This window comes from Cervus elaphus, chromosome 29, assembly GCF_910594005.1.
Source record: "Cervus elaphus chromosome 29, mCerEla1.1, whole genome shotgun sequence".
In the NCBI taxonomy this organism is placed as follows: Eukaryota; Metazoa; Chordata; class Mammalia; order Artiodactyla; family Cervidae; genus Cervus; species Cervus elaphus.
In genome coordinates, this window is record NC_057843.1 from 60,319,977 (window position 1) to 60,441,872 (window position 121,896).

At 50.9% G+C, this 121,896-nt stretch overlaps 3 protein-coding genes and 1 long non-coding RNA gene across 6 annotated transcripts; 1 reads left to right on the top strand and 3 right to left on the bottom strand.

Annotated features, from left to right (window-relative positions):
- Nucleotides 1-6,971: 6,971 nt before the first annotated feature.
- LOC122685855 lies at nucleotides 6,972-11,717 on the bottom strand. Its single transcript, XR_006338559.1, has 3 exons — nucleotides 11,637-11,717; nucleotides 8,506-8,648; nucleotides 6,972-7,884 (listed from the first exon to the last, which is right to left on the bottom strand). It is a non-coding gene; the product is annotated as an uncharacterized LOC122685855 (long non-coding RNA).
- A 104-nt stretch (nucleotides 11,718-11,821) lies between these two features.
- NANS (N-acetylneuraminate synthase) lies at nucleotides 11,822-29,205 on the top strand. The gene is made up of 6 exons (XM_043890891.1): nucleotides 11,822-12,066; nucleotides 15,406-15,621; nucleotides 22,546-22,645; nucleotides 23,575-23,729; nucleotides 26,988-27,254; nucleotides 28,975-29,205. Exons 1-6 carry the CDS (start codon nucleotides 11,935-11,937, stop codon nucleotides 29,182-29,184), a joined length of 1,080 nt encoding a protein of 359 aa, XP_043746826.1. The 5' UTR covers nucleotides 11,822-11,934; the 3' UTR covers nucleotides 29,185-29,205.
- Nucleotides 29,206-31,821: 2,616 nt separating this feature from the next.
- On the bottom strand, nucleotides 31,822-55,406 carry TRIM14 (tripartite motif containing 14). The gene is made up of 6 exons (XM_043890889.1): nucleotides 55,119-55,406; nucleotides 52,516-52,611; nucleotides 45,231-45,464; nucleotides 41,249-41,411; nucleotides 37,799-37,891; nucleotides 31,822-35,204 (listed from the first exon to the last, which is right to left on the bottom strand). Exons 1-6 carry the CDS (start codon nucleotides 55,332-55,334, stop codon nucleotides 34,669-34,671), a joined length of 1,338 nt encoding a protein of 445 aa, XP_043746824.1. The 5' UTR covers nucleotides 55,335-55,406; the 3' UTR covers nucleotides 31,822-34,668.
- Nucleotides 55,407-57,586: 2,180 nt separating this feature from the next.
- CORO2A (coronin 2A) lies at nucleotides 57,587-118,603 on the bottom strand. Of its 3 annotated transcripts, none has more exons than XM_043891197.1 (12): nucleotides 118,525-118,603; nucleotides 81,898-82,098; nucleotides 69,227-69,343; nucleotides 68,117-68,266; nucleotides 66,493-66,672; nucleotides 65,674-65,790; nucleotides 64,858-64,962; nucleotides 64,042-64,138; nucleotides 62,933-63,045; nucleotides 62,557-62,647; nucleotides 61,517-61,791; nucleotides 57,587-60,499 (listed from the first exon to the last, which is right to left on the bottom strand). In XM_043891197.1, exons 2-12 carry the CDS (start codon nucleotides 82,096-82,098, stop codon nucleotides 60,368-60,370), a joined length of 1,578 nt encoding a protein of 525 aa, XP_043747132.1. In that variant the 5' UTR covers nucleotides 118,525-118,603; the 3' UTR covers nucleotides 57,587-60,367. The 3 variants fall into 3 exon arrangements, with proteins under 3 accessions (XP_043747132.1, XP_043747131.1, XP_043747130.1); XM_043891196.1 differs by lacking the exon at nucleotides 118,525-118,603 and adding an exon at nucleotides 118,372-118,511; XM_043891195.1 differs by lacking the exon at nucleotides 118,525-118,603 and adding an exon at nucleotides 118,012-118,256.
- Nucleotides 118,604-121,896: the final 3,293 nt, after the last annotated feature.

Genomic DNA, 121,896 nt, shown 5'->3' on the forward strand with positions numbered 1-121,896 from the left:
CTCCTTGGCTGGGCAAGAGGGAGGGGGTTGGGATAGAGACAAGGCAGCTCTTGGATGCTCACTGGAAATGTAAGGAAGAGACGATGCGGAGTGATGCTTACCAAGACCCAGAACAAGTGGTCCAGTAAGAGGGTGATTCAGAGGTGGGAAGGGTAGCTTTCAACTGGGAGGATTAGGGAAGTTCCCTAGAAAGGGAAGTATTTGAGCCACACATGCGGATATGGGTGACTAGAAATACGAATGGAGAAAGGAGGGAAGAACATGATGGACAGGTCAGAGGTAGGGAATTGCATACGCTTGGCTTCAAATAGGCAAGTATGACCAGAGAATGAGGAGGAAGAGAGGAATGGCAGGTGAGACATGAGCAGTGATTTGGGACCTTATCCCATGGGGACTTGAACGGCAGAGTTTTTCTGCGCATTCACTTTACAAAATGTCAGTTTGACCTATGACCTGTGGCCAATGAGGATTTCTAGGGAACCATCAGACCTGCTTTTCCTTTTAAAATGAAATTTTCCAGAAGCCTGTAACGTGCAGACCTCTGATAGGGCCTTGAGGCCTAGGTGCTCTCTACTGAAGACTTAAACTTCTTGAGAAACAGGCTATTTGGTGATGAGGTCACAGAGCAAACCCTGTTTCTGGAGTTCTCTCTCCTCTGAAGGAGACGTTGGAGTGGACTTGCTCTCCGTTTTTGCAGTGAATGTTTTAAGTTAAACATTGAGCTGGGTGGGAGCTGTGATGGGCTGGATAACTGGTCCTTACCTGCCTCCTGCAGGGTGGGGAGAGGGGTCTTTCCCACACACAGCTGCCCTCCAACCAGAGTAACGACCCTGTTCTGTGTGACACGGAATGTCATGATTGCATTTGTCTTTTAAAAACAAAGGAAGGGTTAGGAACTTCCTTGTTGGTCCAGTGGTTAAGGATCCGCCTTGCAATGCAGGGGGCGCAGATTCAATCCCTGGTCAGGGAACTAAGATCCAACATGCTGCAGAGCAGCTGAGCCCGCTCAACACCACTCCTGAGAGCCCGTGTGCTCTGGGGGCTGTGTCCCACACGATGCAGCTAAGACCTGAAGCAGCCAAATAAACATTTAGAAAACAAGAGAACTCTTGCTCCTTGTACATACAGGGAAATAGGCATAGAAAAGCATCAAGGGCTGGCCCAAGGCTTCCTGAGGAAGTAGTGAAAGAACCTGGCCCTGTTCTCAACTTGGCTCTTACCTTTAGTTTCCTCCTGCTGTAGGAATCCAGGCCCTAAAGAGTGAATGACACTTCTGATGGAAATGCAGAGCAGTTTGTGTAAAATGTGCGCCCACGCTCCTCGTCACCACCGCTGGGACTCCTACCTGGGACACATGTGAGCAGAATTAGAGTCCTTTTCATTTCTGGCGTCCTATTTGGGCTGCACCACCCTCCCATCAGAGAAAGATGAGACAGAACCACGTGGTTCTGTCCCTAGGCTATGACCTTCCCTCTGCTCCAGCCCTGTCAAGTTGTGCTGACATCAATTTTAATGAGACTGGTGATACCACTGTGTTGACAGTTTGAAAAGGGAGTCAGGTTACCAACTGACTGAAGCTTCACCTGCCAAACAGTTGCTCTGCAGGAAAACCACCAAGATTGAAGCAAGTGTAGAAGTTCTTTCTAGAGCCAATTAGGTCAGCTTCGTAATCTCCAAGTATATTACAACTTGTCCCAGAGGTGTCAGAGGGCATTACAAAGAAAATGACCCTTACTCTGTCTTGTTAAGGGGACTTGACCCAGACCAGCTTGTGTATGTTAGAACACTGCCGCAGCCCAGCCCTGGAGAAGAGGAGTGGCAGTGTGGTGAGGGAAGCCTCAAAGAGAACCCAGAGATCTGGTCTAGCCCCAGCCTAGCCACGAGCTGATATTTGACTCTCCTGAGTCATTTCCCTTCTGGGAACCTTCAGTTCCTCGACTGGAAAGATGAAGCCCAAGCTTAAGTGAGCTTGCAGCCCTGATATAGCTGTATACATCGGGACGAGGTTCTAACCAGCAATAGACGTGATAGTAGTTACTCAACTGTTACTCCCACTTACCCCGCCTTCCTGAGGATCAGGTAAGGTTTTGGGCTGGCGGAAAATCTGAAAGCTGTGCCTTAGGCTGATGGAGTAGAAGGGGATAGACCTGTAGCAAGAGGTCAGTGAGGAGGTGGTTACAGTTATCTGGACAAGTCTGCATGAGGGCTGAACCACTAAGACTGATGGTGAATGAGGTGTCTTCCAAAAACTGCAATAGGGATACTAGTAAGTCCATTTTACTACTGCAGTACTGGAGAAGACTCTTGAGAGTCCCTTTGGACTGCAAGGAAATCAATCCAGTCCATCCTAAAGGAAATCAACCCTGAATATTCATTGAAAGGACTGATGCTGAAGCTCCAATACTTTGGCCACCTGATGCGAAGAGCCAACTCATTAGAAAAAGACCCTGATGCTGGAAAAGATTGAAGGCAGGAAGAGAAGGGGATGAGAGAGGCCAAGGTGGTTGGATGGCATCACTGACTCGATGGACATAAGTTTCAGCAAGCTCCAGGAGATGGTGAAGGACAGGGAAGCCTGGTGTGCTGCTATCCATGGGGTCGCAATGAGTCCAACACGACGGAGCGACTGAACAAGTCAGACTAGTCAGTCTGGGGAGTATCTATAGCATTATAGACTCACCGTAGCATGTGCAGGATGGATATATGCCTCTGGGGGGCACTAATGTTCTGAGTTGGAGGGAGGGAGGGAAATTGAATTCCTCACTTCACAGCTGTGGGAACTGCAGGATTTAGAGGTGAAGAGCCTCCAAAGTCAAGTAGCCAGTAAATAGCCAGCCTGGCTGGAGTTCCAACCCAGCTCTGCCCAAATTCACAGCTTCTGCTGATGGCTAAATGCTCCTGCTTAGGGCTGTCCGGCTCCTGACTCTGTTCTAATGAGCATGTTAGTGGACCTATTTCTTCTCAGTCTGGAGCAAAGTAGATGCAGGCTAACATGAGGTTCAGGGCAGAGTTACAACAGAGCTAGTTTTCAGAATTGGAACCATGAAATGTTTTAGGGGTGCAGACAAGCACTGAACATTCTACAAATACAACTACCACTCTTAATCGTAATACTTCCACACTGAGAGAAGCAGCCCTGCCATATACCAACTTAGCGAGCCAGCAAAAGACGCTTTGCTTCTTGGAACTCAGTTTTCCGTTCCTAAATTGGGACTGCCCTGCACACTCTCTGCCTTAAGTTAATGAGTGTGAAAGTGCTGGACACTGTGAGGGGTAACGTGGGGAACGGCTGGGAACAGCCAGCCCCTGAGGAAGGGAATTCCTTGACTTTGTCCATTCTAGTGCTAGGTCAGGACCCTGCCTGTCCCCGATCTGTCATTTGGCTCCCTGCCGGCTGGGACACCGGCCCACCGTAACCCTGTTTCTGCAGCCACCTGGTGCTCCCTGCCTGTCGACATCCTACTCTACCACCTCTCTGCCAAGCTCAGGCCTGACTTGTCCTAAGCCCCACTTCTGACACAAGGATGGCGGTCCCCAGGTTTCCACAGTAGGCTGCCGTTTGCAGAGCTCACATCCATTACCTTGCTCCAGAGAGGCGGTGTGAGGACCCCCACCCCGTCTTCAGATGAGGGAACAGTCAGGGTGCTTCCCACCCCGTCTTCAGATGAGGGAACAGTCAGGGTGCTTCCCACCCGTCTTCAGATGAGGGATCAGTCAGGGTGCTTCCCACCCCGTCTTCAGATGAGGGAACAGTCAGGGTGCCTGTCGCAAGGCCCCCAAGTGCAGAGCCCTTGTACTTCTCTCTTTGCCTTGTACTGATCGAGGGGGAAAGGCCAGGGATGAGCTAGTAACTAGACTACAGGACCCAGTCCTCTGAGCTTGGGTGAGCTCATCTCAGAGGACCCCTGACGTGGATGGGAACTTCTGAAACTCAGAGCGCTCCACAATACAGGTGCTTCAGCAGGAGGAAGATAGAGGGGAATGGAAGACATGAGGCTGAGGAAATCCAAGTTCCCACATCAAGGGCCACTGGAGGTCTCGCAGTGTCCCACCCAGGGCCCCTCCTGTCTAGGCTGCTCAAGGGACCTCGCCACAGTTGGGCTCTCCTGATGCCACTCAGGAACTTTCAGTGACTTTCCGGCACCACCCCCCTCAAGTCCGTGTACACCACATCCCAATTCTCCTTTCCAGCCCTAACTTCCTTCCCCGAGGCCCCACACACCCTGCCAGCCATCTGAACGTTCCTGTGTGTTTCGCCTTTTGCTCCTGCTGCCTCCTCTGTCTGCACGCTTCCCGCATCTGCATAAGCAAGTCGATCCCAGGGCCTTCCGTGGTGGTCCAGTGGTTAGCGTCTGCCTACCCATGCAGGGGACACAGGTTCCACCTCTGGTCCTGGAACGAAGGCCCCCCATGCCGTGGGGCAACGAAGACCACGGGCAGCAACCACTGGTCCTCGTGCCTCCACTGGAGGGAAGGCCCACGTGCCACAGCAAAGATCCTGCATGCCGCAACTCAGACCTGCTGCAGCCGAAAATGAATATTAAACAGACAAAACCCAAGCAAGAAAAAGACCCATCCCGGTTTCAAAAGCCAGTGCAAAGGCGTCAGCCTCCCCCGTGAGCCAGCAGACGGGAGACTTCCGTCCCCGCGTTCCTTGTTCAGTGACGCTGACTGCCTCGTTCTCCCTGCCCTGGCTCTGGCTGCTCTGCTCGCCGCCCCGCCTCCCCTGCCGGGAAGTGAGAGCTCCGGGCTGCAGGCCGGGGTCCCTTTGCTGCGCCTCACACACCGGCGCTCATTGCAAACCTCCGCAGTGATTTTTACACACGTGTGTTAGCTTCCTGGGGCCGCCGCAACCAAACACCAGAGCCTGGGCGATATCAACAGCAGACACATGTCATCTCACAGTGCTGGAGGCTGGAAGTCCAAGGCCAAGGAGTCGGCAGGGTTGGTTCCTCCTGAGCGCTGTGAGGGGAGGGTCTGTTTCAGGCCTCTCTCCCTGGCTGGTAGATGGCCATCTTCTCCCTGGGCCTCTTCAAGTGGCGTTCTTGTGTACGCGTTCGTGCACAAATTTCCCCGTTCTATACGGACATTTATCTTGGGTTATGGCCCACTCCAATGAACTCAACTTAATTCATCGGCAATGACCCTTTGTCCATGTAAGGTCACATTCTGAGGGACTGCGCGTGAGGACTTCAACACACGCATTTAGGGGAGGGGTCACACACCTCCCAGAATATCGGAAATAAAAGCAAAAATAAACAAATGGGACCTAAACTTAAAAGCTTTTGCACAACAAAGGAAACTATAAGCAAGGTGAAAAGACAGCCCTCAGAATGGGAGAAAATAATAGCAAATGAAGCAACAGACAAAGGATTAATCTCAAAAATATACAAGCAGCTCCTGCAGCTCAATTCCAGAAAAATAAATGACCCAATCAAAAAATGGGCCAAAGAACTAAACAGGCATTTCTCCAAAGAAGACATACAGATGGCTAACAAACACATGAAAAGATGCTCAACATCACTCATTATTAGAGAAATGCAAATCAAAACCACAATGAGGTACCATTACACGCCAGTCAGGATGGCTGCTATCCAAAAGTCTACAAGCAATAAATGCTGGAGAGGGTGTGGAGAAAAGGGAACCCTCTTACACAGTTGGTGGGAATGCAAACTAGTACAGCCACTATGGAAAACAGTGTGGAGGTTCCTTAAAAAACTGGAAATAGAACTGCATATGACCCAGCAATCCCACTCCTGGGCATACACACCAAGGAAACCAGAATTGAAAGAGACACGTGCACCCCAATGTTCATCGCAGCACTGTTTATAATAGCCAGGACATGGAAGCAACCTAGATGCCCATCAGCAGACGAATGGATAAGGAAGCTATGGTACATATACACTATAGAATATTACTCAGCCATTAAAAAAAATTCATTTGAATCAGTTCTAATGAGATGGATGAAACTGGAGCCCATTATACAGAGTGAAGTAAGCCGGAAAGATAAAGACCAATACAGGATACTAACACATATATATGGAATTTAAAAAGATGGTAAAGATAACCCAATATGCAAAACAGAAAAAGAGACACAGATGTACAGAACAGACTTTTAGACTCTGTGGGAGGAGGCGAGGGTGGGATGTTCTGAGAGAACAGCATTGAAACAAGTATACTATCAAGGGTGAAACAGATCACCAGCCCAGGTGGGATGCATGAGATAAGTGCTCGGGGCTGGTGTGCTGGGAAGACCCAGAGGGATGGGATGGTGAGGGAGGCGGGAGGGGGGATCGGAATGGGGAACACATGTAAATCCATGGCTGATTCATGTCAATGTAAGGCAAAAATGACTACAATATTGTAATTAGCCTCCAACTAATAAAAATAAATGGAAGAAAAAGTAAAAAAATAAATAAATAAAAATAAAAAATATGATGTATAAAAAAAAAAAAGGAGACGGGTCACAATTCAACTCAGAACACCAAACACAAGACCTGTGAAATCCTCTGGGCAGAGAATGGCAGTCACGTGCTGAAAAGCCCCCACTTGGGTGTTTGGAATTATAAGCAATGTGATGAAAAGGTGGACCTGGGTGCTCAGGTTTGGACAGGCGAGTCAAATACAAATTTTTTGTGGACACATTTTTTTATTTCTCTTGGGCATATATTTAGGAGTAGACTTGCTGGGTCATATGGTAATGAGATGATTAACCTTTTGAAGAACTACCAGACTGTTTCCCAAAGTGGCTGCACCATTTTACATTCCATCAGCGGTGCATGAGGGTTCCAGTCTCTCCACACCTTTGTCTGTCTTTCTGATTCTAGACATCCTACTGAGTCTGAGGTGGTATTTCACTATGACTTTGATTTGCATTTTCCTGATAGTTAATGATGTGGAGCAACTTTTCATGTGCTTGAAATATTGGAATATTATCTTTTAACACATTAGGATCAATCTGGTTGGGCTTGAGTTGGCAGTATCACATAGTTGAGACCGGCTTGCTATAGGATGTTCTGGCGTACTGGGGCTGTTTCCAGAGATGGTTGTGAGCTGAGCAGGCAACCAGGTGAGCAGTCAGACTGGGGTTGGTGATGAATATCTGGGAGTTGCCCATGAGGGTGTACATCTTGAAGCCCTATGAATGGATGATATTCCCAAGGACAGCATGAGGGAGAAGGAGTGAAAGTTGTTGAAGTTTTAGGGACTCTTGGAAGTTAAGAGTGAGAGGACGAAGGGGAGACAACAGATTCACTATTTTTGGTTTTTTTTTTTGGCTGCTCCGCACAGCTTGCAGGATCTTAGTTCCCTGACCAAGGATTGAAACTGGGCCACCACAGTGAGTACCTCGTTTAATCACTGGACTGCCAGGAACTTCCCGAGACCCACCGCCCTTAACTGGGGTGGTGAGGGGGTAGGACCTTCCGGACAGAGGGGCATGGTGGAGGGTGAGGAGGACGTGAGGCACAGACTATCAAGATGAGATAAGAGGAGGGGGACGGTCCTCCAGGCCACAGGCCGTGGAAGCAGGCCAGGGGGCGGGAGCTCAGGACGAGACTTCTCTCTGTGTCTCTGGGGCAAGAACTCTGGGCAAGTGGGCCCAGCTGTTACGGGGCCTCACGAGCCGAGTCTCACGCGTTCTCACTCCCGCGTTCTGGGGGTGGCTGTTTCCATTCGGCAGGAAGTTGAGAAGGAACAGGGCTGGGAGGAGAACCCGGGCGTCGCTTATTCCAAACACTGCGATTTTTTTTTTTCCAGGACACTATACTGTTTCAACCTCCTGTGGGGACCACGCTTGCAAATAGATTATTATCATGTGGAAGGAATTTGTGAGGGGGGCCTCAGCTTCAGTGTTGATTCTTCAGACAGACCCTTCCTGACCACCTGTGTGAAAAATGTCCCCATGTTAGTCACACACAGCACTCAACCGCTTTCCTCATGCCCTCCCTATTACAGTTCATGATTTTATAGCAATGTGTGAGTATAGTTTACTTTTATCATAAACTACATTTACTGTAAAATGCAGTTTATAGGAAGAGGCCCCACGCTCTTTGTTCCCCATTCTATTCCTGGTTCTTGGCATGGTGCCCGGCATGCAGCAGCCCAAGAATCATTTGTTGGACGGGTGAGTGAGGTAGCATTTGGAAAGTGGAGGCAGGTATGGTGTGTACCCCAGGTCCAAATCCTTCCAACAGAGATAGTGTGAAGTGACTTCCACCTCCCATACTGCCCCAGGTGTGACAGTGGGCTTGTTCGCTCGGGGACAGTATAAAAATGATGGTTCTGTTCCAGGGATGAGGATCAAGGCTGAGGAAGCAGGAACTGGGTGTTAATTCAGGGTGCGTCCATCAAGGGTGCCTATAAATGGAGCAGGCTCTTTGGCCATTTGACACCAGGGCAGGTCCTTGGCGGGGCTGGGGGTTGGGGAACTTGGGTGGATTAATACTTCACTTCTTCCTCAGAGGAACTTTCCAGAAAGCTGACTCAGGGAATGGCCGTGCTCACCTGAGAGGCGGAACGCAGCCTGAAGAGTGAATGTGTGCAGAGTCCGTCATGCTCAGTCTTCACCGTCATCTTTCCTTTCCTGTGCTGAGCCACTCGGAAAGCGTCTGTCCGCTCCTAAGAAGTGTGAAGTTCTGCGCTTGTTGCTACGGAGATAGGAGGAAACGGTTGAGGCCCTGCTCTCAAGCAGCTCTTTGCCCTGGAGGACACAGTTACAGTACAAGGCTCTAAGCCACGTAAGGGCAGAGGCCTGGTCTGTTTGGTTTGTTCACCACGGTGCCTAGAACGCTGCCCTGGGTTTAGCACTGACTAGGTACTCCAGATGGTTCCAACCCAAAGGAGCTCACACTCTATAGAGACAGACAAGAGACAGACAAGAGACAGACAAGAGACAGACAAGAGAAGAGGCAGTTCCATAAAGGGGAGAATAAAGAGGGTCATGCAGGAGCGCAGAGAAGGCTGTTGGGGAGATCAGAGAAGGTCCTGAGAGGAAGTGACTTCTACCCTGGAGGACTTGCAGAAGGCAGGGGCTCAGCATGGTGGGCGTAGGGAAAGAGGGAGTGTGCAGGGTCAGGAAACCGCCCGTGTCAAGGCCTGGAGGAGAGAATATGATCTTTTAGAGGAACTCAGAACAGTCCACTGTAACTAGAACATGGAGCGATGACAAAAAATTAATCAGAGTTCTAGATTGGAGGAGGCTTTGCAGGAATCAACTTCAGGAGGGGCCGAGCACAGTTGAACTAGCTCCTGAGGTCCCAGGCCCCAGCGTCTCAGTTCTAGGATCTATGTCCAATCCTTGACCTTGACCCTTATGACCCAGCACTCTGGGTACCCTAGTTTCTCCAAAAGTAAGTTCTTCCTTGCCCTTTCCTGCAAAAAAAAAAAAAAAAGTCCCTCACTGGTTTTGTTTTTAAGGACCTTCCCACATGTCCTCATCCATTTCGACAGACCGAACACTGACTCATTACCCAAGCATGGAAACTGGCTTTAAAAACAAGAACAAGAGTGGAATAAACATTGCATCTTTTCCTCCTTATTTGTGGTAGGTATTAAATAAGTGTGTATTTTAATTTATTGAAAGTTCTTATTTAACCACAAGTAACATTAGCCCAACTTCCTTTCGTGGTATCATATTTTTAAATGTGATGTCACCTTTTTTTCTTTAAACTTAATTTCCACTTATATATGAATTGTGCAAAACCATAATGGTTTTCTTTAGTCAAGTGACTGAGTTATTTTAGTGCTGGGTTTAATTTTCTCTGTAATCAAGGCCTGTTGCTCAACCTCACCCAGCTGTGAAAGGCCATTTAAACTTGAGAGACCTAAAGCACAAGGCACCTTAGTCTAGACGTATTGCAGATGAATGGACCCCGCTGCAATCTCCTTGTTCCTTGGTTACTTTCTTGCTGTCTATCCAAGCTCCTCAACCCCAGCCACTGAAGACCTGCTCTGGTGTCAAGTGGCCAAAGAGTCTGCTTCTCCCAAGGCTCTCAGTTGCTCCATTTATAGGCACCCTTGATGGTCACACCCTGACCTACATCCACTTCCTGCTTCTAAACTTGCACTTCTTTGGAACCCCTCCACTTTAGGACAACCCCACCCGCATCCCCAGCCCATGGTCCATTTTCCAGCTGCTTTATTTAAAAAAATATAATTTTATTTATTTTTTTATTTTGGCTGTGCTGGGTCTTCACTGCTGTTCAGGCTTTTCTCTAATTGCAGCGAGGGGGCTTCTCCCTGCAGTGGCTTCTCTTGTTGCAGAACACAGCATCTAGGGTGCATGGACTTCAGTAGTTTTGGATCATGGGCTCAGTGGTTGGGGCTCCTGGGCTGTAGAGCATAGGCTCAGTAGTTGTGGCCTATGGGCTTAGTTGCCCCGAGGAACGTGGGATCTTCCCAGCCCAGGGATTGAACCTGTGTCTCCTCCACTGGCAGGCAGATTCTTTACCACTGAGCCACCAGGGAAGCCCCTTCCATCTGCTTTTAACAACTGATCTTTTCTCAAGGAAAGATCCATTTTTGCCTCCTCTGTTTCCCCATCATCCCTCGGCCACCAAATCTGTTTTCTCTAGCATTCCCCCTGCTCCCCATGTCCCCCACCGAGTTCTTGCTCCTTGTTCTCACGCACTGCTCTGGGCCTTCAGCTCTGCGGGTCTCCCCTCCTCAGGACACACCCTGCTTCTCCGTCCTTCCAGGGCAGCTGCACAAGGCTCACTCCTCCTGGGCTCAGTTCTCTGCACACTCTCTCCTTCAGGCGTCTACCTAGTCAGTCCTTCCTCACTCAGAATGGCTTCCGGATTTCTATCTCCAGCCCAGACCCACACTGAGCCTCAGAGCTGCCTCTCCTCCTACCTAATGAACAGTTTCACCTGTATATTTATTTTTTAATATTTATTTATTCTGGCTATGCCTCATGGGACCTTCAATCTTCTGTTGCAGCATGTGGGATCTTTAGCTGCAGTGTGTGGGATCTAGTTCCCTGACCAGGGATTGACCCTGCCCCTGCATTAAGCCTGGTCTTAGCCACTGGACCACCAGGGAAGTCCCGCATCTGCATATTTATACCAAGTGTCCCAAACCTACCCTTCTCCCTTCCACCCGGAAATGCCTCTTCCTCTCCCTTCTGTTGTTGTTACTTTGCTCGTTAGTTCTGGAAGTCAAGCAGAGAATCAAGTTTGCTTTTTCCTTCAAACTTATTTCTCAATTTTGTTTGCAACTCAGTATAGGGTATTGCAAGGGCCCTAGGCTGGAAGGCAATCCAGGGTCCTAGTCCCAGCTCCGCCGCGGCTTCCTGGACGGCTCGTGGACAAGTCAGTGAACTTTTTGAACTTGTTGCATCTCATAATAGGACCAGCAACCACTTATCAAAAGCTTACAGGCCAAGTGCTGTGATCAGGGTAATCTATACGCTATCTCACGAACCTTAGGATGTAGAGTCTGTAATTTTTCCAGTTTAGAGAAAAAGGAAAATAAAGCTCAGAAAGTGTAAAGTATTCATGGTCAAGAGCAGGGGTGGGCTCGAACCAGCTCTAACTGTAACTCCAGGATCCATTCTTTCCATTACACCGTAGGGCGCATTCTGTCCACGCCGAAGGCAGCCAGGCTTCACCCTCCTTAGGGGAATGTTTGCTCACCGACGCACGCACCCTACGACCGTCGGAGGTTAAGCTCGCGGCCGCCAGCCACATTCCAAGTTCCAGAGAAGGCTGCCGGACTTCCTTCTTCCGCCGCACAGCGCTCCTAGAGGGTGGCTCCGCCCCCTAATCTGATTGGCTGTCGGGAGCGAGGCCGTGCTTGGGGATTGGCTGCCCGGCGACCAAGGACTGACGTGGCGGGGCCGGCGTGTGGGTCCACCTGGGCTGCGGACCTAACCCACCGAGGAGGCGGCGGGACCCTCACTGGTGGTGCAGCAGGGAAGCGTGAGCCGCCACCATGCCGCTGGAGCTGGAGCTGTGTCCTGGGCGCTGGGTGGGCGGGCAGCACCCATGTTTTATCATTGCCGAGATCGGCCAGAACCACCAGGGCGATCTGGACGTGGCCAAGCGCATGATCCGCATGGCTAAGGTGAGGGGACAGTCTAGACAACTCGGGCACTAGCCCGGGGGCGGGGGCGGGGTAGGGAAGGGCCTGGAGGAAGAGCGGCCTGTGCAGGGGTGGGGCGGGGCTGCGCAGAGCCCGAATCATCCTCGCTCTGCCTCTCGGTGCCCTGCATCCGGCCTGGCGTCCAGCTCTCCAGGTCCAGTTCCAAATGTTTCGAATCCTGTTCTTCATCCCTTTCCCACCCTCCCGATTTCTTTGCATTGCTACAGTTGTCCCCTAACCCGACCTCTCTCGCCCCTTGCTGGTGGCAGAATGATCTTTCTGAAACACAGACTTGTGAGCCTTCAGTGGCTATGCACTGCCACTGTAGAGTCGAAACCCTTTAATAAAGTTTTCAAGACCTTAATGACCTGACCTCTTCCAGCCCATCATTTTTTAAATCTCTGACATTTTCTGCGACAGTGAATTACTTCCGGGAAGTTCCTGAAAGTTGCTGCTGTCTCTCTCATATGCCATTCCTTGTAATTACTTCATAGAATTTTGAGAATAAAATACAGATAAGATGTAAAGCTCTTAGTACAGTACTTGGCAAATAGGACTCAATACACGTTAGCTGTTAGTGATATGATGTTAATGAATGCTCATGCTCCCTCTTCTCTTGGATGCTTTCTCCAGCTCCTCCTTTCAGAGTTGGGTTCCTGTAATTTTTCCCATGGCATTGCATTGTCACTGTCTGTTTAAACTCACTCTGTTAGACTGTGAGTGCTCTGGAGGGGGGACCGGTCACATTCTGCATTGTGAACCCAGTTCCCAGCAGAAGATCTGCACTGTGAGTCCTTGGTTTAGAGGTAGTTCACGAAATCTTTTTTTTCCTTTCACTTCCCTTCAGCCAGTGCTGTTCTGTCATTTGTGATTAGGTTTTCTTTTACTTTTTGAGGACTAACTCTGCTTTTATGGAACAGAATCATAAAGATACTTTATTTTGGGACTTCACTGGCAGCCCAGTGGTTAAGACTCTGCTTCTACTGTAGGGTATGTGAATTTGATCCCTGGTTGGAAAATGAAGATCCTAGGTGCCACGTGGCCAAAAAAAAGAAATACTTTTATTTTAAAATTTTATTTATTTTTTCATTGAAGTATAATTGATTTGCAATAATATTAGTTTCAGGTATGCAACATAGTGATTCAATATTTTTATAGATTATACTCCTCCATTTAAAGTTATTGCAAAATAATAGTTATATTTCCCTGTGCTGTACAGTATATATCCTTGTTGCTCATTTATTTTATACATAGTAGATGGTACTTCTTAATCCCACACCCCTTTCTTGCCCATCACTCCTTCCTTCTCCCCACTGGTATCCATTTGTTTGTTCTCTAGATCTGTGAGTCTGTTTGAAACCTAAGTGTCCATCAACAGACGAATGGATAAAGATATAGTACATATGCACAATGGAATATTATTCAGCCATAAAAAAAAGTGAAATTCTGTCATTTACAATGATGTGAATGGACCTGGAGGATATTATGCTTAGTGAAATAAGTCAGAGAAAAACAAATACTGTATGTTATCACTTATGGGCAAAATCTAAAAAGTAAAATATGCCTTTAAAGAGTAACAATTGTTAACATTTTTGAACGCTTACTGGGTCAGGTGCCTTAAAATGCACCATCTAACTTTCAAATTTGATGCAAAGGGTGTGTTTAAGACTTATTTGGTAGTTTGCTTTTTTGCCAGTAGAGAAGCAATAAAAGCTTGAACAAAGAAACCATCGGCAGTAGGGTAAAACAGGGACAGTGATTGTGTTTTCTGAACCTAGAGTTGACCGTAGCATTAAGCAGATACAGAAGTGTATCTCGTTTAGGAAAGAAGCGGAGAAAAGAAGGGGAGGAACTTTCTGTCCTCCCAGTACCACTGCTTTCATGTGGGATGTGGTAGAACTTTACCTGATCTCTCATCATTAGAACTTTCTGCTGTTTTACTTCACTTTACTACTCCTATAAAGGGAGGGTTTGCCTAGATGGAGACGAGCTCTGTAACCTGCCTGAGGCCGACACGAGAAGAAAGGAGGGGAGCATTGCGCTCTGAAGACCATGCCGTGCAGCCTCCAGGAAAGCCGTCTGGCAGCCACCTCTGCCAGAGAGTCTCCGAAGTTTTGGTCAGGTCCCTCTAGGCCTTGGGATCTTTATCTAGACAATGAGGACTCTGTCGTCCAAGGTCACTTTCAGGTCTAATGTTCTTTGAACTTCTTTCTAGCATCAAGTTCTGACCACGCCGTTTTGTGACTTTTCCGAGTGAAAGTGACAGTCTCAGCACAGACATTTCTGGAGCCCAGGTTCCCAGAAACATGAAGACCTGTGTGTCTCCAGCGGTGTCCGTGAGCTGAGACTCGAGAGAGTTTTCCTGAATCTTTCTGCTGAGTGGTTTTAAAAAAACAATTTTGAGAGCTTGGAGGCTGACTGGCAGTAAAATTATAGCTTTTATAGTCAGACAATCCAGCTTTTATATTATAGCTTCTGTTCGGTAAAGCCGGGGCATTTCTAAATATTTTTTGCTTGCCGTTGCCCCAGAACCTCTTGTTCAAACAAGATGCCATACAGAAACCACATGTGCAAAACAGCTAACAGCCACCCCCATCAGGGGCTCCTCAAGTTATAGGCCTTGGAGCTGTCCCACACGGCCATTTGTACGGATAGAGAAACTGAGGCCAGAGACAGGGAGTGACTTATCCAGGAGGGTCAGAGTTAAGGCAGATTCTTTTCCCCCTAAATTCTGGTCCAGTGTTCATATCCTCTGCTGAGTTATACAACTTAAAATCTTGATTGTTTGATTAATTATTTTTAATATTATAATGTAAAGTCCCCCCCACTTTTTTTTCTTTTTTTTTTACAACTTAAGAGGGAAAAACAGAGGGGAAGCCCTATCCCCAGCCTTTTCTTCTTTTGAGACTTCCTTGCTTCTCCTGTTTCTGTTCTTTTGGAGTTCTTAAGAACTCTGTCATTCAATGTTGGCATTTGTTTGTTTGTTAAATTTTTGTTCATTTACTTATTTGTTTGGCTGCATCAAGTCTTAGTTCCTGAGCCTGAGTGAGAGAGTGAGTGGTCTTAGTTGCGGCATGTAGGATCTTTTAGTTTTGAGGTATGTGGAATCTTTAGTTGTGGTAGGTGGGATCTAGTTCCCTGACCGGGGATTGAACCCTGGCTCCCTGCATCTGGAGCATGGAGTCTTAGCCACTGGACCAGCAGGGAAGTCTCCTTGATGTTGTTTATAAAGATAATGGTTTAATAGCAGTTGCCCCAACATTTCTCTTCTCTCTGAGAGCCCGTGACTGAAAATTAAAGGAACCCTAACATGTGTTGCAGGAGTGTGGGGCCGATTGCGCCAAGTTCCAGAAGAGTGAGCTGGAGTATAAGTTTAATCGGAAAGCCTTGGAGAGGCCGTACACCTCGAAGCATTCCTGGGGGAAGACATACGGGGAGCACAAACGCCATCTGGAGTTCAGCCATGCCCAGTACAAAGAGCTGCAGAAATATGCCGAGGAGGTTGGCATCTTCTTCACTGCCTCTGGCATGGATGAGGTGAGCCCTCTGCCATTGTAGCAGACCTAGGGGACAACAGGTGGCCTGGTGTCTTTGACTTCAAGCCAGCTCCAGGCCTTGCTCACTTTAGACTGTTTTGTGTTTTCTGAGCTAGAGCTCCCCATAACGTTGACCAGGTCAATGTCCAACTAAACAGGAGGCCGGGGGGATTGGAGGCCCAGTGAGATTTGGAGGAAAGAGAACTATGGTTTTCAAAACAGGCTGTCTCTGGGAGTAGGGGGCAACCACCCTGGAAAGCCAGAGTCCCTGAAGCCCCTGGGAGACCCCACTGGGCCAGTTTGCTGCCAGTGGAAAGTGGCCTAGACTCAGAATCAGGAAACTGCAGTCCCAACAGGAGTCCTCCTGTTGCCAAGTGGCTGTGGGTGATCTGGGTGGGGCGACCCTGCATCTCCCAGAAGGGAGTGGCTCCCGGGATGGCCATGCCCACATCCTGGAAGAGTCTAGCTGGTGCCAGGTCTCAGGTTCCGTCTGCTCTGTGACCTGCCTCAAGACTCCTTCGTGAGCTCTTTTTTCAAATATGAAAAATTAAGTTATATGAATAATGTCACAGAAAGTTTAGAAAACAGGAAAAAGAAAAACTGACTCATAATCTCTACACGGCAGCTCTTTGTACATATTTCCTCCTGAACTTGTTTTATATGCATATTTTATTACCTGGTTGCTATATTTGTGAATGTTTAGTTCTGTGTTTGCTTTTTCCGGTTAATATTATACCACAGCTTTTACCCATATCCTGGTTTTCTTTCTCAGCTTTATTGAGCTATAATTGACATGTAATTCTCCATATCTTTTGCTGAAAGTGACTATTTCTTTATGTTTGAACATGAGGTTACTTTCAGCTTTTTGTGCTTTTAAATGATGCTGAGATGACCATCTTTCTGTGTTTTGAGTTGTTTCCTTAGGATAACTTTGCAGAAACGGATCAGTAGATGAAACTTAACATTTTTAAGGCTCTCGGTTTGTGATTCTTTTAGTCAGCTAGGGTATTTGAAGAGACTCCAGTTCCTTCTGTAGGCCTCTGACCTCTTGTGTTACTGCCCCAACCCTAAGCTGTGTCCGTAAATTAAGTCAAAAGAAGCGTCACTCTAGTCTAGGCCATTAGTAGAGTAAAAAAGGAGGGGAAGCAGAGCACCTAGACGTCTGGGAAACTTGACAAGTTCAGGCATCAGTTCTGTAGCCCAGATTCATTCTTTAATTGACAGCATTCATAAGCATGACATTCTTCAGATCTAGTGATTCATCTAATAATCATAATTTCCTACATCTGAATTCGATGTTATAGTTGATGAAGCATCTTCACTTACAGTAGCATATCTTATCCCTACTATGTCCCATTTTACAGATAAAGAAACGGAGGCTCCAGGGGCTAGAACGTCTATGTGATGTCGCACAGTTGGGAAATGGGTCTTGAGGGCAGATCTGACACCTTTCTGGGATCCCCCAGCAGCCACCTGGGTGCTGGTCCAGGCATGTGCAGCTTCCCAGAGCTCAGCAGAGCCTTTGGGCTTCTCCCTGTTCTTCACCGCCCTCCATGTTGGTGGCTAGAGAGTCTTGGACCCACGTTGCCCCCAGGACAAGGGGACAGATTTTTTCTTTTTTTTTTTGCCTCGTCATGTGGCTTGCAGGACCTCATTTCCCACCAGGGACTGAACCTGGGCCAGGGCAGTGAAAGCGCCAAATTCTAATCACTAGACTACCAGGGAATTCCCAGGGATAGGTTTTTTAATAACAGCTTTATTGACACATCATACACTTCACTCAATTAATTTTAGAACATTTTTATCACCCAAAAGGAAGCCCTATACCTGTTAGCTGTCATTCCTCAATTCCTTCAATTCTCCCAGCCCTGCTGCTGCTAAGTCACATCAGTCATGTCCGACTCTGTGTGACCCCATAGGCGGCAGCCCACCAGGTCCCCCGTCCCTGGGATTCTCCAGGCAAGAACACTGGAGTGGGTTGCCATTTCCTTCTCCAATGCACGAAAGTGAAAAGTGAAAGTGAAGTCGCTCAGTCGTGTCCGACTCTTAGCAACCCCATGGACTGCAGCCCACCAGGCTCCTCCGTCCATGGGTTTCTCCAGGCAAGAGTACTGGAGTGGGGTGCCATTGCCTTCTCCGCTCCCAGCCCTAGGCAACTTCTAATCTGCTGTCTGTCTCTATAGATTTGCCTTTTCTGGACACTGTATATAAAAAGAATCAGACAGTATGTGGTCCTTTGGGTATATATATATATTTATGGTAACTCAGTGTTTAACTTTTTTGAGGACCTGCCAGACTTTCTGAAAGTGGCTGCACCATTTTACGTCCCAGCAGCCATGGTGAGGTTTCTGCCTCTCATTCCTGGGAAGTCCGGGTGGAGGTTGTTTACTTTCTTCGTGCTTCTGTGTCTTCAGCTGGGCTCATCTCGCAGGGCCGTGGTGAGGACTAAGTGTGATCGCCCACAGAAGATGAAGCACACAGCCAGCGCTCAGCCACGTTAGTTACAGCTGAGGAGGCGGCCCGGGCCGAGGGTCAGGAAGTCCAGGTCCTGGCCCTGCTCCCCTGAGGTCATCTCCATGTGCGCTTGGCGAGTCGCTGCCCACCCTGAGGCCTCCATTTCCTTTGACGTGTGAGGACGCTGCCATCCACAGGCTCTCCCCGCTCTCTTGTCCCGAGTCAGCGCAGAATCTGGCAGGGTCACTCAGGCGGCTGGGACCGGGAATGAGGACTTCCCTGTTCAGGCTGTTTCCGGACACCCGCGCGCCCGGATGTGGGCTCCGAAGGGAAAGCCTGGCCTCTGCTGCGGCTGGGCCGCCGCTGCTCAGGCAGTCACTTCTGTAGGTCTTCTGCTGCCCGCTGGCTTTGAGGCTAAGAGTCGGGAGCAGCAGGGGAAGGAGAGGAGGCTGGGCGCTAGTGGCTGGCGCTGCCTCTTGGTTCCCCAGGAAGCCGTTTGGTGTCAAGTTGAGCTCTGCAGCCACCCTCTGAGCTCAGGTGCTGCGAGCGCGGGCTGGTCACGCAGCCTTTGGGCCACAGGTGTCCATGTGTGAAAGGGAGGTGATCAGGATGCCCACCCCTCAGCTGCAGTGAGGGCCTGGCGAGATGGACCGGGGGCTTGCAAGATGTGTACCTGTGACTGCTAGCTGTTGGTGCTTAGAATCCTTTTCTCTGCTTCACGCTTAACGGGGCAGGGAGTCTTCCCTGTCGTAGGAGTGCCGCTCGCTCCCCACTGGTGTCCGACAGACCAGGGCACAGGCAGCGAGGAGAAAGGTGTTCTTTGTTTTTTTAGGTTTGTTGGTTTACTTTTGCTGGGCCGGGTCTCTGCTGATGTGACGGGCCTTCTCTAGTCGCGGAAAGCAGGGGCTGCCCTTCCGTGCTGTGCGAGGGCTTCCCGCGGCGGCATGCTTAAGGGCCTTTGCCAGAGTGCCCTTTGCTTTCCCTGCCAGGGCCCTTTTTGCTGAAGCAGCAAGTCCTGTCTGCCTGGCTGTCGGAGGTGGGTTGGTCCCTTGTTCCGTGTCTGCCTGGTGAGTCGTTCTGAGAATTACCCGCCCTGAGCCCTCATGGACTGCAGGCGTGTACTGAGCGCCGTCCCGGGGCGTTTTTTGCGGGCTGAGGGAAGGTTAAGGCATGGTGCAGCTCTATGAAGGCCCAGAAAATACCCGGGCACCTGGTCAGAAGCTGCACAGAGGCCTGTGGAACTCGACTGCAATGAGCAGAGTGCCTTTGGTCGAAATGGAGAGTTTTGATGGGAGCCGTGACGTAGAGGCGGCCCTTGGCGGACCCGTCCCGGCAGAGCTGCCCTCCCCTCCTCGTGCCTGCCTCCGCGGTGCCCGCCCTCCTTCCTCCAGCACCCCTGCTCCATGGCACCCCTGCCTGCCTTGTGGTGTACTCTGGCTGGGCTGAGGGCCGGCCGGGCCTTTTTGGCTCCATGCTTCCCTGCCTCATCCTCTCCTCAGCCTGGGCAAGCCCTCCGGCGCTTGTTCTCCCGGCTCATCATCATAGCTGCGGAAATCAGGGGAGTGGAAGCGGCTGTAGAAAACCCCCCAGCTCCACTCCTGTCTTTTCTGTTACCCCTTAGATCAGCAGGCTCCCAAATTTCTCATGGGGTACATTGTGCAAAGGGGGTTCCTCATTAATTCATTGATTTAGAGTCAAAGTCCCTTCCCCAAATAAACAAGGGTTCTGTGCTGAATTAAGTGTGGGAAAGACTAGGAGTAAAATAGCCAGAGGAGTGTATTCACTAGGCCCCTCCAAGGTGAGGCTGTACAATGCAGCGCTGCACCCGAGCCAGTTTGCTGGGAGGACCCTCTGCTCCGTGTTTAGCCCAGCTGGATGCCCAGGGAGGGTCATACTCGATGGAGTTCCTTTCAGACAGGCTCAGAAAGCCCTGGTGATGTGGGGCAGAGGAGAGGAGAAGTTATGAGGCTGCCTGGCTGCCTTGTATCGATATCCTGTAGACGGAAGGGGGACTGAAAGCAGCAAAGACAGACGAAGCCAGGAAGTCCACAGAGAGAAAGGCAGCCACTGGCGCTGACCCAGCCTGACGAGGCCTGGGCCCAGTAATACTTCCAGATAACTACTGAAACTGGCACCCTTTGCAGAAGAGATTAATCCAAGATGCCAGTTTTCTAAGTGGCCACGAGGTGGGGCTGGCTCCCTAGGAAGGCTGCAAGAAACCAGCTGCATCTTTCTCTGCCAACGGAAATTTACCCCTTTGCTCGCTTGAAAATTGTAGAGCTCCATGCATATTTTCCTGGAGAAGGAAAGGGCAACCCACTCCAGTATTTTTGCCTGGAAAATCCCATGGACAGAGGAGCCTGGCAGGCTACAGTCCATGGGGTCGCAAAGGGTCGGACACGACTGAGTGACTTCACTTTATGCAGATTTTACAATCAGCATAGGTAAGCTTTTGCAAAGCATTTTTGCTACATTTGGCCCCTCCTTGCCCCTATGCGCCCTGCGCCTCTCCTGATTGGGCTCACCCATCTCTTTACGCCCTGGGGACTCCGATCACGGGCCATGCTCTCACAAAGTAGAGCGTTAGAGACGGAATTTTGCAATTTTGCGTAGGATTTTCCCTGTTAAAATAGAATACACTCTCTTCATCTGCCAGACAGAGTGGGGAGGGTGGGGACACTAGACTTTACTCAGTAAATATGTTTGAAACAAATGCTTTTCAGTTTCATCTTAGGGCTGGTTAATAGTGTGAGAGACACATACACAGGAGAGAATGACAGCAAACTGTGGAAGGGAGGAGAGAGACAAGCAAGACATAAAGCAGAGGGGAGGAGGCGGCGGTGGCTTAGCGCCTTGGAGGTGAGTGGTGCTTCGGCCATCCCGAAAGGTGTCTCCTAGACAGAGGAGAGTGCCGTCTGCCCCTGGCCTGTTCACTGGCTGCTTAGTCACCGTATGTCTCTCCAGCAGCGCTGCTGCTGCTGCTGCTGAGTCACTTCAGTCGTGTCTGACTCTTTGCGACCCCATAGACGGCAGTCCACCAGGCTTCCCCATCCCTGGGATTCTCCAGGCAAGACCACTAGAGTGGGCTGCCATTTCCTTCTCCAGTGCATGAAAGTGAAAGGTGAAAGTGAAGTTGTTCGGTCGTGTCCGACTCAGCGACCCCATGGACTGCAGCCCACCAGGCTCCTCCATCCATGGGATTTTCCAGGCAAGAGGACTGGAGTGGGGTGCCACTGCCTTCTCCTCCAGCATCTCTAGCCCCTACTTATTAGAGGAAACTGATTCTCTGAGTGAGGCCAGTGATTAGAGTAGCTCATCATCTGCTGGGAAGATGGAAGAAAGCTCAGGCAATAATGGTTTGAATCAAAGAACCTGCTGGCAGAATGACCTCATACTGTTCCTTACTACCCCTGAACCCTTTGGACTTCCATGCCAGTAACCTTGCTCCTTGCTAATCTGTTTCACAGAGCAGTAACAGTGGTATTACTGAGGAACTTACAAGAAATGCAGACTCTTGGGCCCCATTCTAGATCAGTAGAGTCAGAACTTGCATTTCATCTGTCCAAGACCCATGGCAGGTTCGTGTGCCTGTGTTAAAGTGTGAGAAGCACTGACCTAGCTAATCAAGTCTTCCAAACTTACTTCTGAGACTTGGCCAGCATTTTAAGGTAGATGGAACTTAGACACTGGGAAATATTCCAAGGCATTGACTCTCCCTGCTTCTGATCTTCAACTTCAATTAAAAAAAAAAAAACGGTAATGAAAAGTAATTTGGGAGGTTTTGGTAATTGAGATTTTACTCTGAAAACTTGTGGTCCACTAATTCTTTCAGCAGGTGTTTGCTGACATTTGCCAATTTCCTGAGGGTTATTGATGAATCCCAGATAAGGATGGTGAAGGGCCCTAGAGAGGTAGCCTCAAACAGTCAGGTTGGTTTTCTTCTGTGGGCAGCATAATTTGAGGTCCGAAAGGGCTTGGGTTTGATGGGCCCTGCCAGCCGTGGATCAGTGTGTCAGGGCTGGGCCATGACACACTTCACTTCTACTTTTGGCAGGGGTTGAAGTGGCCTCTTTTCCCGGCCGTTGGGTCCTGAGGCGAGGATAAGGCCGCTGAGGGACGCTGCCTTTCACGGTGCCTGCTTGTCTGAGTCAAGATTAGGTCATGACCCTTCTTGTTTGTTCACTGGGCCCCGGGCCCCTGGGGAAAGAAGGTCTGGCCAGGGGTCTGATTCTTTTCCAGATTTTCATAGACAGTGTGCGCCAGGGTGCAGTGTTTGTCGGACAGATGGATGGGTGGATATGAGTGAAGGAATGTTTGAATTTGAATAAAATGACTGATAACTGATCTGTGTCTGCTTTCAAGTTGCTGGGCAAGAGAAGGGGTGTTTCTATTTGTAGGTGGCTCCTCGCCTGTCTTGAGGACGGTGATTTTGAAACGTGGTGAATGTGAGCTCCCTCTTTGACTTTCGTAGATGGCAGTTGAGTTTCTGCATGAACTGAATGTTCCCTTTTTCAAAGTTGGATCTGGGGACACCAACAATTTCCCGTATCTGGAAAAGACAGCCAAAAAAGGTGAGTGTTCAATTTTCGTCATACAATCTGAGTCTAGACTTTTTGTGTTTTTACACCATTGGTAATAACCCACTAAAGGAGTCTCCTGAAGACAGATTTTTCCAGTCAGCATATACTCCCATTTTTTCATGTGCTGACTTGAGAGAAATGAAAGATATACAGTTTTTATAAGAATTTTTAAAGATTTCTTTTTTTTTATGTGGACCATTTTTTAAAAGTCTTTATTGAATTTGTTGCAGTATTGCTTCTTTTTTATGTTTCAGTTTTTGGGCCATGGGGCATGTGGGATCTTACCTCCTTGACCAGGGATCAAACCCACACCCCCCGCATAGGAAGGTGAAACCTTAAGCCCTGGACCACTAGGGAAGTCCCCATAAGAATTTTTAAATGAAAATTATTTTTAATTTCTAATAAAATATTGATATAAAATGAAGGCTATGACAGGATAAATGAAACGCCTTAGAGGCAGCTCTGCCTTTGAGAAGCACTCTCTCGGTATGTTGGAACATCCAGCCTCTGCACATCAGAACTTGTACAGTGGTTCCACCACGTGAGTGATCTCATGTGGGCCTGAGTCAGTACTGGGGCTGAAGCAGATCATATGATGATGCTTTCTACTTACTTCATAGCCGAGGATCTGAGACCACACAGGTGGGACGTGGCAGCCCCTTAATACAATGAGATGCTCATCCTTCTCTAAAGAGTGTCAGATTCCTCTTAATTTGGTTCACTTTGCTGCAGAATAATGTTGTGGGGGGAAGGGAGTCTACGTTTCCCGTGGTTGAGGACAGAAACCCACCAACCTCACCTGTGTTCCCCCACTGTGTAAGAGCTGTTTGAATGATGAGACCATCAGCGGGGGTGTGCTTAAGGGAGAGTCAGGACCCCTGAAAATAAGGTGGTGATGGTACCGGTGTTGGGTCCTTCAGGCCGCCCGATGGTCATCTCTAGTGGGATGCAGTCCATGGACACCATGAAGCTCGTCTATCAGATTGTGAAGCCCCTCAACCCCAACTTCTGCTTCCTGCAATGCACCAGCGCCTACCCGCTGCAGCCTGAGGACGTCAACCTGCGTGTCATCTCGGTGAGCCTAAGGAGGGCGTCCGTCTGCCCGGGTCACTGGCTGTGGGGAGGATGCAGCCGAAACTAACCAGCCTTGACATGCTTTGTCACTGGGCCTCCTTCCAGTGTTCTGGCCCGGAGAATTCCACGGACTGCATAGCCCACGGGGTCGCAAAGAGTCGGACAGGACTGAGCGACTTTCACTTTCACTTGACAGTCTTGCTGTTCCAGAATCAAATTAGAACCAACTATGGAGTTAAGCAGTCAGATACATTCTAAAGATTTTAAGTTTTCTTAACACCAATCTTAATGTCTCTCATTATAACATTTAAGGTGGAGTCTTTCGGGGTTTTATTTTTTTTGTTTTTTATTTGTTTTTTGTCGTTTTAAGGTGGAGTTTTTGTAAATTTTTTTGTTCATATACATTTTCTTTACCTGTGTGTATTGGCCAGTAGGGGTCCCTTTTCTGCGAATTCCTGGCTTTTTTCTTCATGAGTGGTGGATTTGTTTTTGTAAGATGTACATAAAATTTGCCATCTCAGCCATTTTTTGGTGTCTAGTTCAGGGGCACTAGGAGCGTTCACACTGCTATGCTGCCATCGCCTTGTCCATCTGAAGAACTCTTTCCCATCTCAGAGTCGCATCACATTCTATGCTCACTAACACTGCCATCCCCCACCCTGCCAGCCCCTGGCAGCTGTCATTTTAGTTTCTGTCTCTCTGAACTTGACTACTCTGGGTTTCTCAAACAAATGGAATCATTACAGTATTTGTCCTTCTGTGTCCATCTGCTTTCACTTCGCATGTCTTCAAGGTTCATCCATGTTCTAGCATGTATTAGCATCTCATTCCTTTTTAAGGCTGAATAATATTTCACTGTATGTGTATACCACTTATGGTTTATCCGGTCATCTGTTGATGGACATCTGGGATGGTTCCACCTTTTGGCTATTGTGAATGATGCTGATACGAATGTTGGTGTGCAAATATTCATTTTTCTTCATATTGAAATGTAGGAGACCTTCTTGAAACTTCTGGTTTTTCCTGTTCTGTTATTTACCAGCTCTCTGATCTTTCAGTACAGTATTTGATATTCTGAGGTTTTCTCCCCCTGATTATGTAAGCTTTTATACATTTTTCTAGAGAGTCTTTCATATTTAACTTTTAAAAAAGTAATCTTTTTTTGAAATGACACGGCTGTCTTTTTAACTGAAGTTTTAGTCCCTCCCAGTTTGTAGTCTTTTCTCCATTTCTAGCTCATCTCTAAATCATATTATTTTAAAAATTAAAACATGATTTAAGAAAAAAAACTCAGCCCTGACGTATATAACATAGAAAGTGAACATCCTGTGTAATCCCATCCCACAGAGATTACCATAATTGACAGTTTAGTGTGTGAGATGCCAAACATTTCCCTCGGTTTTCTTCCTTTGTGAAGCGCGGTCGTTTCCCTTCCACCGTCCCCCCCCCCACCTCCCTAGTTGCTCATGTCCTTTCTCCTGAGAGCAGGGCATGACCAGAGCTGAACTGCCAGCCTGCTGCCCACCCCTGCCAGCCCAGCCCAGCCCATCACGGCAGCGCGGATGCTCCGGCCTGCAGCCTGCCCTTCCTCGCCCATCACACACCCTTGGGCCTGGTTCCTGAGGCCTTTGCCCCTCAGCCGCCCTAACCTTTTCTTAACTCCCATCTGGGTCTTTCTGCTGCACTTAAGCGTTCTGGTGACCCTCCCTGACAAGGCTCCCTTGACTTAGCACGTCTTTTGTTCCATCCAGTGAATTATAGATAGCCAATTAATTAATTTAACACTTCCACCGAAGGATTGAGATTGGGCTGTTTGCATCACTGACGCTGATCTTTGTGCATGTAGCGCGTTTGCTCTCCGCAGCTCAGCCTGATTAAATGTGCCAGATGCTTTCTGCGTGAGTGGAGGCGTCCGGGTACAGCTCCGGTGTTACTCTGGTGGTTTGAGACGTGTTCCTGAAGTGGAGGCGTTCGGGTACAGTCCCGGTGTTACTCCTGGTGGTTTGCGACGTGTTCCTGAAGTGGAGGCGTTCGGGTACAGCTCCGGTGTTACTCCTGGTGGTTTGCGACGTGTCCCTGAAGTGGAGGCATCCGGGTACAGCTCCGGTGTTACTCCTGGTGGTTTGCGACGTGTCCCTGAAGTGGAGGCATCCGGGTACAGCCCCGGTGTTACTCTGGTGGTTTGCGACGTGTCCCTGAAGTGGAGACGTCCGGGTACAGCCCCGGTGTTACTCTGGTGGTTTGCGACGTGTTCCTGAAGTGGAGGCGTCCGGGTACAGTCCGGTGTTACTCCTGGTGATTTGCGATGTGTCCCTGAGGTGGAGGCGTCCGGGTACAGCTCCGGTGTTACTCCGGTGGTTTGTGACGTGTCCCTGAAGTGGAGGCGTCCGGGTACAGCCCCGGTGTTACTCTGGTGGTTTGCGACGTGTCCCTGAAGTGGAGGCGTCCGGGTACAGCCCCGGTGTTACTCTGGTGGTTTGCGACGTGTTCCTGAAGTGGAGGCGTCCGGGTACAGTCCGGTGTTACTCCTGGTGATTTGCGACGTGTCCCTGAGGTGGAGGCATCCGGGTACAGTCCGGTGTTACTCCGGTGGTTTGCGACGTGTCCCTGAAGTGGAGGCGTCCGGGTACAGCCCCGGTGTTACTCTGGTGGTTTGCGACGTGTCCCTGAAGTGGAGGCATCCGGGTACAGCCCCGGTGTTACTCTGGTGGTTTGCGACGTGTCCCTGAGGTGGAGGCATCCGGGTACAGCCCCGGTGTTACTCTGGTGGTTTGCGACGTGTTCCTGAAGTGGAGGCATTCGGGTACAGCCCCGGTGTTACTCCTGGTGGTTTGCGACGTGTCCCTGAGGTGGAGGCATCCGGGTACAGCCCCGGTGTTACTCCTGGTGGTTTGCGACGTGTCCCTGAAGTGAAGGCATTCGGGTACAGCCCCGGTGTTACTCTGGTGGTTTGCGACGTGTTCCTGAGGTGGAGGCGTCCGGGTACAGTCCCGGTGTTACTCCTGGTGGTTTGCGACGTGTCCCTGATAAGAGCAGCCAGGAGCTTTGAGCCTTCACACTGTGCTGGGCGCCCTCCGCGCTCATAGCAGCTCCCACTCGGCTCCCGTCATCCCAGGAGAGGCTCCGAGAGCCTCAGAGACTTCCTGGAGCCTCACAGACAGTGAGTGGCTGAACGGGGCCTCAGGTCCATCAGCCTGACTCTGGATTGTATGTGGAAAGCACCACTGTTTAACTTTCTTTTCCTTTTTTTATTTTAAAGGAATACCAGAAGCTCTTTCCTGACATCCCCATAGGGTATTCTGGGCATGAGACTGGCACGGCGATATCTGTGGCCGCCGTGGCTCTGGGTGCCAAGGTCTTGGAGCGTCACATCACTTTGGACAAGACCTGGAAGGGGAGTGACCACGCGGCCTCGCTGGAGCCTGGAGAGCTGGCCGAGCTGGTGCGCTCCGTGCGCCTCGTGGAGAGGGCGCTGGGCTCCCCGACCAAGCAGCTGCTCCCCTGTGAGATGGCCTGCAACGAGAAGGTGGGCTCTGCCGGCCCGCCGGCTGCCAGCGCCGAGAGGAGCTGTGGGGGCTTCCCCGAGAGGCCGTGGGAACCAGCCCCGCCTGCGCCCACAACGGTGGGGTGATGCAGGGATGTTGCTGCGAGCCTCTGAGGTTTTTGGAGTTCATGTTAGCAGCGGGAGGAATTTATTGAAGGAACTTTAGCTGTTCCTCTGGTTCCCAGGCATCATATTATGGTTTTCCATTAAGTCTCTGAAGCTTGTGGCCCCAGCGCTCAAGACCTTGGTGGTGTCTGGGGCCTCATGAGGCATGCGGAGGTCGAGTCTGGGGTCCCACACTGTAGGTAATCCTAGAGGCATGTTCAGGTGGAGGGTTCCACGAGGCAGGGGGAGGAGGGCTGTGATAAGTCGAGGAATCCCGAAGCACGGGGAGACACTGGAAGCTGGGGCAAGGGTTCTCACGGGCTTGCTGGGGGATGATGCATACATTCCCCTGGGAGCCCTTTGAGCCAGCTGTGTAGCATTAACCTTCAGGCAGAGTGGACGGGGGGAGGCCAGCACACTCCGCCTGGAACAGGGGCCATGGGGCCTTCCTGGAAGCCAGGGCCTAGACCTGGCTCGGCCTCTGAGTCGGGGCTGCGAGGGGAGCAGGCACTCCTCTGATGCTGCGGGCTGTTTGGGCCGAAGCCGAGATCCCACACCAGGCCTCCTCCAGGAGGGTTGTCTTTTATTCCAGTGGGGCCTACTTGCTGCTCTCAAAGAGGTATATACACTGGAAAATTAAAATAACGGTAAAAAGAAACTAACTGCCTTATAGAAGAAGAGAGGAGCAAGCTGGCTCAGAAACTGGAATAAGTTTCAGCAGCTGCGCACTGAATTGGGTTCTGAGCATCCTGGCTCCGTGGGTAGACAGTGAGATACCACAAGACACAACATCTGATAATCATCGGCTATCAGACCTTCTGTCCTGACTTAAATTCCAGAATGGGTTCCTTGGCCCTCACCTGGAAGATGCAGAGTTAGATACTTTGTGGGACAGCATTTATAGACCAGACCTTAGACATGCTGGCTCTGAGCTTCAGGTCCCCATTCCCCTCGTTGCGCAGCCTGTCTGCCCCTTCCTAAGAGGCCCCCTTTCATGCTTGTCTCGTGAGCCCTCCGTATTCCTGTTGTACTGAACGAGGAGGCCGTAAGGTTTGTGTCCGTCGAACCGCGGGCCAGGGGCCAAGAATCCCAGGATCTCCTCTTGGCTCCTCGCGACCTTCGCCAGCTTACCTGCCCTCCGTAGACCTCTGTTTCCTTGTGTTTAAAATGTGATACTGAACTGGATGATGACAAAAGTAATCACCATCTTTATTGACCAAGTCTGTGTTCCAGGTAGATTACGGGCATCATCATCACAAATCCTTATAGTCCCACGGGACAGAGGCACTGTTATTTCCCGTTTTACAGAGACTCTCAGCCACGCCTTGTCCCCAGGTGCCTGGGATTCGGGTCTTGCTCTCTTTGGCTACATAACCTGAGTCCTTGATTGTAAAGGCCACCCCTCTGAGTCTGAGTCCACCCCACACTGGCCAAGACCCTGCTGTGTGTGAGCTATTGTTCTAGGCACCGAAGGGGAAAACAGATTCCCTGCTTTCCAGGCACCTCGTATGAGAACACTGGTCAGGGACCCTGGGGATGAAACACCGTGCGCTAGTTACTTGTGTGGCTGGCACTGAATCTTACATTTCATCCACAGCTGGGCAAGTCTGTGGTGGCCAAAGTGAAAATCCCAGAAGGCAGCATTCTGACACTGGACATGCTCACTGTGAAGGTGGGGGAGCCCAAAGGTTACCCTCCCGAAGACATCTTTAGCCTGGTGGGCAAGAAGGTCCTGGTCACTGTGGAAGAAGACGACACCATCATGGAAGAATTGATAGAGAATCATGGGAAAAAAATCAGGTCTTAAAATAAAGTGCCATTCTCTGAATTCTGAATTGCCTTGCTGGTACCATCAGGTGCATTTGGGTGAGGTGGGGCAGGACTGCTGGTCTCTGGGGATCCCCAGACAGCAGACATTTCGGGGCCAGGCCCTGGGTCAAGCCCATTGGAGAGATACAAGGAGCAAATACAGGCAGCCTCTGCCTCAGGTTGGCTGGCCCAGAAGGGGCAGTGGGCTCAGAAGCGTCTCGTCATTGCCCATTGCAGTGCAGAGGGGTGAACGCTGGCTGCATGGGCCCTTCCTTTCAGCCTGCCTTCTTCCGGCCTGCAAAGCCGACCCTAATGACCCCAAATGTCCCTTCCTTCCGGCTCTCTCCCCTTATCTCCTGCCTGCCCTGGGGTTGAATCCAATTAGCTGTATAGTGATCACTTGGCATTAGAGAAGAAGGTGTCGGGCAAAGTGTCTTACAGGCAGAGGAATGAGCAGAGAGGGAAACGGCATTTATTTCTTCTTTCAACAAGTGTGGAGGGAGGGCTTGCCACGGGCCAGGCCCTGCTCTGTGGCCTGAGGATGCAGGACTTCCGTTCTGATGGGGATGAATGCTTCATGAACCAGCAGCACAGGAAGTAAACCAGTGTTAGGTGACACGTGCAGTGAGGCGTGTGAGGGAGATGGGGCTCGGCCTGTTTGCAGCTTGTGGTGACTTGTACGTATGCCGGTGATGCTAAAATCAGCCTTTCCATGATCTGCAGTGAAATTACACCCAGCTAACAAAGTAGCCTCAGTGCTGGGCTTTATGGAACTACAGCATGAACCTTTCACAGGCATTCCGTATCCATCTTCCTTTTTGTTCTTTTGAACCAATTACTGAGATTATTTTCAGATTCTTAGTCTTTGTTCGTATTTATTTGACCTGGTTACTGTGACTCATGTTTCAGAGTGTGTCTTGGAGTCTCTCTTCAAATGTGTGAATTTGCCTTCTGAAGGTTCTTTACTTGTGAAGATAGGGCCTCCCTCTCCTGTGGGTCCCAAAACAGTTTCTGGAAAGGTACCTACGTGTGTTTGTGTGTGTGGGTGGGGTGGGGTGGGACTCTGGGTCACACGAGAATCCATAAAGTTGACATGCTGAGAGCTACAGTGTGACCGCATCCATTTCTGGCTGCTGTTTACTCCTTTCACTTCTCCATATAAACAATCATGAGCAGAAAATAAAATTTTCTGATGCCATAGCCTCTTTTTCTACAAGACTAGAGATGACATTAAACTAAATACCCGAGACTTCCTAGTGAGAAGAGACTTGGCTTGGCAGCAGACGGACGTGTTCCGGGGCCTGGGAACAGGATGTGGGTCTGAAGGGAAAGGGGGGGAGGCGCCCAGCTGGGCTCCAGCAGAGACGGTTTCTGGTCAGCCGCCTCCAGGCCCTGTCAGACCGGGATGTCGCTCCCAGGCTGCTCTGTAGACCTCAGAGGGCGGAAGCCAGGGGGCCTGACACTTCGAGGAGCAGCTGAGGGCATAGGTCTTTTGGGACGAGGACTGTGAACATGCTGGCGAGGAGGAGGGCCATTACCTAGAACATGCTTCCCACTGGCAGGCAGAGGTGACAGCCTGGGTGTGACGTGTGGGGGTCAAGTATGGGGCTGCCTGCGCTCTCTGCAGGAGGGCTGGCCGCCTCACGCTGCGCCAGGCCCTGAGGTCAGGAGGGTGGACATCTGGGCGCAGCTCTGGCCCATCTGCACGTCCCCAAGTACCTGCCAGGCGGGAGGATCCAGTGCTGAGTGCGCAGTGTGGCAGTAGACAGTCCCTGTCTGCTGGTACCTCCACAAGCAGGCCCTGCATGTGTGAACTGCTGAAATGTTTTCCAAGCCATGGGAGCTAGAAGAGTGGGCCTAGGAGAGGAGGCCGTGGCACTCTGAGATCAGTCTTGCAGGTTGAGAAGCGACTGAGGGACGAACTGTGGGATGTGAGGCATGGGAGGGGCTGTGGGTGTCCAGGTGATAGCTGGGCAGGGATGGCCACATGGAGAGGAAGGAAAAGATTTGGAAGGTGGTCAGGAAGCACGCAAGGGCCTAAAGCCTGCTGACTTTGAACTGCATTCTATAAGCAATGGGAAGCCACGGAAGGCATCAGAGCAGGACACGGGGAACTCAGCCTTGGCCCTCTCACTCTTAACGCTTATCCACCCCACCTCGTATGCAGCTTGGCTGCTTGGGCAGGCGGTCTCCTCCTCACGGCATGGGCTCTGTCCACCCGGCCTGGCTGTGCCGGGCCATCTCTGTGCCCTCTGCTAGGCTGCCTCCTGCAGGCTATCATCACTGTCCCCTTCTCCCTGACAAAGAAGAACTGCAGAAACAGAAGAGATGATGGAGGGTCCCTGAAATCTCTAAATATTAGTAAGTGACCACAGATGGCTTCAATGTCAATCAAAAATTACATAATATTATCTTGGATAGGAACAGCTGGAAGGCAGGATTTATTTCCACATGAGCAAGAACTTAGTGAACTACCTTTAGAAATAGTGACCTTCTCCTGCTCTTAGAGATACTCCATCAGGGACCAACTGACCGCAACAAGGCATTTGTGGAGGGGGTGGGAGATGAGCAAGGCCCCGTCCAGGCCTAGGTGCCGGGTACTCGAAGCAACACAAACTCCCAATGAAGAACATGGTTAAAAGGGATGGTATTCATGTTTTATTAAAACAAACCACATCTGCAAGCAATTTGCTCTTATTAATAAAAAAATTTCTACAAATTCAAGTCTGAAAGACAGTAAGTGATGGGTACCGTTTCAGACCTGGACCCCAAGAAGGTTCAGTCCTGTGCCGAATGCTGCCGGAGGCGCCTGCCCCTGCCAGATGGCAGCTAGGAGTATTGGCTGTCTCAGCACTGCCAGGCCCAACAGGTGCCCCGCTGGGATGCTAACAGGCCCTGGCATGGTACGGCACTGTCGTTTTCAGGGTAGTTCACATCCCCTGGGCGCGTTGGAGCCTCACGGCACTGGTAGGTAGGGTCATGAATCCCACTTTACAGATGATCTCCCAAGTACAGTGACTAGCCTGAGGTCACAAATGATTGTGCAGTTTTTGTCCTTTATAGTTCAGCTCTGACTCCTGCTACAATACATGAGTCCCAAAACCTCAAATCTCCCTCGGGGTGTAAGACTTCCTCTCAGAGCCCACGGAAGGTAACCCCAAGGCAGACTCAATCCCACAGTGTAACCAGGGAAAAGCGGGGCATCACAGGCCTCATGAGAGAGGGGCCAGAGCAAGTAGGCACCGGCTAGAGACTGGCTGCATTCCCCTAAACACGGTGGAAGCGTACAGACCCCAGCCCCACCACTAGCTGTGAGACATTCGGCATGTTACTCATTCTCTTAAGTTTTGCCACGTGTACCACTGTCAAACTATCTTTATCCTAGGGGTGATGTAAGGATCAAATGAGTTAATAGTTGTAAAGCATTAGAACAGTGCCTGGCAAAATAGCAAGGATTTTTACCTGGGCCCTGTGGCTGTGAGTCGGGGAATAAGTCTTGGTGCGCAGAGACGAACAGAGATGTGGGGTCAAGCGTACCCATCTCCCTCTGTCAGGAATGCCCTCTGCCTGTCAGAATTCAGCTCTGGGCCATCCCCAGTAGAATTAATTTCCCTTTTCCTGGAGTGCAGTGTTTAAAACATCTAGCCAAGCTGGAGTTTTCCATCATTTGGTTAGGACGAAAGCCACTTTCGAGGTTCCTCTGCCTTGTATTCTACTCGTGTTATACTGCCTCATATCAAAGTACTGTTTTTAGGTTAAAAAAAATAAAAAACCACTAGAAACGGGCAGTTTTATATGGTTCAAACTAACTAATGCACTGAGAGTCTGTTTAAACCCCAAGGGAGCCACAGCCTTGCATGTTCCTCATCCTGCCACTGCCCTCCTGCCAAGCACCTAAGGAGATAACTGAGGACAGTGTCACTTCAAAACCACGTAAGGGGCTTGACAAACAGGACGCTGAACGTTCAGAACCGGGCACAGACCCGAGAAAGAGGCCTTTCCCTCCCTCCCTCCCGGAGGGGCCGACTTCCCCAGGAAATCCTGCTGACCTAAGCCTTCTCTATTGACAACATCACTACTCTCTGGAAAGCAGGGGCTCTCCGCATTTCCTTGGCAACATTTTGGACCTGAGGAAAATAGGGATACCTGAGCTGCCCAAACCCCACTCATGGTGAGTTCCTCTCCTTTTGATTCCAAGACCGTTGGGAAAACTGCCTGTGGTTGCTTAGCAACAGTCATCTGCTGATTTCTTCCCAACATCCCCTAAGATATGAACAGCAGTAAAATCTTTCAGGCTGAAAGCTGGGCTGGAAGGGCTGGGCCAAAGACACATGGCTGAGTGCTGGCCCAGTCCTTAATCTCTGTGGGTGACTTGAGGCAACTTTCTTTCACGACCTTACTCTCCCCAAATGTACAATGAGGTCAGGCTGGGTGATCTGTGAGGCCCTCCCAACTCAGCTGTTTTGATTCACTAGCAGTTGGCTAGTGGTCATCAACTCACTGCCTTGGAGGGAAGGGACATTCTGAATTTTTCAGGGTGAGGAGGGCGTAGGACATGGCTGCCCTTAGAAATCTTCCAATCTAACTGGAAAGACAGGTCCCAGACTGTGGATTTCTTGTGGTTTGGGGAGAATTCCTGGGGCAGTTAAGCCTGGGGCAGACAGACAGGCAAAAAGAAGAAAGGGCTTTCCTGTACAAATGTGTTTGTATGGGAAACGGCAAAGGCAAGCATATACAGGTGGAACCATATGACCCGGTTCTGCCTGAAGGGTCTCTGAAAAGACTAGGAGGAGCTAGATAAGGGCATGTACTTTGGGGCAGACTAGAAAAGTCTTGAATGCTAGGGTAAAGTGACTCCCCCATCCCCCTCCCCATTGTAGTCCTTGGGAAGCTTTTGATATAAAATGAGGTTACAGGCAGATCACTGGCTGTAAGGCAGAAAATGAGCTTGGGAAAGTGTTCAGGCCAGGAGGTGCTAAGAACCTCTTGCAGCTGCTCCTAAGGGAGGTGACATGGACAAGCTGAAGGAGAGTCAAGAGCAGGAAGCAGATCCAAGGGACATTAAGGGACAGAAGAGTCTTAGCGACTCGCGCTCATTCACATATTTACCTTGCGCCTACCGTGTGCCAGGCAGTTCTGGGTGCTATGTGAGCGGATGCTGGGGATCATGTTCACTGACATGGTCAGGGTGCTTAAGGCTCAGCTGTGGCTGCGTGCTTTCGGGAACCTCAACTACAAGCAGCGTAGTGTCAGTGTCCCGGTGGCGGTGGCGAGGTCGCGTGAGAGAGCAGCAGGAGAGGACCTGCAGGCTTAGGGCTCGTTGGCAACTCGCCTACTGGGAGAGGAGCTGTACAAAGCACAGGCCAGGACTGGTGGGGGAGAGGATGGGAACGCTTACGGCGGAGGCCGTAGACCAGCTCCGTCTGGATGCGGTGAGAGCAGAGCCGTGGAGAGCCCAAGGCGCTCACTAGGGTCTCGGCCACTAGGGCAGCCGGGAGATGCTGATGGCCCCTTCCCAGAGCCGCAGGGCCGGGTAGAGCGGCTCCTGGAAGGCGGCCCGGAAGGTGTGTAGGTGGCTCATGCCGCCCGTCACATCGTAGAAGGCCAGGACGCCGGCCTCGTAATCCAGGAAGACGCCGAGCCGGTCAGGGTCGTGGCGGGGCCGCAGGCGGCTGCGCTGGCCGTCGTGGAAGGCCCAGTACTCGAGGTCATAGCGCTTGAGGCACCAGGACTGGCGGTTGCAGCCCAGGCGGGCGGCGTCCGACGCCCCGTGGCGCCGCAGGGAGCCGTACGCCGCGCCCACCCACCAGCCGACGCCCGCCTCCTGCACGTCCACTTCCCAGTAGTGGCGGCCGGCGGCGAAGCAGTCGCGGCCCAGCACCTGCCACAGCGCGTCGAAACGCAGCGCGGGAGTGGGTCCCAGGCGGCCGAGGAGTCCGCAGCGCACCGTCAGGAGGTCAGCAGAAAGGCGCAAGCGCGCGTGCATCGTGTCCCGGTCCAGACAGGGCGTGCGCGCGTCTGCGGAGGGCGGGGACACCGGGCCAGGCCTGAGGGGCGGGGCCAGTGACCCGGCCCCGCCCCGCCCCTCCCTGCCCCCGGGAGAACGACAGCGCGAGGCCGGCTGTCCTGCGCTTGTTCACGGTAGAAAACTGGAAACACGCAAATCACCAGTGGGGAGGTGATCGGGGAACACGGGGAGGAGACAGCACTTTAATGCACATCCGTTGTACAGCTTGAATTTTGTACAATGGAATTTGTTGCCAATTTCTAAAAATTTAAAAATAACCCTATCACTATTTTAACACTTAAGTGTCCTTCCAACTTTTTTTACTTGCCCCTTTATGGTTTTTTCTTAACATTGGTGTCATACCATACAGACTCTTGGTAATTTGTTTTTTAAATGTATTGATGTATTTATGAACATTTTACCACGTCGTATAATATTCTTTTATAAGAGCATTTAAATGGCAACGTTAAGACTTTTATGTATAGATGAATTAGAATTTAACCTATACCTTCCCCCTGCTTTTAAAAAATATTTAAGCTTTTAAGAAGACTTTTGAAAACACTAATGAATCCATTTTTATATATCTGATTATTTAGGCTATATTCCTAAAAGAATTGCTGGGTCCATGGGGATGATTGCATTTTTAAGGCCTTTGCCAAATTGTCCTCCAGAAAAGTGGTGGTGATTTGAACTCCCAGTTACAGTTCTTGTTTCATTATACACATTTGGAGACATGAAGTTAGAGAAAAGTCTAGGTCTTAGGGCATGTGGATGTTCAACTTTAGTAGATAACTACCAGATAATTTTCTTGGTAATATTTTGGAGTTTTCTGAAGAGAGGTTTTATATATCTTTTGTTAGATTTATTACTAAGTTTTTAGAAAGTGTTACTGAAAATGTTTTTTAACATTTCATTTTCTAATTGTTTATTGCCAATACATAGGAATACAATTAATTTTTGTATGCTGACATTATATCTGGAAGCTTTTCTAATTCATTTGTTAACTCTAATTGATAGCTTATTTTGGGTTTTCTGTAAAGAATCATGTCACCTTTGAATAATGGTCTTTTTTTACTCTTTTCCTATCTTTATAGCTTACATTTCTTTTTCTTGCCTCAAGGTAATCTCTAGGACATCTGGAACAATATTGCATAGTAGTGGTTATAGTGCACATCCCTTTCTCCTATTCCTGGGTAAATATCCAACAGAAATGCATATAGTTGCATCAAAAGATATGTACAAGGATGTTCATAGCAATATTATTCATTATAGGCCAAAGCTGAAACAATCCATAATGTCTATCAATAAGCACTAGGTATGCTATGTTCAAATGATGGAATACTACACCACAGTGAAAATCAACACACTACTGCTACACACAATCATATGGGTAAATCTCACAGATGTTGTGTTGTTCTGTCGAAGAAGATACAAGAGTACAGGCTGAGTGATTTAAGTACATAAAAGTCAAGGACAGGCAAAAGTAATCTATATTGTTAGAAGTCAAGAGAGTAGTTACCCTTTGGGGATAGTGAACTGGCATGAAGAAGGGTTCTGGGAGCTGGAAATTTCCATTTCATGGTCTGAAGGAAGTTATTGAATGTGTTTACTTTTTAAAATCATTGAGCTGTACACCTTTGGTTTGTATTCTTTTATGTATTTTATATCTGCTAGCGATTAGTTTAAAAAAATACACGCCCAGTAATTCCACTTTGAGAAATTACTCTTAAAAAAATAATCCAAAAATGAACTAAGGTGTATTCAATCACTTATTAATTCAACAAATAAGTACAGGAATGGATGTTTATTGCAGCATTGTTTACGGAAATGAACATGTAAAGCAGCCTAAATGTCATAGTGTATGAGATTGATTTAAACATGGCATATTCAATGGAATGCCATGTATCCTGTTAAAAAAAAAAGATGATATCTGTATTTATTGAAATAGGAAATTGTTCAACCTACACTACTAAATTTTTTAAATTACACAAGAATATCTATAATATGATTCCATTTTTAAAAATCTGTACACACATGTACTTTTAAAATGTCTGAAAGAACATATGCCAAAATACTAACATTTATCTCTGGGGGAGGCAACTGTTTTCTTTTCATATAAGTAATTTGTAATTCTCTACAAGAAGCATGCATTACTTGTATAGTTTTTTAAGGAACAAAGATATCCATAATATATCAGTAAATGAAAACAAAGATTGCAAAACAGTATGTATAGTATGACACCATGTTTGTAAAATATATATATATTAAATATTTATCATTGTATGTATATGTAGATATGCCAAAGAAAGTTAAAAGGGCAAATAGTAGTAGTTATCTACTATTACGTGTCTGCTTGGTAGGTAAGCAGAAAAATTTCTGAAGCTCTTCAGTGATTTATGAGTGATTTTCTTTTAAAAAATTTTGTTTTCTACAGTGAACATGTATTATTTCTGCATTAATTACAAAAAAAAGCTGATAATAAGGGTTGGAAAAAAACAAAGGTGTGTCTCTCAGGAAAAAAGGGAGGCCCCTCAACTTCAGTGACCCTCCCTCCCCACCATTACACCCCACCCTCTTCCCTCTCTCCCCACACCTGGGGTCTTACATTTTAAGAAGAGTGATCGCTCTGGTGAAGGGCTTGTTTTCAACAAGGAACCCGGCTTGACGCAGGAGGAGCCCGAGAGCTGACAGTTCCTACCTGTAATGAATTGTGAGAAATCAGTGCCTGGCGTTTAGGCAAGCAGCACAAACTACAAAACATTACTAAAAATATTACAGAACTGGAGATTCACATAATTTCTCCCCCAAGAATGGCATGCAAATTTAAGTAGGAAATGCAAATTCACAGTAACAGGAAAACTCCAGGACAAGGCTCAGACCTACAGAGAGGCACACTTTCCAAGACTGGAAGCAAATTAAGCACTGGCAGGCCAGTGTGAGTGAGCCCTGGACATGGGGAGGAAACTGCAGCCTCCAGGACCATGCTGAGAATCAACCACGTAGTCAATGGTCAAGGAAGGGGGCAATTTCATGGCAGACATGCAAACTCTAGGATAAAGATAGAAAACAGGAAATTAAAGCTGAGCCCTCAGCAAGGTCATATCCATCCAGGTAAAAGGTCATACTCATCCAGGTAAAAGAGAGTTCAGGGGAAACCCAGGTCACAATCCCTGTCTCTAACAATTCAGTCAGGTCAGTGAGGAGAGAAATGGGAGTGCTTGAGCTATACTGCAAGGCAGAAAGTGCTCTGGATCCAAGAAGAGACATGAAAGGGTTCCAGGGCTTAGAGGGGTCAGCGAAGGCTTCCTGGGGGAGGAAGCACCTCAGCTGGCCCTTAAAGATTTGGGGAAGGTTTGGACACCCAGAAAAAGGATGAGAGGCTTTCCCAAGGATATAGCAGGAGCAAAGACAGGTGCCTGGAGTATTATGTAAAAAGTGAGGAGCCAAGGAAGGTGTTTGAAGGAGTGTAGACATGAGCAGAAGAATTTCCAAGGCTCCCTCTGATGGGGAATGGCCGGGGGAGGCTGAGAGTAGACACATCCTGTGGGTAGGCTCAGGGCTGACCTGGGGCAGCAGGGATGGAAAAGGAGCCAGGTTCAGGATATACTGCAGTGGTACAAGTTCCAAGGCTTGACTCTACTGGGAGCAGGGAATGAAGAGTAGATTGGAGGCAAGAAGCAGCGGTTTGGGGGTTAGCGGGTGGAAGATGCTGGGTTCCATTTCAGCCTGTTGGACCTGCAATGTCTGTGGAACTCACAGGTAGGGCGGTGAGGCGGGATGTGGGAAGCGCAGTGGTGCTGCAAGACCCCCATCTCCTCGGAGCCTTCCTGGGAGGCAGTGGCTCTCGGTATTACCTGTGATAGTGAGAATGACGGCCTCATCTGGAGGTGGATGAGGAGGAAACAGATCCCCGCGGAAGAGAACACAGCCCCTGGGACCACAGTCTGTCTGAATTCTGCCTCGACTCCCACCAGCTGTGTGACCCAGGGCAAGTCAGTTAACCTCTCTGGCCCTCAGCTTCTTCACCTGTCAAACGGGGGTGATGAAGGCGTCTACCACAAACAGGCGGGGGTGCTGCTTGCGCTTTTTAGCAAAGCGCAGAGAATACATGAAGCAAATGACCGCTGGTAATCTTCCCATCAACCTGCGCGTCAATCATGGTCTGCCGTTTTTTGATCATGGAGCATACTCTGACGTGGATAAGATCCATGCCATGAAAGGCAGTTTTGCCCTTAACATCTTGGGGCTTCCCTGGTGGCTTAGAGGGTAAAGTGTCTGCCTGCAATGTGGGAGACCTGGGTTCGATCCCTGGGTCAGGAAGATCCCCTGGAGAAGGAAATGGCAACCCACTCCAGTATTCTTGCCTGGAAAATCCCATGGACAGAGAAGCCTTTTCGGCTACAGTCCATGGGGTCACAAAGAGTCGGACATGACTGAATGACGACACGTCTTCGGGAATTAGCTTTAATTCTCTAAACGCAGCTTCATCATTCTACAGATCAGCAAGACTCACTTCAAAAGGTGACCTTCGAGGCTATCAGATGCAATTTGGGTTGCTAGAGTTCCTGTGACTAGGGTTTTTCCAAAATTTCTTATTTGGAACATAGCTGCTGCTTTCACAACCTTTCTTAGAAAACGGATCAACCACTCATGTTTCTTCTTGGCTTCCTTTTTGCTGCCTTTTGTCAAGCACTTGCTCTTGCAAATCCCTATGGTGCTACTCAGACAGCCAAAAGGGCTGTTCCTTCCAATTCTAAGCGCTCTTTTTCCTCTCAGAATATGACAGCTTCTTTCTAGTTGTTCAGTTCAAAATCTTTGAAGTTTCCTTGGTATCGCTCTCTCTTCTTCCCTTCTTGTGCCTACATCTACTCCAATTGACTGCTTCCGCCCCTTGCCCTTTGCTCTTCCCCCAGCAAGTCAAACTCACCCTTGCCTTGTGCCTCAGGACCTTTGCACTTGCTTTCCCCTCTACCTAGAAGACATTTTCCCCCAGATGTAACAGCAGCAGTAACAATAATAGCTAGTGCTCACAGGTGCTTATTACGCCTGAGCGCTTTACATGTAAGAACCCACTTAATCCTTACAACAACTCTATGAGACGGGACTATATTATCATCTTCATTCTATGGATGCGGAAGCAGAGGCATAGAAAATAACTGCCCTGTTCAAGATGGCAGGGTTAGGAAGTGGTGGGCCTGGGATAGGAACCCAGGCAGTTTGGCTCCAGAGTCCATGCCTGTGACCACTAAGCTCTCCGGCCCATGCTTCAAGTCAGCTCCCACATCCCCTTTTCAAAGGGGCCTTCCCCACTTCCCCACAGAAAATAGCTCTTTCTCCTGGGCACCCTCTGTTCTCCTTACTCAGCATTATTTTTTCAAGGCACTTCTTATTGCTGATACATATTCATTAGTTGGCTGTCTTCCCCTTAAAAGACTGAGCCCCGCAAAGGCAGGATCACTGTTTTGTACCCTGCCGCGCCCAGCACATAACAGGGCTCAATGACTGTTTTGGACGAACCCTAATAACAGAGATGAAGGGATGGATATTTCTGAGCACCTGCTTTGTGTCAGGCCCTATGGTGACCTCAGAGATGGACCCAAAGTGGTTCTTGCCCTCCAGGCATTTAAGAGGTAGAGAAGGGCCCCTGTATCCAGCTCACAAACACCCCCAGGCAGGAGATGGAGAGGGCCCAGGGCAGAAAGGCGGACGGCTGAGCGAGCAAGGGAGCCCGTGGAAGGGCTTCCCAAGTAAGGGCAGCTGTGAGTCTTGACCAGGCAGAGGAGGTCGGGGGAGCTGGTCCGTCCAGCTGGAAGCTGAGTGCAGGCTTAGCTGAGGTGACGCAGGACCCCGGGAGCGACTAAGGGAGGGGCAGGAGAAGAGCCGCGCGGCGGTGAGAGACAGGCCCCATCTCGGGACCATAGGAGGTGAGGCTGGCAGGGAGGACTGGGCCCAGCCTTGGGCCTCTGTGCGGGAGACATGACTCAGACTTGACTGCACCATCTCTAGTGACGGCACCAGCGGAGTGAAGGACCCAAGGGTGGACACAGCGACTTACTCTCCTTAAGGCGGACATCCAGCGGCGTCTGCAGCAGGCTCTGCATGGCTTCCACGAGGTCCTTAAAGAAGCTCTTGACGGGCTCGAAAGAGTGGGGCACGGGGTGGCACAGCTTCCCCAGGCTCATCTGCTGCTGTACCTGCTGCTCAGCGGCCGTGTACTCCTGCCGGGGCACGCGGGGCTCAGGGTCGCCTGGGGCCGTGTTCCAGTCTCCACCATCACGCCAGGGACAAACCCAGCCGGCCCCGAGCCCTGCTGCCAGCCCAGACCCGCCCCCAGGAGCAGACCCCGCCCCCAGGAGCAGACCCCGCCCCCAGGAGGAGACCCCCCCCCCTACCCCCACCCCCACCCCCAGTGCTCCCTCCCTGCGCTGTGTACTGAGGTCCACTCTGAGCATCGGGGGCGAGGGAGGAGGCAGGCTGATTGCCCTGGCCTTGAGCTCACCGCCTTGAAAGGGACCCTAAAGCTTTACAGACACTGTGACAGGGATTGGTCTGCAGTCCAGGGGAACAAAAGGAGGGGCCAGTTTTCCTGCGGGGAGGCGCTCCTGGGGCATGTCCAAAATGGGGAACAGAAAACCATGTCCCCCAAAATGAAAGCCAACGACTCTGGAAGCTCAACCGGAAAGCGAACTGAGGGGGCGTGCCCACCACAGTGGGGGCCTGTCCTGTTTTCTGTCTGGACAGTGCCTTTGATTAAGTACCCTTCCTGCGTCAAGTGTGGCTTTGCTAAGGAGAAGCTTGAAAACGGTCCTGGTCCCCCTTGCACCCACAGCATCTCCACTCCAAGTTCTGGATGTGGAAGTGAGGGTGGGTGGGACAGCGGCGTGTGGCTGTCAGGGACAGCAGAGGCGGAGGTTCTGGGGGTGGCCCTGGGTCGGTGGTGTGAGCCATGACATCTCGCCCGGGGGAGAAGCGGTGGGGTCTACATTGAAGCAAGCCTGTGCCATAGCCTTGGCTTCACTCCTGTGGCCTGGTCTTTATCCCGACTTTCCGGCCCTCCTGCAGATCCTGTGTGCTACCTAATACTTTCATAAACTGCTTTCCTGCTTAAAACAGTTACAGAGGATTTTCTTGTTTGCACCTAAGATCCCTGTCCACACTTCCTGGAGAGTAGTCCCAGGCAAGGATTTAGAAGATAGCAGATTGCCTTAGGCGAGCAGGCCCGGCTGGTTGGCAGTGCTGCCCGAGATGGGAGGGGCAGATGGACTCCTCAGGAAGGAAGGAAGGAAGGTGGCTCAGCAGTCGGCAGAAGAGATGCTGGGCCTCGGGAGGGGCTGTGGATACTCTCTAAGCCCTGTCTGCCTAGGAAGCTACAAGTCTAGAGCCGGCCTTCATCTGGGCGGGGAGAAGGGAATTTGTGGGGAAAGAGGGCTAAGGTCACACCCAGAGGGCTGGCCAGGGAGTCAGAGCACTAGCAGAGGGCAGGGGGCGGCTCTGGGTGGCCAGAGGGTGGCCAAGAGGGAAGATGGGGGGTGAGGGACAAACGGGACGACCTGGTAACACCAAACTGCAGCGTTTAGCACAGAGCCCGACACATAGAAGGTTCCTGATAAATGTTCATAATGGAATAAATGAATGAAACCAAGAATATCTACCTCTTGCCTTTGCAAACTCAAAGAACAGCCATATAGCCACGTATCTCTCTGCCAGAAACCAGCTGTCATCTTGGATTCCCCTAATCACCAATCCTGTCACATCTCTCAAACCTGCTTGCTTCTCCCCATCCCCACTGCCCCTTCACTGGTCCAGCCCACCATCATCTCTCTCCTGGATACCTGTGGTCTCCTCCCAGCTTCCCTTCCAGCCTCAGTCCTGCATGCCCAGTCCATCCTCCAACCTGTTACAGTGACCTCTCTAAACCATTGATCTAACCATGTCATTCCTCGGTCCCAAACATTCCCCTGACCCCTTTTCTCTTTACAAGACAAAGTCTAAACTCCATGACTAGGCATATAAGATCGTTCATCAACTAACCCTGGCCTCCTTATCCCGTTGCATCTCCTAACAACCCCTCCCCTCTTGTAACCCTGCCCTTCCTCCAGCCAGGCTGAACCCAAGCGGTTCTCCAGCCTGCCAAGCTCTTGCAGGCACATGGCTCCTCCTGCCTGCTGTGTCCTCTCTGCTCCATCCCTCTGTATATACCCAGTGAGCTCCTCCTTATCCTCTGACACCAGCTCCACTGTCACCTCCTCTTGGAAGCCTTCCCTGATTCCCCACGCAGAGTTGGACTTTTTTGGACACACCTTTACTTGCTAATTTGAGCTATGTTATGTTGTGAATATTTCTGAGCACGTTTCCCCACCCAAAAGCTCCTAATGTGAAGCAGGGGCCTGTTGCAATCATGTTGTTCAGTGTATATTAGATGAAAGAGTGAGCAAATCAAAGGAACGATTAATGATGATAATCAGTAACTCTGGAACCAGGGAATTAAAAAAAAAAAAAGCTCTGAAACTGTATCTATGATGAAAAATTAACATTCTTCTCCATGGAAGCATCCCTTTGCAGTAGATATTCTTAAGTGTATCATCATTTTAAAAGAAAGAAAGAAATGTATCCCTCTGCATCTTGCTTCTCAAGTACAATGTCTAAAGTGCCTGGAAGAGCACCTCACCCAGAAAATTGTTAGGCTTTTTGTTGCTACTGTTGCTGTTATTTGACAACGATTCACAGGCTGAACTGACCAAGGCCACATAAAGGTATAAGAGTGGAAATATCCTCCAGGGACTGGCTTGACTAGTTTTGTACTGACTGATTTCCCTGCCTTATTTTGCTACCAGAGCCCATGCTAATCTGTGGTTGTTCTCAGTGCCATCTTTACTTAGTTGTACTCTGCCTCATCCTACAAACCTTTAAGGCATCTTACAAAAGTTATCTAATGCTGCACAGTTTGCCTTTACTGAGAAAAGTGAAGCCAAGAGAGAAGAACCAGGATAAGAATGTAAGCTAGAAGGCAGTGAGATGAGGCACAAACTATATGAACAAAGTCTATTCCAGCTATATGGAACATATTTGGCTCTGAGCTTCCCAGAAGCTATGCCAAAGAGAAAGAGGAAGAGTCAGATGAGTAGAAAAGGAACCTGGTGGATCAGATGGTGAAGAATCTGTCTGCACTGCAGGAAACCCGGGTGCGCTCCCTGGGTTGGGAAGATCCCCTGGAGGAGGGCATGGCAACCCCCTCCAGTGTTCTTGCCTGGAGAATCCCATGGACAGAGGAGCCTGGTGGGCTACAGTCCACGGGTCGCAAAGAGTCGGACACTGAGCGACTACACTTTCACTTCCACCGACAGAAGAGCTTCTCCCGTGGCTCCCTGAAGACAGGAGCTCCACCCTCAACAGCACGCTCCACTCAGAGTAGTAGTGAGCATCACAGGACTAGTTTCTAGACGCTCCTTCAGTACAATAGCCTCCAACAGAGCCCCGTGGCCAAGGAGGCCCGTCCTTCTCTCCCCTTTGAGCAAACTGTGACTCAGCTCTTGAAGTCTGCTTAGTAGATTTTACAAGGAGACCTGATTTTCCCGGAGTGATGTTTCCATTAAGACTGTATAGTCAGAGGACCGGGCAGAGATGTCTTGTGGCTTTAGATTCAGACAGACCCGATCCCTGATCTACCACCTACCAGCTGTATAACCTTGGATGACTTCCTGCATCTCCTGGAGCCTCAATTTCTCCTTAGTAAAATGGGGTGAGAATGTCCAATTTGCAGAGTTCTTAGTAAATATTAGAGCTAAGATACCTAAAGTGCTTGGAACACAGAAGCCCTCAAAAATGGTGGCTGATAATGTCATTTAACTAGTCCAAGATGTATATTATCTGCCTAACAATGTATATCTTCTGACTTGCGTGGGGGCAAGGAAGTCTACGTGCTGGCAAAGCAATTCTCTGTGTATTTACTCAACGTGTGAACCCCGTGTTCAGCGCCACATTAACCAAGATGAAATACGGTGGCCAGAGTCCACTGTGGGGCGGAAACCCAGCATTACCTGCAGCAGCTGTACGGGATTAGTTTCTTGGCTGATCGTCCAGACCCTGTTGGACAGAGTGTTCATGACATCAATTTGTTCCCCACAAGACTTGATTTGCTCCGTGTACGCCTGCAGGGCAAGCTGTGTGTTTTTATCAATGAATTTCTTGGCCAGAGCTTCCTCTTCTTCAAGTAGTAATCTGAGTTCAGTAAATTTCCCGGCCAGCCAGGTTTTACTTGACTCTGCCTGAGCCTAAAAAACGAACAACACAAAACCAGTTGTGGATGATATAACTGCCAACCAGGAAATCTAAAATAATCAACATGAAAAGAAACTATTATAACTTCTAAAAAGAGAGTTCAGCACTTTAGCTTTTTTATAAAAAGCTTTCCTAAGTATTAGCTATAACCAATTGGAAAATGTATGGAGAAATAAAGATCATTTTTAAAGCAGCAGAAAAAACAGCAAAATATTTAAAATTAAACCCAACAAAAACTGTAAAGACCTAGATAAATAAAAGCATAAAATTGTAAGGAAAGACAGAATCTGAATGCATGGAAGAAAAACCATATCCTTGTCTGGGAAGATTGATTACTATACAAATGTCATTTGTCTCCAAATTGCTGTATAAATTGGATACAATCCCAATCAAAGTCTCAACATGCATATTAACCAAATATTAATTTATTGTGAGAGAGAATAAGCACAGGAAAAGTCAAAAACTGTTTTTTAAAGGATCAATGAAGGGGAACTCTCTGGAGGTCCAATGGTTAGGATGCCATGTTTTCACTATTAAGGGCCGCATGGGATTCCTGGTCAGGGAACTAAGATCCTGCAAGCCTCATGGCATAGACAAAAGATAAATAAATAGAAGATCTATGCAGATGAGCTGCCTTGTTAATCGCTAAGTCGTGTCCGACTCTTTGCGACCCCACGGACTTGTAGCCCAATCTGGCTCCTCTATCCATGGGGTTTCCCAGGCAAGAACACTGGAGTGGGTTGTTCTTTTCCTCTGCAGGGGATCTTCCTGACCCAGGGATGGAACTCGGGTCTCCTGCATTGCCGGCTGACTCTTTACTGTCTGAGCCATCGGGGAAGTCAAAACGAACTGTGAAGGTACAGGATTTAAAACCACATGGTTTAGGGACAGACAAAAAGATCGAGAGGAAGAACAGCTTAGAAAAGTATAAATATATGTATTTGTTGAATCATATATAATTATATATTAATATGTATAATTGTTTATATAATTATATATTAATGTTATATACATTATATAATTATATGTAATTCAAGAGATGGTATTGGTACAGCATGCAATTAATCATCTATTTGATAAAACTATTAGATACTTACTTTATTCTGTATACAAACATAAAGTCAGACAGAACCCCACCTGTGAAGTACTCTTGTGAAAAATGTAAATCTGAATCTGATTAAGCCTCTAGACCTAACTTAGAGATATAATTTAGAAGACACGTGGAGGACAGAGGGGCATGTTTACCATCAACTTAAGAAATACACCAATCAACTGCATTTTGAAAACTTTATTTCACTCGTATTTCAAACAAACAAAATATAACATTTATAAAACAACTGGGAATGTGACTACTGGTTGGATAGTTGATGATATTAAGGAGCCATTGTTAATATGGTGATATTAATATCATCTTAATATAATATGATACATATGATATATATGATATATATGATGATATATATAATATGATATATAATATCATATAATATGATATTAATATGATGATACCCGATTTAAAAATGATACTTTTTTATGTATTTAAAATTGATACTTGATTTTAAAAATGAGTCCTTATCTTATAGATACAGGTAATATGCTCAGAATTTTACCGATGAAATTATATGTCTGGATGACATGTATGCATGTATGCTTGAGGTTTTCCACAATAAAAGCTAAACAGACTATTCTAAATAAATTAAGGCACTATACATTAAAAAATAAGTCTATCAAAATGAAATATAGAACAATTTTATGTTTAAAAATTTGGGAAGGGAGGACCTCCATAAGACTCAGAGCAAAAAGGGAGTCATGACAGGTTGGATCACATGAAAAAAGAAATGCTTCGCGAGAGGCAGGGCAGCGTAAACAAAGCTACATGACAGGTGACCAACTACACAGGCCTCCTGTCCATAACGTATAAATCACTCCGTTTAAAAACGGACCAGAGATATACAAGTGTCAGCAGACATATGAAGAGGTGCCTCAGCATCCCAAACAACCAAGATCAGGGAAGTGTATATATCGGCCATCAGACTGGAAAAAGTGCTAACTGATGGATAATACCAAGAATCCGTATGGGTGTGTGGAATAGGCATTTACATACACCGCGAGTGGCGGTGTCTATTAGTAGCTGTTAGAATTTGTAGAGGGTGATATAACATCGAAATTTTAAATGCTTAAATCCTGTGATGCAGCAACTCCTCTTGCAGGAATAGATCCTAGAAAATGTCTTCACATGTGCATAGAGGTTTGTGTAACAAGACAATCACTATAGCATTGTTGGCGACAGAAAAGTTGGATAAAAGTTTCAATATGAGAAGTGTAGGTATGTTCATTGTACAAATTATGCCGCATTCACACACTGAAATAATATCCAGTGATTAAAACGAATTCAGTGTTCTGATATGTGCTATGATTCGGAAGAATCTTGAAGATATGATGCTAAATGAAATAGGCCAGACACAGAAGAACAAATGTTGTATGATTCCACTGACATGAAATATCTAGACTAGTCAAATTCATACAGACAGGAGGTAGACCAGAGGTTACGAGGAGCTCATGGGAGGGGAACGGGAAGCACTTCTTAGTGATGACGGAGTTATGTTTAGGGTAATGAAAAAGTTTTCAAAACAGGGCTGATGGCTGTACCACACTGTGAATGTAACTAATGCCACTGAATTATACGCTTAAAAATGGTTAAAATGGTAATTCTTATGTGTATTTTGCCACACACACACACACACACACACACACACACACACACAAAGAATGCAGTGGACCTATATATCCTGTCCGGGAAAGCTCTTCAAGACATCATGTGAAAAGGGGCTAGCTGCAGAATAATACATACAGGATGGTCTCATTTATGTACAAAATCACAAAAGAAAAACTGTATATGGATATCTGCATCGGTATGTCTGCCAAGTGCATTTAAAATATCTGTCTGGTCATGTCTGGGGAGAGGTGTGGGGTTGGGGAGAGGGTCAAGAGGGATTCTCACTTTGTATTTTCCAAAGTTCTACACTGTATTCTAATACGCTATTTAAATTTTTAAAACTGAGATGTGTTTATGTATTACTAGTGCAATTAAAAACTAAAATCATGAAAAAAATTAGGCCAGTATCTTTCCTCAGACCAAACATTTATACAGCCCACAAGCAGGAAGATCCTTGGTATCCAGGCAGGCGTGGGGGTGAGCAGGCTCCCCTGTGATGCCACGTTCTCTCCTTAGTTGGGTGAGAATGTGTGGTTTGTCAGGATCTAGGGGATGATTTTCCAGAGTCTGTGTTTCCCATACAATGTTCTACGCACGGTCAGGCTCTGAGTCTAACTTATGCCACCACATGCCATAGAGATTAAACAGTTTTTGGCTACCTTGGGAATTAGTCTACAACACGGTTTCTATGAGTCAGCAAGCCTGGAAAGCACATCTTTGTTGAATGACTGAGTGAAGGAAAGAAAATGTGTTCTAAACCCTTGATTTATCAACACATTTTGGAGGCAACATATATACATGGAGGACCTTTTTCTAGAAACTGAGAGCAAATATCTTCTCCCAACAAACCTGTACTCCCAGCAGTGTCCACAGATGCACTTTTTTCAGAAGAATATACAAAATACGCTTAACGACACTACACACCGTTACAAATCTCAACACAGAAAACTTAAGGTGTAAGCAGCCTGAGACGGATTATGCAATATGGTTTCAAAAAAAAAAAAGACAGAGAATTCCGGCAATGAAACAGAGAAGTACACTGGTTTGGGCCACATCAGTTCAAAGCGAACCAATATACTATATATATATTGTTGTTTAGTCGCTAAGTCATGTCTGACTCTTTGCAACCCCATGGACTGTAGCCCACCAGGCTTCTCTGTCCATGGATTTCTCAGGCAAGAACACTGGAGTGGGCTGCCATTTCTTTCTCCAGGGAATATTCCCAACCCAGGTGTCAAATCCACGTCTCCTGCTTGGCAGGAGGATTCTATACACTGTGTATCTATATACATTTTTGTTGTCATTTACAAAAGTATCAAAAGCTCACTGTAGAAAATTTGGAAGATTTGAAAGAAGACTACAACCACTCTGATATACGGTCATCTTATCCCAGTTTGAGTAAAAAGTTAGGGCAGCAGGCAAGTGCTGATTTTCCCCACACCTGGATGTATCAGCCCCCTGAAGAGCCGTGGTGGGGAAGCAAAGAGCCTATTCAGGAAAAATCACTTAACGGGTATTGGGTGGGGACTCAAGATCAAGCCCTTCTTGATTGCTCTCTGGAAAGGCGTGACTGGGTGGGCCTAGTTGTTGGCTTCTGATCAGTAGACTTTGGCCAGTTATGAACTTTATTGGTTTTAATTTGTTTACCAAGCTGTTTCATGGGTTAACTTCCAGGCAGATGGTCTTTGCCCTGGTACTGCCTCTGAGAAAGCAGGGACGGAAGGGCGTGGTTCCCCAGACCTCTCTGCCACGAGGCCTGCGCGCGCCGACTGCAGTTTGCTACAATGCACCAGAGCCCCCACAAACGCTTGTGCCTGTTGAGCCAGCTGACTCACGCTGGGAACGTGTCCCAAAGGAAATAAATCAGGTGCCAGTTATCACTGCGGTGTTGCTTCACCTGAGTGGAAACGGGACGCGATCTACATGTTCAACATTCGGAAAATGGTTTCATGAGTCATGGTTGAGCCATATAATGGCCCATACAGCCTCTAATACCAACACTGATAAACAACTTTTAATAACATAGGACAGGGTTAGGATCTTAAAAAACAACCACAGCACCCTACCCCGTAATGACAAATGCACTGCGCTTAGTCGCTCATTCGTGTCCGACTCTTTGTGACCCCATGGGCTGTAGCCTTCCTGTCTAAGCCACCGGCGAAGCCCGGGAATACTGGAGTGGGTAGCCTACCCCTTTCTCCAGGGGATCTTCCCGACCCAGGGTCTCCCGAATTGCAGGCAGATTCTTTACCAGCTGAGCTACCAGGGAAGCCCAAAATGACGCGTGTGTCTGTGTTAGTTGCTCAGTCGTGTCCGACTCTTTTCGGCCCCATGGACTGTAGCCCACCAGGCTCCATCGTCCATGGGATTCTCCAGGCAAGAACACTGGAGTGGGTTGCCATTTCCTTCTCCAAAATGACATAGTTGAGTCAAAAAAGGGAGAAGGAGCAGACATGGGAAATCTTCCTTCCTACTACTTTCAAGCACATGGAAATGCTGAGCAAATGTTAAAGTTACACGACCAGCTTAAAAAAAAAAAAAAAACAAAAAAACCCAACCCACAATCAAACAAACAACAGAAAGGAAATCCCCAGGTCCCCCAAACAAAGAGGAAGTCGGTGTCAGAACCACAGGCAGGAGCTGCGCTGAGTGACTGGGTGGCTGGAGGTGGAGGGGCGTGAGAGGGCCACAGCATGCTGGAGCCCGGGTCACCCAGGAGGGCTCTCTGGGCACCTGGCATCGTTCCCGCGGGAGTGGGATCAGGGCCATCTGACCGCATCAGACCAGATGCGCAGAGGGCCGCTCCCTCCATGGACCAGGCACCGGAAAAAGTCTATCCGCTGGCCTGGGGAAGGGGCAAGGAACCTTGTCATCTACTCAGGGTCACGCACCGCTTTTCCAGCTTCCCAGAAACCCGTAATTACTTCAAAATAAAGTTTAAGTTGGGTCAGTGTGTTAGTCGCTCAGTGGTGTCCAACTCTTTGTGACCCAATGGATTGGGGCTCGCCAGGCTCCTCCATCCACGGGATTCTCCAGGCAAGAAGACTGGAGTGAGTTGCCATGCCCTTCTCCAGGGGACCTTCCCGACCCAGGGATCAAACCCGGGTCTCCTGCATCGCAGGCAAACTCTTTACTGTCTGAGCCACTAGGGAAAACTAAAGTTGGGGAAAGCTTCAAAGACAACCATTCCTTAGATTAAGCTGAAACCTGCCCCCCTTAAGACTTTCCACATGGATACTAACTTTTTCCTTGGGAGCCTCCAGACTATATCTGCTCAGAGATTTACAGACAGTGAGCCTGTTCTCGGGTCTAAACATCCCCAAGCACCTCCCCTAACCCTTTGGGTGTGCCAACTTTTAGTTCCCATATTGTCTTAGACTGATGCAGTTGCCTGAGCCCAGAGCCGTGCTCTTGAAGATGACATGATCAATAATTAAGCCGGGGCCACAGGTGTAAAACATCTGTCCTCAGTAAACTGGGGCAGGCTGTCACTCAAAAGATAATGGATGTTGGACAAACAGGGGGCCAACTCTCTGGCCTAGTCTGGCTGCTAACTACTCCCATGGTCAGAGCCAGTCTGCCTGACTTGGGGTAGCCAGTCTGGGTTCACAGAGCCCTCAGTGAGTCAGGCCTTGGGAGGGCATCCCACCCCAGCCCTCACTTTGAGGAGGCAGCAGATGTGGCTGAGAAGGGAAGGGACTAGCCAAGTTCACCTAAAAGGCTCCTAAAGAGCAATGATACCATTCTCACAGTTAAAACAGCAGCTAGGCTCATGTCAGTCCTAACTTCCTACTTAAAACTCACAGAAGAATCCACTTAAGTAAACATTATTATGACAGGATAAGCCTGAAAAACATGTCATGAAATATATTTAAACCTATTTCCTTTGTTTCAGCAGTGAAACTGAAAGTGTGATTTGCATGGTCCTTACCTTATATTTTCTTTGCTTAAGGCAATTTGGGGTGCAGGGGGTGGAGGACTAATCTGTTCAAGAGGAGGGTCTTGGCGATGGAGGGAGAACAGGCCATTCCTCCACTTCGTCAGGCGCTTCGGGACAAGGCTAGGGCTCCGGGTAGAGGCAGATTCACTGCAAAGCTAATGAACGAGAAGCCCCAGGCCACTCTCTAGAATGACCCTTTCATGGTCTTGCAACTAATTTTGTGCTCTTTTTCTTCAAAAGGGTCCCCTAAATTACAGAAGCTCCAGGCCCCACCAAACCCCCCTTTGAGGTCGGTTTTCATTTTCCCTGGCTCCATACTGGGGAGAACCCTGTGCCGGAGCAGAGAAGCGGACATCTCGACCAGGATCAGGAAGAAGCCCCCACTTGCCTTGAGCTTCTCAGCAGCATCTTCGATCTGGGTTATGTTGTCAACTTGCTGCTGCTTCTTGGTCGCCAAATGCGTTAAACACTCTTGGGTGAATTTCTGTATGTGAAAAAGTTAGGACAAAAGTCTTTATGCTGTCACTTCTGAAATAACAAGTCATCCCAGGGGTCATCTCCTCTCACCCCTGTGTATTTTTCAGTGGAGGTATCTGAAACTCAGAAGGTATGGCGACTTGCCCAAAGTCATGAGGCAAGTTGGAAGCTGAGCTGGAACCGGGGCCCCTCTGATCCTCAGAGACCCACATCAGGTATTCTCCGAACCCTGAGGTGTTCCCTTCTTTCTAGAATAGTCCTACTTGGGACCTGCTTTTCCAGGCCCTCTAACAGGATTTTAGGGAAGCAGCTTGGGGTCAGCCGAAGAGCATGCACTTCTAGAGTGAATCCTGAGTACTGTTATGCAGTGGGCCTGTTCGAGGAGCTGCCTCACGGAACCTCCCTCCAGGCTTGGTCTGTGGTCCTCTGGCCTGGACTGGTGTGCAGAGGGCCTGCATGTGTAAGAGGTCCCTCTCCCACCTACATGGCTCCAGACTCCCTTCCATGTCTCTGCTTTTTGCAATTGCCGTTTCTTCCAAGACCTGCTCTGCGGTGCCCCCTGCAGCTGTGACCTTACCTCCACCTCACCTTCTTGCGGCTCACCTTACATTCATCTATGTGCTGGATCAACTATGAACTTTCAGAGGGCAGATCTGATCCCTTCTTGGCTCCTGCTCCCCCACAGGGACAAGGGGGCGTCCCTAAAGTGTTTGCTGAATGGAACAGAACTACCAGGGGCTGCCAGCTTCAAGTGGAGAGCTGGAGCTAGCTATGTATGAGCCCAAGTCCCAGAGTCAGACAGGACCTGCTGGATCTGAGTCCTAGCTCCCCTTCCACATGACTTAGGCAAGTGGCCTCACCTTTCTAAGCCTCGGTTTCCTCAGCTGAGAAAAAAAAAAAAGGTGGTGGTGGGGGGACAACCCCACGGAGTCGCTGTAAAGAATGAGGACACACAGTGCTTGCTTCAGTGCCTGGCACACAGAATGCTCAGAAGGTGTCGCTTCTGCGGGGGATTGGGAGTGAGCGGTGGGCATGGGAACACAACAGTAACCCAAGGATAAGCCACAGCCTCACCGTCCGCCTTCCAGGAGCACATCCTCCATCCGCCCACCCCCCACCGCCCTTGAATCTTCTGGTCAACCTCCTGTCTGTCAGCCAAGGATAACGTGGCATCCTGGCGCTTGAGCCCTCCAGTCACAGCGTGCCTCTTCTGGTCTAGGTGCTTGGTGAAGCCCCACTTACTGTCATGGCCAGTTTCAATGGCACCCCCACCCCCACCCCCACCAGGAACTCTTCCTGGGCTTCCAGCCCCTGGTTCACATTTCTGCTCTGTGGCTCCCACTGACCACTGCCTCAGGCTCCCCGATTACAGTCCTTATCTTACTGTGTTGTCACTGGTTTGTTCTTCCCCTACTAGCCAAGGAAGGCCTCCAGGTCAGGGAAGAATTGCTCTGTTCCTTGCCTCCAGGCACGGGTAGAATCTGAATGGATGTCTAAGGAATGAATGGGTGGGTGGATGCAAAAGAGGGAGGTGGACCTACCTATTAGAAGACGTATCTCTGAAAGCAGCCTCCTTAACTCTGAAAACAGCATTTTGAGGAACTATTGTTATTACTATTTTATAGATAAGAAAAAGAAGATCTAGGAGGCAGAGGAAAACCTTGAATCCTGGGCTCCACCCGCTAGATTAGCTTCAAAGTCACAACGGCTAAGTCAAGTGCAGGGAATGGCCGTAGGACTGGATGAATCACAGGCGGCTTCCTGAAGGAAGAAGTGGTAGAATCAAATCTGGGAGGGGAGCACCCGTCTAGCCCAAAGAGGGCTTCGCAGGGGTTTGCCCAGTCACTGGACAAGTTGGCCACTAGGCGGGAAGAGGAGTCCAGAGCCCCCTTCCACTACTAGGATTAAGCATGGATGGGAGCCCCACAGTGAGACTGGGCCCGTGGGGAGCAGTCCTGGGTTCAAGGGCCAGCCTCTGCCTCCAGAAGCCTCTTTTTGTCTGAAAGCGGTTGACTAGCTCCCAGCTGACTGTTAGGCGCGCGGCACGGGGCGCGGGGAGGGGGAGGGGGAGGGGCAGGCCGGCCCAACCTCAGGGCCAGGGGGTCCACAGCCCCTCCCAGGAACTCCAGGAGGGAAAACCGGAGGAGGCGTGTGTGTGTGGCTTTCGTGAAACACAGTTGTTTTCTAAGCGGGAGGGATTTTTCCATCTTTGTTAAAGGCAGCTTTTCTTTAGGTCCAAAGGCCGTGGGGTGGACCCACCGTGGTGGATGAGGTCCAGGATACCCGGCCAGCCGGGCGCCCAAGTTCTTACTCCCAAACCCACCTCTTCTGACGCTTAAATGATGGCCTTGGCTCGCCGGTGCCCTTCCTCAGTCTCTCTTTCTGAACACAGGTCGGCCGCCGAGACGGTCCCCGGGCCGCCTTGCCGGTCCTGGTCCCAACCGGGAACTGCCAGGGCACCCGGCACGCCCCTCCCCGCCCGTCGCTGCGGGGCTGGCGCCCCAGCGTCCCCACCTGCACGCGCGCCGCCTCGTCCAGCGCCAGGCCGACCGGGTGGCCGCGGTGCGAGCCGAGCACCGGGCAGAGCGCGCAGACGCAGCGGCGGCAGCGGCGGCAGAAGAGCTCAGCCGCGCGGTCGCCGTGCTCTGAGCAGAGCCCGCCGCGCGCGTCTTCGGGCTCCGCGGGGCCCAGCCCCCCAGGAGTCCCCTTGAGCACCGCCGAGCCCGCCATTCGCCCCCCGAGTTTCTGGGCCGCGGCCGAGCAGCCGCGAGAGGCCTGTGGGGAATCGAAAGCTGGGCGCTGGGGCGGGGCGCGCACAGTTCCTGCAGGGAAGGGCGGGTGGCAGGGCGCCGCTCGCAGGCCGGCGGGGGGTGCTGGGGGGTGGGGTGGAGGGTGCGTGGGGTGGGGGTGGGGGTGCTGGGTGGGGTGGGGGTGCTGGGGTGGGGTTGGGGTGCTGGGTGGGGTGGAGGGGGGTGGGGTGGGGGTGCTGGGGGTGGGGTGGGGGTACTGGGTGGGGTGGAGGGTGCTGGGGTGGAGGGGGTGGGGGTGCTGGGGTGGAGGGGGGTGGGGTGGGGGTGCTGGGGGTGGGGTTGGGGTGCTGGGGGGGTGGAGGGTGGTGGGTGCGTGGGGTGGAGGGTGCTGGGGTGGAGGGGGGTGGGGTGGGGGTGCTGGGGTGGGGTGAGGGTCAGTGGAGGGGGGTGGCGGGTACGGCCGCCGCATCGGCACCCTGAGGACTGCGCCGTGCCGTCCCGCCCACCTGCCCCAGCGGTGAATGAATGCTCAGGCCTGGGCTCCCGGCTGCGTCTGGCCCAGAGGCAGCCACAGCAGAAATGGGGGTCACGTCGAATGGGCTACCTGGAAGGAGGTGGGCTTCCCCCGCTAAGTGACCCTTGTCTTGATTAGGAAAACTGCGGCCCTGTGGGTGGGGCCAAAGTTGGCCGTGGCCTTCTGGGATGTTGTGCATTACCTACATTTTTCATTTTCCCTTAATTCTCTCTTGCCTGATTTCCCCAAGAAACATAACCATTCCCGCAATTGTGAGAAACCGTTCTGGAAACTCCAATTGCCCCCACGCTAAAGTCTCAGCATCTATGGAATGTCAGTTGGCATTATGGGAGTTCCTCAAAAAATTAAAAATAGGACTACCATATGATCCAGCAACCCCACTCCTGGGTGTATATCCAAAGAATATGAAGTCAGGATCTCTGAGATATCTGCCTCCCATGGTCACAGCAGCACTGTTTACAATAGCCAAAATATGGAAACAAAGGTGTCCATCCATGGATGACTGGAGAAAGAAGGTGTGGTACATGTATGTACAGTGAAATGTTATTCAGACTTAGAAAGGGAAATCCTAACATTTTCTAAGTAAATGAGCCTAGAAGACATTATGCTAAGTGAAATAAGCCAGATGGAGAAAGACAAATACTGTACCATATCTAAATATGTGGAATCTAAGCAAAAAAAACAAAGTCAAACTCATAGGAACAAAGAGTAGAAAGGTGGTTGCCAGGGGCTGACAGAAAAAGGTAGGGTGGGGGAAAAGGGTACAGACTTTAAGTTATAGAACCCATAAGTTCTGGGGACCTAATGTACAGCATGGTGACTGTCATTAATAACACTATATTGTGTACTTGAAATGTGTTGAGATTGGCTCTCAAATGTTCTTACCATGCACAAAAATGGTAATGTGAGGTGTTAACTTGATAGTGATGACCATTTCACAGGGAATTGTGATGAGTAGTCCCAATTGCCCCTCACAGTCCAGGGGAAAGAGAACTAGTGAGGTTCACCCACTTCTGGCAACACGGAGTATGCAGAGGAGTGGCTATGGGAAGCATAGCCTTCCAAGACCCCACGTGCCCTGGATTTCCTTGCACCCATAGCCGCTCCTCTGATGTCATCTCATCCTCCTCAATCTCAAACTGTCCAACGAGTTCATAACCATCTCTGCGGGACACTCCCTAGGCATTGCAGCTCTCCATCCAGCTGCTTTCCTGGCTTTTCGAAACAGATCTCTCCTCTGCATCTGTCCCTGCAAAATATACTCCACTCCCAGGCTCCCTCCGAAAGTTCACTGTATGCCATCTTGCTTTCACAAAAGACCTACATGAGTATTTGTTTTCACTAACACAAAACTGAAGCGGATTCTCGCTTTTCTAAAAAAAAAAAAAAAATTCGGCATCTGTTTTGCGGAGTTATTACAGAGGCATCAGGCACCTCCTAGCGCCCCCGGGCAGTTGGAGTGGCATCGTCACGCTCCTTCTGCAGGAACGACACTCCGCATCCTTAACATGACGCTGTCTTAGCTTTGAACTGCGTCTGTGAGCATCTGTGCTTCCCCTTGACTTATTTTGCATGAAGGTAATTGCTTCTTCACGTTTCAGCCATTTTGGCTTATGAAAGGTTTCATGAGCACCTTCTACATTCAGATAGCGAGGGAAACCTGTATTTGTGAAGCAAATCAAGGAAAACTCCATGTATTAAAATGTCTAGGCAGATGTTTATTATTTTGTTAACTTCTTTCCATTGCACAATTCCACATCTATTTATCTTCACTTTTAGTTATTTTTTTATAAAGGTACAAGGAATTTCAGAAACAATATTAAAACAATCAAAGGGTTTCAGGCACGGTTTCGTATTAAAAGCATAGCTCGATTTCTGACTTCCTGCTTCCGTCTATGATACAATCTCAATGATGGTAGATAGATGCCAGAGCTCATCTCCCAGTGCTGTCTTCACTCTCAGAAAGTTCCTGAGTCAACAGTCAGGGGGGCCTTAGGGTATGGAGTAAGGAGATGAGAACACAGTCTGGGTGTCCTGAGCAAATGTTGGGCAAGTCCTACTTCATCAGTCAACAACAAAAACAATTTTTAAAAAATGACTTAAAAAAATATCTGATAAAAATTACCTATCCCTCTCCCTTGCTGTGAAATAATTTAAATAATTTATTGTAGATGTTAAAAAAAGAAAGGAAAAGAAGTTTGTTCATGGGTGCCTTCGTATTGTCTTTAAGCACGAGGTACGGGTCCCTTGGGTGGAGGAGAGCTTGAGCAGGAAGGAAAGGCTCCGAGTGGAGGAGGCATGTGGGCAGCTCCCCAGACAGGACCTCACCTCCCAGCCTTTCCGCTTGTGCCTTTGGGCTTGATGATTCTTCATTCTCTGAGACTAGGTATTCCCTTTTGAACTTGGGGATAACAACGCCTAGCTCACCTGTATTAGAGGAGGACGTGTCAGTGAGTGGGGGTGAGAGGGCTTTGTAAACTGTGAAATGCTGGTCACAGACGAGGTGGGGGGAGGTAACCCCATTCCGTGGAGCTCCGCTTCCCCGACAATGCCTGAGATTTGGCCTTTGGCAAGCTTGGCAGGACCCAGCAACTTAGTAAACACGACAGGGAATGTGGGCATATCTGGTGTGTGTGGGCAAATGAGGGGACTCGGCCATGGCAAGGGGAGGGGGCCATCAGGGGCACAGAGCCCTCATCATGTTGCAGTCGGGGGTCCCAGAGACCCCCAGGATGATGTTTCCTGCTTTTTAGGAGCTTTCAGCCTGGACTTAGAAGATGGGGTTGGAGTCCCAGATCCTGTCTGGTGCTCACGATCCCCATCTTCACTGAAAATAGGTACAGATGGGCCAGTCCACTGGGTCTCTGTCCTGACTGTGCTGCAGAATCATCTGGGAACTTAAAAAACATATACCAGGCCAGGCCCTACTCTGGAGATTCTGCATCAGTGGTCTGGGGTTGGGCCTATATGTCTGTGGTTCCTGAAGGCTCCCAAAGGAATTCGAACATACAGCCTGGGTTGAAACATACCAGGCCCGAGTGGCCCTCCTGCAGTTCCCATCTGAGTTCCAGGATCACCCTGTGCTTTGGGCAAAACTCATGGCTGGCACAGCCTTGGTAAGGAGGGGCACATTTAACATCCAGCATTCCCTGTCTCTAGCTGGGTTGTTGTACTGACCACGGAGAGAGAGAGCGCCTTAGAGAAAGGGCTCAGAATACACAATAGAGAGACACAGAAAAACTGTCAGTCTGGCAGGGAAGTCAGGGTCATCTGGTCCCAGTTCCTTGCCCACTACAGGCATCCCTCTCCAGAAGTCCTCCTGGGTGGGTGCCACACTTCCAGGGCTGGGGCTCCCCACCTCCTGGGGACCTCTCCTGTAACCTTGGGCTGAAACCTGCCTACATCATCCTGGAGGAGGCAGGCTCTATGACCTCAGGGCTTTGGTGGTGGCGGTCAGTGGTCACAGGTACCACTCTGCGGTCTGCATCCCCACCCAAGGGACAGTGTCTACACATACTTGGCTGATTCCAGTTGAAGGGAGAGAGGATGGCCTTGTGTCTGTGTTCCACAATTAGGCGGAACCTTGACTTATTTCCTGGAAGTTAAACTTCCTCTGCCCCTTTGTCAATATCTTTTTGAGTTCCTGCAGCAAACCCAGATCATCACCCTGCAAAGTAGCTTTCCTCAGGTCAAGGCCAAGGCTTTTTCATTTCAGGTGGCAGATCCTCTAAAGGACAGCACATTCCAGGGGCCTCCTTGCTCAGATGGAGAAAGTGGGGCCAGAGAGTGAATGACTTCCGAGAGGTCACAGAGCAAGTCAGGGGCACAGATGAGCCCAGAACCGATGGATTCCTGCCCCGTGGGCTGGGAACCGCACACGTGCTGCCTCACAAACAGTAGCCAGACCCAGGAGACCAGGAGCTCAGCCCAGCCCAGCCACGTACTCTCTGGGGACCTTGATTACTTGCCTGTCTCTGGGCCTCAGTTTCCCCATCTATGGAATAAAGAAGCTGGACCATGCCACTTCTTCGCAAACTTCTGGTTTTTAGTAGGAGAATTATGTATTCCATAGAAGCCAGTATTACAAAACAAAACAGCCCTCCTGGCTTCACCTTCCCCACCCTGCCTTGCTATGAACCACAGCTTGAAAACCAGAGGCAGCTTCACCTCCTAGGTCCTTCCAGCTCTAACTTTCTACAGTACTGTTTTCCCCTTGAGAAGTTATCATGGACCCTTCAAAGCAAGTCAACCGAAGGCAAGGTATCATCTAAAAAGATTCAGTTCAGACACCATTGTTTGAAGAAGGCAATTGGAAAATCGGCAGCAGGTCCCACTGGAATCTTTCAGCGACCAAGAGTTTCATTTCTGGTAAAAAATATAGAAACAGTAGCTGTTCTCGGAGGACCTGTGGTTTGGTTCTGGACCTCCGCATGGAGCCGACTGGTGTCCCTGAGGGCGAGGAGGGCAGAGGACTCTGCTCAGAGCCTTGGTGAGCTCATACGCAAGTTTCTGATCTCCAGTTCCAACTGTTTGGCCTGGACCTCGCGCTGGGTCACCAGCTCGCGGAGCCTTCGGATCTCGTCCTGTTGCCGATAGAACATCTGCAGCAGCTGGGAGAGCAAAGAGCGGAGGGGAGGGTCACCGGGAGGGCTGTCCTGGGATGCAAGGGGGCAGGACACCAGCAGGAAGCACTGACACTGCCCCTGTCACTCAGAAAGGGGGGTGATTGCATTAACAAGGCTGAGACTGGAGGGGGCAGCCATGGTAGATCTTTTACAAAAACCTTGCTTTCTCCACCCAATAAATGAAATTCAAAAAAGAACTGACGTTTCAGATATTTCATGTCTCCTTAGACTTCCCCACAGGTGGAGGAAAGGATACTTGGCCCTGAAGTCCTGGAGACTGGAGTTTTCACCACCACTAAACTATGTGACCTTGGACAGGCTACTTATCTGCTCTTGAACTTCAGTTTCTTCCCCTGGAAACTGGGGGTCAGAAAACTAACCTCGGCATTATTACAACTGCTGCCGGTGTACGGGATGGCACTAGATGTTGGGTGTTTCCCCTAAGGATCTTCGTTATTCCATTGAACGCTCACAAGACCCCATGAGGGTGGGAAGTAGCATTAGTTCTCCCACGTCACCGCTGCGGAAGCTGAGGCTGGGGGAGATTCAGCCCCTGGGTCCCAGAATTAGCGCTCAGGAGAGCCAGACTCAGAATCCCTCCACGAGACACCAGCCCTTATATCTCTGAGCTGCTACTTACTCCCTGGGCCGCTGAGAAAAAACAATCAGATGATATGAGTGCCTGTCTAACTGGGACCTGGCACACGGGATAGGCACTTAACAAAAGTTGACTCTGAGAGCACAGAAAATCCTAGAGAGTCAGATCCAGAAGGGACTTTAATACCCAAGTCAAACCCTCGGCTTTTTACACCATCTGTAAGTAAACCCACCATATCTTGGCATGCGGATGGTGCTCACGACCTGCTTGTTAAATGAACCAGCAAGGTGGGTTCAGTGGCCAGGCCGGCCCACACCGCTGGTCATTTTTCTCGCCCTCACTTTCTGCCTCCCCACCCCAGCTGCTCCCCATCCTTGGTAGACCCACCCCCACCGCGTTCGCACCTCATTCTCTGTCTTCGGTGGGGGGCATTCAAAGATGTCAAAGCCATCTGTGAGCCAGGTTTTCTTCTCCTCCAGCCTGTGTTCTGCCGCCCACCTTGGCGCCTTCTCCTCTGGCAGGGAGAAGGGCCCCCGGCCATCCTCTGCAAGCAGCCTTCCTGTCTGGTTGAGGAGATGAGGCGAGGTGGGGGCCGTGGGCACGGACAGGGTTCTCTCTGAGGGCAGAGGCTGCGGGCTCAGCGGCTCGGCACCAGGCCTGAGGGACATCAGGACGGGCTCTGGGAGGGAAGCAGAGGGCTGTGAGAGGTTGGAGAGCCCCTGAACAGACGCGCCTGAGGGACACTGATACACACGGAGCCACACAGACGCAAAGATACATGCCACATGTGTGGCCCCATGCAGACAGGCACAAGCCCACAGGCCAGAGCGGAGCGTAAATGCACGCATGTGGTTAGGCGAGGCTGGGTTTGCAGGGGCTGCCCCAGAACACCGCGAGCTCCTCCTGCCTGTGGGGCACTCTGCCATCTACCAGGTCATGAACTCTCCCAACACCGGCCTCCCACTCTGCAGGCCCTTGTGTTGGCAGACCCAGGAGGGAGGGTCAGGGCAGGCAGAGCGGGCAGAAGGGCCTGGGCAGTGGCCACTGCCTACAAGGTCTCTGGGGTCAAAGAGTAATTGCAGAAGTGGTGGGCGGATGGGCAGGGGATCCAGCTGAGACGGTCCAGGCACTCTGCACAGCCCAGGGTTTAAAGACATTTTCCATGGAGCAAAATTCCTTGAATTGGGGGGAGTTTCCTGAGCCACTCTGGGCAAGCCCCTTCCTGCCTCGATCCACGTGTATGCATCCTAATGGCCGGAGTCTCACCCACTGGACCCCCAGGAAAGGCCCCTAGTTGCTCTTAACCAGCTGTCAACCACCAGTCCTCCGGGGTTATGGGTTACGGGAAGCCACAAATATCAGGCAAACCCTCTCAGTCACTTGGGGCCACTGGACACTCCAGTGTCCCCCACATTTCCCCGAGCCTTTCCTCTGCCTTCCTCACCTTTATTCATCCCACTGAGCCACTCCTGGGCTGTCAGAGAGGGCTGGGCGCTGGCCGTGGGCGGGTAGATGTCCTCTTGGTAGGATTCTGACTGCAGGAGCAATCAGGACAGTGAGTGGGGATGGTTGGGGGGACCTCTTAGAGAGCCTGGGGTGCAGACTCTCCCAAGCCCTGTGAGTGGAGGAAACTGAGGCCCAGAGCAAAGGGCCGTGCCCCAGCTCACTGAGCAACTCACCGAGAAAGCCTTCCCTCTGAGGAGGGGCCACCAGCCTCCGGCGGCTCCCCCGGGGCACGGGCGCCAGGCTCCAGGCCCCAGGCTCCTCCTCCTCCAGGAGGGGCTCCTCCCTCCCTCGGAGATGGCTCCCACCGCCCTTACCCGTCGTGGTACAATCATGGATACGGGCTCGATGAGGCTTTTGGTTGTGATCAACTTGTAGAAACGGAAGATCTCACAGGAGGACACGTCGAGACCTCTCTTTGGCATAACACCTGTGGGTAGATGACGGAGGAGGGCCAAGAGATTCCTCAGCTGGGGCCTGGGGCAGCAGGGCCCCAGGGTGAGTGGCAAAGCCAGGCTGCACACCTGGTTGTGAACAGAGACCACCTTCCTCCCACTGTTCTTCCCTCAACAAAGAGTCCTACACTGGCTCAGGCCCCGTGCTGGGGAGATGGGGTTGGAACCATCAGACTTTGCCTGCCATCTTTAAGGATTTTAGCCAGACTTTTACAGGAAGTGTGCTCTGCTCAAAGCCCTCCATCACTATCCCCACAGCTCCCAACCCAGATGGTCTTTTTTTTTTAATTTATTTATTTAGGTTGTGCCACTTTAAAAAAAAAAAATTTAGGTTGCAGAGTCTCAGTTGCAGCATGTGGACACTTAGTTGCGGCATGCGGGGATCTAGTTCCCCGACCAGGGGTTGAACCCAGGCCCCCTGCATCGGGACTGTGGAGCGTGGCCCGCTGGACCGCCAGGGAATTCCCCCAGATGCCCTTAATACAGCGACTCCAGCTCCCCTTTGATTAATGTCAGCACGCTCTCTTATCTTTCTCCACCTTTACTTTTAACCTAGCTGTGTCTTTATGAATAAGTGGGTTTCCTGTCGAGGGCACAGAGTTGTATCCTGTCTTGTTTTGCTTCTTACCCCTAAACAAACTTAAAATCTAGGGCCTCTCTTAGGTCAGGGTCCCCCACCTTCTTGCTCCTGTTGTAACTGCTCAGCTTTCAGCTACAACACCTCCACACTCCCCCCAAGTCTCGCTCTGCTTCCCTTTTGGCGCCTCGGGTCTTGCCTCCTCCAGGAAGCCCTCCCTGGCTTCTTCCTATGTGCTCCCAGAGAACCTCCCACATACGTCAAGTAGAGCTCCCATCAACTCAGAGTCTTGACCTGTCTCCCCTTCCACATGGGGACTCTTTTAGGGCCGGGCCTGCAGCTGACTCGTGCCTGTCTCCCCAGGCCCCACGTGGCCTCCGCATCCCACACTCACCGATCCCCTTCTGTGGGTTATAGGAGTGGTATTCCGTCAGGTAGTTCAGGTGGGGCTTGTTGGCACTGATCTCATAGTAGTGGATGTTCCTGTCCCCCTGTGGGGGAGAGGGCGCCGTTCAGGGCTGGGTCCCGCGAGCCCCCCCCTGGCCCCACGGCCCCACGTCAGAAACCTGATGCTCACTATGGCTGTGACTTGGCAGAGCCACCTCACACAAGGGCATACCAGGGGATGGTCTCCACGGCAGCAGGGGGTCCTCACTTTAACACTCAATCCCCCCAACCATGACCCAAAGCCCCCCCGTGTGCCTCCAAGGCAGAGGCGTGGGGAGCACAGACCTGAACCCCACTCCATCCAAGAGCTACACACGAAGGTCAAGAGTGTGGTGTCCTGAGAGCATCCAGCGGGTCTCACCCCTGGGGCACTTCAGGTTGTCACTGTCATAATGACTGGGTGGGCAGGTAGCTGCTATGCCTGACCCTGGGGTGAGGGGCCAGGGATGCCAAACACAGGACAGTCCCACCCGGCGAAGAACCCCCTCTGCCCCAAATTCGAAGCTGCCCCTGCCAAGAAACACCAACTGGCCCCTCCTCACCTGGACCCAGAATTGGGGGGGTGACTAGCTCAGGGTGTCCGGCCAAAGCCCTGGCCCCAGGTGCTCCTGTGGAGCCTGGAAGGTGGGACAGGGCTGGCTGGGGGCTCACCATGGGGGGAGAGGATCCAGCCACAGTCCTGCCTGGCCCTGCCCCTGCCCTGCACTCCAGGGGCCCCAGGCCGGCGGGACCAGGCATCGGCTCCCTCCCGTGCCAGACTGACCTTCCCCACCACGTAGAGCATGCTGGTGTCCGCGTCGTAGAAGGGAAACAGCACACCGGAGGAGCCGTCGAGGTCCACCTCTGTGACAGGCACAGACAGGTCATCCTGCAAAGGAAGGAGGTCCGGGAAGGCCTGTGGGTCACTCACGGAGGACCTCGGCCGAGCTGAGATAAGAATTCCTGCCCCGGGGCTCTGTGTGTGTGTGTGCGTGTGTGTGAGAGGCAGACCACCTCCTTTTGCCTTGCTGGCATTTTGCCTTTAACAAATCACTTCTCATACGCATGACGTCACTCCAGCCTTCCTCCTCCTGGACTTTGTCTACTATGAGGCAAGGAGATTCAGAGCTAGAGAGGAAGCAGCCTGTTCAGCTCTGGCCAAGAGCTCCTTGAAACCAGTACTACTTGGCCTGGTCCTCACCCCCTTCCCCACCCCCACCCACGCTGAACAGGCAGCTCTTCTTGCTCACACGCCTCCCTATTTCATCCTAAGTCCTTGCCCCAGCTGTTCCCCCCATCCAGAAGGCCCTTTCCTTCTCCCACCCCACCCCAAGTCCTGGTCCCAGGCTCAGCCACCTCCCCTCCCTGACACCGAGGCTTCTCCTAAGTCCTGACCGGCCCCCCCCCCCCCAGCCTTGAATGACAAGATGCAGAAGATCTGGGTGATTGCCATCAGGCTGTTGGCACCTCCCTGGTTTTCATCAATCAGTTTGGTCAGTGAGTGAATGCCTGAATGAACAGATGAAGCTAGCACTCAGCGAAGGGGTGCTGGGGGGTTGGTGTGGTGAGGGGTGCTGGTAGGGCTGCTCTGGTGACTTACCTGGTCCCAAAGGGCCATCTGCCGGTTGTTCCACCGGGATGTGCCGGTGGACAGCAGCTTCTTCAAGTTCCCCAGAAATAGCACTTTGCTGGCCCGGTGCCCTTTATAGTTGGCTTCCTGGAGTGACATGTGTGGTCAGGGACTCCTTGTCTTCCACCCGAAATGCCTTCTTTTCTCATCCCAGTTCTGCCTGGGGAATCCTTCCAGAGGCACCACCTCCAGGAAGCCTTCCTGGATCTTTCCCAACCACATAAAGTCTCTCCCACTATTTTTGTTGCGGGTTCTTTTTTAAATTAAGACAGAGGCAGACTTCAGCCCAGCTCCACGTTTTTGCTAAGATTATTACTGAGCATCCACTACATGCAAGTGGGCACCATCACCTGGGTTATTTCATTTAAACTTCCCAGAGGAAGGACTAATGTCCTCTTGTTGCAGATGAGAAAATAAAACCTCAGAGAGCAGAAAGCGCTTGTCTAAGGTCACACAGTGGATAACGGTGGTACCTTACGGTCTCCTGACTCCACGTCACGCCTCTTGACAGAGCCGAGGCATACTGACAGCTTTGGAGTTAGACCCGGTTCAAGTCTCAGCTTTCAGTGTGGGCAGGTCCCTTAGCCTTTCTTAAGTCTCACTTTTCTCAACTGAAAATGGGTATGATATATTCAACACCTCCCAACAGATGGGGACACCATGCATAAAGACCTTGGCTAGAACACCGACAGCATTACTGCTCTGTTCTCAGAAGCCCCTGTGCTTCCCCCATGCCCACTCCACTCCTGGCTCCTCCGACCCCAAGCCAGACCCCAGCCTGGCACCAACCTGGAGGACGGTGCCTGCTCGGGGGTCTAGAACCCGAATCTTGCGGTCTTTACAGGCGGTGGCCAGCAGGCTGCCGTTGGTGTTGAAGGACATGGAGAGGATCACGTCCTGGTGACAGTTAATTGTCTTCACGGGGCTCATGATTACAGTCTCCTTTGAATCCAGGTTCCAGACCATCACCTGCACAGCAGAGAGCCGGCTCTGAACCCAGCCCCGCCCCCAGCCCCCACAGTCACACGCCAGCCAGGGTGCAGTGAAACACGGTATCCCCGGGAGGGAAGCCACAGATGGCAGTCTGGCCAAAAGGCCTCGGGTGAGAGGATGGATCTGCCCGCTGACGTGGCCACGTAGCAGGAGGGGGGAGTCAGCAGTCAGGCGGTCCAGCAGTGAAAAGAAAACACCATCTGCTTGGAGCAACGCAACATCCACGCTGGGAGGACCCCAGGGAACCGGCTAATCCAGGGGGTTTCAAACAGTCATTAGCAACAGTTTCCACCACACAGTTAATAAGGGATGCCATGTTTAGCTGCAGAGGCTGTATACGGCACAGCTCCAGGGCAGCCCATTCCCACAGTCCAAGATGTGAACCGGGCCCCCTGGAGTTGTGTGCAGATAGAACTGCACCACCGTAGGCAGTGAAGTGAAAGTCGCTCAGTCGTGTCTGACCCCTTGCACCTGTGGACTCTAAGTCCACGGGATTCTCCAGGCCAGAATACTGGAGTGGGTAGCCTTTCCCTTCTCCAGGGGATCTTTCCGACCCAAGTCTCTCGCATTGCAGGCAGACTCTTTACCAGCTGAGCCACGCGGGAGACCCATGAGCAGCAGCACACCCTATCTAGACAGACAACAGAGTCCTTTTGGTCAGAATGGGGCAGAGGACCTTTCAACCACTCCCACCCCACCCTCCGATCCATCACAGAGGCTTCTGAGGTGCCTCTGTAAAGCCTTATCGAGTTGTGAAAGGACGAGTTCAGAAGTCAGGATGGCATCAACCCCATTGGTGTACAGACTGAGGCCCAAAGAACGGGGACTTTCCCGGGTCACACTGTAAGTCAGAGACTGGGACAGTGGGAACAGAATCAGATCTCCTGTGCTGTGAATGTCCTCATCCCACAGGCCCACGGCTTGCTAACTTGACAGTCAGTGAAGGAGGGTGAGGCATCTCTGAGCAGGGTCCAGCTCACCCCCTCCAGGAAGACTAATGGATGGAATAGTGTCCCGCACCAAAACTTATGTCTACCCGAAACCTCAGAATATGACCTTATTTGGAAATAGGGTTTTGACAGATGTAATGAAGTATCAATACAATCAGGCTACACTGGATTTGGGTGGGCCCTACTATGACTGATGTCCTTATGAGAAGACATGTGGATACACAGAGAAGACAGAGATGGAGGCAGAATGCAGTGAGGCAGCTATACACCAAGGAAAGCTTGGAGCCCCTAGAAGCTAGAAGAAGCACAGAAGGACTCTTCCCTATAGCCTTGGAGAAAGCATGGCCCTCCTAACATCTTGACTTTGGATTTCTGGCCTTCAGAACCATGGGAATACACTTCTGTTGTCTTAACCCACCCAGTGTGGTTCTATGTCAGGGGAGCCCCAGGAGACTAATACACAAACCCACCTTGTAGTCATAGCCGGAGCTGAAGAGGATGTTGGCAGCCGTGGGGTGCCACTCCACCAGGCCCACTTTGCGGGCATGGCCCACCAGCTCCTTCCTGAAGGCTGTGAGGTTCTTGGTCAGCAGCTGCTTGGGGATGTCCCAGAGTTTAATCTGTCAGGAGAGGCACGGCCCATGGGGAGTGTTAGCTGGGGTCCCCTCACACCCCGACAACCCTGAGCAGCAAAACCGGCAGTGCTCCGCAGAAGGGCCAGGGCAAGTCTATCTGCATCTACCTGTTACCCAGTGGAAAGGCAGCTGGGGCTCCTCAGAGGGACAGGGGCTTTCCCGAGGTCCATCCAGCCCAAGCAGGGGCTGGAGATGAGCCGAGGCTTCTGGGAATCTGTGCCATCCTAACCGGTAGGTGAATGGACGGGCCACAGGCCTGATTCCCAGGCTGGAGATTACAGCAAGTCCACCTCTCAGCCTAGAATATCCCTCAGAGTACCGTGGTCCCAAAGGCTCAGGGGAGAGCTCCGAATGCCAAGAGGAAGGGTTTATGCTATATCCTTAGGGAACTGGGGAGCCAGCGCAGTCTCCGGAGCAGGACAGGGCAGGGACAACCCCCAACCCCTTCTGTGAGAGGGGCCCCCTTGGATGGCCCTGAAAAGGAAGACTAAAGGCGAGAAGGTAGGCATTTAATGCTCCCAGTCTTATCCTTTTAAATCTTCCCTCCAAGTAAGCTCTTCCCTCCCCACTCTCTATGAGATTATATGGCATAATATTTTCAAGCCACAGTAAAAATGCCCTTCACAGCATTTTTTTTCCCCTTCAAAGCATTTTATAGTTTTCCCGGAAGACATGCATTCCCATCAGGAAATGACACTGATCCTCATTGGAGGGTTGGGAGCTCTTAGGCCCATTTTATAGATGGGACCGAGGCCCATAGAGAGGAGGGGCGGCACCCCAAGTCCCACAGAGCCCAGAACTTCTCCTCTCTCTAACTCATGCCCTCCTCACACAGTGACCTCACCTTGTCAAGGATGGAGGAGTCAGGAGCGTCAGAGCTGCGTCCAGATGCCATTCTGCCTCCCTCCACCCCAACCCCACTCCTCTTGGGAAAGGGGCACTCACCGTGGCATCTTCAGAACAGGAGGCGATCTCAAAATCATTGAAAGGGTTCCATTTGACATCTAAGACATTCCCTCTGTGCCCGCAGACCTTCGGGTAGTGGGGGTCCAACTTTCCTGTCTGTAAAACAGTACCCAGGGAGGTTGAGGAGAGGATGCGGCTAATTCCACGTTAGCACCTGGAGGAGGGTCACTTGGGCAGCCAGCAGTCACTGCGTGGACAGGAAGACGTAGAGGGCAGAGCTAGTAGTGAATCCAGGACTTCCCACTAATCCCTGTGTGATCCTGGGGGAGTCACGACACCTCTTGAGCCTCAGGAAAATGGAGCCAGTAATAGATATTTCAGAGTTCAAGTGAGGTTCACAGGAGGTGAGGTATGGGAAGGGTCTAGCGCAAGTGTCTAGCACATGGTAGGTGTTTAATAAAAGGACATTTCTCTTCATATACGGCTGGCAGGAATGCAAAAAGGGTGCAGCCACTGAGGAACACAGCCTGGCAGCTCCTCAAAAGGGTCAACAGAGTTACTGCGTGAGCCCATAATGCTACTCCTAGGTCCAGCCCCGGGAGAAATAAAAACACAGGTCTACAAAAAAACTGTACGCCAGTGCTCACAGCAGCATTGTTCAAAATAGCCAAAAGGTGGGAACAACCCAAATGTCCATAAATGGATAAATAGATTATAAAACCGTAGTATAGTCATACAATGAAATATTTTTCAAAAAAGGGAAGGAAGTTGTGTCCAACTCTTTCCGACCCTGTGGGCTATAGCCCACCTGGCTCCTCTGTCCATGGGATTCTCCAGGCAAGAATCCTGGAGTGGGTTGCCATTTCCTCCTCCAGGGGATCTTCCCAACCCAGGGATAAGAACCCACGTCTCCTGCATTGCAGGCAGATTCTTTTATCACTGAGCCACCCAGGAAGCCCCAGTATATTTATGAAATGAAATATGGTCAAAAAAGGGAATGAAGTGCTGACACACGCTACAACTGGGTGCTAGCTGGCAGACACCAGACATAAAAAGCCTCATTCTGTGTGATTCGGCTTAGATGATGCACCAGATGTAGCTTTGCTACTTGAGCAAAGGAACACACCCCCTGGTACCTAGAACTCTGAACCCTGACTGATGCATGTTAGAAGTCCAGGACGGGGGTAATTCCCTGGCTGTCCAGTGGTCAGGACTCTGCTTTCACTGCTGGGGGCCTGGGCATGTCTCAAGTTGAGGAACTAAGATCCCAGAAGCGTCTAGGTGTGGCAACAACAACAAAAATCCAAAACAGTTAAATCCATAGAGACGGAAAGCAGACTAGTGGTTGCCTAGGGCTGGGGGAGAAGGGCATGAGTGGCTGTTAATGGGAATGGGGTTTCTGCGGTGATGAAGTTATTTTCAAATTAGTGGTGACGGTTGCACAACACGTGAGTATCTAAAACCCACTGAATCACACACTTAAATGGTGAATTTTACAGTATGTGAGTTATGAAGCTGAAAGGCGCTCAGTCATGTCCGAGTCTTTGCCACCCGTGGACTATACAGTCCGTGGAATTCTCCGGGCCAGAATACTGGAGCGGGTAGCCTTTCCCTTCTCCTGGGGATCTTCCCAACCAGGGATCGAACCCAGGTCTCCCGGATTGCAGGTGGATTCTTTACCAGCTGAGCCACAGGGGAAGCATGTGAGTTATACTTCAATTAAAAAGAAAGGGTGGGTTTTTCCTGGGGGCACAGTGGATTAAGAATCCAGCTGCCAATGCAGGAGACACAGGTTCAATCCCTGATCCAGGAAGATCCCACACGCCATGGAGAAGCATGAGAAGCCTGCGCGCTGCAGAGAGAGGAGCCCCGACTCACCGCACCTGGAGAGAAGCCTGCGCAGCCAAAAACACATCAATCAAGAAGAGAAACAAGAAAGGGCACTTCCTCCCTTCCCCTCTTTCCTGCTGAGAACTCCTGTCTCGGGGCTGGGAGGACACACAAGGTTCACAGCCCTGCAGCTGAGAACTCCTGGGTCACGAGAAAACGACACCAGTTCAAGCACAGAAGCTGGCGGCTGGCGGGGACCCGCACACGGATTTCACACATCACGCTGCATGGCCCTGGCAGTACAGGGCCCAGGACCGGGCCCTCTGCCCGCCAACGCAGACACCGCCCACATCCTCAGGTTCCAGAGCCCGCCCAGCGGAAGGCTCCACCTTACATCTCAGCGAAGGAGACAGGGGAGAAGAAAACTGGCTGACACCCACCCACCGGCAGATCATTACAGGGAACCTGGAGGACAGGCCCAAGGCAAAGTGCTGGGTGAACACAAGATGCAGTACTTGACCTCACAGAACTAATAGTCTCGGGGATATTTAGAAATGTATTTTCAAGGACGGAGCAAACTCAGGGCTCACCCACAGGCTCTTCTTCCCTCACCTGCCCAACTCTGCAGAGACCCTTGCACTCGTGGGATGCCCTGAGACCATGCCCAAGGGAGAGGAAGTGAAGACCAGGGACGCTCTATGGCCTTGCCGCCCAGGGCTCCAGAGAGGGCAGCTGCCGTGACTACAGACACAGGGCACCCCATTACCTCTGGCAAACTAGGAGACAGACACCCGAGCCTCTGGTTCATGCATCTCAGCTCTGAAAACAGGCCGTGGTCCCAGGCTCCCCTTCAGAAATCCTCTGCCCAACTCCGATCTCACTTCTTGGGAAAGGGTCTTAGACATCTCTCCCTAGACTGGATCCCTTCCAGGAGGGGGAACCCTATAAAGCACATTATTTGATACATTGGGACGTGAATGGTAGATAAAAGTATTGTAAAGCTCAACTGAGTGAATTTGACAACGTACTGTGGGTACGTAAGAAAAAAATTCCTATTTTTAGGAAACATACTAATACTTAGGGATAAAGGGCAAAGATATAGGTAACTTACCATCAAAGGGTTTAGAAAACAAACAAGTACTTTCACATACATTGGGAAAGACCCTGAGGCTGGGAAAGATTGAAGGCAATAGGAAAAAGGTGGCAGAGGATGAGATGGTTGGATGGCATCACCGACTCAGTGGACATTAATCTGAGCAAACTCTGGGAGATGGTAAAAGAGAGGGGAGCCTGGCGTGCTGCAGTCCATGCGGCTGCAAAGAAGTGGACATCACTGAGCAACTAAACAACAACAGACATTCAGAGAGGGAGAGAGAGAGAAAATAAAGACTTGGGATGTGTCATTTGATAGTGCTGTGTGAGGAGGTGAGCACAAGATCAACGTCTTTCAGATGGTTTAGCCTTCTTCACGGATGAAGAAAACAGGCCCCCGGGCGGGGACGGGAGCAGCAAGGCAGCACCTGGAGTGAGGGCCCAGCACCCACGGGCCCAGCTCAGGTCTCCCAGGGACCAGCGCTCCAAGCCCCCAGGTCATTCTCCACTGTCCCAAAATACGACGAATAATCTCTCCCTTGCAGGGTGGTGAGGGTAAAATGACGTCCTGTGGCTGAAAAGTCCACCAGTGATCTGCTACAGGAAGTGCTCCAATAAGAGCTTTGATCACGCGTGCCTGTGTGTGCTCACGCACATGCATGCGTGCTAAGCTGCCTCAGCTGTGTCCGATTCTTTGCGACCAGAGGCACTGTAGCCCACCAGGCTACTCTGTCCGTGGGATTCTCCAGGCAAGAATGCTGGAGTGGGTTGCCAACACACACATGCATCTACATATGTGTATATATACATATATTTTTTTAAATAAAAGTTTTTGGTTGTGCCTCTTGGCATGAGGGATCTTAGTTCCTCCCTGATTAGGGATGGAACCCACATCCCCTGCATTGGAAGCACAGAGTCCTAACCATTGGATGGCCAGGTAAGTCCCACACATGTACACTAAAGTTGAGAAAAAAAGACTGGAAGGAAATGCATCAAAATGTTACTCATGGTTATCTCTATACGGTGAGCTAAATGGGTGTGGCTTTTTTTTTAATCATCCTCTGTATCTTAAAATTTTGTCTTCTAAACTATAAAAACTGTGTAAAATTTTGCAATAAAAAGGTATTTAAGAGGGAGGTTTGAGAGGGAGGGGACGCGTATCCCTGTGGCTGATTCATGTTGATACACGGCAGAAACCAACACCACATGGCAAAGCAATTATCCTTCGATTAAAAATAAATAATTTTTTTTAAAAAAGGTATTTAAGACAAGACTACAGACTTTCTGAAAAGATCAGGTCCTTGCAGGATTAGCTAAAAATTTCTGATAAAACTGCAGAGCTTGAGGGGCTTTGTGATCAGGAATGGTAAAAAAAACCCAGCAAAGCTCAACTAGCCTGCACCTGCGGCAGGTATTACCAATGGATCACTGACCACCCCCGCCCCCGCCCCCCAGACTGGAGGAGGAACTGGCCCAGGGTCACGGGGAAGGTGAAGGGCTGGAGCCCAGGGTGAGCCTGCGGCATGCTCACTGTGGTCAGAGGGAGCACCGGCCCTCTCTGAGTCGGTGTCCTGACCCCCTTCCTGCACACAGGCTTTCCCTTCTCTAGGATCATTTTCTGGGCCAAAGGACCAAAGCAGTCAGCAGCGCTGTCTTTGGCTGTGGCGTACCCAGGTGCTCTCAAGGCCTTGATCTCTGCACTCTGGCCCAGGGCCAAGCCCCAGTCTCTGCCCTGAGAAAGGTTTCTCAAGAGAGCGGATTGTCCCTGGCCTTAGCTGACTGGAGGCAATGTGCCCAGGAGCCCCGTTCAGACTCCAGCCCCCGGCTCTGTGAGCCTCAGACTTGGAGGTGCCTGAGAGCCAGGCCTGGCTCTGGCGGGCACTCCTCCCGAACCTCCGAGAGCAGAGGCCCCAGCCCCACACAGCTTCTCTTCCTTCTTAATGAACCGAGGATGGCAGGTGGTCCCCAGAGACTGGTTGGCCCTGTGCCTAAGAGGGTTTCTGTGGGAGGACCCACATTAATAGACATTAGCCAGTCTGATGGGCTATTGACCGGGCTGCTAAAAGCCCTGTCAGGACAGGGATATTTATAATCCAGAGGCCACTGCTGTCTTTCAGCCCATTAGGCCAGCAGTCAGCCAAGGACAGGACTCTGATTTGTGGGTGTGGGTGTGTGTGTGTGTGTGTGTGTGTGTGTGCGCGCGTACATGTGTAGGTTCTAAATGGGGGCTTCCCAGGTGGTGCTAGGGGTAAAGAACCTACCTGCCAATACAGAAGATGTAAGAGAAGTGGGTTCAATCCCTCAGGAAGATCCCCTGGAGGAGGGCATGGCAACCCACTCCAGTATTCTTGCCTGGAGAGTCCCCACGGACAGAGGAGCCTGGAGGACTACGGTCCATAGGGTTGCAAAGAGTCGGACGCAATGAAGCGACTTAGCGCACACAGCACAGACTCTCATCAGAGGGGACACGCCTGTCCTCCTCGTGGACGCCACGGAGCTGCTCAGCCCGGAGCCTCTGAGGGGCTGTCCTGGGGCAGAGGAAGTGGACGGGACTGTAGGACCCAGAAGGCAGGAGCCAGGTGGGTGGGACAGGAGAGGCGGTGGGGCTACTGTCGTGACCTTAGGGCTCACAGGGAACCTGCCTCTTGGTCAGCGTCCTCACCTACAAAATGGCAAGGGCAGTAGAATCTCAGGGTGGAGGTGAGGATTAAACGAGTTCACACACACACAGTGCTTAGGACTCTGTCTCGGGAATCCCCTGGTGGCCAGTGGTTAGGACTCAAGAGCTTTCATGGCCAAGGCCTGGGTTCGTATCCTGTTCAGGAAACTAAGATCCCACAAGCTGCGTGGCACGACCAAATGAAAAAAAAAAAACAGACTCTACCTGGTACATGGTGAGCTCTCAGGAAATTCACTAATATAAGTTCATCAGAGCTAATCACAACTAGCCAGCTTTATTGTTGCCCGGAACTCTGCAGGGGCCAGGATGTACTTAGTGAGGCCAAGGTGTCCCCAGTGAATGCACTCAAGCACATTATTACACCTATAAGGAACATGTTTGCAAGTATTTTTCTTTAGGAACCATAATTTCAAGAGTCATTTATGTGCCAGGCCCTGTGCTAGGGGCTCTGCTCGATTATTTAATTTCCCTCCAGCCACCCCAGGAAGGCGTGCAAGAATCCCCATTGAGAACGCAGAAACTGGGGATAGGAAGGGTTGATAATCAGAGCCACTCCAACCACGGCAGAGCCGTGAGAACTGGGAATGCTTTCTCTCACTCATGGTCTGCCTCTTGCTATCGTCACACCATAGTTATGATCAGCATCAAGCAGGCCTTTCAGTGAGGACCGACTATGTGCCAGATCTTATGTCCCATGCAAGTGGCGGCAGAAGATGAATTACTCTTGATCTGTGCCCTCGAGGAGCTGCCAACCTGTGGAGGAGGCAGGATATAGTGTACTCAGGGCTCAGAGGCAGAAGAAATGCCCTGGGGGATCAATCAAAGAAGGCTTCCTGGAGGAGGATGCCTTTGAATTGGGCCTTAAAGACTTTGATCAGACTAGGATGAAGGGGAGGCACTGCAAGTCAGAAAGGCTGGGCCATACACAGATAGGTTTTAAGTAGAGAGATCCTAAAGCAAACAGGAGGAAAGGTAGGCTGATGGGTAGGAAGGTAGAGAAGTCCAGACAGGAGGGGACAGGTCACCTTGCATAGAGAGAGATGCACATGGAGAGATGGACAAGTGGACAGATGAGACATGTCCTAACTAGAGTCGGTGAGACTTAGCCAGAGGGCTGCTCAGAGGAAACAGCTGAGGGGAAAAGACGACAGGAGTGTTCCCTAATCTTGTGAATACATGTGCTGCTAAAATGCAAATCACGTTCCCAGGAGGATTTAGGGAACGCATCATTCATCAGCCCTCCTCTCACAGGCACAGAGGGAGCCTGGGGAGGGTCCACTATAGACCCCACACCCAGGGCTGGAAGTGGTGGACAGCAGAGGCTATCTGGTAACCTTGCCTGGTCACCTCCAGAGGTGGGGAGCCCGCGTCCCCGCTAGGTGGCTTATTTCACTTTCAGACCTTGTTACAAACTGTGAGCAAACACTTCTTACTCGGAGCCTAGTATAGCTTCCCCGTGGCCCTCCCCACTCCCCTTACTCTCCACTTCTGGTTCCAGCTCTGTCCTTTGGACCCCGAAGGACACCTCCACCCCACGCCACCTCCCTGGTCCCAGGCCAGCTCCCTCCAGGCTGAACAGACCCTCAGAACTGGAAGAGACTTTCTCTCCCAAAGAAAAACAGTACAACAGTCTAGCACACACCCTGCATCTCTCCATTTCTAGAAGGGGAAGCTGAGTATGGAGGGGACGGGTGTGTGCTGTGGGGGGCTCTGCGGTTTACGGCGTCAGCTGGGATGTGGATGAAGAGTTGTGGTCAGAAAGGCAGGACTTTGTGAGCAGGCAATGGGAGGGGGGTGGGTCCCAGGAGGGACGTGGCATGACGCATGCTTAAGCAGGGTCTGGCTGGCCTCCAAGGGCACAGCAGTGAAGTGCCCCCCTCCCCTGCTCCCAGGCACCTGTTCACCACACGTCCCTCCGGCCCCTAAGCCCACACCCTCCTCCGGCCTGGCCTACTCCCAGCGATGCTGCTGGGCTTGACCCCAGAGCTCTGCCTGTTCTTGCTGGCATTCCTCCTGACCTCCACACCTCACAGCAAAGTCCACCTCCCACCTGATCAGGTGGGTCTGCGGGAGGCCTGGTGCCAGGGTCCAAAGCCCAACCTGGCCTGTGCCCCAGGCTCAGGGCGGGCGTGTCCCCAGACCTTCCCATTGAGCCTTTGTTCCCTGAGCGCAGCCCCTGGTTGCCTAGGCTGCCAGCGCCACCCTGCAATGGGTTGACCCTGGGGCACGGGGCGGAAGGGAAAGGGACTGTGGAGTCACTCCCTTCGGGACACCTGACACCACAGGGGCCAGCCTGGCCCTTCTGAGAATAAATCCCATACACGGTGGGAAAGCCAGGAATCTTCCAGTCCTGCGCGAAAGTGAAGAATTCGCTAGCCTGTCCCTTCCTTCTACCTTTACTGACATTCTCTGTGCCTGGATGGGACTTAAGCCCTGGTAACTGACAAGGAACCGACGTGAACCAGAGCCAAAACTCAGGAGTGCAGGTCGGCTGAATGAGGGTGGGGCCCCAGGACCATGCCCAGGTCTGGGTCCACACCTTTCCTGAGCAGGGTCCTTCAGACAGTCAGCTCCCTGAGCCTCGGCATCCTGATGCATATAATGGGGCAACACCGCCCATAAAATGGGCTAATAAAGGTGCAGCGTAAGCCCTGTCCCTGCTGACTACATGGAAATGGGCCCGCAGGCCTGTCTGCCCAGGTAAGCGCTGCACCGTGGGACCAGCACGGGTCCTTTTCCTATCTCAGCCTCTGCCTCCTGCTCCGTCACGCTGGATGTGGTTACTTAAGAAAATGTCAACCAAATGCAACACGTGGACCTTCTTGATGCTGATTCAAACAAACCCGGAGCAAAGAGGCATTTATGAAGCAATCAAGGGCTTCTTCACATAATAGGAAATTGCTGTGATCCTGGCATTGTGGTTATGTCACATTCTGTCAGTAACAGAAAATATTATTTTATAGAATTGCAAACTGAACTCTGGGGGTAAAATGACAGTCTGGGCTTTGCTTTAAAATATTGCAGGGAAAAAAAAGGGATGGATGAAGCAAGCATGACAAAGTCTTCAAAATTCTTGAGTCTGGGTGTGAGGAGTTCATGATATTGTTTTTCCCTACCTTTGTGTTTGAAAATTCTTTTTGTAACGATAAAAAAAAAAAAAAAAGGAACTAGAATAGAGCCTGGCATCACCTGGGAGTCGAGACGCCAGATTTAACAAATAAAAAGAGGATACCTGGTAAAATTTGAATTTCAGATAAACAGCAAAGGACTTTTTAGAAGTTATGTTCCATGTAATACTTTACTTATGCTATAAAACTATTTGTGAAAATAGCTTGGCAGTTTCCTATAAAATGTAACATGTAACTACTTTATGATCCAGAGATTGTACTCCTAGGCATTTATCCCAGAAAAATGGAATTTACTTATGTGCACACAGAACCTTGTATACAAATGTTTATAGTAGTTTCAGTCCTAACAGCTCCAAACTGGAAACAGTCCAGACGGCCTTCAACAGCCAAGGGTTCAACAAACTGCAACCACACCACAGAACACTACTCGGCAATAAAAAAGAATAAGCAACCGATACGTACAACCTGGATGGATCTCCAGAGAACTCACTGACTGAAGAAAGTTAAGCCCGAAGGCCTACATACTGCATGGTTCCATTTGTATGATATTCTTAAAAAGCAAATGTATAGAAACAGAACAGATTTGTTCAATCAGTGAAAATTGATAAGTACCAACTGTGAGTGCCCACGGGGTGATATATGGGGAAGCAAAGTACTGGTTCTCCCCAACTCCTCCCACACTGCAAATACATTAAGAAGTACTACCAGAAGGACACAAGTGACTCTGATTCAAAGTACTCAGGGCACGGTATCCTAAGAAAGCAATGTGCTATGGAATACGGAGTGAAAAGGAGAATGCTCTGGACATTTGGAGGAGGGTGGAAAAGTGACTATTCATGAACATGGCACACGTTTCCATTTACTTAGGTCGTCTTCATTATTAGCCTGTCAATGATGCTCTGTAATTTTCTCCTATTCAGTTTTGCTTATTAATTCCTGGGTATTTACTCTTCTCACTCCACTGGAAATATTTACATTTTTCTAAGCACTCTTGTTACCTAAAAATGCAACTCTGACTTAGATTCTGATTTTTCATCCAGTCACCTTCCAAACACTTATTATTTTTCTAGTAATTTGACTCTGTGCTCTTCTGGTTTTCTATGTAGACAATCACATCAGTAAATAATATGGTTTTATTTCTTCCTTTTCAATCCTTATACCTTTAACTTATTTTTCTAGTCTTACTGCTCAGGCCAGCACCTTTTATGTTCTTTTTTTTGCGGGGGGAGGGGGTTAGTTCCCTGACCGTGGGTCAAACCTGGGCCACAGTAGTGAGAGCTCAGAGTCCTAACCGCTGGACAGCCAGGGAATTCCCTAAAGGGATGTTCCTTTTTCATGAGTGATGTTTGCACCATATTAACAAAGAGATCAAACATCACCAATATCACCAAAAATGGGACAAACTGACCTCACGTGTCATACGACATAATGAACTGAGGATACAATATTACTTATTTAACATTCTTGCCAAAAACGTATAATATGAATCTAATCACAAGGAAACAATGGGTTAAATTCAATTTTAGCAACATCCTTCAAAACAGCTGGGCTTTACAGCTTTAAAATGTCAGTATTGAGAAATGAAGCAAACTAAGCAATCTAATGAGTAAACTGACAACGAAGTATAATGCATGATCCTGGGTTACACTTGACCAGAAATAAAATTTGTTTACGCACACGTACAGAGAGAAAGATATTTAAAAAACGACAAAAAGTAAATTTGGCAGAATCTTAACAACCAGTGAATCTTGGTTAAGGATAATCATTTATTCAACTATTTTTTGCAACTTTTCTGTAGGGCTGAGAGTCTTTCAAAACAAAAAGTTTAAAAAATTCTGCTTCCTAGAAGACAGGAGGCAGATGGGGTGGGACAGGAGAGGCTGTGGCGCTTCTTCCCTCGTGGCTCAGTGGTAAAGAATCCACCTGCCCAGGCAGGAGACACGGATTCGACCCCGGATCTGGGAAGATCCCACGTGCTGCGGGGCAACCAAGCCCACGCATCACAGCCACTGAGCCTGTGCGCCCTGGAGCCCATGCTCCGCAACAGGAGAGGCCACCGCAGTGAGGAGTCCGACCACCGCAGCTGGAGAAAAGCTCGTGCCCAGCAACCCCGCACGGCAGCAAATAAATAAGTTTTTAAAAAATTCTGTTTCCTATGTTAGTGAAGATCCCTTTTCCTAGTGTGCAAAGAACTTTAATTTTTTTTTTTTTTTATTTTTTTTTTATTTTTTTTTTTTTTTTTTTTTTTTTTTTTTTTTTAAAAACCAAAGCCCGAGCCCAGCCCGGCCGAGCCGGCAGCCTCCCACTCCCGGCGCCCGCCCGGCCGCTCCTCCTCTCCCTCGGCGGGGAGCTGAGCGGCCGAGCTTCCGCGGAGGCCAATAGCCCGCCGCCCCGCCTCTCGCTACGTCGGTGCTAGAACTTTAATTTTGCTCATGAATGGGTACTGAATTCTGTGTGTGTGCGTGCTCGATTACTGTAGTTGTGTCTGACTCTTTGCGACCCCAAGGACTGTAGCCTGCCAGGCTCCTCTGTGCAGGGGATTCTCCAGGCAAGAATTCTGGAGTGGATTGCCATGTCCTCCTCCTGGGGAACTTCCCAACTCGGGGATCAAACCCACGTCTCCTGCGACTCCTGCATTGACAGGCAGATTCTTTACCACTCCCTGGGAAAGCCCAGGCTTTACCTGGGAAGCCCAATATAAGCATTGCTGCTACTGCTAAGTCACTTCAGTCGTGTCCGACTCTTAGCGACCCCATGGACCGCAGCCTACCAGGCTCCTGCGTCCATGGGATTTTCCAGGCAAGAGTACTGGAGTGGGGTGCCATTGCCTTCTCCAAATATAAGCATTAGTGCTGCACATTTCCCTTGAAGCACCACTTCCCTGCATCCCCATAATTTTACTGATATATTTCATTTTCATTCATGTCCCAGTATTTTTAAATTTCCATTTTGATTTCTTCTTTGATCTAGAAGTTATTTAGGAAGGTGTTTTTATTATTTTTTTCAGCCAGGCTGATCGGCATGTGGAATCTTAGTTCCCTGACCAGTGATTGAACCTGTACCCCCTGCAGTAGAAACATGGAGTCTTACTCAATGGACCACCAGGAAAGTCCCTAGAAAGGTGTTTTTAAACTTCTAAATGAATGAGAATTTAAAATTTCTCTTTTGTTATTGATTTCTAAGTCAAGTGCATTGGGATCAGAAAACCTGATCTATGAATCCATTTTATGTGTGGTTTTAACTTCTAAAGCCCTTTAGGGCTCCAAGTCTGTTGTTTGTTTTTTCAGCTGATGCTTACTCATAGGGGCTTACATGCTTGGTAGCTCTCAGCTTATGAACTTCCCTAATCTTAATCTGTGGGAGTCCCGTTCACACTGAGATACTTTTCTCTGGAGAAACTTTCTATCTGCTTCCGCTGCAAACCAGAGGCACCACCAAGCCCTCCAGTCCCTTCGCAGATGCTGCCTCAAGGCAGAGACTCGGGATCCTGAAAAGATCTGCTGTTAAGTTAATCTATATGAAACTGCCATTTTGGGGATCAAAGTCTGTTAAATATCAGCAATTGCATACGTCCCAACTTCTGCTGTCAACGATCGCCACAAGACAAGCCTGTTCTTCCTGTTCGCTTGCTGCTTACCTCTCCTTGGATTTCGCCTCAAGGTCCTTTTCTCTCTTGGAGAGAGGAGCTGGCTTTGGAGACTTCCCCAATGTCTCGTGAGCCCGGCAATGCATTTAATGTTATTCAGGAATGAATGAATTTGCAGTGGGGTGGAGGGTTGGTCATAGGAGTCCTAAACAACTGCAAGAAGCTGAAATAAGACACCAAGACTGAAGGGGTGAAATGACTCATTCTTGGTCACACAGCAGGGCTGGGACTTGAGCCCATGTATGGAATCCAAACTGAGGCTCCTTCCACCTTCCCTCTGTCCTATGCTGCCTCCAGAGAGCTGTGTGGGGCCGGGCCTAGCAGGCGTCCTTACCTGGTGCAAGGGAATGACGAGGAAGGCACCCCCGCCAGTGCACTCAGTCACGACCGCGATGAAGTGGGGGTTCACAGCGCAGAAGTGATTGTCTTGGACGCTGTGGGTGATGGGCACAGAGTCGTAGCAGTTCTCCTTGCTGGCTGGTTTGCCAAAGACGTGGCGGAACTTGGAGCTCCGGTACTGGGGGTTCCATGACATCTGGGAGAGACAAATGGGACAGAAGAGACGTGAGGTTCGCCAGCTGAGAACAGGACATACGGAGTCTCACCTCCTCTCAAGGTGAGGGTGTGAGCAGAACAGAGGTCAGTTCTATGAGGACAGTGACGGGCTAGGAAAGGTACCCAGGTGAAAAGGCTAGAACTGCGGCTACTTGGAAGGGCCTGGTGAGATGGTGTAAAGTACTACTGACCCGTGTGCTTTTCATTCCTTCGAGTGCAAACACAAAAAAGCAGAAAAACTGGAGAGACCTCACCCCACCCCTTTCCTTATTCAGCACCTCACCAGAGAGCCCAGCCTCCCTACCCAGCCCAGCCCAGCCACGTGGGTTAACAACTGCATCCTCTGGAGCCAGCCTGCCTGGGGTTCCAATTCCAGTTCGGAGCTTACCAGTTGGGTGGGCAAATAACAATTTCTGAAGTCTCAGTTTGCTTATTTATAAAATGGGGATAAAGAAAGTATCTGTCTCAGATGCATCATGAGATTAAATGAGATGATACACTAAGATCCCTTGCTCAATAGTAATAATTACTACCACTATTATCCTCCAGGCATCTTGACCTTCCCTCATCCAGCCTTCTATTTGTTCACTCAACATGTACTGAGCATCACAGCGTGACTAGGCCCTGTGCCGGACACTGGGGGTTTGGAGAGAGCAAGCCTGAGCCCAGCCTTACAGGAGAGAAGAGTCCCATGAGTGAGGCCATCAGGGGAGTCTGAGCCGCTGGGACGCAGTGTACCGTAGGTAATAATGGAGGTTTGTACGTGGCAGTCAGGACTTGCTGCCCTCAGAGGAAGTGACACGTGAGCTGTGATTTGAAGGATGAGGAGTTGGCCGTGTAAGCTAGACCAGGGTAAGCTGGGAAAAAGGTGTCCTAGGCAGATGGAACAGCCCGAGCAAAGGCCCTGAAACAGAGGCCAACATGGAATGTTTGGAGAACTACATATGCTATATATGTAAGATTAGCAAGATGCTAAAAAGAAAAATAAACACACACACACGTATCCATGTAAACTGGATGATGTGAACGAGAACAGACGCTGGAGGGGTAAGCAGGGCTATGTCATGAATGGCCGGTAAGAGGACCCAGGGCTCATGAGTGGCCAGATCGACGGGGCCGTGTGGCCTCCTCTTGCCCCTGCTGAGGCTCAGTTCAAACCCCTTCCTCTTGGTCTTGTTGACTCACTGGGCCCTCCCGCCCTCTCTCGCCCTGCAGCCAGAAGGACTGTTCTGCACAGCAAGCCTGGCTGTATTCCTCCCACCAGGCCCCCACCTCGGAGCTCCCTTCGATGCTTCCCATTCACTGCTGCTTTATAGGATCAAGGCCAAACTCAGCTTGGGTGCCACCCCATATTCCAAGATTCCCTTTTCCTTGCTCATCTTCTAAACGGCACCTTCCAGATAAAGACCGCCACCCAGTCTCCCTGGTACCTACTCCTGCATCTTCGGTCCTCTGGGCCGTCACCCGTGTCTTTCCCTCTGCGCGGCCTGCTCTTCCCAGGCCCCTGGAGTCTGCACTTGTCTCTCCTCTCCCCCAGCTCCCTCCCAGGCGGCCTCCACCAAAGCCAGATCAGGGGTCAGGGCTCCTCTACCAGCCTGGAGGTTCCTCAGCGGAAGGCCTGGGGCGGCCCCAGGAATGCCCGGCACAGTGCTTTGCCCACCCCATGCTCCCAGGCGCTTCCCAGGGGAAGGCAAGTTGGACTGAGAGGTCAAGACAGGGCTGGCGCGGGCCCAGCCTGGGTAGTCTGCCCCTGACGCTCTTCTCTGTGCTCATTCCAAAGGCACAAAATCAGACTGTTGACCTCAGGAGGTCACAGTGATCAGGGGCCTGACACATGAGCCAACCCCTTATACAGCACCAGGTAGCCCATCAGCCTCATGGCAGGAGGTCTGTCCTGTGAAGCTCAGACATTTCAACCCTCCTTTCGGGAGCTTTGCCCAAAACCCTGATGGCATTTGCTAGAGCTACAGGGAGCAGCACAGAACGCAGGGACTGCTTAATTAATGCCCATTTGATCCCAGAAAGGATGCGAGAAGCCTTACAGAAATAGAGAGAACACAGGTAGAAGGAAATAAAAAGAAAAAGCCATGGTGAGGAAATGGGCACAGAGGGAAAATGCAGGAAAAAAGAGATCACTAGGAAAGTAGGAGGAGCAAAGCTACAAATGTGGGTTACCCGATCCTGTACACAGAGGAGGCGGGCCTGGGGGATTTGTGTCTGAGCTTCCTAGCAGTCAATTTGGCAAGGAAACAAAATCAAAAAGGGATTTATTTACTCAGTGCCTGTAAGACGAATGCCATCATTTGCTAAGGAGCCACACGGCTCTTCTCTGCACTGGGTCCCGAGAGAAATAAGTCCTATAGATTGTCCTAGGAAGGAAGAGCAAAGATAACGGTCTCCCTTCAGTTCAGTTCAGTCGCTCAGTCATGTCCAACTCCTTGCGACCCCATGGACTGCAGCACGCCAGGCTTCCCTGTCCATCACCAAGTCCTGGAGCTTGCTCAAACTCATGTCCATCAAGTTGGTGATGCCATCCAACCATCTCATCCTCTGTCATTCCCTTCTCCTCCCACCTTCAATCTTTCCCAGCATCAGGGTCTTTTCCAATGAGTCGGTTCTTCGCATCAGGTGGCCAAAGTATTGGAGTTTCAGCTTCAGCGTCAGTCCTTCCAATGAATATTCAGGACTGATTTCCTTTAGGATGGACTGGTTGGATCTCTTTTCAGTCCAAAGAACTCTCAAGAGTCTTCTCCAACACCGCAGTTCAAAAGCATCAATAGATTCAAGGGATTAGATATGATAGACAGAGTGCCTGAATAACTATGGATGGAGGTTCGTGACATTGTACAGGAGGCAGGGATCAAGACCATCTCCAAGAAAAAGAAATGCAAACAAGCAAGAATAGCAAGGAGAGGTAAGAAAGCCTTCCTCAGAGATCAATGCCAAGAAATTGAGGAAAACAGTAGAATGGGAAAGACTAGAGATCTCTTCAAGAAAATCAGAGATACCAAGGGAACATTTCATGCAAAGATGGGCTCAATAAAGGACAGACATGGTATGGACCTAACAGAAGCAGAAGATATTAAGAAGAAGTGGCAAGAATACACAGAAGAAGTATACAAGAAAGATCTTTACAACGCAGATAATCACGATGGTGTGATCACTCACCTAGAGCCAGACATCCTAGGATGCGAAGTCAAGTGGGTGGGCCTTAGGAAGCATCAATATGAAGAAAGCTAGTGGATGTGATGGAATTCCAGTTGAGTTATTTCAAATCCTAAAAGATGATGCTGTGAAAGTGCTGCACTCAATATGCCAGCAAATTTGGAAAACTCAGCAGTGGCCACAGGACTGGAAAAGGTCAGTTTTCATTCCAATCCCCAAGAAAGGCAATGCCAAAGAATGCTTAAACTACTGCACAATTGCACCATTCTCACCCGCTAGCAAAGTAATGCTCAAAATTCTCCAAACCAGGCTTCAACAGTACATGAACCGCGAACTTCCAGATGTTCAAGCTTTTTTTTAGAAAAGGCAGAGGAACCAGAGATCAAATTGCCAACATCTGCTGGATCATCGAAAAAGCAAGAGGGTTCCAGAAAAACATCTGCTTCTGCTTTATTGACTATGCCAAAGCCTTTGACTGTGTGGATCACCACAAGCTGTAACTCTTAAAGAGACGGGAATACCAGACCACCTGACCTGACTCCTGAGAAATCTGTATGCAGGTCAGGAAGCAACAGTTAGAATTGGACATGGAACAACAGACTGGTTCCAAACTGGGAAAGGAGTACATCAGGGCTGTATATTGTCACCCTGCTTATTTAACTTATATGCAGAGTACATCATGAGAAACGCTGGGCTGGAAGAAGCACAAGCTGGAATCAAGATTGCTGGGAGAAATATCAATAACCTCAGATATGCAGATGACACCACCCTTACGGCAGTAAGCGAAGAACTAAAGAGCCTCTTGATGAAAGTGAAATAGGAGAGTGAATAAGTTGGCTTAAAGCTCAACATTCAGAAAACTAAGACCATGGCATCAGGTCCCATCACTTCATGGCAAACAGATGGGGAAACAATGGAAACAGTGTCAAACTTAATTTTTTTGGGCTCCAAAATCACTGCAGATGGTGATTGCAGCCAGAAACTAAAAGACACTTGCTCCTTGGAAGAAAAGTTATGACCACCTAGACAGCATATTAAAAAGCAGAGACATTACTTTGCCAACAAAGATCCGTCTAGTCAAAGCTATGGTTTTTCCAGTAGTCATGTATGGATGCAAGACTTGGACTATAAAGAAAGCTGAGTGCTGAAGAATTGATGCTTTTGAACTGTGGTGTTGGAGAAGACTCTTGAGAGTCCCTTGGACTGCAAGGAGATCCAACCAGTCCATCCTAAAGGAAATCAGTCCTGAATATTCATTGGAAGGACTGACGCTGAAGCTGAAACTCCAATACTTTGGCCACCTGATGCGAAGAACTGATTTACTGGAAAAGATCCTGATGCTGAGAAAAATTGAAGGTGGGAGGAGAAGGGAATGACAGAGGATGAGATGGTTGGATGGCATCAGCAACCTGATGGACATGAGTTTGAGCAAGCTCCAGGACTTGGAGATGGACAGGGAAGCCTGGCATGCTGCAGTCCGTGGGGTCGCAAAGAGTCGGACACGACTAAGGGACTGAACTGAACTGAACTGAACTGATGAAATATTGCTCTTTACAGCATCGGACTTTACTTCCATCACCAGTCACATCTACAACTGGGTGTTGTTTTTGTTTTGGCTCTGTCTCTTCATTCTTTCTGGAGTTATTTCTCCACAGATCTCCAGCAGTATATTGGGGACCTACCAACCTGGGGAGTTCATCTTTCAGTGTCCTATCTTTTTGCCCTTTCATACCGTTCATGGGGTTCTCAAGGCAAGAATACTGAAGTGGTTTGCCATTCCCTTTTCCAGTGGGCCACGTTTTGTCAGAACTCTTCATCATGACCCATCTGTCTTGGGTGGCCCCACACGGCATGGCTCATAGTTTCATTGAGTTAGACAAGGCTTTTGTCCATGTGATGAGTTTGGTCAGTTTTCTGTGATTGTGGTTTTCATTCTGTCTGCCCTCTGATGGAGAAGGATAAGAGGCTTTTGGAAGCTTCCTGATGGGAGAGACTGACTGTGGGGGAGACTGGGTCTTGTTCTGATGGGCGGGGCCATGCTCAGTAAATCTTTAATCCAATTTTCTGTTGATGGGCGGGGCTGTTTCCTCCCTGTTATTTGACCTGAGGCCAAACTAAGGTGGAGGTGATGAAGATAATGGCGACCTCCTTCAAAAGGTCCCTGCAGCAGGCCACACCTCCACCAGGGATTCCTGGACACTCATGGGCAATCCTGGGTCAGTCTCTGTGGGGTCACTGCTCCTTTCTCCTGGGTCCTGGTGCGTACAAGGCTTGTCTGTGCCCTCCAAAAGTCTGTTTCCCCAGTCCTGTGTAAGTTCTGGCAGCTCTGTGGTGAGGTTAATGGCGACCTCCTCCAAGAGGGCTTATGCCATACCCAGGTCTGCTGCACCCAGAGCCCCTGTCCCTGCGGCAGACCACCACCGACCCACCCCTCCTCAGGAGACGCTCAAACACCATCTGTCTCGGTCTCTGTGGGGTCCCTACGTCCTGGTGCGCACATGATTGGTTTGAGCCCTCTGAGCGTCCCTGGCGGGAATGGGGTTTGATTCTAAACGAGAATTCGCCCCTCCTACCGTCTTGCCGGGGCCTCTCCTTTGCCCTTGGACGTGGGGTATCTCCTCACAGCTGCTCCAGCGCCTACCGTCTTACCGGGGCTTCTCCTTTGCCCTGGAACGAGGGGTATCACCTTAAAGTTGCTCCAGTGCCTCGCAGCCGCCACTGTGGCGACCCGCAGGTGATTTAGTGCAGCTGAGGAGTTGCCTGGGGCCTGGGCTGGGGGCAGCAATGCAGGCCGGGAGTCAGCAGGCTCAGCTCCTGGCCCACACCCTGGCCTGGAGCAGCAGTCGGGGAGGGAGGGGCATCTGCCTGTGGACCTGATGCTCAGCAGACACTCCATCACTCCCCTTATATCCCGGCCGCCCTGCAGTCAGTCCTAGCCTGGGCTTCTCAGGTGGCTCCGTGGTAAAGAATCCGTCTGCCAGTGCAGGAGAGGCAAGAAACTCAGCTTCAGTCCCTGGGTCAGGAAGATCCCCTGGAGAAGGGAATGGCAACCCACTCCAGTATTCTTGCCTGGGAAATTCCACGGCCAGAGGAGCCTGGTGGGCTATAGTCCATGGGGTGGCAGAGAGTCGGACGCGACTGAACACATTCGTCCTAGCCAGTGGACCGTGGGCGGACGTGATATGTCACCCGCCTGTGGCCCTCCAGAACTCTCGTCCTCGGCTGGAGGGATGAGGAGGCCACAGGTTCCAGATGGTGCAGCTTCCCTCATCCTGAGTCCCCCAGGCACTCTGTGAAGACGGTACCTCTTGCCAACTGACTCATGGTGGACACACAGCGCGACAGAGAATTAAACTTGCAGAGTGAGCCACTGAGACACAGCAGAGGTATCTGTCACCAACCATAGCCTACCGCTGATGGCTACCGGGCTTCCCTGTGGCTCAGCTGGGAAAGAATCCGCCTGCAATGCGGGAGACCTGGGTTCGATCCCTGGGTTGGGAAGATCCCCTGGAGAAGGCAAAGGCTACCCACTCCAGTATTCTGGCCTGGAGAATTCCACGGACTGTATAGTCCATGGGGTGGAAAAGCGTTGGACACGACTGAGCGACTTTCACTTTCACTATAGCCTCCCACTCCTGGCTAACACACAGGGCTGGATGTGACTCAGTGACTGAATTCACAACGGGCACTGCTCCTGCGTGCATGTATCTGTCAGGTCACGAGTGAGTTTCAGGATGCAGCAATTCAGAAAGCAGGAGTTTTACTTTCCCCACAAGCAGGTACTTGCCTGGAAATGAGCACTACAGTGGGCCCTCAGCACTGCGAGGCCGCTGCCCACAGATCTGGGCCAGGTCTACCCCGTGTCACTCGTCCTGTCCTGCCTGGTCCCATCCAGCTGGGCCCACATCAAAGCCATGGCTCCCCTTCTCGGGGAGCGGGCCAGCCCCCCGGGGCACAAAGCAGGCGGTGGCTCCTGCTGCTGCTGCTATCCCAAGGGTGCTGAGCGGGCCAGATGCCACCGGGTTAGGCTCTTTGGGCTGTGAATTCCCTGCCCTGCAAAAAGATGAGTCATCACTGGGTTTAACATCCCACTGAGGGTTTTTTAGGAAAAAAAAAAGAAAAAAAACTTTTTATTTTTTGGCTGGCCATGCAGCATGCAGGCTCTTAGTTCCCTGGCCAGGGATTGAACTCACAACCCCCGCATTGGGAGCACGGAGTCCTAACCACTGGACCACCCGGGAGTCTCCATTGAGTTTATTTCTTAATGCCTGGCAGTGGAATAGCTCGATGCCCTTACAACCCTCCTGAGGCCTGTCGTCCTCATTCGGTGCCGAGGAAGTGACTTGACAGAGATCACAGGAGTAGGAGCAGCAGAGTGGGTAAGCAGCAGCCACGACCTGGTCTAGATGCTGCTCTTCCGAACTCCTGCTCCTCTGGGACTTTTGAGAGAGGTGGAGACATAGATAGGGCACAGAGACCCAGAGATTGTCCTGCCTGGCCCCAAGGGCCTGTCTTCCCAGCCCAGCCCTGAATCATTGCAGGACAAGGGTTAGCTGCAGGGTGGCTGAAACCGAACCCAAACTGGGTGTGGTTCAAAGCAGCATAGCAGATTATTCATTAATGGTGCTGATTCTGGCTTCAGGGAGAGAATGAAATTACCTGATTTGGTCTTTGAATGTCAGGGGTGGGGAGGGTTATCCACCTGTTCCAGGCTACTATTGTCCCCTTAGTAAGCTTGTGTTCCACATCTAATATTTGGAATTACATTTTATTCTTTCCCTTCAAACCCAACCTTGTGGTCATCAAGCTGCCTCCAGACACACCTCCTGGGAAGGTATGAATCACATTTAACTTCAGCCACAGTTAATAGAAGGAGATTAGAATCAAAAGTTTCTTAGCTTCACAAAGTGAAAAAAGATGATCATAACTGTAGTTGAAGGTGATCTACAAAGACCAAGAATGAACACAATACCCAGAATTAACACTAATTATAGATAGGTCCCATATCTTGACTTCAATCCTGGGTTGACAGTTATGGAACAGGAAGGAAGAGGGCAGGGCACAACCTTTGAAATAATGTCATAGCCCGAGGGCACAGCATAAACGGATTAGAACCAAATGGGTCCAAGACGGCAGACAAGTCAACCTGACTAGACCTTGATCCTCAGGATACCCTCACTACCACATCAGCAAGCTAGCTGACACACCCAGAGGCGCCATGACAATCATCAAAGACCAAAAAGTGGGCAGGGGCCCAACCCCCGATGTCCACACCCTTTCCCCAAAATAGCTGGAATAATCCTCCCACTCATCAACCTATGAAATTACTCAGCCCATAAAAGCTAACCACACCATGTCTTGAGGCTGCACTCACCCTCTGCAACGGCCCACACTCCGTGGAGTGCGTTTCTCTCTGAATAAAAGCCACTTCTCACCCATCAGTTTGTCTCTCGCTGAATTCTTTCTGAGATGAGACATCAAGAACCCGAGCTTCATTTGGCTCTGAAACCAGGCCTGTGATCGCAGTTGGAAGGCCATGGGTTTTGACTGGGTTCAAGTTCCATCTACTTCGTTTTGGCTAGGCTGGAATCCCAGCACATGGGTTCAAGCCCCATTGTGAGGTAAACGGTTTCAGCTTTCCATCACAGAGTTTATTTTGATCCTGGCTTTGACCCTAAACTTGACAGAAAGCTTCTAATTCACTCTCTAATTCCTTTCTAATTCACCCTCTCAGATCCCCCACCCTCACCCCCAGGACGGGGTGAGATATCTGGTTCAGGAAGCCAAGGCCCCCCTTGCTGTCAGGACAGGTCTCTGCCTAACCATGGAGCCCTCCTTTATTACCAGGCAGAAAGGAGAACCCACAGGTCTCAGCTACTTCTCCCAATAAGACTTCTGTCCATCTGAAGCCAGGCCCTGGCTTAGCTGTCACCTCTTGGCACCAGCTGTCTTTATTTTTGCCTACAACGGGCCGGTGACAGGGTCTGAAGAGATGGGGGAGGGTGGTGGGGTGGGGCAGAATCCAGGGAACTGGGACCTCAGGGTCTCACCCCACAGGCTTTTCTTCCCTCTTTCGAGGCAAGTAGAGTCCTTGTTGCTCCCCACAGAGGCAGGGACACCAGTTGTTCTGGTTTGTCCAGGTTGGGGTGTGGGGTGGGTATTCCTGGGACGCAGGGCTCTCAGTGCTAAAAGCAGGAAACTTTTGGACAAACAGGGAAAAGTTGGTCAGCTTGCCACCTACCATAGAGGCCTGCAGAAAACTTCTGTCCTGTTCATATGCCACGATTCTACCATAAGTCACGAGTAGCCTTGACTCTGACAACTTGCCTATGAGACAGAAGGCTCCAGAATGACTTCTTAAAGAGCCCGTCATACTGAATCAAAGAACAGAGCATCTCAAAGCAGAAAAAGCCAAGGTCTGTGAAGAGAGGTGAATACGCGTGCATGCCTGCATACTCAGTTGTGTTCCCACTCTCTGCCACGCCATGGACTGTAGCTCCTCGGCCCATGGGATTTCCCAGGCAAAAATACCGGAATGGGTTGCCATTTTCTTCTCCAGGGGATCTTTCCGACCCAGGGATGGAACCTGAGTCGCCTGCATTGGCAGGCAGGTTCTTTACCACTGAGCATCAGGGAATCATTTAATTCGATCAGCAGATTCATCCATTCATACTGACTTAGTGCTTATTCTGTGCCAGTCCGAGGCTGAGTGCGGGGGTAAGGGGGCAGTTCAGTCACTGTTCTCCCCGGTGTGTACTTCTCAGGGACGCGGCTGAGAGCAGCAAAGAATGAGACCGCGATCTCAACAGGATGCTAAAGCACGGGGCAGTGGTTTGCAATTTTGAACGCACATCAGACTCACTTAAGTCAGATCATCCAGTGAGAGACCCCGGCACCAGCTCTGCCCAACATGGGAGCCTCTAATCACACATGCCTTCTAAATTAAAGTTAAAATCAATTAAAATGAATTAAAATGTAAAACTGGCTCCTCAGTTGCACCAGCAACATTTCCATTGCTCGGCAGTCACACACGGCTGCCAGGTACCCAGCTGAATAATATAACTAGAGAACACGTCCACTGTGCCTGTGTGACCTGGGGCCAGCTACTTAACACGTCTATTTCTCACTAGCAAAATCAAGCATAACAACAAATAACAGCTAACACATTGCTTACTGTATGTGAAGTATGTTCCAGGTACTAACTTGATCCTCACCAGGTAAGTATCGCTGTTAGGGACCCGTTGACTGGAGCTGCCCTCCCTGGCCAGGCAGGATACTGTTATCTCACAAGAGGAGGGCCCAGCAAGGAACATGCTACCTCCAGACTGCAGAAACCAGGGGGGCCAAAATATAATATACCCTACCAACCTCCCAGAAGCCTTTGCACATCTGGTTTCCATCTTGGCTGAGAGATGCATGTGACACGAGGAAGGACCTTGAGTCAGACCAAACACGGGCACAAGGAAGATGACTGCCCGGAGACAACCCAGAAACTAAGCTTTACCATAAAACCTGAGCCTGCCAGCCATGTGGCAGAGCGGTTCTCCTGGGCCCCCTCACCCCACGCCTCTTCCTTTAGGGGCCCCTTTCCAATAAAGTCGTCTGCTCTCTCAGCACATGTGTTTCCTGGGACAATTCATTTTTGAGTGTTAGACAAGAGCCCACTCTTGGGCTCTGGAAGGGGTCCCAGAGCAACATTATTATCACCCCATTATTACAGATGAGAAAACTGGGGCACAGACAGGTTAAGTAACGTGCCCAAAATCATGCAGCAAGTAAACGGACGAGCTGGAATCCAGAACCCAGTTGCGTCCTGGGTCCACACTCTCCCATGGGGCTGCCCCGACAACTAGAAAAGATAATCCATAGAGTACATGGACCGATGCCAGTGCACATCGTTCCCAGCAGATGTTTGCTGTGAATGTAGGGGAACCATCGACTGAAACCGCCCACACTGGCTAGGTACCATAGCAACCACTTGCATGAGTTGTCTTAAACAGGAGGTCCTGGTAAGACACGTGGAACTAACAAACTACTACCAACTGGAAGAATTCGGGAAAGGTCAAAAGGAGAGAGGAGACGCCAGTCCTACCAGCCTCCCAGAATTATTCTTACTGGAATTTATCTTGGCTGGCAGATGTGAAAATTGAGACTATTCACCTGATGTGAAGAACTGACTCGTTGGAAAAGACTCTGATGCTGGGAAAGATCAAAAGCAGGAGGAGAAGGTGACGACAGAGGATGAGATGATTGGATGGCATCACCGACTCAAGGGACATGAACTTGGGCAAACTCCAGGAGGTGGTGAAGGACAGGGAAGCTTGGCATGCTGCAGTCCATGGAGTCGCAAAGACTTGGACGCGACTGAGCGACTGAACAACAAAATGTGATTTAGTACACAATGGGTATGTGCTGAGGGCCCAACATTTTGGGGATGTGAGTAAAAATCCCAAACCAGAAAGGGCAAAGCAGCCTGCTGGTACAGAGTTTGACCCTCAGTAATCATCACACTGATGAGCCACATGAAAAGCTAACGACCCCTGTAGATCCAGAAGAACCTGGAGAGGAAAGGCATATATTCACCCGTGTCTCTGGCCGCACTCTCTAGGGTACAAAATCCTGCAGCCTCCTAGACTTCCCCTTAGCTCCAACAGGCAGATTCAAACACTTTTTAATCTTGGAGGTGAGGGAATGCAGAAACAAAGGAGACGCAGTCAAACAACAGCACGGTGATAAAGAGTTCTGGTTCATCCTTAAGGGATATACGTAACAATATATCTCTGAGCTCTCCTATAGGAACTAAGGCCCCCCCTACCTAGATGAACCAACTTTTAGGCTGAGCACAAGATTCCTGGAACATCACTCAGTTGCCTCACCACCAACCAATCAGAAGAAAGTCACATACCCTGAAGCCCTCACCCTAAAGGTTGCCTATAAAAACTATCCCCCAAACACCACGAGGCAATTTGGGTCTTTTGAGCAAGGACCACCCATTCTCCTTGCTTGTCCCTGTAAGAAACCTTTCTCTGCTCCAAATTCTGACTTCTCAGTTCATCTGGCCTCACTGTGCATTGGGCACGTTGACTTGGGTCTGGTAGCAGAGGTCAGCAGCCTAGTTCGCCCCTGTGCTGAGGGGACCGAGGCTCTTGGTGGGAGTGGGAGAGGAGGGTGGAAGGCCAGAGGAAGCCCTTTGGTTCTCTTCACAGGCACAGCCAGGGCTTCCCTGATGTGGTTCAGCGGTAACGCATCTGCCTGCAGTGCAGGAGACCCAGGTTTGATCCCTAGGTAGGGAAGATCCCCTGGAGAAGGCAATGGCAACCCACCCCAGTATTCTTGCCAGGAGAATTCCATGGACAGAGGAACCTGGCGGGACTACAGTTCATGGGGTTGCAGAGTCAGACACGAGTGAGTTACTAACACTTTCACTTTCACACGGGCACAGCCCAGGCCGGAAAGCAGAAAGATGCTGCCTGGGGACGATTCCCTCACCAGCCAGTCCTCAGCTGCCCGGCTTCAACAGCAGTGGAGGCTGAGGAGCAGCCAGCGTGGAGACACAGTCCTGTCCCCAGGTTCTCTTTCCTCGAGCACCCTCCCGCCTCTGCCTTTCTCACCAGCTCTGCGGTCCTTCTGGTCCACACAGATGCCTCCCCGCAGGCCCACAGGAAATACAGATGGAGACAGAGAGAGCCAAGAATGCCTTTTTCCTCTTGATGAGATTAGGCCTGAGCTAGTGCCTCCTCCAGACATCTGACACTGCCCAGAGCCAGGTTCCTGGGCCCCGAGGGCGAGCAGAGCACCTCCTGAGATGACCCAGCCTCCTGGCCCCACGGCGCCCTTGCTCTTGACCCTTCGCTTAAGCTGTGCAAGGCCTGGCCAGCATTTTTTCTCATTGACTCTGTTTCTCCTCCACCCCAGCCCAGGCCTCGTACCCTGCCCCCACCCTAACCCTGTCATTTCCCTTAAGAGCTCCCCCTACCCCCGCCTCACAGATCACCTTCGTCCTCAGGATAAAGCCCTCTGCTAGACTTGCGTTTTGAGGCCCCTGCTCATTTCCTGATAGCCTTCCCCTCTGCCCCACACACCTGCCCTCTGAGCCACACCGGTTTATCTGAGCGCCCCTCAAAGCGCTGGCTTTCCCAGACACCCCGTCTTGGCTCATACCCCTTCCCTCGGCCTAGAGCCAAGTCAGCCCAGGTAATGCCAAGGCTGGCCCTCAGCTGGGTTCCTAGGATGCCCCCTCCTCTCATTCCACATTCCTGGGCTGGCTCAAATAGGACTGCCCCCAGGGAGCCTCCCAAGTCCAAGGCCTGGGCAGTCTCTCGAGCCCATGAGGACCCCATCCTGATACTCGGGGAGGGGAAGAGGAGGCACCTGGTTCAAATCCTGGATCCCCATTTGTCCTTGGGTCTGCCTGCAATGTGGGAGACCCTGGTTTGATCCCTATTTTGGGAAGATCCCCTGCAGAAGGGAATGGCAACCCTCTCCAGCATTCTTGCCTGGAGAATTCCATGGACAGAGGAGCCTGGTGGGCTACAGTCCATGGGGTCGCAGAGAGTCAGACATGACTGAGTGACTAACACGCACGTCTCCCTCACGGGGCCTTGTCTAGGATTAAAGGAGGTAACAGACGTAAAATGTCTTGCCTGAGTCTGGTACCGTAATTGGACACAACTTCTTGTGCCCGACGCGTGGTGAGGCCAAACCAACTCAAAGTACGGAAACACTGGAGTTTGGAAGAGAGAAAGTTTTATTGCAGGGCCAAGCAAGGTGTTCATGCTCAAAAATCCCAAACTCCCCAGTGGTTCTGGGGGAGGAGATTTTAATAGGAAAAATTGGGGGTGAGGGCTGCAGGGTGCGTGACTTTTTTCTGATTGGTTGGTGGTGTTCCAGCAATCTTGGGTCCAGCCTGAAGTTTCCATCCTCCTCCTGGGTGGGGGCCTTAGTTCCCACAGAAGAGCACAAAGGCTCTTCCGCTGAGGAGGAACCTGGACCCTGCTTTAATCGCTACACTACAGCTAATTTTTCTTTTTTAAACATTTATTCATTTGGCCGGGCCAGGTCTTACTACACACAGGGTCTTCGATCTCCGTTGCAGCTTGCGGGATTTGTAGGTGCGGCATGTGGAATCTTTAGTTGCAGCCCGTGTGATCTAACTCCCTGACCAGGGGTCGAGCCCAGGCCCCCCGCACTGGGAGCTGGGAGTCTAAAGCACTGCACTCTAGTTTCTTGATCGTTTCTCCTTTGTTTCTGAATTCCTTATTTCCCTAATTAATAGCTTTTTGCATCTGCCCTTTGGAACTCTGGGAAGATCTAGGAGACCGAAGCCTTTATCCTACAAAGAAGAAATGGGGGAGCCAGGAAGGCTTTTGGTGAGACCCGGGGGGCCTCACAGGGTCCTACTTGGCTTCAGTACTAAGGAGAAGCTCAGCTGATGGATGTTTCATTCCATCTCCCCTGTTTTGTTCCCTGTGTTCCTTCCTTCTTTCATCCAAGCCATCCAAGGCCAAATGGTCCTCTCCCTTCAGCTCTGGCCACCCACAGGCCAGACCCCACAGGCGGGTACCCAGGAGGAGATGCCCTAGCTGCTCTTCTGAGCGCTCCCTCACTCCACAGGCCTCTCCCGAACACCCTCTCTCTGGGCACTGGGAGCCGGGGACGGGCCCTGTCACTTCCACAGGAGGTTTGCTGGTCAGGCTGGAGAGTCCTAATTCTGATGCCAATTTGCTACATGACCTTGGGCAAACCTGTCCCCTCTTGGGTTCTGTGTGTCTACTCATAAAATGGTAATGCCTCTGCCCTACCCACCTGTTAGAACCATTCATTGAGGGTTCTGCAGCCTGTAGGCGCCAGACCCGGGGGCCGTGAGGGCAGTGGGACTGTGAGCCTGGCTGCTACCCCAGTCCCCAGAGCTGTTCCTACCTTGACCTCTGGAGATAGAGAGCAGGGCTGCTTCCTGTCTGTTCCCCCTGGCCAGGCCCCAACCCAAACTCCACAAAGATTTATTGCCCCACAATTTCCTTATCTGGGAGTTTCGAGAGACAAGGGTCACAGAGACTTTTTAAAGATGCCTCCTGGAGGTTGAAAATCTGGTAGCTTCACTTCCTGCTCAACTGTCCACCCTCTGGCAGAGCCTCTGGACCTGTCTTTGGACAGAGAGGGACACCGAAACCCAGAGAGGGAAAATGTCGCATTCAGAGCGCCACGGTGACCCAGGGGTAGGGCTGAAGCAGCCCCATCCTGGGATGGGCACCCAGCCAGGGGGCCTAAACTCTGTGGTCAGTGGACCCACACATCACCCTGCCCAGCTGCAGGGATCTGGGGCCCAGAGTGAGTCCAGGTAGCATCCCTGGGGCCCTCTCTGAGCCCTGCCTGCACCAGATGCTGTAGGACAGAGGCAGGAACAGTGCTTACCCCGCCGGGAGCCCAGACTGAAGGGAAAGGCCAGCGATCTCAGTTCAGGGCAGTGGGGAGACTGAAACCCGGTGAGGGGGTGAGGACCACCATGAGGCTCTGTTTGATCCCAGCCTTCAAGGCTGAGCAGAGCGAGCCCAGGACACAGCAGGGCCCGCGCTGCAGCGGGAGGGCTCAGTGAGGGCTAAGCAGGGCTCACGGGGCGGGATGGGCAGGCAAAGGCATCTTCAGGGCACCCGAGGGTCCAGTTCAGCTGGGGCCTGCGCAAACGCAGAGGAGCAATGAGGGCTGAGGGCTTCCCAGGTGGCGCAGTGTTGGAGAAACCGCCTGCTGACGCAACAGACGCGGGTTTGGTCCCTGAGTTGGGACTATCCCCTGGAGGAAGAAATGGGAACCCACTCCAGTATTCCTGCCTGGAGAACTCCACGGACAGAGGAGGAGCCTGGTGGGCTACACTCCATGGGGTGATAAAGAGTCGGACACGACTGAGCGAGTGAGGGCCGGACGCTGGCTGGGCGAGGCTCTGAACACCCGCTGAGCTGGCACTTGAGTCCACGGAGGGTCAGGTGTCAAAGTCTGTAACCAGGGTGTGACCTGCTGCGGCTGAGGCAGATTAGGAGGGCAAGAATTTTCTTTCCTCAACTACGGGCTGTGTTCAAGGAAGAAATGAGTGGGTTTGTTTCATGCCTGGCTCCCATCTGCTGGAGGGACTGTGGGGCATGAAGAGATGAGGAGGATTCTAAGGCCTTCCTTTTCTGGACTCAGGAGGCGGAGCCTCACTGACCAGGGAAGAGCTGGCAGGCAGTTGACCAGGGGTCAAGGCCTGCCTCCCCCGCCACCCCCTAGACCTCAGCTCTTTGAGAGAAACGCTGAGTCAGAAGACCCTGCCTTGAGCCCATTCCCGGGCCACTTCTCAGCAGCTGGAGTTTAAATCAGAAAAATAGCTTCCTTCCATCATTCAACCCATCTCCCTGTGGAGAGAGTCCCCAGGTGTGACGCAGGGCTGCCTGCTCCCGCCTGAGCCTGGGTAGCCCAATATTTCATTTCCTGGTCAAGCCACACACACACACAGGAGGGTGATGGAAAATTCCTACCTGCTTCCCCCCACTTACTTATCCACCTGGAGATAAATGCCCCTGCACAGCCTTAATCCATTCCCCAGGCATTGTCTGCAACAGACGCCAGGAGAGGATGGTGAGGCCTTCTCCCCGTTTCCAGCCTCCCTGGACTCTGCCCACATCTGTTCAGGCTGGTCCTACAGGCCAGGGAGGGAAGGGGGTGGGCGATCCAGTGCAGGACAAAGAGTGGAGGAGAGATGTCAGCACCTCCGGCTGGGGAGGCCCTTCTGCTCCGGGACTGACTCTGCCAGGACCTGGGGCAGTATCTCGTCTACACTTTGTAACAATCTCTCCCACAAGGCGTTCCCTGATGATCCAGGGGTTAGGAATCCACCTGCCAGAACAGGTTCAATCCCTGTTCCAGGAAGATCCCAAGAGCCACGGAGAGACAGCCCATGAGCTGCAACTCCTGAAGCCCACAGGCCGGGAACCGCGGGCCTGCAGTGAGGGAGGGCATCGCGACGGAAAGCCCAAGCGCCGCGATGAAGACCCATCTCTCTAACGGTGGTTCTAGACTCGAGAGCGCATCAGGGCTTCCTGGAAAGCTGATTACTACTCGGACTGCTGGGCCCATCCTTGAGTTTCTGATTCAGCAAGTCTGGGGTAGACCCTGAGAATCCTGCATCTCTAGCAAGTTCCCAGGTAGCACTGAAGCAGCTGGCTCAGAGACCACGGTGAGAACCACTGGCTTACAGCCCTGCTCCGCGGTCTAGAGACTTCCCATTCACGGTTCATTCACTCCTCACAACCACCGCGGGGCGGGGAGGACCAGCCCCGCTTCCTGGATGTAGCAAGCTGCACTCAGCTGGGAGCGGCAGAGGCACTTTCCTGAGGTTACACAACAAGGGGGAACCTGACCTCCTAACTCGGGGCTCCTGGGGGCCGTGGTCCTGGGCTTTCTCTCTCGAGTCTTCTTCCAACACACAAATACAGTTCAGGCCAGCATCGAGAATTGGGCAGGTGTTCTCACGACAGCTTCTGAACAGCCATCTGAATAACAAGCATCGAGGGCGGGTGGTCAGAGTCAGAGACCCGGCCACCAGCCCAACTCACCATCGCTGTGTCTCGGCAGCACACGGCCCCTCCAACAGCCAGGCCGCTGTGAGATGAGGCCAGTGGGGGATGGAGACCCTCGCCTTGGCACACAGTGAGGCCTCGAGGAACCGGTGCGCACAGACGAGAGCGGTGAGGGGTGTGAGGAAGACCCAGGATCTCTCTGCGTCCCAGTCTCCTTAACCGCAGACTAGGGTCAAAACCGAAAACCACCTTCTAGGGGAATCACAAGGATTCCATGCATCTATCCACTCACACTGCCTCGGAGCAGCAGCTGGCACAGGGCAGGCTGTGTCAGTGTCCTGCGTGTGGTCCCTTGGCTAACACGATGGGTTAGCACTGAGAGCTCATGTTTCATCCACACACGGAAGCAAACCATTCAAGAATAGGACACAAAACAAAAAAGAAAACAGTAAAAATCAAATCAAAACCAACGAACAGGGCAGGCGGCAAGCGCAGGGGTGCTAAGTGGCTTCAGTCCTGTCTGACTCTGTGGGACCCTGTGGACTGTCGCCCGTCAAGCCCCTGTGTCCGTGGGACTCTCCAGGCAAGAATACGGGAGTGGGTTGCCATGCCCTCCTCCAGGGGGATCTTCCCAATCCAGGGATCGAACCCGCATCTCTTGTCTCCTGTGTTAGCAGGTTTCTCTACCAGGAGGGCCGCCTGGGAAGCCCCAGAGCAGGCTGTGGGCAGTCAAAATGAATGTGCTTCATGACACAGAACAGGACACTTAAAAATGGTTAAAGTGATACATGTGATGCTTTGTGTATTTTACCACAATAAAAAAAAAAAGAAAAAAGCCCAGCAGCCCCTGCACACCTCCACGGTCTGTCTCGGCTCCCACGCTTGTTTTCCTGGGGAGCTCCTGCTTTTTTCAACGCTCCCCGAACTCTGTGCTTAGAGTTGGTCCCTGGTGTGACTTCAGGGGGCGCAGGACAGGTTGGTTCCCCCCGCACCCTTTCATTCCGGCCTTGCACAGAAGGGGCCCCGTGGGGGAGGCTCCTCACTGCTCTTCCAGGCAGGTGCCTTCAGGACAGCCTCGCCCCGCTCCCAGAAAGAGGGTGGATCTCCCATCGACCTCCCTCTGGCTTGCTGGCCCTGCTCCTCGTGGTGAAGGAAGGGGCCCCTTGAGGGAGCAGTGCCCTCCGTGAGCAGGCTGCGGCTGGAGGCCTGCTCTGGACAGGGAAGGTGCACGGTTACTGACGCCAGGGGCTGGGCTCCAGTCTGCTCTGCCCTCGCTTGCTGCGTGACCCTGCTCAAGTCCTTGTCCCTCTCTGGGCCCCAGTGCCCCAGCCATAAAATGCGAACGTGCATCCCGCCTGAGACCCTCGTGAGGCTTTAGGGAGGCACTGAGGGAGAATAAAGGCAAAGGTGCCTTCCTTCTTTATTATACGACATGACCATGTCGAGAGGCGGCAGAGCAGTGGTTACAGACACGGTCGGGAGCCCGCCGACTGGGCTTGAATGTCAGCACCTCCTCACAGCAGCGGGAAGACCTTGGACAGGTTAGTCGACCTCTCCAGACCTCAGGTTTTCCGTCTATAAAATGGGGTGGTAATTGGTAAATGAATTCATGTCTGACAAGCACTTACAGTGCTGCCTGGCCCACGGTAGTTACTAGCTAAGTCGTGTCCAACTCCTTGTGACCCCATGGACTGTAGCCCGCCAGGCTCCTCTGTCCATGGAATTTCTCCAGGCAAGAATACTGGAGTGGGTTGCCATTTCCTACTCCAGGGGATGTTCCCGACCCAGGGATTGAACCCGGGTCTCCTCCATTGCAGGCGGATTCTTTACCGGTAGTCTGAGCCACCAGGGAAGTCAAAAAAGTGTTAGTCGCTCAGTCGGACGCAAGATAAATGCAAAATAAGTAACAGCTGCTACACCATGGGACGGACCTAGAGTACTATGCTAAAACACAAGAATGCATACAACAGAGCAGAAACAGATTCGCAGACATAGAGAGCAAACTAGTGATTTCCGGTGGGAGAGGGAATGGGGAGGTGGGGCATGGGATTAAGAGACACAAACTACTATGGATAACATAAATAAGCACCCGGGATATATTGTACAGCACAGGAAAATACAGCCATTATTTTTTAATACGTTTAACTGGAGTGTAATCTACATAAAGATATTGAATCACTATGTTGTACACCTGAAACTAATAAAATATTTTAAGGCGCCTATACTCAACAAAAAATAATTTAAAAAATAACTGATAACTTCTATTGACTACTCACCATGAGGAGGCATGGTTTTAAACTGTTTACCTGTATTGATGGATTGAAATGGACATTTAGCAAAAATGAGTCAGGACTTTGAACAGTGCTTACAGATTAAACCAGAAGCACAAAGAGCCCATGTTCCTTTTCTCTTCAAAGAGGCAACACCTAAAGACCTAAAGATCCAGGGATGGGAAGGGTCATCTGTGCTCAGAGCCAGGAAAATCTCCTTAATTGGAGGAAAACAGAGGAAGCCTTTCACCCCTCCCCCACCCTCAGTGAAGACTTCAAATCTAAAGCTCTAATTCTTATCTAATCTAATTCTTAGCCAGGCCCACTAACTCCGTCTGTCAAATGATCTTATTAGATCTGGAGGCAAGAAGCAGACGCAGCATCCCAGGACCGCCCAGGGTCAGGGACCCAGAGGGGCATGCAGCCCAGCTCTCCGCTCTCCTCTCCACACCACTCCATCTGAAAAGTCTGCAGGCCTAGGCTTGCCCCATTCTACTACAGAGAAGCTCACCCCTTCCGGGAACAGAAGAGCTCAACGGTTAGACTTCCTCCTTTTACTGAGCGGAAATCTACAATTTCCCCTACGGCCCTGTCTCCATCCCTGAAGCCCCACCAACCACATCCGTTTCTCTGCCCCATGATGGCCCTTCCAGAGATGTGAGGCACCTGATCACCTGTCCCCGGGGTGGCTCTGCTCCAGGTTGGGGAGCTTCTGGTGTGACTCAGTTTCCCATCTCCCCATCTTCGTTACCTCCCAGTAATGCAGCTGGCTCCATCTCTCACCCCGTTTGGAAGGATCATAGCCAAACCCTCCAGATGGAGGCTAAGAACCACTCAGCAGAGCAGGTCTCCAAAATATCCCAGACTTTGCATCTCAGAGAAGCAGAACTGGCCAGACCCCACAGAGATCATAAGGTAGAGATGGGGAAACTGACTTACTGTGCCTAGGGCCCCCCACACAGGGCAGAACCAGGAACGGGACCCAGGTCTGCAGCTCTCAGGTCTAGGAGAGTCCTCTAAGACGCAGAACAGTTTCCTTTGATCCTGCGTCCGGATACAGTGTCAAATATTTTATTCCTTATCTGTGCTGCTGTTCTTGAAGGAACAAATTCCAAGGATAGCTGGGGAAGGTCTTCTAATTGTGAGGCCGAGGGTCACATCCCCTAGCTAGGGCCTCCCAAGGCTCCCCTTTGGAAGGTGGGCTGTCTTTCTCCAGAGTGAGGTTCAGACTGGGAGAGATGGGGCTCCTTAGGATATGGAGAGGAGACAGACCCCAAGTCTTTGCTGCTAGAAAGTCCAGCAGAGCATGAAGGGTAAACTAAAGCACATCAACTCAGCTCATATTTTCTAAGTTCCTGGTTGGAGGCAGACCCTTAGGTTGGGCTCTGCAGGCCCAGAGGTAGTCTCGGAGTCTCTGCCCCTGGCACGGGAAGAAAAATGAAGAAATCGCATCCTACTCAAACAAAGAACGATCACAAACGTGGTGGTTTGTCAGAAGTGGCAGCAGCAACGAAAAGACCAGGAAGTTGGAGCAGCGGGACCCTAAATGTTTTGATCATTTACTACTTTCAAAGGGAAGAAGACTGAGCTCACCCAACCCACATATATTACATACAAGTAACCATGGGCTTCCCTGTAACTCAGATGGTTAAGAATCTACCTGCGATGTGGGAGATGGGGGTTCAGTCCCTGGACTGGGAAGATCCCCTGGAGAAGGGAATGGCTACTCACTCCAGTATTTTTGCCTGGAGCAGAGAAGGCTGGCAAGCTATAGTCCATGGGGTCCCAAAGAGTTGGACACGACCGAGTGACTAAAACTTAGGCACTTAAACATCACTAACAGACATAAGGTACAATCTATACAAGAGGCAAGATTTAATATTAACCAGAGTGACTAAATCTCTACTTCAAATAGTGTCCTCCCCCTCAAAAAATCTTGGACTAACTTCTTGTCTCATGGTTGTTTTTTTTCCTTTCCTTGTGGGTGATGAATTGATTGTGCTAAAAACCAAGTGTTCATTCTCTCATATTCTCTTATCCCTCATATTCTCTTATCCTCACGCACTAGCATTATCAGAATTACTAACAATTCAGCGTCCTGGTAGGAATCTTTTAAAATCACTTGGCCATTTATTGAGAGTTAGTTTAGTTAAAACTAGTCAATATAATCCACAAATCCAATCTGGATTAATTAATCTAGAATGACCTGAATTGATGGACCAGGTTAATTAGTTATTACCTGCCTAAAATGAACTAAAGAGTGGGGTATCCTTGTCACCCCTTTCTCAGAGACTTCTGGGGACATGAGACATGAGGCTGTCTGACCCCTTCCTGGAGAGGGGGTCAGTGTGTCTACACCTGGCAAAAGATAGCAAACTTGAATTATTTTCTTGTTTAGATAATATTTTTTCCTGCACCGCACTGAGCATTTTGCGTACCTTGTCTTGGATGCCACCAGAATAGAAGACAGGGAGATGCTCAGAGAAGATATTCAGGCTGCAAGGGACGGGAGGGATCAACCAGTTTAACCCCTCATTTTGCAGGTGAAGAAACAAAGACCCGGCAAGGGCTGTAACTGGTCCAAGGTCACCAGGCTGGTCAGTGGCTGATCCCGGAGGGAATGCAAATCTCTAGTTCTTGCCGCTAATACCTCTCTGTCCTGGCCACAGTCAGCCCCTTTTGGCCTCTCTCACTGGGCCACAGGCAGCTCCTTGACCTCTCAGCCTTGGGGCTGCCTCTCTTGGGATGTAAGACCACCTGCTGGGTGGCAGGGAGATGTGCATCTCAGCAAAGGTTACAAGTGCTACCAGGATGGAAGACACGGTGTCTCAGTAGGCCCCGGTTCTGAGAGTCACTCTGAAGCCTCAGTTTTGTTATCTGTGAAATGGGACTAATCAGGTCCAGCTGTTGTCTGAGTGCCCATGCGGTCCCGGCAACATCTCTATACGGGGAAGTAACCCCAAAGGGTATTACTACTGTCCTGATGACTCTGGAAGGCTCTGTTTAGGAGGGTGAGACCTGGGGTGCCCTTAGAGCCCAAGCGTTCTGCCTCTGGCCACCAACTGCAGCCCAGGACACCGTAGGACTTGGAGCTCTGCAGCACAGTGGTCCCCAGGCCTGGTAGGGTGGTGGGCATTTGTAGGCGTGGACCCTGGGCCTTCTGAGGCACTGGCTAGAATCCTGCTCCTGTCTCCAGAGCTCTCTGCCCTGCTGCTGTGAAGGGGAAGCCGGGCGGCAGAGAGACAAAGGCAATAGGGAACTGAGCAGTCAGCTGGGTGTAGAAAGTAAAGGGGTGCTTTTTCTATAGAGAACTTAAAAACAATAATAAAATCAACAAAAAGCCCGGCTTCATTATCATGATGTGCCTACAGTTCTAAACAATGTCGGCGATAAAGCATTCCTTCCTGCCAGAGTAGGCTGCTCCCACCTCTCCGCCCTTGGTGTCTGGCCAGCATCTAATACTATTCCTTTTAGGTTGAGTCAGACCAGACTGCATGTTCACCACATCCCAAACAGGCTCAGGGTGCCGTGCCAGACCCTGGCCTCTGCTGTTCCTTGGCCAACACCTCCCTCCTTACCACTCTGTAGGTCCAGCCGCTACAAGGCCCGGCTTAGATGCTTCCTCTTCCAGGAAGTCTTCCCCCGTGCGGTCCCAGCCATCCCCTAGCTGCCTCTGACCGTCCTCCCAAGATGCAGAGTATGCAGTGTCGTGTTCTCAGCTCAAGAGCAAGAGTGAGAGGGATCACCCTCTGAAAGCTGGAATCCACAGCACAGAAAACCACACCAGGGAGTCACTTCTCAGCTGTGCGACTTCAGACGAGCCCCACGACTGAAACAGTCCAGCCCACTTCCAGAGTCACTAGTTCAAGCACCCCTTGCTGACCACATCCTCCCTGCTTCCAGCTTACTGGCACCTCCAGACATGACCCACCCTCTGTCATCAGCCCCGATGGATCAATAAAAACAGGTTCAGGCTCAAGGAGAGAGCTTTGGACCAGAGGCCCCTCTCCAGGACAGCATAATCCCTCAGGCTTGGCTCCAGTTTTTCTGAAAGCCCAGCTTGTAGGATGGTGTCTGGGCCATGTGATATGTGCATACCATGATGCCCATTCCTTGTCCCAAGCAACCCGGGACATCAGGCCAGGCTTCACCCACCGCAGAAGCCTTCATCCAGGAGAGTTCCATCACTGGCTTCCTCTACCTTCTCTACCCCACCTGCCCATTCTCCACTCTCTTTCTTCCAGCCAGTTCTGTGGTCTGTCGTCTCACTCTTAAGAACACCATAGAATCTTTCTTCCTCCTGACTTCTCTCATTATCATCTGGCAAAACCCTGATGCTGGATGAACCAGGATATCTAAACACTTTGGGGGAAAAAAACAGACGAAAAACAGATGAAAACCCACAGGGTGAGGTCCTTCTCCACCACTCCTGTCCCCCCCAGCACAGATCCTCTGTGAGTCAGGCCTTGTGAAAGGCGCAGCGGGGAGGTGCGATCCCAGCGGCGTCCTCCACATGCACCCGTGTGCCGTCGCTCAGCCGTGTGTGACTCTTGGCGACTCTGTGGACTGCAGCTTGCCAGGCTCCTCTGCCCCTGGGATTCTCCAGGCACGAATACTGGAGTGGGTTGCCATTTCCTCCTCCAGGGATCTTCCCGACCCAGGGATCCAACCCACTTATCCTGTATTGGCAGGCGGATTCTTTAACACTAAGCTATCCGGGAAGCCCCTTTCTTCTTGTATCTAAAGCCAACCCATCATTCACCCTCCCTCCTCCACCTCCTAAACATCTCTTAAACCATCCACATGGGCTACCGTGCCCACGGCTACCACCGTGTTCTTACCTGGTCGCACAGTCTTGGATATCAAACACCTTGCCCCTGATCTTTTCAAAATATGGAAATTCAGACTTCCCTGGTGATTCAGTGGTTTAAGAATCTGCCTTCCAATGCAAGGGACATGGGTTTGACCCCTGGTCGGGACACTAAGATCCCACAGGCCACAGCGCAGATAAAGCCCGTGTGCCAGAGCCAGAGAGCCCGTGCGCCGCAGCCAAGACAAGGCCCAACCAAAAAAAAAAAGGTGGAAATCTGCCCATGCCACTTCATGGCCACTGCTGCAAGGCCTGAAGGGTTTGGCTCACTCTACCTCTCCAGATTCACCTTGGTCAGGGATCTGAGCTACAGACACTTGGGGCTTTGAATTCCTCAACAGTTCATTTCCTCCAGCCTCAGGGCCTTTGCACAGGCTGTTTCTCTGGTCTAGCATGTTCCATTCTCATGGAGCATGTTCCACCCTCACCCGGCTACTCCCTGCTTATCTTTCAGATCTCAACTCAAAAGTCCTTCCCTAACAACAGCCTTCTGCAGTGATCCTGGACTAGGCACATTTCTCCTCTCGGCATGCTCCATATGCCCTCCCTTCTCCAGGTTTTGAGGGACCCTCTGGTTACTGCCCAACTCTCCTTTGATCTGTGAGCTCACTGGGGCAACCCCGAGGTTATCTGTTTTGCTCTGTTTGATATTCCTAGCACTGAGCTGTGTGATGTGGAAAGTGATCAATATATGAACAAAGGTCTTGTTCAAGTAACTCAATTGAAGAATTACTTATTTAGGGAATGAATGAGTGGGCCAGTCTAGGTGAGGTTCTAGGATTATCTGTGCAGGACAGGCCTCTGCAGTCTCTCTTCAGGGCAGGCCATGGGCCAACCTACTCTTGGAAATGGTCATAACAAGGATGAGATTAATGACTCAGCCAGCAAGCTCTCAAGCCTCCTTCCTGTCCATGAGCTCCTCAGCCCTCCTCCAGGCCCCCCATTACTCACAGCACCCGGCATTTAATGGCCAGTCCACCAGGGCATTTCTGCACTGACAATACGTTTACTCTGCTGAACATTACTGCCAACAGTCAGAGCTCAGGAGTTGGTCTTTGTGGAGTTGGATTAGGAGAAAGTGGTGGAATCTAGTGAGAACAGGGTTCGAACCTTAATTTTACCTCTGGCTGACTGTGTGATCTTGCAAGCCAATTCTCTGGGCCCTGGTTTCCTCGTCTGTAGAAAGAGGCCAAGAATATCCAGGTACTAGGTTGCCGCACGTATTAAATGAATGGATATGTAGTAAATCAAGAATCTAGGCAGGGGCCGGTCACATGTTGTATTTAACTGATTCTAAGACACACAGTTTTCAACATCTCTGAAACTGGGATGCACCTTATAGTTTAACTGCTTGCCCTTTTTCTTCCTGAAGGATTATAAAATAATGGTGTCTCTTACAACAGGTGGTGCTTTGCATTCCATGAAGTAGCTCAGCAGCTCGATTTTTCTCTTCTCTTTGCAAAGAGGTGGGACAGTCTGTGAGAGTCCCAGGGACCAAAGGCTGAGAATACATGTCACTGAGGACAAAGGGTCTTCTGGGGTCTGGCACGCTGAGGCAGAATGAAGCGGAATCTGAGAGCACAGGCTCCTCCCCAGCCTGGCGGCCTCTGGACCACTCCCAGCTGGCCCAGTCCCACTTGGGGGACAGCCCAAACTCCAGCAGGACCCTCACTTCTCTGGATCTGACTCCATGCTTCTGCTGATGTCACCCGGGGTCCCTGGCTTTGGGCAGTTGGTCATAATGCTGACTGCTGACCTAAACTTCTAGTCTTTGTCCTAAAAGAGAGCCCTGGGAACCACTCTGGAGACCCCCGGAGACCTCTCCTCCCGTGTGATACCTACATCAAGCCATTCCAGGCCCCTGCCCTCAACTGTTCTGGAAGATCAGCACCAAGGATCCATTCCCCAGGCTTTACCCAAGTCCTCAAGCTGCGGGTACCTCCTTAAACCCTCCAGCCTGGAGACAGGAGACTGGCTGGATTACTATACCATCTACATTCCATTTTAACACGCATGACATACAGCCACCTCTTTATAGAAATAAAATGTCTACCACAAAAAAATTCAAAATACAGAAAAAAAACCCCAAATTTTGCCATCTAGTGATAATCAACCAGCTTGATGTGTGTCGGTCTGAAAATTTTTCTGTATCTACATGTGTGTAGATCTAGTCTTTCTTCATATTCAAACCAAAATGGACTCACTCCATACTCTTTCCATACTCCATACTCCACGCTCTTTTCCTTGATTTTCCAGGGAAGACAAATTCGCAGACCTCTCACTACACAAGCTGGTTTCTTCCTGGTGACCTCACGGCGCCCCCATCCGCTCCATCCCTTCACCTGGCAGGTCCCTACAGCCCCTCTTGATCAGGTCCCTGAGGCCTGGCCTGGGTGTCCAGCCTCTAGCAGGATGCAATGCTTATGGCCTGAGAGGTTCCTATGGACACGTGCCCCCCTTCCTCAGGACAGGGCTGTGACTGGATGGCAGTCAGCCTCAGGGCCTCCTCAAAGCACAGCCGCACCCCCCAGCACAGAAACATTCTAGAACGCTTAAGTCAAGGGTGCGAGGTGAATAGTGGCCGTCTGCCCCTACTGGGCTTGGCCACAGACCTTTGAGAACAGACCGAATGTTCTCCTGGACTCGTTCTCCTGCTGCCCCGGTATTTCCCTAAGCCCTGGGGACTTCAGAAAGCATAGTAAACAGCAGTGAACAGGTGCCTGGCGTTCACAGTTCACTGAGTGTTCGCATGTTCTCGGTCCAGTTTGGGAGCTCACAACCACCGTATTCATTAAGCAAAGCAGGTGTTTATTATCCCCATTTTACAGATGAGACTGAGGCTCAGAGGTGGGGCAATTTACCCATTGACCTTTCTCGCTTCTCTCCCCTTCAGAGTCTGGCCAACATCAAATCCCACTAACAACCTGGCCCAAGCATTACTTCCTCCAGGCAGCCTCCCCACTCTTCCCGCCTCCCCAGGCTGCATTAGATGCCCCTCCTTGAGGGCCCACAGCTCTGGGGCTTCCCTATCTGAACTAAGCCCCTCACCAGAACGTGTGCCCTTGAAGGCACTGATGGGTCTGGCTTATTCCCATTCTTACTCCCCAGGCACAGTAAAACCTCAACAGGTGGCTGCTGAGGATAACAGATCCCAACAGATGGAATGAAGATGGTTACGGTTATTTAGGCAGGAAATGCCCTCCCCACTTTACGGAAGAGGAGAAGGGGCATAAAGAAGGGCCAGGACTTGCCTACAGAGCATGCCATTGACCAGGACAGGTCTCCCCACCTCTTCAGAGGGCTCTTTAGTTCCACTGTGCTCCTTGTTGCTTGCCATCTTAGACTCCAAGCCTCTGCGTGGGGTTCATTTCCGTCTGCTCCTGCACTGGCGAGGCCTCCGTGGCCAAGCAGGTGTGAAGGGGAGCGCTGAGACGGGGGCTCCGGCTGGGAAGGCTTAGTCCCCTGGCCTGGGCCCACACCCTGGCGTAGCCCTAGGAACAGCAAGAGCAGTTGGCTCTCCATTGAGCTCTTCCATGCGCTACGCCCTGTGCCAGAACTTTCCATCTACATTTCCTTAGTCCTGCAGCTAGCAGGTGGGGAGGGAAGGATCCCGGCCTGAAGCTCACCCAGTGGCTGTGTTGGGATCAGAAGCCTGGGCTGCATCCCCGGCAGCAGGCGGCCCGGGGAGTCTGCTGGCACCAGCGCCGGAAGTAAATGCACAGTCAGAGTACCAGAGACAACTCCCAGGGGGCCTGCAGGCCTGGCGAGGCCCCAAACTCCCCTTCCCTACCCTGCTCGCCTCCCAGCAAGGCCTGCTATAGAGCTGAGCCTCCTGGGCCCAGGGAAGACAGGCCTGCCCCGGAAATGCCCAGCACTCTGCATGAGCAGGTCATGGCACCTGCCAGCCCCCTGCAAGCTCTGGGCTCAAGGCCAAGCTGGAAGCAGCTGTCCCATCAACGCTACAAATCCTCAGCTCCCTGTTTCTTCTTGGAATGAGATCTCACATGTCTGCTCCCAACTGGCTGGGCGATGCTAACTAAACAAGACCTCACCCCTCACCGGGCCTTAACTTCCCTGTCTGTGAAATGATGCTGGGGCTGGGCTGAGTGGGGGCCGTGAGTCTCAGTGGAACTTACCAATGGACATTCTAGTTTGCCTACAGGCAACATAGCTCAGTGATTAAGACCCTGAACACTGGAGTCAGATGATATGGGCCCAAATGTATGACCCCCCGGACAAGCTGCCCAACCACTCTGGGCCTCAGTGTCCTTATCTGCAAAATGGGGATAACACTGGAAAAAAAGACAAAGTAGATATAACTAAAATATTTATATTGATTATCTGAGACAGAAAGAGAAGACTGAGTGATGTGTTTTGTTTCCCTCTCTTTTTTCTAAATTCTCTATTATCATCAAGTATTGATAACAGAAAAAACAAATATACTTTCTTGGCAAATTAACTTCATTGAGATATAATTCATATATAATATAATACATCCATTAAAAATAATATGTAATAGTAACTATTCTACAGATTGTTTTGACGATTGACTGGGCCAGTTAAAATCTTAGATGGCGCCTGAAACAAAAGAGGTACTTAAAATATTAAGTATTTGTTAATACCAAAATCAGATTGATTATATTCTTTGCAGCCAAAGATGGAGAAGTTCTATACAGTCAGCAAAAACAAGACTGGGAGCTGACTGTGGCTCAGATCATGAACTCCTTATTGCCAAATTCAGACTTAAATTGAAGAAAGTAGGGAAAGCCACTAGACCATTCAGGTATGACCTAAATAAAATCCCTTACGATATACAGTGGAAGTGAGAAATAGATTCAAGGGACTAGATCTGATAGACAGAGTGCCTGATGAACTATGGACGGAGGTTCGTGACATTGTACAGAGACAGGGATCAAGACCATCCCCAAGAAAAAGAAATGCAAAATGGTTGTCTGAGGAGGCCTTACACACAGCTGTGAAAAGAAGAGGAGAAAGGCGAAGGAGAAAAGGAAAGATATACCCATTTGAATGCAGAGTTCCAAAGAATAGCAAGGAGAGATAAGAAAGCCTTCCTCAGCGATTAATGCAAAGAAATAGAGGAAAACAATAGAATGGGAAAGACTAGAGATCTCTTCAAGAAAATCAGAGATACCAAGAGGACATTTCATGCAAAGATGGGCTCAATAAAGGACAGAAATGGTATGGACCTAACAGAAGCACACGATATTAAGAGGTGGCAAGAATACACAGAACAATACAAAAAAGATCTTCACGACCCAGATAATCATGACAGTGTGATCACTCACCCAGAGCCAGACATCCTGGAATGTGAAGTCAAGTGGGCCTTAGGAAGCATCACTATGAACAAAGCTAGTGGAGGTGATGGAATTCCAGTTGAGTTATTTCAAATCCTAAAAGATGATGCTGTGAAAGTGCTACACTCAACATGCCAGCAAGTTTGGAAAACTCAGCAGTGGCCACAGGACTGGAAAAGGTCAGTGTTCATCCAATCCCAAAGAAAGGCAAAGCCAAAGAATGCTCAAACTACCACACAATCGCACTCATCTCACACACTAGAAAAGTAATGCTCAAAATTCTCCAAGAGAGGCTTCAACAGTACATGAACCGTGAACTTCCAGATGTTCAAGCCAGATAGAGTTAAGGCAGAGGAACCAGAGATCAAATTGCCAACATCCGCTGGATCACTGAAAAAGCAAGAGAGTTCCAGAAAAACATCTATTTCTGCTTTACTGAATCTGCCAAAGACTTTGACTGTGTGGATCACAACAAACTGTGGAAAATTCTTAAAGAGATGGGAATACCAGACCACCTGACCTGCCTCTTGAGAAACCTGTATGCAGGTCAGGAAGCAACAGTTAGAACTGGACATAGAACAATAGACTGGTTCCAAATTGTCAAGGCTGTATATCGTCACCCTGCTTATTTGACTTATATGCAGAGTATATCATGAGAAACGCTGGGCTGGATGAAGCACAAGCTGGAATTAAGACTGCCGGGAGAAATATCAAACACCTCAGATATGCAGATGACACCACCCTTATGGCAGAAAGCAAAGAAGAACTAAAGAGCCTCTTGATGAAAGTGAAATAGGAGAGTGAATAAGTTGGCTTAAAACTCAACATTCAGAAAACTAAGATCATGGCATCTGGTCCCATCACTCCATGGCAAATAGATGGGGAAACAGTGGAAACAGTGAGAGACTTTATTTTCTTGGGCTCCAAAATCACTGTAGATGGTGACTGCAGCCATGAAATTAAAAGACGCTTGCTCTTTGGAAGAAAAGTTATGACCAACCTAGACAGCATATTAAAAAGCAGAGACATTACTTTGCCAACAAAGGTCTGTCTAGTCAAAGCTATGGTTTTTCCAGTAGTCATGTATGGATGTGAGAGTTGGACTATAAAGAAAGCTGAGTGCTGAAGAATTGATGCTTATGAACTGTGGTGTTGGAGAAGACTCTTGAGAGTCCCTTGGACTGCAAGGAGATCCAACCAGTCCATCCTAAAGGAATCAGTCCTGAATATTCATTTGAAGGACTGATTCTGAAGCTGAAACTCCAATACTTTGGCCACCTGATGCGAAGAACCAACTCATTTGAAAAGACCCTGATGCTGGGAATGATTGAAGGCAGGAAGAGAAGGGGATGACAGAGGATAAGATGGTTGGATGGCATCACTGACTCAGTGGACATAAGTTTGAGTAAACTCCGGGAGTTGGTGATGGACAGGGAAGCCTGGCGTGCTGCAGTCTACGGGGTCACAAAGAGTCGGACATGACTGAACTTAACTGACTGAAATAAATAAGGCCCAAAGCCAGCGTGGCTTCCTCCTCCTCTGGCTTGGATTCCTATCTCACCCGAAGGACCGAGCTCGGCAGATCCTCTGCCCCCATGTTCAATGCTTCACGCTGCGCTGGTCCAGCTTCATCCTTCCAGGCCTGGGCTCCTCCCACAGCCTTCTCTGTGTTCGCCAAAAGAATCGCACTTACACTCAAATGTGGCCATGCTCTTTCCTGTTCAAAGCTTTCCATGGCTCCCACTACGCCTGACCAAAAGCCCTAACTCCTCTATGAGACAGTTTCACCAAGTCACTGAAACTCTCTGTGTCTTGTTCCTTTAAATGAAGAAGAGAAAAATCCTACCGCCTTCAAACTTCCAGGATTCCATATTGCAGGAGACGGGGTACACAATCTGACCCCGGGCCTCCCTCACCTTCAGATTATGAGACTGACGCGCTGCCTGCTGCGCTGAGGAGGCAGATCTCCCTCACCTTCCCTCTTCTCACTACTCCAGTCTGCTCTTCCTGAAGGTGCCAGGCGTGGTCCTACCTTAGGGCTTTTGCACTGCTCATTCCTTCTACCTGGACAGCTCTTCCCCCAGGAAGCAGCCAAGGCTTCTCCCAAAGGTCACCTTCTCAGTGATTCTCCCCACCATCTATTTGAAACCACAACTCTTCCCTTCATCCTCCCTCACACGCTTGAAATATGCTCTTATGTTTTATTTGCTCCATCTCATTCATCACCACCTATTTTATTGTTTGCCTGTCTTCTTTTCCTATTAGACTGTAAGCTCCTTTAAGACATTTTTTTTTTTTTAGTCTATTTTGCTTACTGTCAAGAACCCCTCCCCACCATACCTAGAAAATAACCTAGTGCAGTGAAGGTGTTTAATAAATGAAACGTTGAAAGATCAAATGGGAAGCCCTTAGGACAATCAGGCAGGTGGTAACTACTCAATAAATGTTAGATTATTATTGTTATTGATTATTCAAGGTAAGGCTCCCATGTTCTTCCTCCGTGACTTCTCTGAGCTTACACAGTAATCACTCTTTCCCCCACCACACCCTGCCCAATCTCTCAATTATATGGTAAGGAACACAGTGCTTTTTAATTATCTTTTTCCATTTAGGCTGAACCAAATAAAATGGCCATTTCTTGTAAGTCAAAAATAGCCAGATATTGGCCTTTTCACATAGTTTAACTTAATACATTTCCCATGGTGGCCTGCAGGCCCCCGGGAGGCACCTCAAGGCCTAGTACACAGTAGGTGTCCAGTAAATGTTTGTTCCCCAACTCCTGGCCCTTCATAATAGGTGTGATTGCTAAACACCTATAATCTGTTCTGAAGGAGGCAACATAAAATAATACATGGAGAATCTTGGTGAATTATTTTCTGATCCTCCTGGAAGTCTCTGTCCCCTAAAATAATCCAGGTTCTAGCCATTTTGAGATAACAAAGGTCTAAGGCTGAGGGAAACCCCTTCCCTAGAAGAAAAATGCTAGCTAGTTGTTTGCCTCTAAGAGGATTTATTTAATGATGGGGTCATGGGGTAGGGAGTCTGGAACATTCTTTGGTTATCCTTGTGTTCCCTGCGCCTCCTAATAAAGGCTTCTGCTACAGAGATTTGCTCAGTCTAGAACATGAGTTGTCAAGAGCTCAAGGAAATTCAGGAATCACTGAATCTACCCCACTTCACAGACAGGGGAAGTGAGGTATAGAAAAGCGCAGGAATTGCCCTGAGATCACAGGATGGGGTGAGGAAGAATCTTCGCTGAATCTATGCTGACATGAGTCTTGTGGCTTTTCCTCTGGACCACACTGCTCCTGTATTAGCCAGACTCTGGCAATGGAAACTTCAGTATCACTATTTTAAAAGCTGTACTTTTTAAATGAAATGCTTATTCAGCCATAGTAAAACACCAAGCACTTCTTCACCATAAGATAACTTCTTGTAAATAACAGCACTACACTCACGTCTCCTATAATTACTTCCTTACGGCAAAGTCCTCAAAGTAGAAGGCTAGGGGCAAACGGAAGTTAGGACCATTTTCATGGACTTTTGGAACAAGCTGTCAGATTGCCCTGCAAAATTAAATGCTACTGGAGAATCCCTATAGCTTTACCAGCATAGAGTTTTATCCTTTTATATTTATTTCTGCTAATTTTATAGGAATAAATAGAGAGCTTTCATTTACTATATGGTATGTGTTTTCAGACACACACACACACACACACACACACGTCCTGGAATCAAGACCCCTGGGCCTGGTTGCTTGTCTGCTGTGTGATCTTTGACAAGTCACATCCCCTCCAGGGACAGAGGATATCTACCTGTAAAATGACGGGGTTGAATGGGATGATTTCTTAAGATTCCTTTCAGCTTAGATATTTCATAATGCCATGGTGCATTTTAAAATTATTGGCCTAGGATGACTGTTTAATACCCAGGACCTGCCATACCTCTAAATCAAGGCCCAAACAGCTTGGACTAGGGGAACAGGAAAACAGAGCCCGGATGATATGCAGGTAGAGATGACAGGAGACATAGGTAGCACTTGGCTGTGCGAGGGCGCTGCGCTTGAGTGACAGTGAAGATCGTGAATCTGCTTTTACGAGGGATAATAACACTCATCTGTGGTCTAGCCTCCAGTCCCGTGCAGCTCCACCATGGCCAGAAGGTAAGGTCGTGGTCATTCTACCTCAGCCTGAGAGTCCCAGACTTGCAGTCAGAGGTAGCTCACCCTCAGCAAGGGCTTGGCCACCCTCTGCCCACTCACCTCTGAGGACCCAGCGGGCACCCCCTGCCCCAGCAGCCTCGCCCTTCCTTTGGCTGTAAGAAAGCTCCCGGGTGGAGGGACAGTCTCTCAGGAGGACAAGGGAGACCAGAGGCCCAGACCCGAAGCTCTGACCCGGCGCCCTCGATCAGGGCGGGTGACAGGGGAGGATACGGCCTGGAGACGGGCTCCTCTGGCTCCTCACTCCAGACCTAAGGCAGCTGCTCAGCTGCAGGTAAATCCTAAGGAAGCGGGTTGTGCACAAGCCCCAGGCTGACTACTGCCCCCTCTGGGGCAGACACCTCAGCTCCCTGGTCCCGCCTTAGCTCTCTTCAGCTCCAGCAGGAGAAACAACGCTGGATGTGGGGCTGTTCATCCCTGCGGTGAACTGACCTAAGGGTCCAGAGGACTGCCCCAGGGTGGGGGGCGGGTGGGCAGGACTTGGATGCTGCCCCATGCGCTCAGAGCGGGACTAGCGGTAGCTCTGTTTACAGCCAGTGAGATTCCCATAACAAGGGGTGTGCAAACTGCGCAGCAAGACCTTCCAGAGGGGATCTGACCAAGGGGCTGGGCCAGATGCCAGGATTCTTCTTTACACGGAGAGCCTGGAACCACACACAGTCCCCCGGACACCTGCTCTGTCCCAGACCCAGCCCCACCCAGACATGGCTCTCCCGGTGCCGGAGCCCCGCTGGGGTCCAGGCGTGGACCTAGCTCTACAGCAGGCTGGGACACCCAGCTGGGCGTCAGCAGCTGGTGGGGAAGGGAAGGGAAGGGTATGGGGCGGGCAGGTTCCACACATCCCCTAAATCCAGGTGCCTGCACAGGTCTGGTCTAGGCAAGTCTGGGGCCAAGGGCCCCACTACCTCCAACCCAGGGCTCCCGCCGCCCCAGACCGCGAGGTAGACTTGGCTGCAGACTCTGATGGCCCCACCCTGCATGCCCAGGCCGGCTCCACGGGTACCTGGGGGGTGTCCGCTCCCCCTGCCTATGTCTCATGCTGGGAAGCTGAGGCCCCGCAGGTTTCTCAGCCAGGAGTGGGTAGAGCACCACACGGGTCCCGCGGGGCACCCAGGCCGCTAGCGGGGGCCGGGAGGGAGGCTGACGGTAGGGCCCGCCACACCCAGCATGAGCCGCGCTCACTCCGGGTGGGCCGTGCAGACAGTGCCCATGCGGGCCCCGCGCCGTCGGGAGGCTGGAGCTTGAGGCGGCCCCTACTCCAACAGTCTGGCGAGGAACGTGCCACCACTGCGCCCGCGATTCCGATGGGGAAACTGAGGCCTGGAGAGGAGCAGTGCTTTGTGCAAGGTCACGCGGAGGGGCTGGAAGCCAGGTCCCCCGCGCCCCGCCGGGTCCCCCGCGGTGCGCCGAGCCCCAGCATCCCTCCCCAGGCGCTGCAGCCCCGAGGCGCAGCGCGCACACATCGCACAAACTGGGAAGGTATGGCCGGCGGCCCGGGGCCGCCCTACCTTGATGACTGCCGCGCAGGTGGCGGTGGCGGCGGCGGCGGCGTCCAGCTCCGGCTCCGCTCTCTTCGCCGCCGCCGAGTCCCCGCGCCCAGCGCCTCCGCCTCCTCCTTCCCACCGAAGTCGGCGGGCGGGGCCGGTGGGCGGGGCAAGGGCCAGGCACATGCCCCGCCCTGGCGCCCCGCGAGTTCGCGGGGCCACCCCTCCTTTCTCGAGCCCTCGGCCGCGCTCCTGGCCCCCGGGGCTGGTCCCGGGGCGCGCACACGCGCGCAGAACGGGCGCGCACACCGGCGTGCACACGCCGCAGTGATTGGGGCGGGCTGCCCGGCTAACCGAGCCGAGGCTGGGGACAGCCACACTCGCCTGCCTTCGCGTCCCGCCGCTCCCTCGCCGAGTGGCTTGGAACAAGGGACTCGACCTTCCGGGAGCCTCAGTTTCTCCCCTGGTGAAAGGGAAACAGTAACTGTGTCTGCCTCAGAGAGCTGTTTGAAAATTAGATGAGACGATCTCATTTACCCGCCTGCTGAAGTGCGTGCGCAGAGGCGGCCTTGGGAGCGGCGCTCGGTGACCTGGGCCGGTGGAGTAATTCCTGAGGCTTCTCAGCCCGCCTGCAGGAAGAGGGCGGGGAGGGCCCCGAGGACGCCCTTCTTTCTCTCTGCGGCCAGGAGGGGGTGCTGCTGCCCGTTCTCGCCGGCTGTGGGGTTTTGCACGCTAGGCGCTGGGACAGAGATGGGGGTGGTCCAGCCTTTTCGGAATACCACCAGCCAGCACTTAATAAGCCGGGCACAGTTCTAGGCACCTTCAGTGCATCACCATAGCTTACGTCACACAAACCTATGAGGTTACCTGTTACTCATCTGTTTTACACGAGGAAGCTAAGGCACAGAGGTTAAGTAGTTTGCCGCAGATCACACACGGAGTAACTCAACCCTAGGCAGAGTGGCTCCCAAGCCCAAGCTTGTAACTACAGACCACACCACCTCTCTTGTGAAGAGCTCTTTGTTTAGCGTTGTGTGTCCAGGAGCTAGAGCAGTGCGTGGCTCAGTAAGTGTTAATTCGCCTAGCGCCGTGGCCAGTAACGGGTGCATCCCCCGCCCCGCGCTCTGTCACATGTCTATGCCTTTGTCCACGCTGTCCCCTCTGCCTGGACTTCTCTTCCCTCACCTCCTACTGTGCTTCCTTCCAGGGCCGGTACCAACGTCCCTCTCTGGGAAGTCCTCCCAGATTCCAGTGGATGTGCCCTCCCAGCCGAGTATCTGCCTTTTCCCCCTCGGTGCCATGATAGTGGGTGACTGGGACTGCATTTGGGGAAAGGCGGGTTGACAGGGACCTTTCAGAGGGGCCTGGACATATGGACCAGTGGGCCAGAGGGGAGGCCATTGGAGGGTTCTGCAATAGACACAACCTGGGACTCTTCCTAGAGATGCTCCTCATCCTCCTGCCCCTTCCGTCCCCCTAAGGCTGGTCCATTTGATGAAGGCTACCTGCCCAGTGATCACGTACGGTTGTGAGAGCTGAACTGTGAAGAAGGCAGAGCGCCAAAGAATTGATGGCTTCGAATTGTGGTGCTGGAGAAGATTCCTGAGAGTTCCTTGGGCAACAAGGAGATCAAACCAGTCAATCTTAAGGGAAATCAACCCTGAATACTCGTTGGAAGGACTGATGCTGAAGCTGAGGCTCCAGGATTTTGGTCATCTGATGTGAACAGCTGACTCATTGGAAAAGTCCCTGATGCTGGGAGACTGAGGGCAGAAGGAGAGGGTGTTCGAGGATAAGATGGCTGGCTGACTGGCATCACGGATGCAATAGATGTGAACTTGTGCAAACTTCGGGAGGTGAGGGACAGTGAGGCCTGGCATGCTGCAGTCCATGGCGTCGCAGAGTCGGACATGACTGAGCAACTGAACGTCAACACCACCCGCTCTCTGAATTGCACACGTGGAGAAACTGAGGTCAGAACGGGAATGACCTATCCAGGCATCTCTAGCTAGGAAACACACAATAGGTCTGGTCCCAAAGTTGGGTCCATCTGCTAGGACCTTCTATTGGGCCTTATTGCTGATTGAGATTGGCCAGAAATCCAACACCTTCCTGTGCCAGCATGGCCTTTGTTTAATTTGCTGTGTGTTGGGACGTTCCTGGTGGTCCAGTGGTTAAGACTCTGCACTTCGAAGGCAGAGGGTGCAAGTTTCAACCGGTGGTTGGGGAACTAAGATCCTGTATGTTGTGCGGTGGGGCCAAAATTTTCTTTTTTTTAAATTAACCTGCCATATGTGGGTGAATGTCTTCTGGGTGACCAGAACCTGTGTGTGTACGTGCGCAGGTGTGTGAGAGAAAGTGGCAAGTTCTCCCCTATCTGCCCCACACGGAGCTTTCTCTACAACGTGGTACTGTGCCCGAGGCAGGCTGAGCTGAGGAAGGAGGGCACCTGCGCGCCTGGGAGGGTCAGGGTCAGGGGTTGGCTCCACGCTGAGCACAGGCATCCTGTAGAGGTGCACGTGCGTCTCCCACTGCAGGGCGGCGTCTCCCACAGCGCCCCCTCCCGTTTTGAAGCCCCTTTATTCTTGGGGATATTGCCCCAGGAAGGTACCCTGGGCAACTCCTTTCCCTTACCTGTAGGATGGAGCGTGTCCTGACTGCTGGGGGCCTCGTGTCTGGGAGGGGGATGCTCTGAGCTGGGGGGCCCAGCCCTGGGGTAGGGAGGTGGGGCTGTGAGGGATCAGATCCTCCAGCCGGGAAGGCAGCAGTCCCTGGGGACGGTGGGGGCGACAGCTGTGGTGCGGGGCCAGGAACCTGACACGGGCTGGGCCCCGAATGCCTTTCAGGAAGAGCTGAGGGCGGGTGGGCCGGCTCCCGAGGCGCAGCAGCGCCCCGGAGTCTCAGAGTTCGCCCCACCCCCGCCACCCCCGAGCCCCTGCTGCAGCCTCTCGTCAGGCAGATGGTCCTTCCTCCCGATTTCCTCTGCCTGGGGTATCCCCACCGGCCCTCACGGCTCAGAGGCCATAGGCCAAGCTTGCCCTTTCTCCTGGGTTCTGGGGGAGGTGTTCTAGCTTGGAGGAGCTCTCCCTGGATTTTCCAGTTAGCAGCCTCTCAAGCTTAAGCGTGGCTGAAACACTTGTGGCTTTTGTGACTTTGGGCAAGTTGGTTAACCTCTCTGAGCCGTGGCCTCATCTGTCAACCAAGCTCTGTTCTGAAGTGAGTGGGTGCTCTGGGACAGGCAGCTCACATTCCTGGCTCCCGCTCCAGCTCCCCGATGCCGGGCTGGAGGACCCCCGGTCAGTCCTCGTTGCCGGTGGTCCCCAGCCCTGTCGCTGGACCACAGCACCCACGCCCCCCAGCAGGCTCCGAGCCAGCACTCAGCTGGTACTGCGGTGACACGGCGTTGGCTCAGCGGCGCAGCAGGGGAGGACACTCAGCTTCCCGGGCGTGGTGTGTGTGTGTGTGTGTGTGTGTGTGTGTGTGTGTGTGAGTGTGGTGGGGGGCGGGCAGGGAGAGATGATGTGTGTGTGTGTGTGAGTGTGGTGGGGGGCGGGCAGGGAGAGATGATGTGTGTGTGTGTGTCTGTGTGTGTCTGTGTGTGGGGGCAGGGAGAGATGTGTGTGTGTGTGTAGAACTTCCCTGCCCAGGCATGGGTGTGTGTGTGTGTGTGGAGGGGGGCGGGCAGGGAAAGATGGTGTGTGTGTGTGTGTGTGTGTGTGTGTGTGTGTGGGGAGGGGGGCAGGCAGGGAAAGATGGGGGGTGTGTGTGTGTGTGTGTGTGTGTGTGTGTGGTGGGGGGCGGGCAGGGAAAGATGATGTGTGTGTCTGTGTCTGTGTGTGTGTGGTGGGGGGCGGGCAGGGAGAGATGAGGCAGAGGGAAGGCAAGTGAAGAGGAAAGATGAGGGAAGCG

What these genes read in the sequence shown, in the direction of transcription:
- TRIM14 (XM_043890889.1), bottom strand. Translation starts at nt 55,334, where the DNA reads ATGGCGGGCTCGGCGGTGCTCAAGGGGACTCCTGGGGGGCTGGGCCCC. An exon ending in ATGCTGCTGAGAAGCTCAAG is followed by an intron (nt 45,465 to 52,515) that starts GCAAGTGGGGGC and finishes TTCGTTTTTTAG; the next exon opens with GCTCAGGCAGAGTCAAGTAA. An exon ending in GGATGTCCGCCTTAAGGAGA is followed by an intron (nt 37,892 to 41,248) that starts GTAAGTCGCTGT and finishes AATTCATTACAG; the next exon opens with GTAGGAACTGTCAGCTCTCG.
- NANS (XM_043890891.1), top strand. Translation starts at nt 11,935, where the DNA reads ATGCCGCTGGAGCTGGAGCTGTGTCCTGGGCGCTGGGTGGGCGGGCAG. An exon ending in GGAAAAGACAGCCAAAAAAG is followed by an intron (nt 22,646 to 23,574) that starts GTGAGTGTTCAA and finishes TGGGTCCTTCAG; the next exon opens with GCCGCCCGATGGTCATCTCT. An exon ending in AGATGGCCTGCAACGAGAAG is followed by an intron (nt 27,255 to 28,974) that starts GTGGGCTCTGCC and finishes TTTCATCCACAG; the next exon opens with CTGGGCAAGTCTGTGGTGGC.
- CORO2A (XM_043891195.1), bottom strand. Translation starts at nt 118,173, where the DNA reads ATGTGCCTGGCCCTTGCCCCGCCCACCGGCCCCGCCCGCCGACTTCGG. An exon ending in CCTGTTCTGAAGATGCCACG is followed by an intron (nt 68,267 to 69,226) that starts GTGAGTGCCCCT and finishes CTCTCCTGACAG; the next exon opens with ATTAAACTCTGGGACATCCC. An exon ending in CCATGATTGTACCACGACGG is followed by an intron (nt 62,648 to 62,932) that starts GTAAGGGCGGTG and finishes TTGCTCCTGCAG; the next exon opens with TCAGAATCCTACCAAGAGGA.